Source organism: Chrysoperla carnea, chromosome 2 (genome assembly GCF_905475395.1).
Source record: "Chrysoperla carnea chromosome 2, inChrCarn1.1, whole genome shotgun sequence".
NCBI lineage: Eukaryota > Metazoa > Arthropoda > Insecta > Neuroptera > Chrysopidae > Chrysoperla > Chrysoperla carnea.
The window spans coordinates 95,905,636-96,049,814 of record NC_058338.1 but is presented as its reverse complement, the minus strand read 5'-3'; the positions used below and the strand labels follow the sequence as shown (position 1 = coordinate 96,049,814).

At 28.9% G+C, this 144,179-nt stretch overlaps 1 protein-coding gene across 1 annotated transcript; it reads right to left on the bottom strand.

Moving 5' to 3' along the window:
• Window positions 1-56,768: 56,768 nt before the first annotated feature.
• Window positions 56,769-123,012, bottom strand: LOC123293090 (SKI family transcriptional corepressor 1 homolog-B). The gene is made up of 5 exons (XM_044873804.1): window positions 122,926-123,012; window positions 119,543-119,835; window positions 117,356-118,244; window positions 58,254-58,575; window positions 56,769-56,902 (listed from the first exon to the last, which is right to left on the bottom strand). The coding sequence occupies exons 1-5, from the start codon at window positions 123,010-123,012 to the stop codon at window positions 56,769-56,771; spliced, it is 1,725 nt and encodes a 574-aa protein (XP_044729739.1).
• Window positions 123,013-144,179: the final 21,167 nt, after the last annotated feature.

Below are 144,179 nucleotides of genomic sequence, written 5' to 3'. Positions count from 1 at the left end.
TAAAGTTGCCTATCTCTTCTAGCTGTTAAATGTATTTTGGTTCTATCTTCTATTCCATTCTAACTTGTGTTTAACGTATACTGTTATGTATGTCTGTAGAATTATATAAGCCAAATAGATTTTATAATTGAAAAAAATTTGTAACGATGTAAATATATATATATATACAGATTTACTGGTTGTTTTTATATACAGGGTGTTTTATTTCTTGCTATTGGGTGCTACTTTGAGGGCTTTGGAAAGTACAACTTTAATAACTTCGTAATTCGGATGCGGCGAGCTTGAAAATGTATAACAGAAAATCACTTAAAGTGACGTCATTCTAAATTCAATATGGCGGATCATTCACGATTTATATATGTTATATATATATATGCATAAAAATAATTTAAAAAAAGCTGGAAAGTTACTGGTAAAAGCTATATTCGCTCAATTTAAAATATCAAAGTTATTTTTATGCACTTCCATGATATGGGTATCAAATGAAAGGGGTTGCTGAAGATAAAGGACAAGTACAGGTTCTTGCAAGTGAATTCTACTTGCAAGTGAAATTTATAAAATTTAAAAAATATCCCGACAAATTTTTCAGGTGTGGAACCATAAACTCGCACTTGAAACGTATCTATGAACACTCTCCTTTACATTACCTTTTTTTTTAGATCCTGGCGGATCATTCACGATTTACATATGTTATATATTTATGCATAAAAATAATTAAAAAAAGCTGGAAAATTACTGGTAAAAGCTATATTCGCTCAATTACTCGCCTGAAAGGTAATTATGTTTATGCGGTTTTCATTGATTTTCAAAAAGCGTTCGACTCTTTAAATCATGAACTACTTTGGTCCAAATTGCACAGTATTGGAATATATGGAAAAAGCATCCGAGTTTTGCAACAAAGATACAATACGGCTAACATCAAGTTGAAAATAGATGGTGATGTATCCGACCCGATTAGAATTTTTTTCGTATACTGCAAGGTGAAACAATGTCTCCACTATTATTCAATCTTTTCATATCGGACTTGGATGACTGGTTTCGAAGCGCAGGTTTCAGTGGTTTTAATATTAATCAAAATTCAGATGTTCTAACTGTGTGCTATGCGGACGATATTATTCTATTTGGATACTCCCCGGGTGACATTCAGAAAAAACTTCACCATCTAAAAACATACTGTTTAGCAAATAAACTTACAGTAAACACAGCTAAAACTAAAGTCTTAATCTTTCGAAATTCACCCAAGTGTAAACGAATGCCTGTTTTTAAATACGGAGATGTTTCAATTGAGGTGTGCCAACAATACACATATCTAGGAGTGACTTTCTCTTCCACCTGCAAATTCCTCCAGGCCACCCAATATGCAATTAAAAAAACTCATGCTGCAAATGGACGCGTTAAAAGAATTCTTTGTGCAACAAAGTCCGACTCATGACCTTCTAAAATGAAATTATTTGATAGCATTATAAGTGCAACACTGCTATATGCTTCCGAAGTTTGGTCGTATAATTACCTCAATATGCTGGAAACTGTGCAGTTAAAATATATAAAAGGCATATTATGTTTACCAAAGAATACACCTAATTTCATGGTTCGTTTGGAATCGAACAGAGACAAGTTACCGGTTTCGTTTCCGTTTGCTTGTAAATGGTCTCAAATACGAACAGTGATCAAAATTGCCCAATTTGTAATATACAAGAACCGGATGACTTAAACCACTTCTTTGTTCGTTGTCCTTTATATACAAGTTATAGATTACAATATTTGGACAAATACCTAAGTGAAATTTCCAATATTAATGATCTGTATCACCTGTTTAATATTGAGTGTTTAAAATTAATGACATTTTTAATGTAAGGTTGCCGGGTTATCAGTGTTTTTAGGAAAAACTGAAACATAAACTGCAAAATATGACTCTTCCTGACATCTATTGGTGTTTATTGTAGTTAACGAAATAAAGTTCATTAGCGGGACATTCAAATTGGTATTTGTGTAGAGACATTTAAAGGGTTATTATATTAGTGATAAAATTTCTGTCTTTTTAACTCAAAAAATATCGGGCAATGCTCGGTCATCCAGATATTTAAAGTTAAAACCTTAATAAATTATTGAAAACAAAGAAAACCCGTTGTGTGGATTAATTAAGGATGTGTGAGCACGGTAGTGGGGACACAAATTTAAACAAATATATTTTTTCAGTTTTAATGGTGAATTATGTTATAACTTGACAATATAAGACGAACAGTAAGAATAAAACTTTTCGATATCTAGAGTAATTTTTAAAATATCGAAAATTGAAAATTTTGATTAAATATTTAGCTTTCGATATTTTGAAAACCAAGGCGGAAATTAAAAAATTTTATTGTTATTTTTCGTTTATATTCATCATTAAAGTTGAAAATAGGTACAAATAATTTCAACCTTAAATCTAAAATTGCCTTGATCCTTGTACTATCTTAAAAAGTATTTTTTTTATTAAAATTTGTATTTCTCCAATCTTAAATGATTTCCTTCTATACATTCTGATCCTGTAGGTATAATAAATTCTATAACAATACATACTTAAAACTTAGAATGAACAATAATGACTCCGACTTGACTGACAATTCAATGTTTTCATTTCTACTCTAAATAAAATATATTTATTTATTATTTTTATTATTTGCAACAAAACACACATAAAAAACTCGTACAGTTTTACAGTTCTTGTGTTGTATAAGTTCTGTTAGAGTCATCATTTTATGCCCTTATAAATATAGTCTAAAACCATATAGGTACCATACCGTTTTATATTGTTGTTGTTGTTGTAATGTAAAGATTATTGATGCTGGATTTCACTTTACAATTTATTCGAAGTAAATAAATAAGTGAAAACCATTGGTTTTTATATCTATATTAAGGACGTTCCCGAAAAAACACGTTTGCTTAGGATCATCTTTAAATCATGTATACAACGTGTTCTGTTATTAACTGCAGAAACCTAACTTCCCAAAATAAGCTCATCAAGAGCAACAAAAAAATTCTTTTCCAAATTTGGATCTGAGTCTTAATTTGGGAGCTACAGGTATGACAAAAATTGATAAATTTGATTATTCACAGACTATCATTCGATAACCAGTAGCCAATGAAAATCAGAAAATATTAGTAAATTTTTTTTTAATAATATTCAACTGAGGTAGGGATTTTTAAAAATGACATAAACATGACTTGATTGGATTATATTATTTTGCAAAAACATTAAATTATTGGGTGTGGTTTATTTGCTTAGGTCCAATGATAAGTTATTTACTTATAATTATTATTATTTTCTCAGAATAATAGAATAAAAATATTAAAAGTGGGACAATTTAATAATTTTATACATTTTTTATTCTATTATTCTGAAAAAATAATAATAATTATAAGTAAACAACTTATCATTGGACCTAAGCAAACAAACCACATCCATTGTCACATAGTTTGTTTGTTTTCGTACAATAATTTAATGTTTTTGCAAAATAATATAATCCAATCAAGTCATGTTATAATTTTTAAAAATCCCTACCTTAGTTGAATATTATTTAAAAAAAATTTACTAATATCTTCTGATTATCATTGGCTACTGGTTATCGAATGATAGTCTGTGAATAATCAAATTTATCAATTTTTGTCTTACCTGTAGCTCCCAAATTAATGCTCGGATCCAAATTTGGAAAAGAGTTTTTTTGTTGCTCTTGATGAGCTTATTTTGAGAAGTCAGGTTTCTGCAGTCAATAACAGAACACGTTGTATAAGTAATACAGTCAAACCTGGGCAAGTGAGAACTGGATTAGTGAGAAAACTCTATAAGTGAGAGTAATAGAAAGGGCCCGTCATTTTAAGCTCCCAAAACCTCTATTAGCGAAAAACAGAATCCTCTGTAAGAGAGAGTCGTTTTTCCCTCATGGACCTCCGTAAGTGAGACTTTAGTGCGACAGTCGAGCTTTATTTATTTATATTATTTAGGAGGAACTATAGCTACAATAGCTACAATCATATTACACATTTACTACATTCGTACTTGCTGTGATTTGTTATTGCTGCGTACCTCTATAAGAGAGAAACGCTACCCATGTACCTGCATTAGCGAGAAACTCGGGTTAGTGAGAAACCTCTATAAGAGAAAATGAGATTGCGCTCCCTTGAACTCTCGCTTATTCAGGTTTGACTGTACATGATTTAAAGTAATAAATCATGAAAAATAAGTTTAATCGAGGAAAATGTTTCAAATGAAGAATTGTAATTTCATCACATCTTATATGAATAAATTAAAGCCTCGCTGATTCATAACTGACAAAAATTAGACGAACACTTTAAATTAGAAAATTGTTCTTTATAAAAACGCAAATATTTTCGTTTGAGATATTTTTTTGTAAACCGAATAGTTTAGATCGAAATTGATAGAAAAAGCTACCTTTTAATGCATTTGTTCATTCGATTTGAATAAAAATGGTCTTTATAGAAAAACAAACCACTTTTATTGGATTTATTAAAAATTTTTTTTCGAATGGTGCCTAGATTATGCAGAAACAATTATACGAAATAATAATTTTTATATGAAAAACTATTTTGAGAAAAACTTTTCAATCCTTTTTTATTTGTGGGGTTTTTGGAAAAATGTTTCAAACAAAAAATGTTAAATTTTTAATCAATAACAACTTTCTAATTTAAAGTATTCATCTATCGATTATCAATTATGGAGTAGAGTGAGCTTTTCATTGAGCCTGAAAGTCCGGGTCATATTTATTGTCTGCGGAAGATGTGCGTCTACACACTCAACATTTTTTGCTTGAAGTTTTTGTATCGATAAAAGTTAGTTTTCGAGTTTAAAGCATATGCCAACTTAAACTCCCTGTATACATTTTCATTAATGCCCTTTATAAGCAGGTACATTTCCCTTTCAGTGTTAAATTTATAGATTTGAGCTATTAAAGTTTGCGTTTATATCATATAAATCACTCATACCTTACTATGTGTAAAAGCTCGTTGCGCTTAATAATTAGGCATGTGGAGTAGATGAGAAGTTCCTTTTAGTTTTTGATATTTTAAATTGAGCGCCTCAAGCTTTTACAAATAGTCGGGATACGAGTGGCTCGTAGATAAAATTATTTTCTACTTTTTAGTTCAATAAAAGCTTGTCCCTTAAAAAATATTTTTTATTAAATTTTTTTTTTAAAAGATTAATATTCATTTGTTAAAAGCATGACAGATATTTTCCTATAAAGAAAATTATAACAAGCGGTACTCGTTTTTCCATAAAATACATTTCAAGTGATTAAATGAATAGAATTTGTGTGTTATTTTTTCTATAAGTTATTTTCGCTAAATATTTAGTAATCAATATTTTTCAAATACCGAAAAATTTTACTCTTAATTTTCGTCTAATTTTCCCAAGTTTTAACAGAATTCACCCTCAAAATTTTGAAACGTAAGTCTAAAATATTTACCATACAATCATATTTTTGGGAACGTCCTTAAATGTATATAAGTGGATGTATGTATCCTCCTTCGAACTCTCCTTCTTCTAGAATTCGACTATTGTTCAATTTAGTTATAAATATTGTGTTTTACTCATCAAAATTTTATAGATCCATAATCATTCTGTTGTGATTCTATTCTGTGAATAATTGTTATCATGGATAAGCTGTTTCTATAAAAAATTGACTTCAACGTTCGATGTGTTACCACCTTCAGCTAAGTAAAAACAAATTCCTCTTTTGAAATTGTTGACATTTTAATAATCCTCTAGTACTATAATAGTCCGGAAAACCAAATAGTGTTTTCGGGATGATAATCATCAAGTTAATAATTCGTAAGTAGTATCGTTTCGATGAGATTTCGAATTTTCGAAGAGAATATTTTATTAGGTGCGTTGGGTACTTTTGGAATGGGAAAAAAGCATTGAGCTCGCGTGATCACCACGCTAAAAACTCAAAACTAAAGGCTAAATAACCTGGTTGATGGATTAGTGATATCGCTGTTGGACTACCATAAAAAAAGCATGCGTTCGAAATCCAATCCTGAAATTTTTGTTTATTATTTTTGTCATTTTGAAGACCCACGTTAACAATTTCAATTTACAAATTATGAAATTTCAATTATTTATTCTATAATTAATCGAAAAATTTTATATTTTCACTTCTGTCGATAGTTTTTATAATTTGCTATTGGTCATTGCACGGAAAATCGTCTGAAAACGGAGCAACAATCCTGTAATCGCAAAAAAGGTAGTGTTTGTTCTTGTTACACAATATGCTATGATTGTCAGTTTTAACACTCTGACAATGAGATTCAAGAAGAAGTATCCCCACACCCCTTGTTTATCGGTCGATTTTTCTCATAAACGAACTTGATCTTTCAAATACCAAAACCCTTCTTGATACCTTTATTCAAATCGGACTTAAATTGCGACCGCTAGAGAGTTTACAAACACATAAACGTATACATACATATACATATTCTGTTATTGACTGCAAAAACCGGCTTACCAAAATAAGCTCATCAAGAGAGCAACAAAAAAACACTCTTCCAAATTTGAATGTCACTCAAATTTGAGTCCTAAATTGGGAGATACGGGTAAGGGAAAAATTGATAAATTTGTTCATTCACTGACTATTATTCGATAACCAGTAGCCAATGATAATCAGTAGATATTAGTAAATTTCACTTAATAATAGAAGGGATTTTTTACAAAGTATAAAATTATTTAATTGGATCTCGTCAAAATATCCCACTTTTTATGTTTTTATTATATTTTTGTGAGAAAACAAAAGCAATTCTGAGTTAACATTATGTCAGTGGACGTAAACAAACAAACCACGCCCATTGTGGAATAATTTGTTTGTTTACTAATAATCTAATGTTTTCTCCCAAAAATATAATAAAAAATAAACAGTGGGATTTGACCAAATCCAATAAAATAATTTTATACTTTTTTAAAAATCTCTTCCATTATTAAGTGAAATTTACTAAAATCTACTGATTATAATTGGCTACTGATGATTGAACAATATTATCAATTTTTACCATATCCGTATCTCCCAATTTAGGACTCAGATCCAAATTTGGAAGAGAGGTTTTTTATTGCTCTTGATGAGCTTATTTGGGTAAGCCGGGTTTCTGTAGTCAATAACAGAACACGGTGTATATATATATATGAAAATTGTAACGATGGTTATTTTAGACATCCATTATTTGGGATCGATGAACATTTCAAGAAATTTTCCCAAAATTCCATCATAAGTATCACTAAAGCAACAATCATCTTTTCACACAACTTGGCTAATTGGAAATTTTTTGTCATTTTGATACGATCAGTAATTTATTTTTAAATAATACAGTTTTTATGAGAAATATGCTTTAGTTTTTCAACAGGATGTATTTTATAAATAATAATATGATTATTGTAGCAGTAGGTATACGAGTATATCCTGTAAGCATTTAATGGTCGACTAGATGAACAAGATTTGTTTGTTGTAATATAATAATGTGATTATAACTTGGGTATTATAATTGATATTCAATTATTTTTAGGATATTAAATTGAAATTATTACATATTTATATCAAAATAAATACGGATTTATATGAATTCATAACATTTTACTCTTCAAGTAGTCAACTAGTTAACTAGGCAATTTGTATCACATAAATGTAATAAAATGCTATAAAAATATCATAAAAGATAAAATTACGTCAATTTGGGTAGTTTTTGAATGTTGTTTTTTTTTGTACATAAACAGAATCTGTGATTTGAAAATTATGAAAACTTCTTTGAAGCTTAATCACCGACTAATTTTTGTACAATTAACATTATTGTGAGTTTTTCCATAAGGTATTGTGTTAAAAATCACAATTATAAAATGTAATAATTCACAATTTTCTTCCGCCAAAGGTCCCAAAATTGAGTTTATTGTGATCAAAGGACTTTGAATTACCATTAACCGCAACAAAAAAAAATTTTTTTGTAACATTGATGTGATAGAACATTTCTGAGTTTTCAGAACACCTCATAGTTTTTGAGGTTGTGAATTCGAAATTAACTTCAGAATTTCTCTAATATATAAGATTTTCGAAATATTTTTACCTAAAAAAAGGAAAAATCCATTTTTCGATTATATTCAAAATTATGTAACGCCACTATGTAATTCTTTTCACATATGGAAATTGAAACACTTCCTTTTCTTTCCTTTTTTCTTTAAAATACTTTTTGAATCCTTCCGGTATCTCTTTTGCTCTTCCAGAAATTGTATAATTAGTTAAAATACACATGATATTACTACTAATATAAATATCACTACATATTATAAAACAAAGTCGCTTTTTCTGTCCCTATGTCCTTATAACTACGCAACGGATTTTGATGCGGTTTTTTTAATAGATAGAGTGATTCAAGAGGAAGGTTTTTATGTATAATACATCCATATTATAGTAGAGTAAGGGGTTGAAATAGGGGTTGAAAGGGATATCCTTTGTATGCTTAAATCTTTGAAACTACGCACCGGATTTTGATGCGGTTTTTTTTAATAGATAGAGTGATTCAAGAGGAAGGTTTTTATGTATAATACATCCATATTCTAGTAGAGTAAGGGGTTGAAATAGGGGTTGAAAGGGATATGCTTCAAAAACTAAAAAAGTTGTGCATCGATTAAGCTCAAATATTGACACGATATACAACCAGCTTCAAAGATCTATTGTTTTTATCTACTTTTAACCTTCGGAGGGTAGAAAGGTGTAGCGAGAAAGTAGGAAGGAATTATCGAATATTTACAAATATACCTAAGTGGGGTATCAAATAAAAGAGCATGACGTGTACATTACAAAACTGTTATCCCACGCAAGGAAATGTGGAGGGAGGGGTGCAAGTGGGAATGTTGCCCAGCAAAGTGGGTAGTTCACAGCTAGTTTAGGTATAATTCATTAATTCTACTTATGTATTACCTGTTTATTTTATTTCCTGGCAAAAATTTTTTGAAAAATTGAAAATCATTTTTAAAGGGGAGTGAATGATATTTAACAAGTTTTTTCCATACTAATAGACAAATTTCTCGAAAACGTGACGTGATGAAGCAATTTTGCGGTCAGAATTGTATCTAGCATGTCAAAAACCTTTCAAAAAGTAAACTCACGCTTCTGTTAAAAAATTTTTGTTGACCAGTGATATTTATGTGTATAATTTTTGGTGGAAGCGCTAAGAAATACAATTAACATATCCTATAGATACTTTATATTTTATTTATTTGCTCTTCCACCATAATAAATAAATAGGGCACCTTTGAAAGGGCTATTGTGATATACTGAATTTATTAAAGTATATTATTTTCCTGAAAATATGGCACATTTTTAAGAATACTATGAAAGTTTCATACAAAAATTATTTATAATGAAATAGAAACATTTTCACAAGCTTTTATTTAACTTGCAATGTTTGTGTGTTTGTTCGGATGAAATCTTACATTTCAATTTTGAAGCAGTTAACGTCAACCGATTGAGTGGTGTCTTCATTTTTCAATCGCTTCCACCACATTAAAATTAAAAATTTAAATAAAAAATGTTTCGTACAGCACATGCTTTTATTGTACTAAAAAGTAGAAAATAATTTTGTTGGAGTATCTCATATATGACGATTCGTAAAAGCTTGAGGCGCTCAATATAAAATATACAAGTTGATTTGGAGAAACTCAATGTGTATATGTCTGTTCGGATGGAATCTTGCAGTTCAATTTTTATATTGAGCGCTTCAAGCTTTAACGAATAGTCGTGTATGAGTGACTCCTATAAAATTATTTTCTTCTTTTTAATACAATAAAAGCTTATGCTTTAAAAAGTATTTTTATACCATGTATATGAAATATACATAGTATATTAAGTTTAGTCCCAAGTTTGTAACGCTTAAAAATATCGATACCATGAACAAAATTTAGGTGTAGGGGTTCATAAAATCACCTAATTAGTCTTCTGTCCATCTGTCATCACGATTACTTAAAAAAGAAAAGAGATATCAAGCTGAAATTTTTATAGCGTGCTGACGATGTAAAAAGTGAGGTCAGGTTCGTAACTGAGCAACATGGGTCAATTGGGTCTTGTAAACCTTTAGAGATAGAACAAATGTTTAAATGTACAAAATGTGCCTTATAAAAAAATAAACAACTTTGTTTGAAACATTTTTTCGTAAACATCACTGTTTACCCGTGTGGTCGCAAATTATGCGCAAATTGTATAGTATGTATGTTATGGCTATATCCGTTATATATGTGTGATAGGTATGTATGTGTAATGTGACAGAGTAATCAACACTGTCTATACATGGTATTTCAACAATTAACTCAGTCAATTGTTTGTTTTCACTTGTTTTATTTGTATTTGATGTCCCATATTATCTCTTACAGTTTGAAAAATCTTTTTGAGGATTTCTTAATTGAATATCATTCAATTGACCTACTTTATTCCAAAACCGAAAATTTTGCAACTATATTTTAGCTGTTTTATCAAGGCCAACATTTAAAAAAAAACACAAAGTATAAATTTATAGCACACAGTTTAATTTAAGTAGTTTGATCTATTAAAATAACTTATATTTAGCAAAATTATAAATTCGAATCAATTGCACTATTAGGCTCAAAACACACTTTAAAGTTGGTCTCGATAAAACAACTCAAGTATAGACTTGTCAAAACGAATATTAAAATCTAATTTGATGAAACTTTTAAACTATACCTTTATTTAGAAAGCATAAAAATCCAAAGTGAATTTATTCCCGATAGAGTATTCTGGTCTAATAATAGGTACAGATTTCCAATTACAAAACAAATGAATAAATATATGGTACAGTAAACTGAAAATTAATAACAGTCATATATAATCGATTTAATATCCAACAAATACATATATATTTATAAATATATTGTAGTGATTAAATATGAATTCATATATCTATTCTAAAAGAGATTTTACTAAAATAACAGTTGCAGAAATTATTTAACAAATTTATCTTTTGCGATTGTAAAACTTGTGTTAATTAGCGAGAACCTAAAGAAATGGTTATTTCAAAAAAACAAATACCATTTTTCCGAAGAAATTATTTTAAAACTTCTCGAAAACTCGAACTTTTTATTTGAAATTTTCTCGAAATTTCAAACAGGTGATTTCTCTGCGAAGAAATCTAAAGGAAATATATGATCCGATAGCTTGTTATACCATGTATATATGAAATATACATAGTATATTAAGTTTAGTCCCAAGTTTGTAACGCTTAAAAATAATGATGCTAGAAAAAAAATTTGGTCATAGGTGTTCATAGAATCACTTAATTAGTCAATTCCGGTTGTCCGTCCGTCCGTCTGTGGACACGATAACTCAAAAACGAAAAGAGATATCAAGCTGAAATTTTTTACAGCGTACTTAGGACGTAAAAAGTGAGGTCAAGTTCGTAAATGAGCATCATAGGGCAATTGGGTCTTGGGTCCGTAGGACCCATCTTGTAAACCGTTAGAGATAGAACAAAAGTTTAAATGTAAAAAAAAATCCTGATCAAAAATTAAACAACTTTTGTTTGAAACATTTTTTCGTAAACGTCAATGTTTACCCGTGAAGGCGCCAATTAGGCGGAAATTTTCTAATATGTACTATACTTGAATATCAGTTATGTATGTGTCACATGTTTGTATGTGTAATGTGATAAAGAAATCAACAATGTCTATGCATGGTATTTCAACAATTAACTCAGTCAATTGTTTGTTTTCACTTGTAATTTCTAATTTTTGTCAATATATCAAACATTTTTATCAGTACTTAATTAATATTTATGCACCGGATTGAAACGTTTTAATTTAAAATTTATTTATTAAATGTGCATAAGTTTTTACACAAGAAATTGCTTGTTTATTTCTCTATGAGCTCTAAGACTAAGAGTTATTCGCCGACAAAGAAAAATAAACACTTTTCACATTAAACTCCTGTATCTACTCAAATAATGACCTTATATTTCAATCATTTTAGGGTTTCACCTCGGAAAATAACGGAATAAACTGAATTTTTGTACAAACCTTTCTTTTGATAGTTCAAATGTCAAAAGTCACATATTGAAACGCGTGCGCGTCCTTAAATATTCAAGGTCAAAGATCTCGAAAATCAGTTTTTTGCACGTACCTTCGTGCAAGGTCAATATTTATAAATATAATTTATTAAGTAAATATTTAAATAATATTTAATCGATAATTAAGTGAAAAAACCGTAAAATATACTGGGTCAATCGTGAATCCCAGACTATTTTGCGATTTTTTTCCTTAATTATTCATAAAATACTTTAATAATTTTATTTAATACCTTATATTTATAAATAGTGACCCAGCACTGAAGTACGTAAAGCTCAACGTACAAAAAAAAGTTTCAAACAAAATTTGTAGAAAATTTTATCTTCTTCAATTTTTATAATTTTAATACGATTGAGGGCAAGAGAAACAAAATATTCACAAAAAACTGATTTTCGAGACCTTTGACCTTGAATATCTAAGGACGCGCATCAGTTTCAATATGTGACTTTTGAGACAACATTTGTACTATCAAAAGAAAGATTAGTACAAAAATTCAGCTTATTCCGGTCGATTCCGAGGTTGGCCACTTATTTTGACTAAGATGATCGGGTTATTGCAAAAATAAACCTGAACTTACTGAATTTTTTGTAATTAGAGGCATTTGATCGTTTTTTGTAAAGGATTTTTTGTTGATAAATTGATTTTTTAGATTATTTTTTGTAGTAAGTTTGATTTGACAGTGAATAACTTTGCCAAGAAAGCTGGTACAAGAGAGAATAGTACCTAGCGACTTCTAAAGAGAAATGAAAAAGTTTTAGAGTATTTTTATTGGATTTTTTATTAAAAAAAACTTTCAGGAATCTGTGCATCAATTCGAAGATCATGAACAGTTCAAAAAAATTTTGACAAAATTTAAACCCTCGTCAAAATATTTAGCTTTTGTTTAAAAACATAAATGTTTAATCTTTCGAATGAGTTTAAATTTCTGTAAAGTCATTAATTGAGGAGATACTAGACATTTTAATGTGCAGACTGACCAATTTGCTTTGTTGTCGAATAATTCGGTCTTAGAAGCTAAAATAAAGATCAATATAATCGCATTTGAAATAGAAATAAACAAGCTTTCGATTGGACAAACGCAATGTCTTGTATAAATACTAATGCACCCCGTGCACACTTTTAAAATTCAAATCAAATTAATTAAATAAATATTCTCAGCATTTCAGCGCTGCGCATAAAATATTTAGGGATGATAAAAATGTTTGAAATATTGATTCAAAAACTAAAAAGTACCATGCTATCGGAAATTGAAGTTACAGAAACAACTTTCGTAAAAAAAATGAAAACAATTGTAGACAAGTGCATGATTTGTTCCAAGCGAAAACGTCTACAATAAAAAAAACTTTTAACAAAAAGAAAACCAGCTTCAAAAGAAAAACTTTTCCGAAACAAATTAATATGCACTAAATAGTAAAAAAATAACGATAATATAATGTAGTTACAATTATTGTTATTTTTGGAGTCGGTGTCAGCCAAGCTAATGTAGCAAACTGTTCTGTCAGAGTTGTTTTCTTGGCTGACACAGACTCCAAAAATAACAATAATTTTAACCCCATTATATTATCGTTATTTTTTTACTTTTTAGTGCATATTAATTTGTTTCGGAAAAGTTTTTCTTTTGAAATCGGTTAGAATTAGTTTTTTTTATTTTCTAATTTTTAGTGAATCTGAAGTACACTAACTAATTTGTCACTAAAAAAAGAATCATCAAAATCGGTTGGCGTGATATTGAGTTATTCGTCCTCTTGTCGTGCATACTTTTTAAGACTTTTATGGTTTTCTCATTTTCTCATGGATGTCGTTGTCAGAATTGGACGAAAATGAAATGGTACCACACGGGAAGCACCAGCTTTCAAACAGATAAAAAATCATCAAAATCGGTTTACCCAGTCAAACAAGGTAACAAATATTAAAAAAAAAATTCAGTCGAATTGATAACCTCCTCCGTTTTTGTTTGAAGTCGGTTAAAAACTGAGATAAAAGTTATTTCGTCATGGGTTTTCATAAAATCGTCAATAAAAAGCAACATTCTGTTTTGACCAAAAAGAAAAAAGTAAAACATCTGGCGTACAAAATTCCATATTAGGTAAGTCACGGTTTTTCATCAAAACTCTGTTGTTAATCGTTTGATCGTTTCTTAAACCCCTTCAAAACACAATAAAATAATAAATATAATTTTTATTTGGTACATATAAGTAGGTACAATAATTTTAATGAAGTCACACTTTAAGTAAGTATAGCTGATATAAATAATATAATATAAATGTTTGGTATAAAAACCACAACAGCATTTCAACACAATTATTTTCAATTACATGCAATTATATAACACTTGTTTCATATTATTTGGGATTTATCATTCTGGTATTCGTACCTACCTACTGTAACTTCTCTCTTAGTATTTATTATAAAAAGGGGTAAATTTTGTACCTATACACTATAGAATTATATATTATATACCTACAGGATTCAAGTAACCCTATTCGTTGTGTGCGTAGTCATGGTAGGGATAATAAAATCGATGCCAGCGCTTTAAGTGAAAAATTTTGGAGATAAAGTGGGCTGTTATGACTAATTTGCAATTATTTACATGTTAATGATATAGAAACTGTCAAATTAAAATGATTGAAAAACACTAATTAATTAAACTTAATGCATTAAAAATTGTGAAAATAAGAAATCAAATTGTACAAATATTATTTTTCAAATGTTAATTATCGTAATTATTTATTTAAATTTGTGAAACAAGAATATTAAATTTTAAATGTAAGTTTTCAATGCAATCCACACAATTATATATGCATCCATTAATTCTATAATTAAAGTAGTGTATCGTTGTCATGGAAACGAAATTCACGCTCGGAGCGAATACAACTAACTGTTTATATAAATATTACATCACTAATACTTACTTGAATGTATTTGTTACGTTATAAATACAATTTACAACTTACATTGTAATTCATATGAGTTTTAAATCGAAAATTTATTTTACAAAAGCACTAACTCAAATATAACCAATATATATTAATGCAATTACTCTATTTTATTAAGCTTACTGTATGCGCTGTGTGCAAGGGGGAGGGTCTTAGGTTTGGCAATACACGTGGCGCGCTGACGGAAAAATGCCGAACTATTTACACGCCAGCCGCCGACAATGTACATTGAAAATACATTGACAACTACTTTTAATATAGAGTACAAAATGTAGTATATATTGTATTATACTAGTATTATACTTTGGTAAATATTTCGAATTCTACCTATTTAATCTCAGTTTAAATATTAAAATTATTAATATTATTTTCTCAATAAATTTTTATAATCAAAATAAGGACACAAAATATAACGATGTTAATATATGTGTCTTTGTTTAATAATTAACGTTATACTTTATAATATTCAATCGACTTCATATCAATCTTTAAGTGTAAAATAAAGATTTTTAGTGCATTTTGTGTATAGTGTTATCTTTATTTAGTTGTTATCTCTCTTTAATATATAGTGTTTATTATTTGTGTATTTGGTATCCTTGTTACACTTCTGTTTAAATATGATACCAATTCCACATGGTGGTCGTAAAATATTGTGTACTCTTTTTAACACACATCTAAATACTATAATGCTATTTCATTTTTCTACATTTAATACACATTTTTATTGAGAACGAGTTGAAATAGCTAACGAATGTTTAGTGTAATTTAATAATTACAATACCTTTTTTGGCGTTAGTATATAATAATTATAACAAGTATTGCAAAAAACTTTCTGCTCTTTTTACATGCAGTTCAATGTATACAAAGAAAAACAATGGCCGCATGACGGGTGAATAGTTCTACACTTACCACTAGTTGGCGCCACTTGGCTAATAACATTATCTGTTGAAAATACAGTAAAATAAATATATTTAAAAAAAAAGCACCAAGTTGGTAGAAAAGGATTAATCTAATAATGCGAGGAAAGGCAGATAAAAACATACAATTGTAAAGAAATTAAGGTAGTACGAGCGCCAATGCTTTAGACTTGTGATTGAAATTATTTGTTTGATGATAAATTTTGTTATAACTTCATGAATGTAGACGAAAAATAAGAATAAAATTTTTCCACCTTTATTTATTTAATTTAATAATGAGCCTAAATGGCCGAGCGGTCTAAGACGTTTGCCTTGGCCTGTTTGTCCATTTAGCCTTAGGTTGCGGTTCGAATCCAGGCAGTGGCAGTGTGAACAATTTATAATTAATGGTAGTGCAGAATTGATCACAGTGTCGTCGCTTGGATAAGAACGAAGTAACCGACTCCACTCACATCAAAATGTAATTGTAAATATGTTTGTAATTAAATAAATAAAGATTAACAAATAATGATGTGGGTGGTCTCTGTTATAGACGTATATGTCAGAGAAACGGAGGTTAAACCCCATTATTATTATTATATAATTTTTCCATATCTGTCTTGGTTTTCGAAATATCAAAAGCTACTTAATTAAACAAAATTTTCCATTTTCAAACAATTCTTCTTACAATTATTCTTAATTTTCGTCTCATATTGTCAAGTTATAACATAATTCACCACCAAAATTGAAATAAAAGATTTTTTTAAATTTTTGTCAATATACTATCGTGCTCATAATCCGTAATTAGTCGGGCACAACGGATTTTTTGTTCTTTTAAATAATTTATTAAGGTTTTAACTTTAATTTAAATGATTTTTTTTTTTTTTAATTTCCATCGAACAGTTTTGGAGAAATCTATGGAAAACATATCATCCATTTACCGGTTTTCTATAAGACCAATGTTAAATGTGCCTACTTTAGAAGTCATTTATTTATTTAAATAATCCGACAACCCCCTATACTATACAATTTTGCGAATAAATTCATATAAAAAAAAATCAAGTCTTATATCCAAAATTGCCCTGGCGCTCGTTAATTTACTCTTTATGGAAATTCTTTTACCTATACCCTAAAAATTCAAATCTTTTATTCATTCTTGCACATTGACATTCACCATATTCGTTTATGCTAATCTCCTAAATCACTTGATCGATTTCAATGAAAATTTGTAGATGCGTATTTTTTGGAATTTTTTAATATTTTTTTTATTTTAGCTTATTTAATAGTCGCATAAACAGCATGGTCATGAGCGACAAACTACATTATATTTTTTAGTGTCCTTAACGTATTTAGCACCTCCTGAACGTTCTTCTCGTTTCTCAGGCAACTGGCCAAGTCCATTGGAGCGGACAGTCAGCAAGTATGTGGTGTACTGTTAATTGCGCGTTGCATTTTGGGCACTTGTTGCAAGCCTCGCGTGACATTAGGTGGTTATGTGTAATATACGTGTGGCCAATTCTTAAGCGGGTCATTATTGTTTAGATTTTACGGTTTGGTGATTTCGTGGGTTCTTCCCATACATTTTCTCTCACTTGTTGTAATAGTGATTCGGAGCTCATCCAAACTCCATTCCATTTGGCCCATATGTAATCGTTGACTGCTTTTTTAAACTCATCGAGTGTGACTTGTTCACTTTTTATAAAAGTAACATCGGTTCGGGCTTTCTTTACCGCAGAGTCCTTGATGTGATGGTAGCTTATCATTTAGTTAGTGAAGCTTGCTTGGAATAGGTATAACTCTGGGGTCTTTGCTAGTGGTATTTGTGATGGCGTCGAGAGTTGATTTTGAATCCGATAAAATTATGGCCTTGTGTATGTTGTTCACTATTATGTAGTCGATTACTTTGTTGATAACTATTATTTCACATGAAACGATGTTAGTGTATTCTGGTAGACGGTACATGTATGTTTGGCCCTCGTGGATGAACGCACAAACTTTTTTCCCATATTTTACTTAACCATCATTGTATAATTTGCAGAATCCGTTGTATTTATCGTACATTTCTTCGGTGAGACTACTGCAGGTTTGTTTGGTTCTGAGATCTTTGCCAAATGAATTGTTGTATAAATGGAAATCGACTTGAGGCTTAGATAGCACCCATGGTGGAATAAGCATTGATGATGTTGTTAAGTCGGTCGCTTACTGGGAGGTAGTTTTTCTTCGTTAGCGTGCTTTCTGTCTGTGTTGTTGGTGGATTTGTGGCACGAAATGGATTATTTAAGTGACAGGGACTGCAGGCCATATATTTGAGAGTGAGTTCTGTTCTTCTTAGGTCTAATGGGAGTTCCTGGCTTTCAGAAAGGATGCTCAGTCTTGGACTGGTGCGAAAAGCACCAGTTGCTATTCTTAAGACCGTGGTTTGTATGGGGTCCAGTGGTTTGAGCGTGCTTCTAGCTGCTGAGCCGTAGATTGTTTGTTTTTTATTGAGAAAGGGTTGAACTCACTCGAGTTTCATTTTTATTTTGTGTAAGTTTTTAATAGATAGCGCTGCATTTTAATTTCAGAATTCACTTCTAAGTTCTATAAATTTTCAATAGATGGCGAGGATAGTTATAGAATTTTCTTCTAATAATCTGACTTTTATTTTGTGTAAGTTTTTAATAGATGACGCTATGTTTCAATTTTAGAATTTATTTCTAGGTTCTATAAATTTTCAATAGATGGCAGTGAGGACGAGTGGCTTGGTCATCTAGTTCATTATTTCTTTACAACACCTAGAAATACATAGTGATAATCGAACAACCCACGACCTCTGATATATTAAATCATTACTCAAGCCGTCAGATAGATGATGATTGTATATGCAATTCTTCCATATCGTGATATCTATTTTTCCATCTACTATTTGATCTTAAGAATTAAAATCAAATGAAAACATTATAGTATTTGCTACACCCAAATATTTATATAAGTAATAGATAGATAAACCTTCAGATTCAGCTCCTAAACAAACTGCTACAATAATATAAACACATTGTATAATAATTCAGTAACAATTTAATAAACACTTCTATAGCAAGCAGTCAGTACTAGTTATGGGACGAATGGTGTTATTTGTATATTCGCGAAAGCAAATGCTAATGTGAACTTTCAAATGAAGTGCTCTCAAATTTTTAGGCATTAACTTAATACATATATTATGGGCGTAAAATAGTCCATCATATATCGTATACGTTCATTAAAGAAAAGAAAAAACAAAAAATATATGATGAAAAATTATATAATTGAAATCAAAGACTAAATAACATTATGGCTATCTGAACTTCATTTTTTCATAAAAAAAAGTAAATATTGTTTTATTTTTTCGAAAATTAAGTAATCATTATTTTGTTTTTTAATTTATATTTAACTATCTTTATTTTAGGCCGTCCAAAATAACTGAAAATAAACGATTTCATAAATTTATTTAAAGGCAAAAAAATAAAAATAAAAATAAAAAAACAGGAAAGTTTCGGCATCTAGTTTAAGACCCTACTAACGCGTAGTCTCAAAAGTGCTAGGGTTGTTAATTATAACGCTATGTATACATAACGCTATAAACTATTTTTGTCCAATATCTCGAAAAACCATCAACTTTATGAAAAATAGTTTCAAACAAAAGTTGTCGGAATTTGTTTTTCCTAAATAAAATGTAGAATCAAAAAATTTGATATTACTCAGGATTTTTTTTTTGCCTTTTAATAAATTCACGCAAAAACAATATTTTGAGTGGACCATTTCTTAGAACAAAAATCATAGAATGGAAAATTTCATTTCTTTTGTCATGAACATGTCACGTAAAACATTCGCATCGGTTGTTACGAATGCGAATATTCGGCACATCACTATTCAGTACTAATAACAGTCATAACATTCGTAGTAATGCTACGTATGTACGTAGTAAGTACTAGCTAGGTACGTTTATATAAACCCTTTTATAAGTATTATAGTTGAAGGGTTCTTTAGAGAATTTAACAACAAGTAAAGTGCTTATAATAGATATTATATATATATAGCTATAATATATTAACAATATATACATACTAACTCGACTCGTGTGGAATTCCGCTCCTTAGTTACCCGTAACCCATGGGGCTATTCTGTTCCTGTGGCTAAAAACAAAAGCTCTTAATTTAATATTAGGAGTATATGTATTAAAAAATAGTAATTATATATCTAGAGTATTAGGAGAGAATCTGTATTATATGTCTAGCTCTAGAGTATTAATAAGAAGAGCATCTATTCGTTGTGTGCGTAGTCATGGTAGGGACAATAAAATCCATGCCAGCGCTTCCAGTGAAACATTTTGGCGTTAAAGGGGGCTGTTATTACTAATTTGCAGTTCTTTACATGTTAATGTTATAGAAATGTCAAATTAAAATTATTGTAAAACACGAATTAATTAAACTTAATGCATTAAAAATTGTGAAAATAAGAAATCAAATTGCACAAATATTATTTTTCAAATGTAAATTATCATAATTATTTATTTAAATGTAATTTTCAATGTAAGTCATAAATACAATCCATACAATTATGTATGCATCCATACAATTTTATAATTAAAGTAGTGTATCGTTACCATGGAAACGAAACTCACGCACGGAGCGAATAAAAAGTAACATGTTTGCCCAAATAAACTTAGGGCAAACTTATATATATTTAAGGTAGCATGGGTCGTCAACAGACAATCTTTTTTTAAATTTAAATAGCATACAAAATTTAATACACACATTACGATAATTTATAATAATAATTAAACTGATTTTATAACAATTAATAATACATAAAATTCTATTACAAAAAAATAAATAGTATTTTGACCATTCATTTGATTAGTTATTGTAGTTATAATTCCTATATTATCGATATAATATATTCTAGAAATCTTTTGTATCATAATGAAAATAATAGATTTGGCAACGTTACAACAGTTTAAAGCGCCGAGTTATGGTTCTTCGGAGTCGATTGTCTATTTTATAAAAACAATTTTTTGTGACGTATTAATTAAACTTGTCAACCGATGTCAATGACATCTGTTAATGGTTTTTAAAGTTATTATACTCATAATGAAACATACGGAAATTACAATGTGAACTATGATTAATCGTTAATATTTTTTGATAATGATCGATAACATGAATTTTTTTTATATATATAAATTCTTAAAACTTTAAGGTTTGTTTTCTTGCATTATTATGTGAACACAGTTTTTTTTGAAATATGAGAATTTTGGTCTTGAATAAAGAATAACGCACGGGATCCCATTAAGTTGATATAAAAACTGCGATTTTTAATTTTTCATTAAAAAAGTCGATAAGTCGATACTACCTTAAATTCATTTAAATTTATGACATTTTTTCGTTAAAATTACTGGTCTAGCGTGTTTTTTCCTAAGCGATACATTTTTAGACAGTAAGTAAATCTTTCGTCAAACCTAGACATAATAAGCATAAAAATGAGAGGTGAGTTATGGAATTTGATAAAGGACTAAGGAAGATAAGGATAGGACAGGAAAGAACTTGTTAGAGTAATAATATGTAAGATATAAACATATTTGTATAGATAAAGGTTTATAAAGTAAAGTATGAACTTATCTAAAGTCTATAAACTACATTTGTATGATCAGGATCATCATATGATGATCAGATGATCAGCTAATAAACCTCTTCTATACATAGTTACATACATTGGTACTGAATCAACATTTGAATGCATTAACAACTATTTAAGTATTTAGTTACCTGTAGTACCTACCCATCTATAATAATATTAGGTGTAGGAAGTATAAATGTACCATTTTGATTCCAGAAATTTATTGAATGCAACCGAATATTTAATTCACAATTACTTATGTAGTACTTAAGATAGTTCGGCTGTTTTAGCAAGTACGCTGAATGTTCATTTATTTTTTTGTAGTAAATAAACACAGTTTTGGGGCCTTTGTGGGGCAAAATTTTGAATAGAGTACTTACGGTAGTGAAAAATAAATTATGAAATTTGAAAAAAGTTAAAATTTATGTAAAAATATAGTTACTTAAATATTCTGATTTCGAGTCATAAAAGCACTTTTTTTTTTATAATATTAAAATTAAAAATCGTAGTTTTTAAACTGTATATCACGTGACTTAAAACGCGGACAAGCCCTCATGTGATGTCATATCAGTACGAACCATAGATCATCAGTTAGTTCAGTGTAGACAGCTGGGTATAATATATCCATACATAATAAATATTTATATTTATTATAATTAGTTGTCTATGAATATATCTGTCAAACTTATCTGTGTTATTTTGTATAAGTAAGTTTTTAGCAAGAAATCGTGTATTTTTCCGAAATAAATTTTTGGTGGTTTTTTATTAGCAAAATCAACATTTTGAAGTGCTTTTTCAAATATTGTAGAATACCATATTATTTCATTTTAAAATTGTGATTTTTACCTTGTGGAAGAACTCACAATAATGTCAATTATACAAAAATTAATCGAACGATTGAGCTTCAAAAAACTTTTCATCAATTTCAAATTTATCATAGATTCTGTTTATGCAAAAAAAAAAAAAAAAAACATTACCTTACCGCTCTTTCAAAAAAGAAAACATAAAGTATCTTTGGTTTTGACACTTTTACGATATTTTTAGAGCATTTTATTACATTTACGTCATACATACAAATTGCTTAGTTGACAACACAGTTGATAACACAGTTGACTACACAACAGCCGGACTACCTTAAGTAGTCTAGTCATCCTAAAAGATTAAGAGGAAAAAAAAAAAAATTGCAACATAAAAAATGACACCAAAAACCGACCATTTCCACCTAGGTCACGTAGGGAAACTAAAACTTTTTCAATCGAATTAGCTTTTCATGAATTTTGAGAATATGCAAAAATATTTGTATAACTTGTTAACTATTTTAGTCAAACTTTTATGTTTTTTTCATTAAAAAATAGAGTTGTGGAAATGAGTTATCAGAAATTAAAGATAATAGAGAACTAATATTATAGTAAAAGTAACTATAAAATTAAATGTCCGATTTAAATAAATAAATGACTTCAAAAGTAGGCAAATTTAACATTGGTCTTATGGTAAAATGGTAGATAGATGATATGTTTTCATAGATTTCTCCAAAACTGTTCGATGGAAAATAATTAAAAACTACTTTAATTTAAAGGTAAAACCTTAATAAATTATTAAGAACAAAAAAAGTCAGTTGTGCCTGACTAATTAAGGATGTATGAGCAAGGTAGTGGGGACACAAATTAAAAAATATATATATTTTCAATTTTGATGGTGAATTATGTAATACCTAACTTGACAATATAAGACGAAAAGTATATCGAAAATTGAAAACTTGGTTTAATTATTTAGCTTTCAATATTTCGAAAACGAAGGTAGATATCGAAAAATTGTATTCATATTTTCAGTGTACATTCATAAAGTCATAACAAAATTGATCATCAAAGTTAAAATAAAGTACAAATAATTTCAATCACAAGTCTAAACTTGCCTTGGAGCTCGTACTACCTTAAGGACTTAAGAAATAAAACAAGTATTTGCAGTGACGGACTTAGGCTTGCTGCCGCCCTAGGCCCCGTTCGATGCGCCGTCCTTATTGATAGAATTAATTTCATTAATTTTGATCCAGTTTTTTATTTTAAAGTAACTTAATTTATTGAAATATAATTTTTTAAATATTACTGATAAACAAGACAGATAAATATATAAATAAACTTTAGACAGATAAATAATTCATATTTCTTTTAATATTAATCAGTTTGAAAATTTCTTTTTCCTGGCTTTGGTCCGTACAAAAACGTCAATTATGTCGTCGTAATTAATTTCTTGGACTAGTTGGGCTTCAATAGACAGTAATGCAAGTGCATTAAGTCTATCTTGGCCCATGCTTGCGCGCAAATAGGTTTTTATCCTTTTAAGAGTAGAAAAAGATCTTTCTCTTGAACAATTTGTAGCCGGAATACTCAAAAAAATGCAGAGAGCAATGTCCACATTCGGATAAACATCTCGAAGATTCCGTGAATGCAATACATTGCATATTTTTTGTGCAGAGCGTACATCTTCCATATTTGCCAAGGAATCTTTGAGTTGACAATGTAAATGAATGCATTTATTGCCAAGATCTCTTCCAAATCATCAGGATACTTACTGATTAGTATTGGCAAGATTTTTTAATTAATTCGTGTCTATTTCAGATAAATTATCAAAAAAATTGAAATTTTCATAAAGTTTTTCATATGCACTTTTACGCTTGGCCAATTATACACTCAGAGTATCTAGAATAGGTTAATACACATTTGTACGAAAATACTAGAGGAAGAGTAAGAAAACGAACAAAAAGTAAAGTACATTACTCGATAAAGAATATTGATCGATTAAAAAATTAACATCTTGCCCTCACAGATTGAGAAGCAGATTAATGAATTGGATTATAATATTTTCTATCGAAAATTTTTTATAAAAACTATTCTGAACCAATTTTTATAATTGATTGTCTTTACTTTTTTGTAACTCTAAAATTTTAGCATTTCATAAATTTTGCCGCCCTTCAAATTCTGCCGCCCTAGGCCCGGGCCTCACAGGCCTAGGCCTAAATCCATCACTGATTATTTGACTTCTAAAATTAACATCTTTTTAAGAAAATGTTTGAAAATAAAAAAGTACGAAGGTACGAAAGGAACACGTTCCTACCAGGTCTTTTTCACCAGTTAACAACAGTGATTTAAAATGTAAGAACATACGGTATGTAAAATTGCATCAATGTTGATGATAATAAGTGAATATTTTGCAGCTTTACTTATATGTATATCTATTTACTGTTTGTAGCTTTGCAAGGGCTGCCTTGGTTAGTTATTATTTTCACTTGTTAGAGTTGTAAATGACTCTTTTATTATATTTATTGTACTTTTTATTGTATTATATTTATTGTATATATGTTATAGCGTGACAAATCTATTATCTATACGCTTAAATCTGTTAACATCTATGTATGCTATGTATAGTATGTTATATGTGTTATTTTATATATCACTATCTATACTATCTATAAATAATCACCAAGTGTTGTTAGTATTAGTATTACTTGTACCAAGGAATCATTATATGTACAACAAAAATATTTATAAACCAGTCAAATAACTGAGGGGACAAGTTAACTATGTAATACAAAAAAAAGAGAGCTGTCGTGGAACACCCGGTTTCAACTATGTTCGTATCGTATTTTCGTATCGACTTGTAGCCAATTTGCTATAAAAAACACAATTCCAAAAAATGAAAAATTTACAACAAGATAAAAATTATTTGAAAATACAAATAACTGTATGAGTAATTAATAATAAATATTAGTTTTGTGGTACGCTACCTTGTAGGTTTAGTGTAATTAAATCTTGTAAATGGTTTTTTTTTCTCTCGTGCATTGGCAGTGATGGATTTAGGCCTAGGCCCGTGGGGCCCGGGCCTAGGGCGGCAAAATTTATGAAATGCCAAAATTTTAGAGTCACAAAAAAGTAAAGACAATCAATTATAAAAATTGGTTCAGAATAGTTTTTATAAAAAATTTTCGATAGAAAATATTATAATCCAATTCATTAATCTACTTCTCAATCTGTGTGGGTAAGATGTTAAGTTTTTAATCGATCAATGATATTCTTTTCGAGTAATGTTCTTTACTTTCTGTTCCTTTAGTGAGATTAATCTCACGTGTATGATGAAGTATTTTAGTGAGAAGCCCTTTAGTGAGATGAAGCATTTTGAAATTATTTATTCCAAATAACTTCTCAATTTGTTTTAAGTGTGAAATAAAAATACCGAAGATTCGTATGTCCCATGATGCATGCTACGCATTAGAAAAAGAGTGGCCTGCAATAAGAGTGGTAGGCAATGAATGCATTCATTTACATTGTCAACTCAAAGAATCCTTGGCAAATATGGAAGATGTACGTGCTGCACAAAAAATATGCAATGTATTGCATTCACGGAATCTTCGAGATGTATATCCGAATGTGGACATTGTTCTCCGTATTTTTTTGAGTATTCCGGCTACAAATTGTTCAGGAGAAAGATCTTTTTTACTCTTAAAAAGGTAAAAACCTATTTACGCGCAAGCATGGGCCAAGATAGACTTAATGTACTTGCATTACTGTCTATTGAAGCCCAACTAGTCCCAAAAATTAATTACGACGACATATTATATAGGAAAAAGAAATTTTCAAATTGATTAATATTAAAAGAAATATGAATTATTTATCTGTCTAAAGTTTATTTATATATTTATCTGTCTTGTTGATCAGTAATATTTAAATAATTATATTTCAATAAATTAAGTTACTTTAAAATAAAAAAAAAATGAATCAAAATTAATGAAATTCATTCTATCAAAAAGGTCGGCGCATAGAATGGGGCCTAGGGCGGCAGCAAGCCTAAATCCGTCACCGTGCATTGGCAATTCTGAAAATTTAAAGTATTAATTTAAGAAGTCAAATATTCGTTTTATTGTTTAAAGAATTTAATATTAAAGCTACTTTAACTCTATACTTGATGAATTAATTGTAATATTAGTTTAAAAAAGACATACTTCGGATTTAGTAGTCAACACAGTATGTGCGTACATTACCTATATTTGGCTTGATCAGGATATTTATTATGACATAACATAAAATTTTCTTATTCTTACTTTAAATTATATCTATTTTGTTTAACTTCTTCTGATAACTCACAACTCATTTTTATTAATGAAAAACATAAATTTTGAACAAAAAATATAAGTGGACAGATTGTAAATTATTTTCAAAATGTTCTAAAAATTCATGGCTAGCTGAATCGATTAAAAAGTTTCAGTTTCCTAGGTAACACATCGTCGGATTTTAGGTTCGTTTTAAATTGTTGCACATTTTTTGGATTTAACCTCCCAACCAGCAAACAAATTATATCGTGTGATGGTTCCAAAATGAACGAATTTGACATCCATGAATGTCGCTATGGATGTCGATTACAGCGAAACACCGAAACAAAACTTTTTAAGTGCTCAAAAATTTATGCGGCCATATTATTACGAACATTTTTCAAAATTGAACGAGAAAGTCTTGAGAATTATGTTATTAAAAGAGAAGTTGCGTTTAAGTGATTAATTTTCTTTACCTATCAGTGTATAATATTCAATTATTAATTATGTAATACATGTTACATAGATATATCTAAGTATAGTTACTGTGATATCAGTAGTTATGTAACAACATATTATATTATATCGAATTCAATCTATAATAGCTGCATGTATGTATTCAATGCATTTTTATAAAATAATTATTTCTAACAGATGTTTAGATTTTTTTTTTTGTAATTTTAACTACCATTATTATTGTGGTAGCTAAAATAATATTATATTTATACAGGGTACACCAAAATTATGATTTTCATTTAGACTTTCTGGCTAGTTTCGGATAAGTTTGCTATAACTCAAGTTTTAATAGAGATATTTGAAAAAATAAAAAAGATTCTTAAACAAATTTGCAATTTTCTCACATATAACTATGTTGGGTTTTCTTTTGCTAAGGGATCGCTTTCGACTTATAAACTAATAGCGGAAAAATGATAAAACTGAATATTTACAATCGAGCCAGCTTCGTTGCTATTTTGTACCTTAAAGTACAAAAATATTATTTATTGCCAATTTACAGACGTTTCAAATCAAGCGCTGCGCGTCAACCTTATGCAATATCATTTTGTTTACAATTTTAACCATATATCGGTTCTATTGGTCGTATCATGACGAATAAAAAAAAAAGAAATATTTGTTTTTTCATGTCTAAATTGTTTAGTAAAATTTTCAATGGCCGTATAAACAATTAATTTGTTTTAATAAATTCTCCCCTCCCCCCCCCCACTCTTAGTGATGAGCAAGTTGAGCAAAATTCGGGTTCAGCGGGCCAAAATACGTCAAAATACACTTCTTGTTCGGTAGGATTTGTAAATGCATACGAAACCCACGCAGCGCTGATTTTCTCTAAATCTTTAGACACCAATATTTCAAAAACTATGGTATATATCGGAAAATTTTACTCTTAATCCTCGTATAATTTTATCTAGCTCTAACAGAATCCACCGTCAAAATTTGAAACGTTAATCTCAAATATTTGCATACAGTAATTTTTTTAAAGATTTCTTATTTACATATTTTTATTCTCATTATTTACATACATAAACTAAAAACACTCAACAAATACATAATATTGTATATCTGTATCATTACATAGATACAATAAAATAATCAACATAACATGCCTGAATCAGTTGACTGAGTCACCAGTTTAGTTTATTGTATGTATACTGATAAAATACAGTAGTGGGAATGATTGTATTTATGTACAATGTATAACATCCTACTTATTCTTGTTCTCTTATTATTATTATTATTATTATTATTATTATTATTATTACTTCTTAGTTTAGGTAATAACACAATACCAGCCTTCAATATCTTATTGAACTTTGATTCGATAAACTTATTTACTTTTTATTAATATTATATTTATTTATTTTATTAATTATCTTGCAAAGTAGTCATCAGATTCAAAATTGGTAAATAGGTTTTTCCTTGGTTTATGAGCTTATTCTGTAGGCCCACGTTCTGCAGTCAATAATAGAACACCCTGTATAAGATAATCATTATTTTAATTTATTTTTTTTCGAAACTCTATCAACGTATATTTTGAAATTGAAATCTCTTTGGACACAGATTTAAAATGATTAACTATTTTGACTATTTTTGTACACTCTGTAACATGTACCTACTATTAATGGCCATTTTATTTAAATATGATTTTTTTTTTTTTGCAACTAAATTATTATAATAATTTATAATATATATCATTATAGATGTTATAGGTATCATTTATTTAATGTATGCAAGGCAAGTTAAGGGATGTTTTTATTTTATTTGAGGGTAGGTTATTTTTGATTTAAAAAAATACAAGAGAGGGGTTTGTTAGTCATTTTTTTAACAAATCATCTTCTATATATATTGCCTACAGGTGAAATAGGATTAAACAAAAAATAATATTCAATATATTTAGCTTTGAACGGTTAAGGAAATCAAGGCTATTGAAATAGATTTAAGCAAATTTCCTTATCAAAGAAAAATTAGCTCTATTGCTTTTGAACCGATGATGGAATTTCGCAAAAATTTCCTCAGATGTTTAATAATTTTCATTTTTATTTTGTTTGAACATGTGTATATATGAAATATATCATGGTATACTAAGTTTTGTTCCAAGTTTTTAACGCTTAAAAATATTGATGCTACGAACAAAATTTTGGTAAAGGTGTTCAGAAAATCACCTAAATAGTCCATTTTTGGTTGTCTATCCGCCCGTTGTGTTATCAACAATAACTCAAAAACGAAAAAAGATATCAGGATGAAATTTTTATGGCATGCTCAGGACGTAAAAAATGAGGTTGGGTTTGTAAATGAGCAACGTAGGTCTTTGGTCACAATTGGGTCTTTGATCCGTAGGACCCATCTTGTAAACCAATCAAAGTTTAAATGTAAATGTTAGACCAAAAAAGGTTGGTCCATCCACGGCCTCTACTCCATGAACCATTTGGAGCTGTTTAAGAACAGCAGTAGAGCTTTGATGTCGACGGACTTTAGGTCGGAGAGGTCGTGTAAGAGAGGCTGGCTCAAGTAAGTTCATCTCCTCATGGTAAGAACTGGGCAGTGACAGAGAAGACGAGACATTGTCTCCTCCATCTCACCACTGTGACAGCTCCTGCAGTAGTCGTGATACACTGTCAGGCCCAGACGTACAGCATGCCTGCCATCCAACTAGTGTCCTCTAATAGCCGCAACATATTTGCGAGTAGAGACTCTTGGAAGTGATATAAGATCTTCGGAACGCCTACGATTGTACTCAGACCATATCTGTCTTGTAGTATCACAAGTACGTTCCTTCCTTCAGCTAAGATTAGCCTTTTTAAGATATCTTCTTCGAGGAGCAACTTGCAGTTCGCAAATGGAACTCCCGAATTTTTATTGATGCTTATCTCTGGCAGAATTGTACCATTTCTGGCAAGCTTGTCTGGCCAGCTAGTTTTGAAGCTCGTCGGCTTCACAATTTCCTGGAATGTCTCTGTGTCCCGGTACTCATACCAGGTTTACATGCATTTGTTCCGTAAGCACATTTAAGGACGTACGGCAGTTCTGTGCTACCTTTGACGTTAGATAGACTCAGTTGAAGGATTTAAGAGCTGCTTGGCTGTCGGTGAAGATTGCAATGTCCCTACACCTTAGGGTGTTCAGTCTTATACATTCACATCCCTCATGAATAGCACTTCCGCTTAATACACGCTACTAAATATTCCTAACAACAACAAAAAAATTTTTTTTTTTGGAAACATGATTTCGTAAACATTCTCGTGATTGTGGAAATCAGGTTAGAACTTTTTATAGTATGTATTATAATGGTTATATAAGTCATGTGTGTGTGACACCACAGTCGTGTTATATATACACGACTGTTTTCATCTATCAGACACAGACACACACACACACGTGTCGGTCAAACTTATGACATCCCTCTATCTGCGCCGTGGGTTAAAAATACCAAATTTGTCATACTTAAATTTTGGTATAACATGACTTTTTATAAAAATAATTAAGGTAATTTTAATTATTTTATTTTTGTGCAAGTACTAATAAGCGCGGAGCCCATGACAGTAAAACTGTACTTACACCAATTTCGAAATTTTGTATATGAATCAATGCTATTTAACGATAGGTACAATATGGACTAGGTGTGCCAGGGTTTATTCTGGCAACAATATTTTTTGTATTTTTAATAATTACAAGTAGTTTGCACTTTCATGGAAATTAATTTGTAAGAGACCAATTTTTTGAAAATTTTGTCTGTTTTCAGGAAAATTTGATGTGAAAGCTTGTCTCGTGGCAGAAATGTCTGCCACACCGATTTGTAATATATAAGAAAGTCAAGAAAATTTCCCCTTATCGCGCAATTACTTTTTTTTTTATAATTTGATAGCTCAAAACTTGACCAAACAATCTGTCATACCGATAAAAAATAAAAAAATCCTGCCAAAAAAATTTCTGCCTGGATAATCCTGGCACACCTAGTCCATATTGTACCTATCGTTAAATAGCATTGATTCATATGCAAAATTTTGAAATCCGTGTAAGTGCAGTTTTTTACTGTCACGGGCTCCAGGGCTAAAATATTGTATTTTAATTAAGCCACAGCAACGCGTTGCCGGTGCAGCTAGTTGTTATATAAAATATAAATAATAATTGAATTTATGTAAATGAATATTTTGTGTGATATAACTTTTGATTTAAAATTGAAATTTGTATTTAATATCCCAAAAGACTCCCTTCTCCACCCCCCCCACACTCTCCAGCTTCATCCACTCTATAGTACTATACAGCTACACACAATGTTCCTGTTTATTCTGTTTATTTATTGTAATAAACAAATATTAAAACAGAATTAGGTATCCACCATGATGTGATAAAATTGAATTAAATTAGTGGTGATGTAGTGTTATTAACTTTATGATAATGTAGATAATTTTATTATCAACCTACCTATTGGTAAAATTTAATAATAAATATCATCATAAAATGTTTATAATTTAATATACATATTTAAATAAATAAAAAAACAAAACAAAACAAAACATACACCCTCCTTTAAATCATTGAATAAAGGTAAAAGTGATTTTTGGGGTATTTGTATAAATTTTATTAGAAAAACAAATGTTCAAAAAATCTTTACCCAATAGACATTTTTCACATTTTTTTCCTTTTTTTTAATGAAAGCAAATGTCTTGATAAATGGGCTAATTTTTTTCTCCGATTTTTTTGGAGTCATATGACCGAGAAAACAGACAAAATCATTAAAATTCAAATTGGCGAAAACGATTCGAAAACACACGAAGCTATACGAAGGGCGTTGTTACGTCAGTTCGTCAGTTGACTTTTATTAATTATCATAAATAAACAAATTGCGAATGAAATAAACCGGCAATGGCAGATAAATCGGCCAATATTGACGATGAAAAATCGTGCATAAAAATATATCGGGCGTTTTTTGTGCTCCTATGCCCAAATACTACTTCAAAACAAGCAGAAAAACTTTATTTTTCTGTTTTTAATGGTTATGGCTATTAGAAAAAAGTAGTTTGATCGTGCTCATTGCAAGGGTCCGATTGGAAAATCTGATTATTATTGCAACGAAGATCATTTTGTAGTAAGTCCTGAACGAGTATTATCATTGTCATGATGAAATTTAATAATATTCAACATGTTACAAAAGTCCCCATAGCTCTCCCTCGAAGACCTAACAATTTTTTTATGAAATTTTATTAATCACATTTTTTTTTCTAGAATGTCACGCATTTTCTTATTAAAATCATTACTTACAAAATAGTTTTTACTTCACGAACTTCGGGTGCATCGAACATGTGATCTTGCACTAAAAACTCCCATACCATAAAAATAGTTTTCGGTGGATTTCCTTGATCCTTCTTGCCTGCCCTTGAAAATCTTGGGTTGATTTTTGGTGGCATTTTATTCATTACTTTCAAAAATGACATATATTAATACGACTGTTGACACTGTTTTATTGTCATCGTTTGTCGAATTGACGTCACAGATCACGTGTGCGGTGGAGCAAAAAAAAATCGTTTTAAATTTTTTCAAATATTATGACTTTTTTACAATTTTTTTCATAGTGTTTTTATTGTTAAAAATGCGTAATTATCGAGTTACAGGCTCTACTCGACCTATATTTTCATAAAAAATTAACAAAAAGCATTTCTGTTTTTCATGAAAAGGACTATTTGGTTTCAAGTGCCAACCATAAAGACTCAGAGGCGTTGTCTGTAAAGAAGGTGTATAGACACTGTATTTGCAATTGCAATGTACCTATTTCATTTGGATCTAAAAAGTAAATAATAAGTTTTTGTATAATAAATGTTTTTTATGGCATGGCCCTAAAAAGTAAAAAATTAATTATAAATTCGGATCCTAGGTCAGGAAATTGTATTTAGCCTGGCATGTGTGAAAAACCTGACCGAAGAGAATCCGAGATTCTTGCTGTGGGTTGTATACTATTTTTCTTCATCCCCTAGCTGAAAGTGCGATCTAACAATCGTTAAAATAATGATTGAAAGTTTTGATTCAAAAATTATTTTAAGCTCCACACAATTTTTTTTAAACAAACAAAAAATATCACGTTTTCTGTAATAACAATTATTATTTGTTCTAATTAAAATCAGAAAAAGGCCGAATTCAGTAGTTACAATTTCGGCTACCAGATGGCAATACTTGTACGTAACATTTTTTAAGGCCATTAAAAATATTCAAATTCAAATCAGATAAATCCCGCCAGCAGGCGATAAAAATTTGTACTACTAAACAGGAAGTAGACCGATTTTTCAGTAGTTCCAATTTAGACCACCTGATTTTATTTACCATTTATCAACATTAATTTTTTAACAATTTCCAAATTCAAAATCGCGCTTACGATATGTTGTGACTACTGTTTTAAAAGCCAATATTAAATGATGTGATAAAATCATAAAATCTCTAAATTTTGACCTGTAACACCGATCAAAATTTAGAATTAAGCTTTGTTCACCTTCTGGATCAAAAGTTAAATGATGACTAGTGGTGTTTTTGCCCCAGGGGGTGATGAGCGATGAAATCTAGGGAAAAAGTTTCATTTAAGTATATTTCGAAAAGTCAATACTTTCCGAGTTTATAGCGATTGAAATTCGGAGAATTTAACGTTAAGTAACTCAAAAATTTTATTTTTCGAAAAAAAGAATGTCCTATACTTTTTAAAGAACTATAAAAAACCTTGAAAAAATTCAAGTCATTTTTGAGAAAATTAACGGAGTTATAATGAAAGGAATATTTCTCGACCCTTTTCTTTATGTTTTATTCAGCATAAAAAGTGATGGATTACTTTATTTAATTAATTTAAAGTGATGCAATTTACTTTATTTAGGTACTGATAACATGCTCAAAAACTTCTAACAGTTTCGGAAATATATTTTTTGAAAAATATTCAAAATAATAATAATAATCAAAATATTATCTTTTCAAAAATTAATTATGAATTGTTTTTCTCAATAAAAATTAATAAATTTGTAAATTATATATATATTTTTTTCTTTTACTTAAATTATCTTTTATAGTTGACCTTAATAAGTAAAAACCCTTAAAAAATTTCATTGAATAAAAATAATAATTATTTTCTACATAATTTTTATTAAATTATGATGAATTCTAGGAAAACATAAAACATGAAAAATAAATATAATTAATTAAAAATGTATTAATTAATAAAATAAAAATAATAATAATAAAGGAATTTAATTGACATTATTATAACTTGTAAGCAGTAAATGTGGTATTTATTTATTTTTTATTATTTATATTAAATATTTCTTAACAAGCACAAAATAATATATTATTGAAGACTACACAACCTCATACCATCGATGGAAGTCAACATCCACCGATCGTTCCTTCACCAGGATAATAAATACACATCGACCGACTGTATTTTTATAGTCTGCATTTATGTAATACTAGCTTGATACTCGGCCGCTTCGCTGGGATTAAAAGTAAAATCCATCGCTTTATAGCCTCCACCTCTCTTGATCTCACTTATCCTCCTTCCATTCCAGGAGTGGTTAGAAAAATTTGCACACAAAGCCATTTTCCAAGTCATATAGGTACTATAAATATAATATATGCGTAGCGTTGATCGCTCGTAAATCAAAAACTACTCGTTAAAATTTTTTTTGCCATGTGAACTTTTGATCAGAACGATCCAAAGAACATATCTGTAGAATTAAATTTGCATATATGCAGAAAAAATAAGGACGATTTCAGAAAAATCGAAGATTTTCCACGTTTTATTTTCAATTTCTCTATAATTTACTCGAAAAGTATGCCTTGAAAAATTAAATTAAACTAACTAACTAAAACTAAATTAAACTGCAGTCGGCCACTACAATTTACTCGAAAAGTATGCCTTGAAAAATTAAATTAAACTAACTAACTAAAACTAAATTAAACTGCAGTCGGCCACTACAATTTACTCGAAAAGTATGCCTTGAAAAATTAAATTAAACTAACTAACTAAAACTAAATTAAACTGCAGTCGGCCACCAAATTGGCACCGAGTAACATACACAATAAGAAGAATTACGATTAACTAATTCATACTGATGATGACTACTTGGTAGTCGAAATACGTATTTCTATAATACAAAAAATTGATCTCGGAAAATGGGGACAAAAATGGAAATATATTTCGAAATATCCTAGAGTTCTCATTTATTATCTTTATATGCAAATTTTATATGCGATTTTTATTCAAAATATTTTTCTTTTTTTCCTAAAAATGCAAAAAAGTTAGGGAAAATTCAAAAAACCACAAAAAACATGGAAAATTGTATATTGATGTAGATTTTTCAGCAAATAGGAAAGGTAAAAAAAAGTTTACATATACAAATCGGAAGGAAATTTTACGCCCAATATTTTTGGACTGATCTATTTTTTCTCTAAAATGCATAATTTAATAGAGGGTGAAAGTTTATATGAAACTTTGTCTTTTTTTTAAGTATTTATATGGATTTAAAATTAAAGAAACTCATCGAAGCATAGGCGTCTTTACGGAGGGGGGCGAGGGGTCAAGTCCCACCAATAATTTTCGAATTTTTGAAAACATAATATAAATGGAGATAATTTATTTACTTCTTTAATATTCTGGACTTCTTTAAACACGTAATAAAAAAATGCAAATAATTTATTTACTACATATGATGTAGTAAAACGTCTTAAAATATCTAACACCACAAAAACAAATAGAATACATATTCTAAAGAATCATGTTCTTTCTACAAATTAAATGGGTACAAAATATAATAGAGCCTTTGTAAATACTAACTTTAGGAACTCTCAATATACCATCGAAAAACCGTCACTTTGCAAGAGCATGCTGGTCTTTTTTTAATAAATATGATTTAAGTAAAACTCTTCCATGCATACTACATTTTTTTAAGATTAGTCTTTCCTGGCTAATTACCACAGCAACGGATGAAAGCTCATTTTCGTCACTCAGACGTCTGAAAACCTATCCAAGGAGTAAAATGGGAGAGGATAGGCTTTGATGGCCATTGAAAGACAAAAGACATCTGTACTGATGTCAGATGTAGGGCTTGATATGTTGCTCGAAAAATTTGCTAAGTATGTTAGAAAAATTGATTAACATTAAGATGGGCAGATTTTTTATTATTGTTATAATTTAAAAAAAGCTGTATTTTTATTATTCTTTGTAATATTATAATTTTAATGAAAGACTGATTTTTTAAAGCAAAGCTGTTTTTTATAATTTTTGTTACATTTCTAAGAAGAGGTTGAAGTTTTTTCTTTTTGTATTTTTATTAATTATTATGATTTTTAAGCAGGACAGATTTTTTTTTTGAAATTTTTATTATTGTTATTTTCATTATAATTTTAAAAAATGGCTTTTTTTATTGTTGTCGTTAACTTTTTATGTTTGATATCCATAAATACTTAAAATTTATAACGTGTTTAATTAACTACAACTTTTTATTAACTATCCATTTTTACTACTATTGGTGCCCCCTCTCCCCCGATTAATTTGATCCTAGGGATGCCTATGTATCGAAGTAAGTGCGTAACTTATAGTTGAAAATAAGTATGAAGGAGAAGTACATATGCAGTTGTAAAGAATACAGACCGTACACTTATAAAATATTTCTTTTATAATATTTATAATATTTTTTTAAAAGAACTGCTCTTGGTCTATGTTTCTGTATTCTGTATTTAGTAAGTAGGTTCTGTATAGTGAATGATAATGTATTATAATAATATAAAAAAGCAGCTTAATTTTAAATAAAAATATAAAATTTTAATGAGCTGTTTATTCATCATCATATCATATCATCATCAGTAGCTCTCTCATCATAGCTAAATAATATTTGTTTATTTATTTTTATTTATTTATTTTCATATTTTCTTATTATTTCGTATGTATGTAACATGTATAAGGGTGATTCTATACAACGTGTTCTGTTATTGACTGCAGAAACCTAGCCTCTCAAAATAATCTCATCAAGAGCAACAAAAAAACTCTTTTACTAATTTGGATCTGAGGCCTAATTTGGGAGATACGGTTATGGCAAAAATTGATACATTTGTTCGTTCACTGACTATCATTCGATAACCAATAGCCACTAATAATTATATCTGGGGCCCAAATTACGTAAAACAAATTATTAGAAAATGATAAAATAAAGAACTTAGGAAAAGACAAGATAGGAACTTAAAAAACCATTTTAAAGATATGAAAATGTACTTAAATACTATTTTTAACCCCCGAACTAACAAAAAAGGGGATTTATTAGTTTGACCGCTATGTGTGTGTTTGGTATTTGTCCTGTGGCATCGTAGCGCCTAAACAGATGAATCGATTTTAATTTTTTTGGTTTCGTTTGAAAGAGAATTTAATGGAGAGTGTTTTAAGTCCGAGCTTAGGGTTACATATCCAAAAAAACTAAAAAATTGGCAATGATCTTCAAAATCAATTCAGTTTGGAAAAGGCATGACTTATAATTTTAAGATATAAATAATTACTATGGAAATGAATAGTTAAATAAACCTGGCTCAATTCATTTCGAAAAGTTAATTGGTAAAATATTAGGTAATTCAAAACAATAATTCAAAAGTACAAAAACAACTCAAATATTTCAATTTCAATTAAAATATTTCAGAAAATTGGTCCAAAAAAATGATAGCTCTCTAAGTATCCTTTTCATCTCATCTGATGTCCTTGACCATCACTTTGATATTGTGCTTATCTGTGCGTCTGTATGTATATCTGTGCGTCTATATGTTTCTCAGTGACATCGTAGCCCCTAAACGTTCGAACCGCGTTAATTGAGAACATTTTATAGCTAGGTTTCCAAAAATCGATTTACAATAATGAACTCGCATTTTTCAGGAGTTTTTTAAATTCCACTTGTTAAGTGCAATAAGAATAAATAAAATTAAAAAGTAATTAATTAAATTTAAAATAATTGGAATTTTAACCTTTTTATAAACATTATTAATGAAATTTTAATGAAAACTTAATCATTTACTATGAATAATATTATAATTTAAGCATGGAACAATAATTAATTTAAAGGCTCAAAATTTGTTTATAGTCTTTTACTCAAAGAATATGTGGTTAAAATTTCAGCTTAGGTATCCATGCAAATTTAAAAAAAATATATCATTGAATATCGATATAAAATACATTGGCTCTTAGAGAAAAATTTCCAAAAACGAATAAATGATTTTGAAATTTCTTGATAATTTTCACTTGGAACGACGAAAAAAAAATTAAAAAAACAGAATTTAATAGAAAGTAAACGTATTAGTAATGACACAGAAAAGAAAAAACCAAGTGTCTCCATTCATATAAGGGATGTACGAGCAGGATAGATTTAGTGTTGAAATTATTTTTCTTTTATTTTCAATTTTATGAATGTAGACGAAAAATAATAATAACATTTTTTGGTACCTGCCTTGGTTTACGAAATATCAAAAGCTATAAATAATTTAGTAAAATTTTCAATTTTAGATATTTTGCAAAATACGCCAGATATCGAAAAATTGCATTCTTACTTTTCGTCTTATATTGTCAAGTTATACATAGTTCAAAAACAAAATTTAAAAAATTAATTTTTTTAATTTGTGTTTCCACTACGATACTCATACATCCTTAATATACTGAAAGCTAAAAGTACTACAATGTTGGCACTAAAGTAATTTTTCTAATCATAAACATAAATATATTTTTTGCATTTATGAATCACTTTTTCATGGTATCACCCATAATTTATAATATTATAGTAAATATTTAGTAAGTATTTATGTATTTACTTATAAGTAGTATATTCTTACTCGTACATTCTTACTTTTGTTGATAAAATCACTACTTACTCACTTACAACTTACTTTTTTATTTATCGTGAATATTATGAATAATAATAATAAATAAAATACTTAGGTATTATATTCAACGTCAACATACACTGTGTCGCATCAATTTAAGATCAAGTCACCCTTATTATATCATGTATGTATGAAATATATCAAGGTATATTAAGTTTAGTCCCAAGTTTATAACGCTTAAAAATATTGATACTACGAAAAAGAATTCCGTATTATAGGTGATTCATAGAATCATCTAATTAGCCCATTTTCGGTTGTCTGTCCGTCCGTCCGATCTTCTGTCAACACGATAACTCAAAAACGAAAAAAATATCAAGTTGAAATATTTATAGCGTGCTAAGGACATAAAAAATAAAGTCGAGTTCGTAAATGAGCAACATAGGCCAATTGGGCCTTGGATCCGTAGGACCCATTTTGTAAACCGTTAGAGATAGAACAAGAGTTTAAATATAAAAAATGTTCCATAAAAAAATAAATAATTTTTGTTTGAAACTTTTTTTTGTAAACATCACTGTTTACTCACGAGGGCACACATTAGATGTAAATTTTATAGTATGTATTAATATGGGATTATCAGTTATGTATGTGTGACGTGTATATTTATATGGGTAATGTGATAGAGTAATCAACAATATTTATGCATGGTATTTCAACAATTAACTCAGTCAATTGTTTAAGATGCTTAATCAAAATCTAAACTTTAAATTAAGCCTACTACAAATTGACTAATATGATCGATTCTTAATATTTTGCTTAATGTAGAGATGGTTAGAGATATCGAAAAAAATTATAAGAAAAAAATATTTAGAATATTGAAGTGAAAACTTCTTTAGCGGCGTTGTACACTTTTTTTTGTAATAGGTAAAAAATGTTAAACTCGCGACAGGACACGTGTCCAGATCGAAAATTCGTAAGATCTTGTCACAGTCAGTACACAGGTTCGCATCCGATCATCGAAGTTAAGCAACATTGAGCACAGTCAGTACTTGGATGGGTGACCGCTTGAGAACACTGTGTGCGGTTGCTTTATTAAAAATATATTTTTTTATTCATTTATTCTCATGACGCATATGCATTGCTTAAAAAAAAATTGGAAAAAGCTTTTATGAATTGCCAATGATTTTGAGTGGAGATTTCAACATAAACTTTGCAGACGATAAAAATCAACTATTAATTGAATTTTTAAATAATGAATTTGGTTTAACTATGTCAAATGATCGCAATGTTAGCACAACGAAATACAAAACTGCTATTGATGCGGTCTTTATTAGACATTTAAATAGGTTCGAATCCAAACTGTTCGTTTCTTACTTCAGCTATCATAAACCGATCGTATCAGTTTTAGAGATTGGCGATGATGGTTCTGGTAGTAATGATGGGGAAAAAGTCGTCGAAATTATGGATGTAAGTTGATTTTTCTAAGAGATAAACTTTTTAATGTAATATAAAATGTCATGTTTGTGTACGATAGCCCAATAAATAAATATTGTATTCTACCACATAAATGAGAGTACTTTTATACTGATAATTAAAGCAATTCGTGCAAAATTATTCCCCAACCATTCCAAAATATCAAAAATGCACAACGTTAATATTCAAGTTTTCACTTCTGCCGGCACTCCCAGAGTGCAACCCGTCGTTTTTTTTTTATTATACCCATATACCGATTTTCATGACAAAATTCGCATTTTCAAGTTTTTGATCTTTACTCAAATTTATTACAAGTTTAATGAAATACTTGAATACATAACACTTGAATAAACTTACTTTGATGTTGATCATCCTATTGAGCGAGTTTTCTATCGAAATTTTCTTTAAAATTCAAACTACTCATCAGCTAAATTAACATTATCTTTGTCACTAAACTTAGTAATTTTTGTGCTAGAGGAAGCGATAAGCTTGTGGCAGTAAAATTAACTTTACAGGGATTTCGAATTTCGCAAATAAATCCATACCATTTAACGATAGTTATAATATGGACTAGATGCGCCAGGGTTTATTCTGGCAGAAATATTTTTTATATTTTTACAGGTATTTTGCACTTTCATGGAAATTAATTTGTAAGAGACCATTTTTTACAAATTATGTGACAGCTCTTATCTTGGCAGAAAGGTATGTCACACCAATTTTTAATACATAAAGCCAATAAAATTTTACCCTTATCGCGGAATTACTTTTTTTTTTTTAATTTGTATTTAATATCTCGGTGTGACAACTTGACCAAAATATATAAATACCAGGCAAAAAATATTTCTGCCAGGATAAACCCTGGCACACCTAGTCCATATTGTATCTATTGTAAAATAGCATTGATTCATATGCGAAATTTCAAAATCCGTGTAAGTGCAGTTTTACTATCACGGACTCCAGGGGTTATATTGACCATGTCCACAACCTGAAGTGAGCAACTTATATTGTATCAGTAGGAAAACTTACCGTACATAAAGACGCAGCTAGGAAAATAAAATTAAACGCTATCGATCCAAAGCATTTGCTTAACTGTTTTAATGAATGTCTGAATATATTTGGGCCGCTAATTGAATAGCACCGCTTAGTAAAAAGACTAGGCTGTTAATTGAACGGCTAATTAATAAGCTGTGACATATATAGTATAGGAGCTCGCAACGTTTTCGAGAGAAAATTTTATTATGGCTGATTTTATGATATGTTGTTCTTCTTGCTCTTTCAGTTACCTTGGGCTCTCTAAAATTAATTTGCCAGATGTTAATTCGGTTACTAAACTTTGAATTAAAGCGAAAAAGTTATGAAAAATATTGCAGTGCTAATGAAATTAGCATTATATATATCTTGGTTGTTAAAGTGCCAGAATTTTTTATATTATTTTAGTGAATACTAATTCCGAGTTCGAATCCAGCAGCAGTCAACATTTTTTTTTTTTTAATTATCTTATTTATCTTATATACTTAAATAACATAATATTAAAATTACAAACATACTAAAATACTTTTAAAATCTAGGATTATTACCTGTACATTTAGGCTGCGCCGTACTAAGCGCAACCATTACCGCCAACCAGATGGCCCAACCTCTAACTGAAAGAGCAAGAAGAGCAACATATCATAAAATCATCCATAATAAAATTCTTGTTATGCCTACGTTGTGAGCTCCTGTACCATACATGCTATAAAAATATTTAAATTAACATTTAACTATCAAAATTATTTACAATCGATTTAATACATCATATACAAAAAAAAACCTTTTCTCTGTTTAAATCAAAGTATCTAAAAAGATACAAAAGATACAAAAATAGTTATATACATTTGAATATAATGAAAGATTTAGATAATTGTTGGTTTTGATTTAATTGCTTGTTGCTGGTTTAACATACGAGTGAGCGTACGGTACATATTAAACAATATTGTTACAACAATGTTAATAATTGTTGAATATATACATATAATGATAAGGATCTCTTTAAAATTAAACCAAACCATTTCAAACCCTCTTGTTTTTGTTGTTGTTGTTCGAATTGTGTGTCGAACGTCGTTTGATGCTTATATTTTATTATGTGGTGAAAACTATATACGAACATTAGGTACAAACACACACGTTACCATGTTTAGAATAGGAACATGAGCAGGGTTGTATTTATTTTCTAATAGTATAGGAGCTCGCAACGTTGCCGAGAGATATTTCATTATTGCTGATTTTATGATATGTGGTTCCCCTCACTCTTTCTGTTAGAGCTTGGGCGGTCTGGCTGCCGGAAGTGGTTGCGTTTAGTACTGCGCAGCCTAAATGTACAGGTCATAATACTAAATTTTAAAAGAATTTTATTATGTCTGTAATTTTAATATTATGTTATTTAAGTATACAAAAACCTTAAATAAATTGAAAAAAAAAAAGAAAAAAAATGGTGGCTGCTGCTGAATTCGAACTCGGAACTAGTTATCACTAAAATAATTACAAAATGCTAGCGCCTAAACGACCACAGCCATTTACCACACTTGAAAAAAACATTAAATAAGATATATATTTAACAAATGTCATTTATTTTTCATAACTTTTTCGCTATTTTTCAAGGTTTAGCAACCGAATTACCGTCTGGCAAATTAATTTAAGGTTTTTGTATACTTAACGCAACCACTTCCGGCAGCCAGACCACCCAAGCTCTAACAGAAAGAGCAAGGGGAACAACATGTCATAAAATCAGCAATAATAAAATTCTTTTTTTGCCGACGTTCCTGTACCATAATCTATATATATTGTGTCCCCGGATAGAGGTAACTACACTTGTAAATTTCCGTATTTTGCATTTTAAGAAAAAAAGTCATTCTTTATAAGAAGTTTTGCTTATTATGAAAAGTATGTAGGAATATTTAAAACTTTTTAATAATGTACAAGGTAGCCAAAAATTTGGAATCACTATTTTTATTTTTGGTAAACTACCCTTCTTTTTTATAAGTTGGCGAAATGTTACGAAGAAAAGTCACTCGCAATTAAAAATTATGACTCTATAATAAATATCAAGAAGATCCATGTACTTTAATTATAGCATCATTTTTTATTTGAACAAAAGCTCTAGTTATAAAAAAACGTAACCAAGAAAATAATAATAAATCAATTAACATATACTATCCGAGAGTGTAATTTTTTGCGGACTAGTTTAGAAAATTAAAAAGAGGATTTATTTTCTTGGATAAACATTCAAAAAGAATGAAATTGTCAAAGTTGGAAAGAACTTCTTGATATTTTGTATAGAGGCATAATTGTTAATTTTGAGTAACTTTTTTTAGTAACATTTTGCCAACTATTAAAAACAAAGGGTAGTTTACCAAAAAAAAAAAAATAGTGATACCAAATTTTTGGCTGCCCTGTACATTATTTAGAAGTTACTTCTTATAAAGATTGACTTTTTTTCTTAAAATGCAAAATAAGAAAATTTACAAGTATAGTTACCTCTATCCCGGGACACACTGTATATACAAGCGATTTATCACTGACTGACTCATCACGAAATCTCCGAAACTATCTGTCCGATTGACTTTAAATTTCCCATACTTACCCCTTTCGTGACATAGACGTCCTCAAAGAACGAATTTTACGGAATTCTTATCCCAACGGATTATTTGTAGTCACAACGAATTTTCTGTATTTTATAAGTCTGTAGATACAGTCATCGAGGTAGAAGATACTGTTCACTATCCTTGATTATCAGTCAGTTAGGTGTTGACTGACCAGCTATTTTTGGGCTGACTGACCAGCCCTGTTCTAACGTTGAAACTGACTGTCTGTCACAACTGTTATGTATATGCAATATACAAGCTACATAATAATTTTCACCTTAATAAAAATTCATTTAAATACCACGGAAATTATAAATGAATCTGGTGTACTTTTTGTTCATATGACAGCATACATCTTATCCCTGTTCTGTCGTTCGCTTGACTGACCGCAGTATGTGTGGGTACACAACTACTATAACCAATCCTCAAATGATCAGCTTTAGTAAATTCAAGGAATTTCTTTTGACCTGACTCTTCCATTACAATCAAAGAAGTAACAGTTAGAACAGAATCACTCATATATTTATTTAATAATCGATTTTTCCGAAAATACGAACAATTGGGGACAATCAAAATATACAACCCTGTAGAATATTTATTAGAACAACTTTTTATTATAATATTCTTAAAAAAATAACGATAAAAAACAAACAAACCAGCCGTTTTAAGCTTTTTATTATTTTTATATTGTGCTTAAAGCATCATTTAAGTGATTAAAATATAATGATGTTTCAATAATATTATAAGTAAAATATATTTTAGATAAATTACTTTTTTTTAACAACTATAATAGGTAATATTTCCTGAATATACTTATGTTGGGTACCTACACTAATTGGGTATAAATACACGTGACCACACGTGTCTAGACACGTGTATGACATATGATTTCAATCATAAATTGTGGTATAAAAATAATTTTTTTTTAAAATGTCTTTATTTAGGAAACAGTTTTGTATAACATTAAAAAAAATTGATTATATTCAAATTAGAGTATTAAAGACTTAAAGATTAGCCTTTAGTAAACTGTTTTGGTATTCCCTGAAAATTTATAATAAAAAAAGATATATTAAATTTAATCTGAAATATGCATCGGTAAATATATTATAAATCACTCAATTAATTCATACAACTCAAAAACCTGAAAGAGATGAAATTTTAACAGATTTTTTTACAATTTAAAAGTGATTTAAGGACGTTCATGCGTGTACCTGTTTTGCTATGTGCGTTCATAGGGAAACAGTATGTAAATTTTAAAGAATTTTAAATTAGTAGAAAATAGAAATTTTTTTTGAAATTCTATTAAAAGTTTAAATAATAGTTAACTGGTAAAAGTTTCAAGTATGGTTATAGATATAATTTTTGAAAAACATCGATTTATATTTTCCATTTAGTCTCATGTTAAACCTTACTTTTAGTCACTTTTTAAACTTAAAATTTAATGAAATTAATTCGATAACAGGATATTTTTCCTGTTTTAAATCATAGAAAATCATTTAAACTATCGCTTTATCCAATTGTTTTTAATTTCTCTACTAATATCGTTGACGCATGAACGTCCTTACATTTATAAAGTTTGAGAATCAATAAAGATTGTTGCTTTTTATAAACAAACCACTACTATTTATTAATATTAATCTCACTTTATGTAGTATCACTATTTACTCACGTGCCTAAAGAATTGTCAATCGATGCCATCGATAAATACTGGAACCAAATGGAACAATATGTCAATGTCCCTAAGCAACTGTTGGAAGAAATAATAGTGTATTGATTAAAACGAGTTACTTCACCTTTAAAAACAAACTTTCCCAGCAAGTAAAAGAAACAAGTATGGGAAACCCAGCAAGCCCGGCAATTGCTAATTTAGTAATGTGTCACATTTTGGATGAATTTTTCAAGTTCCGTTTGACATTACAATGTTTTTTTTCTATACGTGGATGACACCATTATACTTGCTCATAAATCCGAAATAGAAAACACATTGGACTATTTCAATAGCATCCACAGTGAGATAAAGTTAACCATGGAAATGAAAATTGATGGCACGATTCCCTTTCTAGACATTCAAATCACGAAAACCGAGGACAATAAACTACTTACAAACTGGTACATGAACCCCACTAGCTCTGGGTGGATGTTCAATTACAAATTGAACCACTCATCACATAAGAAAATTGGGACAATAAAAGGCCTTTTATATAGAGCAATCTCAGCCATGAGCAATATTATGTTTTATATGTGTTCCTGTGTATTTATTTATTTAATGTTTTGACCAAAGTGTAAACAATCTTTTTAAATAAGATTCTAAACACAAGTTTTCACATATAAAAAAATTGTTTCCACGAAATTTTAATTCTAATAATTAGTGTAATTATCAAACAATAATTTATTGACTGTTGTTGTTGTAGAGCCTTGAAAAAGACCAAATTGAGGTCGAAACATTGGCAAATAAAAATTTTATAATAAAATACACTTTATTTGTGCTCTTCCTTCCCAAGAAAACAAACACTCAGGATTTATTAATTTTGGTAAATAATAGCCAATATACAGGCATTTTTTTTCTGCTTTAATCTTTTTTTTGCTCCCGCGATGTGTGGATTGTCTACCGTCAAAGTCGTGTTAATATTCTCAAAAAAAAAAGATATATATCTCTTGCAGAAAAATATTTATAATCACTTCTAGAAAATAAAAAGTATGTTTCTTCTTATCTCGAATACAAATGTGTGGCACATTGTGAATACGAAAAAAACGTATCATTTAAAAAAGATTTTACAAACAAAACACACTCATACAAACATAACATACAGAAATATGAATTGGTCTCATGAGACTGAATACAAAAAAAAAAAAGAAATCACAGTAACTAAAAAAAAACAAAAAGACCATCATTCTCTCTAAATAAGAAAAGAAATAGATGTAACGCAGCTTTTAATAAAAGCTTTACGGAATAAATAAGATAAATAAAGATGGATTGCATTGTTAATAAATAAGTGTGTGCTCTTTTTTTTTATATTATATTTTGGTTCGTAATAAATTTTAAGTGAGTTATAAAATTGAGGTAAACATAATAAGGGTGAATAAAAATATGAGGGGGGTTAGAGAGGGGGAAGAAATTGAGGCTATGCGTGTGTAAAGTGTAAAAAATATAGAAATATTATTATTTACTAGCTGTGAACTATCCGCTTCGTTGGGCAACTTCTATTTTAAATACAAAGGAACCCTTATTTTTTTGAAAACCGCTCATGCAACTCGCTGATAACGAAGCTTTCTATACGTGAATTAATTTTTCAAAGTACCTTGTTTTTGAGTGAATCGATGAATTATATCAATCAATATAAGAAGCATGTCTGATATCCTTTGTAGAACAGATGTCCATAAGTTTTATCTCCTTTATCTTGCCTTATGAAATGTCAAAACAATAAATATAATTTTTTTTTAAATATATCCTTATCAATTATAGCCAATGTGTTATTCTGGTGTATGAGCTATATTATTGTTAATTTTCATTCAAATCCATTCGTTAGTTTTTACGTGAAAGCGTAACAAACACACAAACAAACAAACAGACAAACATCCTTACTTTCACATTTATAATATATAGGAATAGAGATTTTAATTATTTCTCACTTTTTCAAAATATACTCGTTATATTTTTGTCCCTGATTTTCTCATTTCTTGAAACTTGAAAGAGTCCCCCTTAATGTCATAAGCAGTACAAAATGTTGAACATCTTTTTGTATGCTTGTTAGAGAATCCATTAAAAGATCGTATCGTTACGCAAGCAGAAAGGCGGTGGTATACTTCTCAGCGTAGCGAAATGTGTCAAAGTATACGAGATCGTCTAAAGAAACGTGACGTTCGCAATTGATTAAAAATTATTTACCTCAATCTGTTTTTTCTAATTTTAGATTTTTGGAATAATGTTTCCTATCGGACATTATCGTTCTAATTTGTATTACAAAAAAAAAAAAAACCGAACCTTTTTCACATAGTTCACTTAGGAAACTAGAACATAGAAAATATGCAAAATTATTTTTGTAATTTATCAATTTGTATTTTTTTTCAACATTTTATGTTTTTCATTAAAAAAAACTAGTTGTGAAAGTGAGTTATCAGAAGTTAAAAAGTAACAAAGATAATTTAAAGTAAGTAAAAGGAAATTTTATGTTATGTCATAATAAATATCCTGATCAAACCAAATGTACGCACATATTGGGTTGACCACTAAATCAAAAGTATGTCTTTTTTCAACTAATATTACAATTAATTCATTCATACAGTAAAATGTAAAAGTAGCTATAAAATTAAATTCTTTAAAAAATAAAACAAGTATTGAACTACTAAAATTAATACCTTAAATTTTCAGAAAAATATCTTATAAATAAAAAAGTAAGCGCTACATTTATAATGTACAAAGGTACGAAAGGAACATAGTTCCTACTGAGTGTCCCACGATACCTCCCATTCTTTTATTTATTTATGAGGAGGACATGTTCAGTAAATTAACAATTGTGACTTGCTTGAAAAAGACTTTTTGATGACGTATTTTATGGCCGTCAAGGAAGATTTGGTAATAAAGGAAATTGATGTTTTAACCACAGGCAATAGACTTTTCAGGTCCATATAGCAACAAGCATTCAAGCATGGGCAATTGGTTTTTATTCGCTCTGTGCATGAGTTTTAGGGAGTTACCATAGTAACGTCACACTACTTTCAGTCAATGGTTCGTATATATGTTTTACATTGAAAATTTAACACTATTTTCTAAAAAATTTAAATAAGGAATTATGTTAATTTTCATTTAACTTTTATTTGCTACGCTTTTATTTTCACAATTGGTAATGCAACAAGTTTAATTTATTGTTATTTTTCAATAATTTTAATTTGACTTTATATAAATCGTATAATTTATTGCAAAATTGTATAAAATAACAGTGCTCTGCGGTCGTTAGGCTGTCCCACAGTGGAGTATTTATACCAAATTTAATGAAGGGATTTTTATGCTCAAAATTGATTCAAATGACTATTTAGATGCAAAAGTAGGTACGTTTTATTTGGCAAAAAAAAAATTTTTTTTAGTCATCATTTAGTCTTCATCATATTTGTCTTCAAAACCAATTATTTCTTTTTCTTCTTCAATTTTTTTAATTTTTTTTGCTTCTGAGCCACTTTTTTTCTTAATTATGCTTGCTTTTGTTTCAACGTAAGGTGATTTTGGATTTATAAGTTACAAATTTTCACTGGCTTGCTCCTTTTTGTCTTTTGACTTCCTTATCCTTAGAAAGCTCGCACAAGCTTTTTTTCATAAACATGTTATAGAATATTTAAGCTTTGCTCTGTTACAAAAATTTTACCAGACAAAAAGGGGCACATAAACAAAAAGCTTTAAGTTTGATAAATTTAATGAAAACAAGTGAAAAAAAAAACAATTGACTGAGTTAATTGTTGAGATACCATGCATAATCAGTGTTGATTTCTTTATCACATTACACATACAAACATGTGACACATACATAACTGATAATCAAGTATAGTACATATTATAAAATTTCCGCCTGATTGGCGCCCTCACGGGTAAACAGTAATGTTTACGAAAAAATGTTTCAAACAAAAGTTGTTTTTTTACATTTTTTACATTTAAAATTTTGTTCTATCTCTAACGGTTTACAAGATGGGTCCTACGGACCCAAGACCCAATTGACCTATGATGCTCATTTACGAACTTGACCTCACTTTTTACGTCCTGAGTACGCTGTAAATTTCAGCTCGATATCTTTTTTCGTTTTTGAGTTATCGTGTCCACAGACGGACGGACGGACGGTCGGACGGACGGACGGACAACCGGAAATGGACTAATTAGGTGATTTTATGAACACCTATGACAAAATTTTTTTCCTAGCATCATTATTTTTAAGCGTTACAAACTTTGGACTAAACTTAATATACTATGTATATTTCATATATACATGGTATAAAAAGTTATGCTGTTATTTTTAACAGCAAATATGAATCAAAAATATTTAATTATAATAATCGAAATATTAAAAATAACTACTTATAAATAAAGCACAAACCTTCGTCTTCAATCTAAAAAAAATCCTTACTTAATTGCACTAAGAAACACGATGGGGTGGTTATCTAGCTACCCCAAAGAACAACTTTCAATGCAATACAAAAGAGTTGAATTTTCTGACTTTTGTCCTGAAATTTGGTATAAATACTCCACTGTGTTTCCCTTCCACGTTCTATGCCCCTTGCCAATAGAAAGTTTAGACTAATAATATATAAGTGCTTTGATAAAATAGGTAAATTTAGTTACTGCCTGAATAACAATGCAAAGATAGGTATAAATCGCCTTTATTTTTTTGATTGATGATTAATCGAAGTTAGTGGTGTGGTCGAGAATGTCAATCAAAAATTCAATATTTACACAATTTTTTTTGTTGCAAAACAATATTTTATTAAAAAATACAATAAAAAAAACAAGATCGAATATATTTTCTATGTCGTTCGTTCAAAATGTGTATTCGAACCTTTTCAATTAGGATACTTATTTACATGTGGTATTGGATGATTCAATCGTCATTATACACCCCGCTTAGAAATGGATAAAAATTCAATTGTAAATTGAGAGAAAATCTTAGCATTAAGCATTCAGCCGTTGTTTAGGCGGGCAAGTCTTGGCACAAAATTTCATGTAAATATTATCAAAGATAATAAATGAGAACTCTAGGATATTTCGAAATAAATTTCGATTTTTGTCCTAATTACCTAAGTCAATTTTTTGTATAATATAAATACGTATTTCGATTACCAAGTAGTCATCATCAGTATGAATTAGCTAATCATAATTAGCCTTATTATGTATGTTACTCGTTGCTAATTTAGTGGCGGACTGCACATTGATAGTTTCATGTACCTACAATTTATACTGTTCTAAGTATCTGTCAAATTGTGAGTGAATCAGCTTCGTCAGCTTATGGGCTAACGACATTCGAGTATTTTTATCACCTAATTTTTTTTGTAATCTATTTTAAATGTCAAAATCAGGTGATAAAAATACTTCAATATCATTGGCCCATAAGTTTTAAGTTTTCCGTCGACAGTCTCCAGGATTCATTATGCTTTTGTGGCTTGGAATGTGCCTCTTCAATGTTTCTGCAACCTCCACTTTATTATATTTCTTTCAATCGTTACCACCACAATTTCTAGTATTTTCGAATTATGTCATTAAATCCGATAGACGATTTAAGTATTAGACCTGATCGCAAGTTAATTTTTTCATCGAAAATAACTTTAACGTAAAAGAAGTTCAATAAAAATTTATATAAAATAAAATGACTGCTTTATATAAAAATGAATTATCTAGTACTTTTCATATATAGCTGACTGCACTATACATATGTGAATATTACGTCGAATGTGTAGTCCCAATGGGAAGTATTATTTCGAGAATCGAAGCGTAACATTTCGAATATACATGCATGTATGTATGTATGTTGAGACAGACAACTAATCAAATAAAATAACCGTATTGTGTGTTTATGTGTATACAAAACAACAAAAAATAATATGGTTATTGTCCGATTTATGGTGTTATTTAACCCTTAACTGACCTTTTAGGGACTATACTTACATGGAAAAAATAATTTTCTTTTGGTTTTATTCAATTTCTTGTTAGAATATAAAAATATAATTGAGTGGTAAATAAATTTTTTTTTGTCAAAAATGGTAAGATGGCATATTATTTTTTCTTAATAATTTATATTAAAGTTACATACAGATAAAAAACTTTTCGATACCAAAACCAAAGAAAAAATGTTCGTAACACATCGTGTGACGTAATAATTTTAATCAAGAATTGTATACAGAAGTTAACAGAAGTTTTTTTTTTTTTAAATTTAAGGTATACGATTTTTATTTTTATTTAAGGTTTGTGCATTCAGTTGAAATTAATTATTCAGCAGATGGAGTTACAGTAAAAGAGTGAGTTTTATACCAGAAACATTTATATTTTTGAATGAAAACTTTTAATTTAAAAAAAAAAAATTTATTTCAATGTATTATTTTAATATTAGAAATCTGTTGAATAATTCAAATTTCTTTTTTTTAATGGTTTGCCAATTTCTGCCGGTTCAAACTTTACGTATAAAATATATTTTCAGATTTTCGATTAATAAAGAGACGTTCCTAACATACTGCTTGCGAGAATAATAATAATAAGAGTTGTCTTTTGTAAATATTATAAATCACATGAAATTAAAAAAAAAAAACCTAATAACACGACATTTAGGCAATCGTTGATCTGTATTTGTCCATAAAATTATTTACATGGGTTTTGCATATACAAAATTTCACCCTCACTTCCACACCCCCACTCTTCCGCCCCCTGGGAGTTAAATATAGATAAAAATCTTTCTTAAAAATTTGAGCTCAATCGATGCAGAACTTTTGAGTCCATAAGCAATACACAGACGAACATAACATTTATATATTTTTTACTTACCGAAATTCGAAAACATTGATATCTTTGCTACCAAATTAAAACCAAAATTATTCCTAAAATTGCCTCCAACAAGAGAAATTTACAAAATTTAAAAAACCACCGACAAATGCGATTTATTCCTTTTAAACTGATTTTTGGAAGCTATAAAATAATCTCAATCGAGTCGGTTCGACCGTTTAGAAGCTACGATGCCACTGAGAAACACAAAGAAGCATAGATAAACAATTTAAACTTTTAACATTCCTTCTTAAATCAATATCAAAGTGATGTTCAAGGACATTTAGTTATCATTTAGCTATCATTTTTTGGGACCAATTTTTGGAAATGTTTTAATTAAAATTGAAATATTTGAATTGACTTTGTTCTTTTGAATTATTGTTTTGAATTACCTAATTATTTTACCATTTCACTTTTCGAAATGAATTGAATCAGGTTTATTTGATCATTCATTTCCATAGTAATTATTTATATCTCATGTTTTTTCCAAACTGAATCGATTTTGAATATCATCGCCAATTTTTAGTTTCTGCGGATACGGAAATCCAAGCTTGCACTTGAAATATAGCTAAGAACACGTTAAATTACCTTTCAAATGAGACCAAAAAAATTAAAATCGGTTCATCCGTTCAGGCGCTACGATTCCACATACAGATAAACACACAGACATACACATATAATGATCAAACTTATAACACCCTTTTTTTAGTTTGGGGGTTAAAAAAGAAAACAAACAATTGTTTAAAATTTTACTTGAATTTTTAAATTTTTTATTGCTAAATTTTCGTTCTATACAACATTTTCCTTGCCTTTATTATTCAACAAAATTTTCAATAAGCTAATTTTTTTTTAAATAATAATAATTAATTAATCACTTTACAATATTTATTTTAAATTATTTACAAATTCAATTTTAATTACAATTTTTAATTAATTTTATTTTTATATATAGAAAACACTAAATATATAATACAAAGTTTATTTTATTGCCCAAAATACACTGAATGGTACAAAAAGTAAGACAACAATCCATATAGACCTGAAATATATTTTAGTGTTTCCTAAAATGACGGGAATTTGCGATAGAAGTCTCACTTTTTATACCCATCAGTGTATATTTTTTTACATAATTTTTTTGTAATTAATATTTTAATATCATTCTTTTTAAATAGTGCAAAAAATGGAAGAAAAAATTTTTTATAAATCAAAATCAGTGCAAAAAACGATAGTATTTTTTTTTTTTTTCTAAAAATTTTTCTAATTTCGCTTTGTATATAAATTGGATTTATTTCACCTGGTTAAAATTTCTATTGAATTCGGATTTGAATTAAAATGAAACTGTTTGATGTCAATTTCAGATGCATGATCATATTTTATAAGAAATTTCAAATCGAAAAGAGAAGGTGAATTCCCCTATCTTTCTCTTTAGGATTCTCAAATACGAGAAAAATACCAATTATAGCAAATCACTAAGAATATAACGAAACAATCTTATTTATTATTCCCTCAGCCTGTTTTTTTCCGGTCCACGTGAGATCTTCTTCATTTCTTGATCAAATTTCATGATTTACTCCTCATTTTATCAATTTTATCATGCTGGCTACTGACGAAAAATAGACTCGCGATCTAAAAATGGACCGCTTAGGAAGAAACAGACAAGAGAAATAATATTAATATTTTATTTTATTCATTATGTAATTTGTATATCATATCTGTAATAAAATTGCCTATGAATAAAAAAAAGTAAATTTTTGCATTACTTATACAAGATGGACCATTTAATCAATTATGGCTAATAGCTCATTTTGTAGTTAACCAATCAAAAAAAAAACTTAAACAAAAATTGTACAGTTCTGATGTCTGAACATAATGTTCTGATTGAACCAATTTCTTCGGGTTGTGACCTAGTTCTTCGGGATGGGTAATGTTCTGATTGGACCAAATTTACATTCTAACTGGTAAGAGATACAAAAACACTTTAAATTAGAAAAAAACCTTACAAAAAAACTTACAATTTCTGTTTAAAACATTTTTCGAAAAACGTTAACTTTCGCAGGAAATGTGATTTAAAAATATGTTATTATTGAATTTAATCGAAAGAAAATACGTTAAAAGTTTATCGATAATTATAGGACAAAGTCGTGGACGCTGGTGAACGCCCTCTATTGCCCTTGACAACTTTTGACAAACTTTTTTAAGTAGTTTTAGTTTTCTTTCGATTAAATGCAATAATGATATATTTTTAAGTTTTTAAGTTGCATTTCCTTCGAAAGTTGACGATTTTCGAAAAATTTATTTTAGATGAAAAATGTTAGTATCTTTATGAGGATTAACTTTCTAATTTAAAGTGTTATTCTATCTCTTACCATTTAGGATCTAAATTGACTATTAAAACAACCCGAAAAACTAGGTCCAATCTAATGTCAGAACATGATGTCTCCCATCAAACTCTGCAACTTTTGTTTAAGTTATTCGTTGATTGGTTCACTACAAAACGAGCTATTAGCTCTTATACAGGGCGTTAACCTGCACAATAAGCTCATAAAGACGAAGGAAAAAGTTATTTTTCACTTTTGGATATGAGGCCTACTTTGCGAGATAATTAACAAAATAAATTAATATATCTTTAGCGAATCACAGTTCAATAACATTTTGAATGAATTCAATAAAACACTACTTAAAGAGAGGATGTATTTTATCATAGTGGAAGGCGTCTCTAAATGCAAAACTATTACAAAAAACTTTATTTGGCTACTGTTGTTATTATAAAAACTAACCCATTAAAACCTACATTACGTTTCTAGGTAAATTAAGTGTTGTACGCAACTAATTGTGCGAATATCACATACGTTAGGCATATATTTGGCAAGACGGAAAATCGTCCGTTTTGATAAATATATGCTGAGATTCACATACACCGAGACAAACCAAAGTATGTATGTTGTGTGTTGAAGTTGTAAAGTGATTAATGTTTAAGATTTTGTGTTCTGTATTACACAATTTATTGCCCCCTGTCCCGTACCTATATTAATATATAATTTGATACCTCCCACATCTAACTGGCTATTGGTGATTTATATTTTTGTTTTCTTTATAAATAATAACAAAAAAATATTTTTTTTAGTATTCACTACCCAATTAAATGAATTTTTGTTTTATGATAGTCTCCTCTAAGTGACACCTACTAATTTAATGAATTTGATAGGTTTGTGAATTCATAAATCTTTCTATTTTCCCATAGGCACATCTACCGAATCTGGTCTCGGATCGAAATTTGGTAAAGAGCTTTTTTATTCGTCTTTATGAGCTTATTCTATAGGCCAAAGATCTGCAGTTAATAACAGAACGCCCTGTATATTAAAATGGTTCACCTTGTATATATGGCAATGTTTATTTTTATTGTTTAATATTGTAAGTCGATTGAATTCAATTCGAAATTTTCGATACAAATTCTATTGAAATGAATTTTTAACCAGGGTCTGTTTTTTATACACACATACAATAATGAAATTCTAAATGTTTCTATAGTTTTGAGTATTTGTTTTTAATGAGAGACTACAAGAATGAGAATTTTTTCTAACTTGAAGTATAATAGCCCTGGGGCCTGTGACATAAAACTGCACTCACACTAATTTCGAAATTTCACATATGAATCAATACTATTTAACGATACGTACAATATGGACTAGGTTTGTCAAGATTTATCCTGGCAAAATATTTTTTGCCAGGATATTTTTATTTTTTACGGTGTGGCAGATATTTTGGTGAAGTTTTGAGCTGTCACACCGAGATATTTCGAAAGTAGAACTCAAAACGAACAAATTAAAAAAAAGAAAGTAATTCTGCGATAAGGGTAAAATTTAATTGGCTTTATATGTTAAAAATCGGTGTGACAGACTTTTCTACCACGATAAGAGCTGTCACACCAAATTTTCCTGAAAATAGATAAAATTTGCAATAAAATGGTCTCTTACAAATTAATTTCCAAGTCCAAATAATTGTAATTATATTAAAAAAATAAAATTTTATAATAAATATTTCTGCCGAGATAAACTCTGGCACACCTAGTCCATTTGTACCTATCGTTAAATAACATTGATTCATATGCGAAATTTCGAAATCTGTGTAAGTGCAGTTTTACTGTCACAGGCTCCTCGCTTATAAATTGATTTATGGAAAAATTGAATTTATGTGGGTAATTTAGTACTATTTTCAATGGTTTGATGGTTATTACAGACTACATTTTGACATGCAGTACAATCTAATGCTTTCACGGAAATCGGTGAATTACTACGGCTACTATAATTATGCGTTGAGTGATCTGAAATACAAAAATTATTTCATTTAGATATAAGGATTTGATTTTGAAGGAATTTGGGTAACTTCGGGAAAAGGATTTCAGTATCGATCAAAAAACAATTCAGTTCAAGTTGCTCCGAGATATCGCGCCTCTTTGAAAATTAATCGAACCAAGATTTTTCTAAAATTGCTCTAAAATCCAAGTTTTTTCAATTTTTCAAGGAGGTATTTAGAATTTCTGGCTATATCGCCGCAGCAACTCCTTTAATCGTCAAATTATTTGAAAAGTAACAAAAACCCAAAAATTTGAAAAAAAAATTGTTTTCGATTTCGATAAAAGTCATTATATATGGCAATTTTCACACAATAAATACCAAAATTTAATTAATTTATCGGTAGGAGAGTTATTTTCTAAAATATCAAGGGAAATCAATTCCAAGAATCGCGCTTATTATAATTTCTGCCTATATCTCCGAAATAATGGTTTCAATCTAAAAATAATCGATAATCGAAGCGATTTTTGAAATTTCTGTATTAAAATGACCCTATTTACTGAGTTTTATCAAGTCCTGAAGCAAATACTTTTTTCAATTTTTTCCGAGAGATGTCCAAAATGCCATGCTAAAAGTGATTTTTGGATCGATTTCAGGCAATTTTTTGAATTGTTAGAACAACGGTAAAATGAACTGGATTTTCGTGAGTTTTGGGCTCTTACTACAGTAGAAAATTTTATACGTCAGCACTCGCGTTATGAGCATTTTGCTCATGCTCGGCTTAAAACATAAATAAATATTATTTTCATATGTGGTTAAAACTTTTTCTATCTTCATATAATTTTAACTATTTTCGAATTTTAAATTTTTCAGATTTTATCAACCAACCTACAATTTATAAAAATATGTTTCGATTATCACGAGAGTAATTTTCGGGCCTGTTCGAGTACTTTCTTGCATTTAATATAAGTCGTACTCAGCAAATTAAAAACAAATTGCAATAGAACTATGTATGAAATTAGTTAAAAGGAATTTAATTATTTAGATTTTTCTCTGCTCTATCATTTTCACTCTCAAACATCATTCAATAATCACGTGATCAAACTATTTTTAATTAGTTAGTGCATGTTAAAATAAATTTATTTAAAATTATGTAGAGTTAATATGTAATTTTTTAACGCGTGAGCAACCCTCGCATCACACGACGACCTAAGATTACCGAATGGTTGACACGAGCGCTGAAGGTTTAAAAAATCTTCGTTTTTTTTAGTTTGATGGTTCAATCGCAGAAATTTATGTCTAATTTTTCAATTTTTTCAAACAAATTATTTTTAAAAAATCCAAAAAATCGCTCTTAAAATTGCTTCTATCCTTACCTACCTCGATTTCGATTCAAACTCGGTTCCTGTTGATGATACAAAAATTGTTGATGCGGTGAAATTGTCCGTTCTATTGTTGGTGACATTTGTTGGGTAATCCGTGAAATACTCCATAAACGATCGGCCATCATTAACGAGGCAGGTGTTTGATGATGTGCTGTGATTATTGTACCCCCACTTCCACCCCCGCTACTGGCCACACCACCAGCTATGGATACGTCACTTTTTGGACTTAAATTTAATGGTGAATGTGCTAAACTTGATGAGGAACCACGTAAATCAGTTAAAATTGCTGGTGATGATTGAATATCGCTTGGATTTAACTGCAAAAAAAGAAAGATATAAATTAATCTTTACCAGAAAAAGCAGCGATTTTAGGAGTCAAGCATATAACTTCTTAATTTAAAACAATCCCAAAATCCGACGATGTGTTACCAAGGAAACTAAAACTTTTTTAATCGATTCACCTTGCCATGAATTTTTAGACTATTTTGAAAAATTTTTACAATCTGTCAATTTATATTTTGTCCAAAGTTTTCCATTCAAAAAAATGATTTGTGAGTTATCAGAAGAAGTTAATCATAATAGAGAATTTAAAGTAAGAACAAGGAAATTTTATGATGTCATAATAAATATCTTGATCAAGCCAAATGAAAGTAATGTACGCACATATTGGGTTGACTACTAAATCAGAAGTATGTCTTTTTTAAACTAATATAACAATGAATTCATAAAGTATAGAGTTACAGTACCTTGAATCTTTAATTCTTTAAACAATAAAACAAGTATTTAACTTCAATTAATTCTTTAAATTTTCAGAATTAACAGTGAACCGAAACGCAAACAGAATCGTGAGAGAAAAAATAAAGAAAAACCATTTACAAGAAACTAATTACACCAAACCTGCAAGGTAGCGTACCACAAAACTAATATTTATTATTAATTATGAATAAAGTTATTTGTACTTTCAAATAATTTTTATCTTGTTGTATATTTTTCATTTTTTTGGAATTGTGTTTTTCAAATCGACTATAAGTCACACTGAATATTTAAAAAAAAAAAAAAAAACACAAAATAATCTTACAAAATTGAACATGTGCATAATCAATCTTTCAAACCAGCAAAAAAATCAATGCAAATTTAATATACGTTGGGAACATAGTTCCAGTCAGGTGTCCGACTACACCTCTCGTTTTTTTTTGGTGATGGTGAATGTGGTTGAGACTTTTTCTATCTTCATATAATTTTATCTATTTTTGAATTAAAAAATGTTCAGATTTTTTTTATCTATTCAAAGTTTGTTTAAATATTTTTCTTCTTCTGAAATTGTGAGAATTTTTCTCATCAAGACTAAAAATGTAAGTAAAAAAAATATTATTTTCGGAAATTTTCAAATTAACTGTGCAATCATTTAAGTGGTAATAATTGTCGTAATTAATTAATTTTAATAATAAGTTTAATAAATACAAATGATGTTGTAAGTTACTTTTTTTTTTATGATTTATTTATATTTTAATTTTTATTGAAAGACTTCTTAGTGGTTCATCAATCTATAAGTATATTTATTTTCTATATAAAATCGTTATTTTTAATAAAAAAAAAATGTTATTCTTACTCTTCATCTTATATTGTCAAGTTATATCATAATTCATCATCAAGATTGAAAAAAAAATATGTTTTTATTTTTGCCCCCTTTACCCCCCCCCCACTACCGTGGGCCCCCACTACCGTGCTCATATATCCTTTATCAGTCAGGCACAACGGCGGTTATTTTTTTGTTTTCAATAATTTATTAAGGTTTTAACTTTAATTTAAATAGTTTTTTTCTTTTTTTTGGAGAAATCTATGAAAACATATCATCCATCTACCGCTTTCCAATAATATCAATGTTAAATATGCCTTCTTTATTATTTAAGGATGTATGAGCATGGTAGTGGGGGCACAAATTTAAAAATAGATATTTTCAATTTTGATGATAAATTTATATTATTACTTGACGATATAAGACGAAAAGTAAGAATAAAATTTTTCGATATCTGGCTTAATTTTCAAAATATCGAAAATTGAAAATTGTGTTTAATTATTTAGCTTTCGATATTTCGAAAACCAAGACACATATCGAAAAATTTTATTCTTATTTTTCGTCTACATTCATGAAGTTATAACAAAATTCATCATCAAAGTTGAAAATAAGATAAAAATAATTTCAACCCTTAATCCACCCTGCTCTTACATCCCTTATATGGACGGTGACACTTAGTTTTTTTCTTTTCTAATTCATTGCTAATATGTTTACTTTCTATTAAAAAGTTTTTTTTTAATTTGTTTTCATTCATTCCAAATGAAAATTATCAAAAACTTCCAAAATATGTCGTTTTTTGAGATTCCTCCATAAGAGCCAATGTATTTTATATCGATTTTTAATGACTTTTTTCTTAAAAATTTGCACGGTTACCTAAGCTGAAATTTTAACCACATATTCTTTGAGTAAAAGACTACTTACAAACAAATTTTGAGCCTTTAAATCAAACATTGTTGTCATGCTCATACATCCTTAAATCATTTATTTATTTAAATAATCAGGCAACCCCCCTAAAATTTTCAGACTTGATTTAGACTTAGTCCAACTTCATATAAAAAAATTTACGCTCGTACAACCATAGCATTCCAAAAATTAAAATTTTTATTTATGCATTGCCTTAATGTCTGATAAATCTTAAGTAATGGAATTACATTATAAAAAAAGATACCTAAATTTAATCGTTGAAAATACATTTAAATTAATTTTATCATGAAAATTAAACAAAAATTAAAGTTTATTGTTTTTTTTTTAATAAATAAATAAGTAAATAGATATCCCTTGACAATTTTATTCTAATTTTTAAATACATTGTATTAAAAGTTATTTATATATGTCGGTAAAAATTATATCTACATTATAACTATCTAATATTATATACCTAGGTAGGTAGATACTTTTAAATAAATTATTTATTAAAAAGATTTTACTAAACTGATAAAAAATAAATAAAAAAAACACAATAATTTTATATTATTTAATACTTTCATGACTATTATCATTTTTCTACGCTTTTGTGTGCTATATTATTGAATCTGATATTATTTATAAAATAATACATAATTATTATCAAACTTTAATTCGTTTTTTCATTATTATTTTGTAAAAAAAATAAATAAATAAAAATAAATACAGTATTCTTCATTATCAACATTATAAATATATTTTTGAATATTTAATTTTATTAAAAAACTAATTACGAAAAAATAGAGGGAAGTTATACAGAAAGGTAATTATTTTTTATTTTATAAGTTAAATAATAATGTTTAATATGATTAACATATTTAAACATAATGCAGACATTGATGCAGTAAGAATGTCTTTAGACAAAACACTTTCACCCAAATTGGCTATGCGTTTTGTTTAAAAATGTTATTATACCATGTATGTTATATATGAAATATACATAGTATATTAAGTTTAGTCCTAAGTTTGTAACGCTTAAAAATAATGATGCTAGGAAAAAATTTTGTCATAGGCGTAAAATCATCTAATTAGTCCATTTCCTGTTGTCCGTCCGTCCGTCCGTCTGTGGACACGATAACTCAAAAACGAAAAAAGATATCGAGCTGAAGTTTTTACAGCGTACTCAGGGCGTAAAAAGTGAGGTCAAGTTCGTAAATGAGCATCATAGGTCAATTGGGTCTTGGGTCCGTAGGATCCATCTTGTAAACCGTTAGAGATAGAACAAAAGTTTAAATGTAAAAAATGTTCCTTATCAAAACTTAAACAACTTTTGTTTGAAACATTTTTTCGTAAACATCACTGTTTACCCGTGAAGGCGCCAATTAGGCGTAAATTTTATAATATGTACTATACTTGATTGTCAGTTATGTATGTGTCACATGTTTGTATGTGTAATGTGATAAAGAAATCAACACTGACTATGCATGGTATTTCAGCAATTAACTCAGTCAATTGTTTGTTTTCACTTGTATATATCTAAATTTAGTTTGATAAATACGAGTTATTTACAAACAACTTATATTATTTAAAACTTATTTAAAAAATAATTTTGTTTTATCAATGTGCGTTGACTAATATTAAATGCATATATATATTTTTATTTATGTCCTATGATCCCGAGGGGATGTAGGGCCTCAACAAATGCTCGCCAACGAACTTTATTATGTGCCATGGACTTGACTTCTCCCCAGGATTTGCCTTCCTCAGTAATTTCTTGCTCCAGGGTTCTTCGCCCGGTATGACGAGGTCGACTCACCCTCTTTTTCCTTGGGGGTTCCACTCAAATGCCTCTTTGGCAATTCGCCTGAGTGTGTGACCAATTCAACCATTTTTGCGTTGCTTGATGGTGTGTCCTACTGGATTTTCGTGGCAGGTGTCCAGCAGGTTTTCATTGGAAATCGTGTTGGGCCAATAAATGCTGAGGATGTGTCTGAGACAACTGTTGATAAAGACTTGCAGTTGTCTGGTGATGCTTTGCGAGACTTTCCAGGTTTGACATCCATACAAAAGAACACTTTTAACATTAGTCTCGAATATTTTCAATTTAGTGTGTCTTCTGAGTTGGTGTGATCTCCAGGTGGGTCGAAGTTGCGCAAACGCTGCCTTGGCTTTTCTGATTCTTAGTTCTACATCTTCATCAGTGTCGCCATTTTCAGAAACAATACTTCCGAGATATTGGAACTGTCGTACACGCTCTATGGGTTGGTTGTTAATATTGTTAAATGCGTATGCATGATATATTATCAACCCACCAACACTCGCGTTAGCTATGAGCATTTTGCTCATATTCAATTTAATGTATAAATAATTTTTATTTTTCAAATAGTTCAGTAAATAAAGAAATACTTAATGGCTGAAATTTTAAGGAGGTATTTGGGGGAATGTCCTGAGTCTAAAACCGAGTTTTCGTATTCGTGGTGGTGGGAGAAAATACAACTCTCTGTCAATACAGGGGTGAGTTGGTTTTTATTAGTTATCTTTGTTGCTATTGCACGTACAGCCAAGTTCTATATATCAATTTTTGGAAATAATCTATCGAATGGTAACAAAATATTGTTGGTCAATCAAGATTGTAGGTCAATAAAGTCCGTCAAAAGTCAAATGTAAGGGATAGTTTTCGTTTATTGATAAATATTCGTATTGATAAATGTGTGACTCGATAATCAATTTTAACGTACAGTTTTTATGCTTGCAACTTTCCATTGCTTTAGAATATTTCACTATGGTTCTTTTCTATCCAACCACTTTCATCGTCTTCAGGATTTACTAACAGACTTTCGTCGCTATGAAAAAAATCATATTTTGTAGCCTTAAAAAGGCTATCTTTTTTTAGTTTTTCTAAGCATTAAACATTGTATAGCTTTAAACTAAACGAAAAAACAGTGAGATACCTTTTTTGAAAGTAAATAATATGATGAGAGTTTTTAAAAGAAAATATTTTTTCCCGGCAAACTCTTAGAAATGTCGTTAAAATCATTTCAATCACTGATAATAATAAAATTATTATTTTATTTAAATCGTGATAAATACAAATTATTGAATAAAAAACATAAATCACGCGAAATCATATAAAAATATTATTTCGTAGTTGGTTGTAATATTTAATAAATAAATAATAATTTAATAATTTATTGGACAAACAAACAGGTGATTTTACAGACATGACATTATTAATTATTTATAAATAAAAAAGCAACGCATTATTTAATATAGATTTACAAAACATGATAATAACGAAAATGAAATTATACCTAGCTAATACTTAGCTTAATACAAATCGGTAGGAAATTTTACGCCCAATATTTTTGGACTGATCTATTTATACCATGTATATATGAAATATACATAGTATGTTAAGTTTTGTCCCGAGTTTGTAACGCTTAAAAATAATGATGCTAGGAAAAAAATTTTGTCATAGGTGTTATAAAATCACCTAATTAGTCCATTTCCGGTTGTCCGTCCGTCCGTCCGTCTGTGGACACGATAACTCAAAAACGAAAAAAGATATCGAGCTGAAATTTTTACAGCGTACTCATGACGTAAAAAGTGAGGTCAAGTTCGTAAATGAGCATCATAGGTCAATTGGGTCTTGGGTACGTAGGACCCATCTTGTAAACCGTTAGAGATAGAACAAAAGTTTAAATGTTCCTTATCAAAAATTAAACAACTTTTGTTTGAAACATTTTTTCGTAAACATCACTGTTTACCCGTGAGGGCGCCAATTAGGCGGAAATTTTATAATATGTACTATACTTGATTATCAGTTATGTATGTGTCACATGTTTGTATTTGTAATGTGATAAAGAAATCAACACATGCTATGCATGATATTTCAACAATTAACTCAGTCAATTGTTTGTTTTCACTTGTTTTTATATTACAAACAACTTATATGTTAAATACTCTAGCAAGTTTTTTCCTGTCTTACCCCTATCTTCCTTTTTTCCTTTATCCTTATTCCTTATTCCTTTACCATGATTCACCCCTCATTTCCAAGCTTATTATGTCTAGGTTTGACAAAAATTATCGATCAGTTAATATTACCAATTTAAAAATTTTAAAATTAAAACTTTTCGCATGTATAAACAAGAAAAACATTTTTAGATGCAAAAATTATGCAAAGTTACATGCACTCTTATGTGTACCTCTATTCAATAACGTATAGTTTTAATTCAATTTAATTATTATTATTATACTATGTACATGAAATATACCAAGGTATACGAAGTTTAGTCCGTCTGTCTGTCGTGTGTCTATCCGTTTGTCATCACGATTACTCAAAAACGAAAAGAGATACCAAGCTGAAATTTTTATAGCGTGCTGCGGACGTAAAAAGTGAGATCGAGTTCGTAAATGAGCAACATAGGTCAATTGGGTCTTAGGAACTTAGGACCCATCTTGTACCGTTAAAGAGAGAATAAAAGTTTGATTGTAAAATATGTTCCTTATAAAAATATAAACAACTTTTGTTTGAAATATGTTTTCGTAAACATCACTGTTTACCCGTGAGAGCGAAAATTGTATACTATGTATTATATGGGAATATCAGTTATGTATGTGTGACATGTATGTATGTGTAATGTGATAAAGTAATCAACACTATATATACATGGTATTTCAACAATTAACTCATTCAATTGTTTGTTTTCACTTGTCATAATTTAGATTCTGTCCTTGATATTCATCGGAAATATTAAAACGAATTATGCTCACAAATTTGAATTGTAAAAAATTCCTTAGGAGAAAAGGATAGATGGATGGTATGTTTTCATAGATTTCTCCAAAATGGAAATAAAATAAAACTATTTAAATTTAAGTTAAAATCTTAAAAAAGTATTAAATAAAAAAAAAATTCGTTGTGCCTGACTAATTAAAGATGTATGACCACGGTAGTGTGGCTGCAAATTTATAAAAATATATATTTTCAATTTTAATGATGAATTTTGTTATAATTTGACAATATTAGACGGAAATTGAGAACAAAATTTTTCGATATCTAATGTAATTTTTAAAATATCGATAATTGAAAATTTTATTTAATTATTTAGTTTTCGTTATTTCGAAAACATATTTTTCGTCTACATTCATGGAGTTATAGCAAAATTCATCAACAAAGTTAAAAATAAGGTGCAAATAATTTCAACCACAAATCCAAACTTGACTTGGCGCTGGTACTACCTTAAATAGTATAAAAATCACCTTCAATTATAATTTGTGCAACAATAGCTATTAAATAAAGCGATAAAACTTTAAATAGAAAAAAAAAAAACGTATCAAGTTTCAAAACATTTTAATAAATATTTTGCATATTAAAAAAATATAGAATTTTTGCACCCTTATCTATGATTTCTAAGGGGACTATATAGATTATATGTAGGTGAATTCAATGATCACTACAAGCGAGGAGGGATTTAATTTTTTTTACCATGTTAGAAAGAACAACACCACTATAGACTAGCTAGGCTTGGCTATGGTGGATAGTACGCGATATCAAATGTCCATCCCATGGGAATATGTTCGTATAGAGTGAGTGCTCCAGAATAGAACGGACCATTCATTCTTTATTATATAATATCGTATTATTTTATTAAAGGTTAAATTAGGGTAAAGTAAGTATAATATTTGTTTTGATTTTAAATACTAGCGATATGGCGTTTATGGCAACCGTTTAAATGTACACAAATAGAAAATTATTTTTTTTTAAGACAGAAACACTTGCCATTGTAAATGCTAAATAACCTGGAATGAAATAATCAAGTTACTTCCATAATTATGGGTGAACTTTTTAATATAGATAAAGTACTGTTTTTTTAAGTAATAACTACTCTTCGTCTTTTTATTTAAAATTAATTAATTACTACTTAACGATAATACAATAATTTAATAAGTCTGTCCGATTATCCGGATCAAGATCTTCAGGATTAACGATTAACTTAAAAAAATTTGATGGTGGAAGCGCAGATAACATTCCACAATATTCATAAATGTAAGTTTAAATAGTTAAAAAATACGCTAACTGAACTAAAAATAGAAGATAAATTATTGTTTAAAAAGTAGAAAAAAAATTCTATAAGATAAAACAAAAATAGAGTGAATAAGAAATTTTATCTTAAAAAAGTGTGGGGTGCTTTTTAAGATATTTTCAGGGTTCGAAAATATCCGATATTTATTATAAATATCAAAATATCGCATATTTTTGATATATATCCGATATATATCAAAATTTTGATATTTAAAAAAAACTAAAATGTTTTAAAGGTTTTATTTACTTAGGCACTGCAAATCAGACAAATGAAACCAAAACATAAAATATTCTTCTAGATCAGTCAAAATCAATTAAAAATAATAAAATTTTTATAAAAAAAAATCAACTTTAAAACAAAAAACAATTTTATAAATTGTTATCAGTCAATGGTCATACCTACACTTAGACAACAAAACAATAAACATTACAAATAATAACTCTAGAGTATAATCAATCTTTTAATTATCAAATCAGTCATCAGTCATTCGTAATAAACTGTTAATTATAAAAAAAAAAAATGTCGTTTCATAATTGTGCTTGGTTTGACTGCAAGGAAGATAAAGCTGGATCATCTTCCGATTCTGACTCTTACTTGAACTTACTCTTTAGTAACGAATTTTTTCTGACACGACACGATTTGAGCTTAGTATTAGTAGGTTTTAACTCTACTCCAATGCCATCAAAATTTGGGAAGTAGAAATACGGTAACAAACGTCAATTATTACTAAATAATATTAAATTTTTTTAAATCATTTTTGTATTGTAACTACACTTTTATACGACAAAATGATTTTGTTTTAATCACTCTATTTTCTTTTTGTACTTCTACTTTTTCTTTCAGCTAGTTTACTAAAGCGTGTCTTAGACTCCTAGATTCCCTGTTTTTATCACATTTTTCGCCTAAATAGAGACAGGCAGTCTTAATATTGCCCTTTATAATTGATGACAGTACTTTTTATACGTTTCAATGGCCTCAAATTTGATATTCATCTATTTCAGAGCACATTATGATTTGCCATGTAGGCAATCTACGGTGATTTTAAAAGTACTGATCGATGAAATACCTCTTTACTGACCTACTCCACTCGTAGCTCCGAAATTTCAATGCCAAATGAACTTCTTACTTTGAATATATTATTTAGTCAAAAACAGACACTCTTTATTGAAAGACGATTTTTTATGAGTTTTAAAAGTTTTATAATAGATTTTCTCTTGCAGGAGAGTGTAGCCTGTATTAATCTCCATACATACATTAATCGTTTACTTTACGTTTTCCTGTAAATTAAACGATTTAATTCTCTACATTCTTTCTGGCACATTGATAGGAGTAAATGTAGATGGCTGGCTGTTACAAAAACAAAATTCAATAATAATGTTTGGTTCTTGTATTGTAGCTTCAAACAAACAACACCATATTGTTATTTTTTAAGTATAATAATAATAATACAATCATAAAATAACATAACAATGGTTCATTTAACTTCCTATTTCTAAAAAAAAAAAAAAAAACTACCCTGTAGTTAAACAACTATATATATATATATATATAGATAACTTCATTTACCTACATAGATAGATATAGCTTCCTTCTGTTCCTACTTCGAAGCCGTACGTATACAGGGTGAGTCATTTTAATCTCATAAATAACTTTTTCATAAACAAAACTGTTTTTAGTGTTTATTTTTTCATGATAATTTTAAAGTTACAGGCAATTTTAAAAGAACTTTTCAAAAGAGAAACGAAAACACCCGGCGAAAAATAATGTTCGTAAAACATCGTTCTGACGTAATAATGTTAATTGTTAATGTAAAGTTAAAACTGTCTGTAACTTTATCTTGAAAAAACAGTTTGCTATAAAACTTATATATGATTAAATAAATGAGTTCTTGGATTCATGCCAAGCGTCCTACCAATTAGGCTATTCGAGTTATAGACACAGAGTGCAATTTTTTCAACTCATTGAATTTTGTAAAACCATGATGTAAATAATTATCGTATTCGCTCCGTGCGTGAGTTTCGTTTCCATGGTAACGATACACTACTTTAATTATAGAATTGTATGGATGCATATATAATTGTATGGATTGCATTTAAAACTTACATTTAAAATTTAATATTATTGTCTTACAAATTTAAATAAATAATTATGATAATTTACATTTGAAAAATAATATTTGTTCAATTTGATTTCTTATTTTCACAATTTTTAATGCATTAAGTTTAATTAATTCGTGTTTTTCAATAGTTTTAATTTGACATTTCTATATCATTAACATGTAAAGAATTGCAAATTAGTCATAACAGCCCCCTTTAACTCCAAAATTTTTCACTTAAAGCGCTGGCATCGATTTTATTGTCCCTTCCATGACTACGCACACAACGAATACATGATTAAAAGTAAAACAAAAAACAAAAAGTAACTTATATATGATCTTTCAATTTTTTAACCGACTTCAAACAAAAACGGAGGAGGTTATCAATTCGACTGTATTTTTTATTTTTTTTTTTAAATGTTTGTTACCTCAGAACTTTTGACTGGGTGAACCGATTTTGATGATTCTTTATCTGTTTGAAAGCTGGTGTTTCTCATTTGGTCCCAATTCATTTTGGTCCAGTTCTGACAACGGTATACATGAGAAAATCATAAAAGTCTTAAATTTGCATTAAGTATTCACTACAAGAGGACGAATAACTCAATATCACTTCGATGATTCTTTTTTTAGTGACAAATTAGTTAATGTATTTCAGATTCACTAAAAATCACAAAATAAAAATAAAAACTTTTAACAAAAAGAAAACCGACTTCAAAAGAAAAACTTTTCCAAAAAAAATTAATATGAACTAAAAAGTAAAAAAATAACGATAATATAATGTCGTTAAAATTATTGTTATTTTTGGAGTCGGTGTCATCCATGGCCTTGCAAGGAAACAACTCTTACAGAACAATTTTCTACATTAGCTTGGCTGACACCGACGCCAAAAATAACAATAATTTTAACTACATAATATTATCGTTATTTTTTTACTTTTTGGTGCATTTTAATTTATTTTGGAAAAGTTTTTCTTTTGAAGTCGGTTTTCTTTTTGTTAAAAGTTTTTTTTTTATTTATTCAAACAAAATAATCACAATTATAGCTAAAAGCTTGTTTTGTAGTTAACCAATCAAAACTTAAACAAAAGTTGCAGAGTTTGATTGGGGGGGACATAATGTTCTGACATCAGATTGGATCTTGTTCTCCGGGTTATTTTAATAGTCAATTTAGATCCAAAAAAGGTAGGGATAGAATAACATTTTAAATTTGAAAGTTAGCTTTTGGAGGAGTAGGAGTTAGGTTATAGTGGCTGTCCACGAAGTACACACTTAGGCTATAGAGCCCATTGTGATACCATATATGTGTTTTACCACCTTTCCGTTGATAATTTCATTTATCATCTCAATTTCAGAGGCTGAGTGCACCTCCTTCATGCATATACCATGCACTACACCAGCCCATCACAACTCTTAATTAAATTAATTTTGTTGTGACGGCGGGAATCGATCCCGCTACCCTATGCATACGGCGGGCGGAATTGGTTAGACCTTAAGCAACAGAGCTAATAGGGCGACACAAAACGAACTATTAGTCATAAAATATTAAAATGGTCCACTTTGTATATACATATAATAGTAGTTGATAGTATAAACACACTTATTCTGCCTGTAGTTTTTTTTTTAATAACGTCTCTTCACATAATTACTAATCAAACAAATTAAATAAATGGAATTTTAAATTTATTATTTTGTATTCATTATTATATACAGAAAACTTGTTTGAATACCACTGAACTATAAAACGGCACACAAATATTTTCCTTTAATGAAAATTATAACAAACGGCAATCGTTTTTTCATAAAATACATTTAAAGTGACAATGATGGATTTAGGCCTAGGCCTGTGAGACCCGGGCCTAGGGCGGCAAAATGTATGATATGCCAAAATTTTAGAGTCACAAAAAAGTAAAGACAATCAATTATAAAAATTGGTTCAGATTGGTTTTTATAAAAAATTTTCGATAGAAAATATTATAATCAAATTCATTAATCTACTTCTCAATCTGTGTAGGTAAGATATTAATTTTTTAATCGATCAATGATATTCTTTATCGAGTAATGTTCCTTACTCTTTCTGTTCCTTTAGTGAGATTAATCTCACGTGTATGAAGCATTTTGAAATTATTTAATCCAAATGACTTCTCAATTTGTTTTTGGTGTGAAATAAAAATACCGAAGATTTGTATGTCCCTGATTAAAAAAACAAAGTTTGGAGACAAAGAAAAAAGTATTGAATGAATATTCACGGAATATTCGAGATGTTTACCCGAATGTGGACATTGGTATCCGTATTTTTTTGAGTAATCCGGCTTCAAATTGTTCAGGAGAAAGATCTTTTTCTACTCTTAAAAGGGTAAGAACCTATTTACGCGCAAGCATGGGCCAAGATAGACTTAATGCACTTGCATTACTGTCTATTGAAGCCCAATTAGTCCAAGAAATTAATTACGACGAATTACGAAAAAAGGAATTTTCAAATTGATTAATATTAAAAGAAATATGAATTATTTATCTGTCTAAAGTCTATATATATATATATATATATATCTGTCTTGTTTATCAGTAATATTTAATAAATTATATTTCAATAAATTAAGTTACTTTAAAATGAAAAACTGGATCAAAATTAATGAATTTCATTTTATAAAAGCGGCGCATCGAACGGGGCCTAGAGCGGCAGCAGGCCTAAATCCGTCACTGTAAAGTGATGAAATTGCATCCATTTGTGTGTCATTTTTCTATAAGTGAGTTTCTCTAAATCTTTGAGTATCAATATTTCAAAAACTATGGTATATATTGAAAAATTTTACTCTTAATTTAAAGTTTTAACAGAATCCACCACCAATATTTGAAACGTAAATTTCAAATAGTTTCTCATTTTTTTGGGAACGTCCTTAAGATACTGAAAGCTACAGTTTAACGTGTAATGTGCTAAAAACCCAGCGATATCGGAGTCATTTCCGAATTGTTAGTAGTGTTTCACGAAGTACGAGGCGAGGCGAGATTTTGGTATCACCTTACCTCGCTTCGCTTTTTTAAATATGACTCGCTTCCCTTCGCATCGGACTCGTCCGAGATACTAATTTCACTACCCTCGTCTTGCCTCGACCTCGACCGAGGTTAAATGTTGACTAGCCTTGCCTCAGGTAAAATTATTACTAATTTTGACTTATTTTGACTGAATGTACATAATATGGTTTAAAAAAATTTTTTAGAATATAAATTTCTTCAAAACTCGAAGTTACTTATTCTCAAAACTCCTTGAATGAAAAATTGAAAATAATAAATTAAAAAATAATTTAGCACAACAAAATATTATGAAAAATTAAAATACTGTCATGTTTTAAGAACTAAATAAGAGGAGTCTATTTCTGTTTATTATTTCTCTATCTCTTTTTTTAATAAAATCTCAATACTAAAATGATATTATCTTTTGTTTGAAAATAAACAACAATTCTAATTTCTATTAATATTTCTATAAATATTATTAATTATAATATAATATGATAATATTGTAATAATTAAATTATATTATATCTATATATATAAAACAAAGTCGTGTTAGTTACACTACTTATAACTAAAGAACGGCTGAACCGATTTAGCTGAAAATTGGCAGGGAGGTAGTTTAGAGCCAGGAGAAGGACATAGGATATTTTATCCCGTTCGACAGCATTCCCGTGGGACTTGATAACTGGGTTGGGTTTCGGTGGTGGGGCCATCTATGGTAAACTTATCGACTTAACATTTATTTCGGCGGTGGTGCCATCTATGATGAACTTATTGGCCAATCCTTATCCTTAAACAATGGCTAATCCTTAAAAGTTTGTGGTTTAAATCTAGAACATTCATGTTTTTCCCATGGTCCATCTGCGTTGTTTGTTTTTGCGCCTGATAATAAAACAAAAAATGTCGTGTATCACAAGGTACTTAAATGAAGAGCAACCTATGTACTAAAATACAGAAATAATTATGAATGATTAATGTTTTTTTTATTTTTTTTTTTTTGTATTTTTTGCAATTAAAAAAAAAAAAACTGCTTATTTATTGCCATTAAGGCGGAACAAAGTTCGCCGGGTCAGCTAGTTTTATTATAAAATCATAAGAACAAAAAATATTTATATGATCATTTACAATTTATTTAGTATTTTCTATATAATTTTTAATTAATAAATAATTTTCCTAACATATTGAATGAAATTTGGGGGGGGGGGCACCTCGCTTTTTTTTTTGGAAAAATAAAAAATATACTTCGCTTCGCCTCCAGTAGTAACGAGGATTAAAATTTTGAACCTCGTGTATCTCGTAGCCTCGGTGAAACACTAATTTTTAAAATTAATCAGAACAATTTTTTTATCAAATTTATTTTCGCCACTTGTGTATATAATATAGAATTACATACAATTAAAATAATAAACATTATTTATAGTTCAATGATTTTATAATTTAACATTATACATTGTATTATATATATGTATATAGTTTGACATTTAAGTTTAAACATTTATAACATTTTATATATGTATAATATAAAATGAATTGTATTATATATAATATGTAAAGAACTGAATATTGTTTATTTTAAAAGACAATAACGATTATTTAATTTATTTAAGTTGATACAAATACAAATGTATGTAAGTATTATATATGTATGTATGAATGTATAATGTTATGTTTAATATCTATTATATTTTATATATGTTATTATATGTACCTATATTATATTCATATTATTATTATATACAGATTGTCTTCAAAAGATTTGAACAAGGTATTCCCAATTGCTTCGTTGCAGCGTTAGACGATTCTAGTGTTTCAAGAGGAACACTTGGTTTTGATATCAACTCGCCTCACCTTGTTTTTATACCATGTATATACGAAATATACATGGTATATTAAGTTTAGTCCCAAGTTTGTAACGCTTAAAAATATTGATGCTACGAAAAAAATTTTGATATAGGTGTTCATAAAATCACCTAATTAGTCCATTTCCGGTTGTCCGTCCGTCCGTCCGTCTGTGGACACGATAACTCAAAAACGAAAAAAGATATCGAGCTGAAATTTTTACAGCGTACTCAGGACGTAAAAAGTGAAGTGAAGTTCGTAAATGAGTATTATAGGTCAATTGGGTTTTGGGTCCGTAGGACCCATCTTGTAAACCGTCAGAGATAGAACAAAAGTTTATATGTAAAAAATGTTCCTTATCAAAAATTAAACAACTTTTGTTTGAAATATTTTTTCGTAAACATCACTGTTTACCCGTGAGAGCGCCAATTAGGCGAAAATTTTATAATATGTACTATACTTGATTATTAAGTTATGTATGTGTCACATGTTTGTATGTGTAATGTGATAAAGATATCAACACTGACTATGCATGGTATTTCAACAATTAACTCAGTCAATTGTTTGTTTTCACTTGTTTGTTTTAAATATGAGCCTTGCCTCCCCACGGTCTCGGTCGAGTTAGAATGTTAATTAACCTCGCCTCGACCGAGGTAAAATTTTTACTTACTTTAAGTTATTTTGCATGAATGTACAAATTATGGCATAATATAGTAAAAACAAATGAAAAAATTGTTGTAATTGACTGAGTTAATTGTTGAAATACCATGTAAAGACAGTGTTCATCACGCAATCGTTTGTTTTTTAACGTCATATATGTGAAGAAAGATAGCCACACATACATACCATACACACTTAACTGATATTGCCATACAATACAAACTATATAATTTGCGCTCTTGCGGGTAAAGAGTGATGTTTACGAAAAACTATTCCAAAAAAAAATTTGTTTATTTTTTTATAAGGAACATTTTTTACATTTAAACTTTTCAAGATCCAATTGATCTATGTTGCTCATTTACGAACTCGACCTCACTTTTTAAGCACGTCTTAAGCACACTATAAAAATTCCAACTTGATATCTCTTTTTGTTTTTGAGGTATCGTGATGACAAACGGACAGACAGACAGACGGACAACCGGAAATGGGCTAAATAAGTGATTTTATAAACACCTATACCAAAATTTTGTTTGTAGCATCAATATTTTCAAGCGTTACAAACTTAGGACTTAGGACTAAACTTAGTACACCTTGATATATATTACATAAATACATGGTATAAAAACTTGTTAGAAAATAAATGTCTTTAAAACACGGAATGTAAATTGCTTAGCCTCTAAATTTTTATGACTGTCTCTAAATTAAGCCTAAACAAATTTTATGTAAAGTTGAAATCCCGTGAAGTTTTAAGAACTGTATTAAGAGGTTCTCCAAAATGCTTCAACGATTTCCAATGCGAAGTCCAAATACAATTTACTGTAAATGTAGAATATGAAAAAAAAAAATAGTTTAAAAAGACTAAAAAACACGCTTTTTTAATTAGCTGAACTAAAAGGTAGAAAACAATTTCTTCAAAATTAAAAAACTTATTTTATCGTAAAAGAGCAAGGAGTACTAAATTTCAATTATTTTAAATATTTTATAACCAAATATTGGTAAAAGTAAATTCATAATAAAATATCTTAAAAGTACTAAACGCTATTTTAGGATAAAATGATTTTTTTGAATTTAAAGAAATTATTTTCTACCTTTATTTCAGCTAGTTACAAAAGCGTGTTTTTTAGTTTTTTAGACTACAATTTATTTATTAAAAATGCAGTATAAATATGATGAGATCGCAAATAAATGTATATATTTTAAGAAACGGAAATTGATAATCCTGAAAATCCCGATCAGGACAATCAAATAAACTTATTAAATTATTGTATTGTCACTGGTCCTTTGTAAGTATCAAAATTTCGAGTAAATCCGACGTTTTAAAGGGGGTCAAAATCATGTTCAAAGATTACGTTACTAACATATTAACATACTAACATACGTATGAAGCTAATACAAGCGTGTTCAAAATCTTTTTTCTCTGTGGAGGGCATGTTTTAATTATCAACCCGGTATATTTTGACTAGGTAGTTATATAATATTCAAGAATACCTAGAATATTGCTTAAAGGTAGTTTTATTCAACATCAAAGTTTATGTCTATCTACATTCTAGATTCTACATATTAAACAAATGATGTTTATAATGATTACTATACTGATACTGACTGACTACATCGAATCAACTCCGAACTCCTAACTCCAAACAAAACACCATCAACACATTCACATATATAGACATCGAATACTGCAGTGGTGGATTTACCAGCAGGCTGAGTAGGCTGGAGCCTAGGGCGGCAAATTTTAAGGGGCGGCAAATTTAGTTCATAAATTTTTTATTTCGATTGACAAAATTTAGAAAAATTTATAATACACACACAAAATACGAATTTTAATTATAGAGGAATTAAAATATTCAACAAAAACCGAAATATAGTCCTATATACAGTGCTAAATAATAAATATCTCAAAATCTCTGCATAAACAATTGCTAAACGCTTTTGATTATAATGTAATGATCATGAATTTTTAGAATATCGCAATAGCGATTCCATATTATAGTCGAAATTTAGTTATTTTTACATATTTTCTTCACTGATAATTACTATAATTTTTTCTCCGTGTACCTAATAATTATGAGATCTCCTTACACAATTCAATCTTGATACAATATCGATGGTCTAATCATGATTGCTGCAGCAAGTTTGCAAATTGTCAAATTCTATTCCAGAAAGTTATTTCTTTATGCGTAAAAAATACTGACTAATTTTTATTAAATAAAAAACTAGTTCGATATCTTATAGAGATTCAGAATAAGTATAGTCTTTTTGTTTAAATCAATCGAATAACTGATATTTGAACGATTGCAACATGACAATAAAAAAATTCCCTCTACTAAATATGAAGTTAGACAATTTGCGGATTAGAAAATGGATACATTTTATCAGTTAATTATTTTACTTGTAGTAAGAAAAAGTTTGGAAAATCCAAATGATCATGCCTTAAGCGCTTATGTCGTACACGAATTATTTAAATTGAATGTTTACAGTATTGTATAGTTTTAACACATACCTTAACTTACTTTAAAATTGGTACATGTTTGAGATATTTTTTGCATAAAATATTGTTTTTTGATAATTCTTTGCTGTAAAAATAATCAAGGATCTAACACGGTACCATAGTTCTCGATGATACTAACCATACGGGAAAAGTTGATGTAATGAGGATAATGGAGCACAAATCATAAAGTTGCAATTTTATTGATAGATAATTGATATGATTGTGAACTAAGATATCAAAATTTAGAGGCGGCAAAAATTGAATAGCCTACGGGCGGCAAATCTCTAAATCCGCCACTGTACGAATAGAAACGATTATATATAGAAACAGACAAAAGAAAGAATACATACAGTTATATATATATATATAGTTGAGTCGGTAATAAACGAAATAAAATCATACAAACAGATAGACTGAACTGATACAACTGGAACGGCGGAAGGCGGATACAATGTAGATACAATGTATAGATGTACATATTTAATACTTGGGAAAAATATAACATTGAAGGCGCAACATTTACAAACTGTTATCATTTATTTTATGCAAAATGGTTCATAAAAAAGTCCGACGAAAATATTTTTTGGAACTATATTCATTTCATCGCACGTTATAGTACTGATTTGATTGTTGGTTGGAAGCATAGATTATAATTTTTAATTTAAAACAGATGTTGATTTTTCTTTGAGAAATTTTAAATATTTTTAGTGCCTTACGCCAATAAGGTGCCATACTCCAGGTAGCTCTACACGATTAAATGATTGTGCCATCTATTAGTTTGAAGAATAATTCACCTATTTCAGTGAGTTGTTGGGAAAACCATATTTTATATATATTAAAATAAATAATCAATACGTCTTTCAAATTTTGCATGTCGTTAAAATTCGTTCAGTTTCTTTGTGCGTATTCTCAATTGATTGCGTTTATTAACTTTTTGTTGGATCATTTGTGTAGTGACTTTCTTTAAGTGTTTAGGCCGTCTTCATTGTGTTCATTAACTAATTAGTGTAGTTTAGTTTAGGTCGTTTTAGGTGTGTTTATATTATTTTATGATTTTTTTATGTTATGTATTGAGTTTATTTTAGTGTTTAGGTCTTGTAAATCGTATTGATTATCTTTAGGTCGTGTTTATTTGTGATTATTATTGACTATTAACGAACTAAAATAGTTAGACATTGCATTTAACTTACACTAAATCAGTAAAAAATAATTTTAAATATGTTAATAATAAAATGAATTCTATTTTGTTTCAAATATTGAAATAAATTATTATTTTATTTTAATTTATTTGTTATTTTACATTAAAAAACCTCACTTTATTTTATTAGACAAACAAAATAAATACAAACAAAATAAAGAAATGATAAACTGAGTAGAAATAATTCAAATAATACCTAATTCCCACCAATTTTTTTCAAAAATATACTCTAACCTACCATTTTTTTTTTCAATAGTTTACTGCTTTACTCCCACGGGGTTTTTCGAACGATATTTATAGGTATGAGGTACAACCAAAAAAAAAGCGTAACAAAAAAACGACACCGAAAACCGATATCGTATATATTTTCACCTACTGTTACCTAGGAAATTTAAACTTTTTCAATCGATTCAGATTGCCATTGATTTTAAAAATATACAAACATAATTTTTAAAATAATATTTTAAAAATTTTTCAAATTGCATTTTTTGTTAAAAATTTATGGTTTTTCATTTAAAAAAATTAGTTAAAAAAGTTAGATATTTAGTTATCTGAAGTTAAAGATAAGTCATAATTATGTCTTAATAAATATCCTGATCAAACCAAATGTAGGTAATGTACGCAAATACTGGGTTGAAAATTGTCAGAAATATGTCTTTTTTAAGCTAATATTACCATTAATTCATGCAGTTAAAGTTAAAGTAGCTATAAAATTAAATTCTTTAAAAAATAAAACAAGTATTTGACTTCTAAAACTAATACTTAATAATAAAATAATAAAACTAATTAATACTTATAATAAAACTAATTTTCAGAAAAATATTTTGTTAATAAAAAAGTAACCGCTACATTTATAATGTACGCATGTACGAAAAGAACAAAGCTCCTATCGAGTATCACACGACATCTCTCGGTTTTTTTTTCTAGAATTAATAAAAATTAGTTAGAAACATATGCTCTCCGCGTTAATTACCCGAACTTTAATATCCGGACTTTAAATTTTTATGGTAATTGTATTACAATATTCTTAATATGTATTTAAAAAAAACCGACTTGAAAAAAAATCTATTTCAAATAAAATTAATACGCACTAAAAAGTAAAAAAATAACGCTAATGTAATGTAGTTAAAATTATTGTTATTTTTGGAGTCGGTGATAGCCAAGGAAACAACTGTGACAGAACAGTTTGCTATATTACATAGGAGATATCAAGCTGAATTTTTTACAGTGTACTCAGGACGTAAAAAGTTAGGTCGAGTTCATAAATGAGCAACATAGGTCAATTTGGGTCCGTAGGAACTATCTTGTAAACCATTAGCGATAGAACAAAAGTTTAAATATAAAAAATATTCCTTATAAAAAAATAGCCAACTTTTGTTTGAAACATTTTTTTCGTAAACATCCCTGTTTGTTTATCCGTGAGAGCGCAAATTATGTTATTATAGTATGTATTATATGAGGATATCATATTATGTATGTATTATGTATGTGTGACATGTATTTATGTGTAATGTGAAGTAATCAACACTCTCTATACAGAGTATTTCAAAAATTAATTATGTAATTTGTTTTCTAAAAAAAATTTTCAAACCACTTTGTACATTACATTTTCATGTTAGGAAAATCGTACGAACAATAGCGAAACAGTTTTCATTATTTGATATTTTAAATTAAATAATTTTGTATGTTAAAATATATATATATATATATATACATTCAAGAGTAATCTGTTTTACTTCAATGAGAGAAATAAAGAACAAAACAATTCTATATGAATAAAACAAACAGAGAAAGATAGTCTGTAGATAAATGGGGAAAATACGGCTAAAAAGGAAAATGGAAAATCTGTATTTTATATAGAAATGAGACTTAGTTAAATTTTAATAATTTGTAAATACATTTAAATTCAATTTAAACTCCCTAGTGTTTTTCATGGAAATTTTATTCATCGTTCTATACAAAATTGTTTTCAATTAAATAATGATGACTTTATTTTTTGTTTTACTTATTTTTTTAGAAAATAATTACGGAAAATTTCCCTTTTTTATACCACGCATATATGTAATATGCATGGTATACTAAGTTTAGTTCTAAGTTTATAACGCTTAAAAATATTGATACTATGAACAAAATTTTAGTATAGTTGTTCATAAAGTCACCTTATTAGGCCGGTTGTCTATCCGTCTGTCCGTCTGTCATCACGATTACTCAAAAACGAAAAGATATATCAAGTGAACCGTTAGAAATAGAAAAAAAGTTTTAATGTAAAAAATGTTCCTTATAAAAAACAAAACAACTTTTGTTTGATACATTTTTTCGTAAACATCACTGTTTACTCGTGAGGGCGTAAATAAGGCGTAAATTTTATAGTATGTATTATATGGGCATACCAGTTATGTATGTGTGACATGTATGTATGTGTAATGTGATACAGTAATCAATATTGTCTATGCATGGTATTTCAACAGTTAACTCAGTCAATTGTTTATTTTCCCTTGTTTTTTTTTATTATTTAATATTAAATATATAAAATTTTTACATCACAATTAATCTATATATACCTGGATGACCGAGCTCTACTCGATATTTCGATTTTTTTTTAAGTTAAAAAGGCACAAATTTTATCACTAATATAATAACCATGTAAAATGTCTCCACACCAATATCAATTTGAATGTCCCGGTCATATACTCTATTTCATCACCCATAGATGTCAGGAAGAGTCATATATTGCAGTCAATGTTTCAGCTTTTCCTGAAAAAGACATTTTCTAAAAATGAAACGAAGCCAGATTCCGTTTCCGAGATTGCTGATATATAAATACAAAAATTGCTTGTTTAAATTATAATTACAAAAAAAAAGGTTATAATTATAATATTTATGGTATAATATTTTGCCGTCGCATCGGAACAATTTTTCACGAAAAAAATCAATTTTTGGAAATTTTTTCGTACTAAAAGTTTCTTGATCAGAACGAAAATAATTTTCAAAATATCAATTTTAATCAAAAACTGTTACTAACGCTAAATTTATTCATTTCACCGACAGAGAGAAAACTTCAAAGGTATCAGATATTCTTTTAAAGGTTTGCAAAATATTCTGGGTAACATCGAAAACACTTTTTTTAAACACACTTTTATTAGCTTGGTATATATCTATGTCTTTTCATCCACTTTAAAGCATCGAATTAAATTGAAACTTCGAACACTTATCAAGGACGGGAGCTAATACAATAATTTAATAAATTTATCCGCTTATCTTGGTCAAGATCTTCAGAATAAACGATTTACTAAAAAATCTTTGATGGTGGAGCCGCAGATAACATTCCATAATATTAATAAATAATAGTTTAAAAAAAAAAATACGATTTGTAGCTAACTGAACTAAATAGTAGAAAAGTTAAAAAAAGAAAATAAAGTGATTTAGAAAGAAATCATTTTATCGTAAACACGCGTGGGGTGATTGTGAAGATATTTTGGAATGACTTTTCTTTTACCAATATCTGTCAATAATATATTTACAATAATTGAAATCTAGCAAACCACGCTTTTTTATGAAACAGCCTTTGATGATGTAATTCTCAAATAGCCTTGAATATGCATTTCTCTTCATGAAGTTCGGAAAATTTTTAATTTTTCCTCAAGGCTAAAATAAATAAAAATTTGTTTTCAAAAGATTTTCAAAAAAATAGAGCGGAATAACAAGTTTCCATTTTTAGACATAAAAGACGGACTCGTCATTTTTTCGAGGGTCAGAAAATGTGATTTTTGCATTTTTAAGCTTATACGAACGTTCCGTCTTCAGCGGAATTTCATCCATTTGTAAAGTATAGTAAAGTAAATTGTCGAAATGCACAAATGCCCTAACCTTAAAATTTATTAAAAACATTTTTTTAATAAAATAATTTTGAACAGAAAAGCTTTAGTTTTGAGTAAAGTTACAAAGAGTTGTAAAAAATAAATCAAATATTTAATTAAAATATAAATTGAACAACTAATATTTGTGTAATAAAGAATAAAATAAAATGGAACTAATAAATAAACGAAAAGAAAGTATTTACGTTTATTAGAACTTTCTAAGTCTGTAGATTTCTTTGAAATACCTTCTTTAGATAAAAAGATTTTCTTTCACTTTCATGTACACTAAATACTGTGTAGATAAAAATAAATATTTTTCTCCAAACTCTAATAAAACCATGGTTTAGTAAAACAGCATCTGATGTCTAAGTGAAGAAAATCCGTCTTGAAAAATATGAATCGAACAAAAACCAATAAATAAAAGAAAGAGAGGTGTCGTGGGACACCCGTTGGAAATTATGTTCCTTTCGACCCTTCGTACATTATAAATTTAGCCCTTATTTTTTTGTAAGAAGATATTTTTCTGAAAATTTAAGGTATTAATTTTAGAAATCAAATAGTTGTTTTATTTTTTAAAGAATTTTATTTGATAGCTTCTTTTACTTTTTACTGTATGAATTAATTAATTGTAATATTAGTTTAAAAAAGACATACTTCTGGTTTAGTAGTCAATTCAATAAGTGCGTACATTATCTACATTTGGTTTAATCAGGATATTTATTATGACACAATATAAAATTTCCTTGTACTTTAAATTATCTTTGTTATCTTTAACTTCTGATAACTTTCACGTCTGATTTTTTTAAATGATAAAACATAAAATTTTGACCAAAAAACAAATTGACTAATTATGAAAATATTTTTGCATATTCCTAAAATTCATGGCAAGCTGAATCAATTGAAAAAGTTTTAGTTTCCTAGGTGACTTAGATGAAAATGATCGGCTTTGGTGTCGTTTTATTTATGTTACCACATTTTTAAGTTTTATTACCCAATCCGCAAACAAGAAGGTTATATAAAAAACATAGGTTCAAAAAATTATGACCACTGGTTGATTTCGTAATAAAACACTGAAAGATGGAATAAGAAACCGACGGTAGTTCCAGGATGAAAAATTTTGAGCTAGTTTTTTTCCATTTTAGTAAATATGAAGCTTTTTATTTTTGTATCGATTTTTACCTTCTATGACAAAATAATGTATTGAAAACATCCGGTTAGTTTTGAGTGAAAAAAGGGTTGAAAGTGATTTTTATCTTGTCAACGACTTCTTATTATATATGCCACAAACAAATATACAACGTTACTTGCAAAGAAAATTCAATTTCCATTGCAGTAGCAATCAAGGCCACAATTTTCTTTGTAACCATAATTTACCTTTTTTAAAATTGGATCTTTGAACCAAATTTTTGTTTACTTATGAAAAAATCATGTTTAAGTTTTATAACTGTTTTTATTTTTTCATGATAATTTTAAAGCTACTGACAGTTTTAAAAGAACTTTTCAAAAAAGAAACGAAAAGGCCCGACAAAAAATGTTCGTAAAACATCGTTGTGACGTAATAATGTTAATTGAATAGTGTATAATATAAGTTAATTGAATACATTGTATACAATTATTAATTAACATTACTACACCACAACGACGTTTTACAAACTTTCTCTTTCGAAAAGTTCTTTCAAAACTGTCTGTAACTTTAAAATTATCATGAAAAAATAGAAAATAAAAAGAGTTTTATTATAAAACTTATAAATCATCTTTCCAAGTTTGTAAAAAAAAAAAAAAATTCAAAACTCCAATTCTCCAACAGACGCGTGCACAATAAAATTATCAAAAAACAGAACAAAAATTTTGAACGCTTGTATTACATGAGCTAATCATTTATCAGGAGGTGATGTGTGAGGTATTTTGTGAAATCACATTCGTATGTGTGGAACATGAGTAGATATTTTTTTATATTTATTTTTAAGAAGTGTAGAATTGATAAAAATAACAAAATGTATCGAATTGAAATCGACATGAAGTGGTTTAATAATAACATACATAAAACACATTGGATTACAAGCTAAATGTGTCCCATTGGACCGATCTTACCCTATCTACCGAACAACATACTATAACACCCAAAACAAAACGACATCTGATTTGAACCATCACTTCTTCTTCACTTTCTGTTTAGAAAGTTTATTGTTTTCATTCTGAAAATCTATATTTCCAATATCGAGCGGGACAAAAAGGGTGTTTCAAAAAAAATAAATTTCAAGTATATATTAAGGTAGTACGAGCACCAAGGCAATTCTAGACTTGGGGTTGATATTATTTGTACTTTATTTTTAACTTTGATGATGCATTTTGTTATAACTTCATGAATGTAGACGAAATATGAATAGACTGGTCAATCTAAATTTTTCGAGCCATAGTCAAGATACAGCAAACCAATACATGTAAAAAGTCGTAATTTTTCCGTAGAATTCAATGCACCATTTTTTTACACTTTTAAATTACGGGATGACATTCAAAATGGCTACCAAAGTTGCTCAAAAACAGTTTATTTAGGTTTTTTTAAAAAATACGCTTTGTATAAAAAAAAGTTTCAAACAAAAAATGCGTAACTTTTAATTTCGAATCGATCTAGCCCAGTTAGATGTCAAAAAATTATAAAATAAAAAATTTATTGAAAAAAATTAATATGCCCAAGAGGATCGTTTTTGCAAATTTGAAAAATATTGAAAAGTTTGGGCAAAAATCGCTTTTACAGACCAAAAGCCATGTTTCTTTAAATTCCAATAGCTCATATACGCGTGGTTTTTTATAAACGTTTTTGCTTAAAATTTTCTTTAATAGTTGCCTGAATATGTGCGGGTATTGCCCGCTTGATTAATTGATCGATAACATGCGAAATATCGGTCGAAAAATCAGTTGTGAAACATCTTGAAACACTATATTAATTATTTTTTTCAATATTTTTATGTAATATAATTGCTTCTAGTTGATATTTTATACTATTAGTGAATTAGTGAGGTCTTAGTTATGGGTGGAGGTTTTTTTCTTCACAAATTTGTTTGGGCATCTCGTAAAACTGTGCTAGAAGTTTTAAAATTGTTTCCAAACTGCGAGCAAAATCGTTTTTTTACGGTCATCCGGATGACTCTAGAGTACTAAGTCAGTAGAACGTATGCTTTGACAATTGAAAAAAAACCCGCTCTTAAAACAGAATTTGACTGAATAATAATACGCCCAAAAGAAAATTTTTTTGTAAATTCGGGTTATTCTGTTGTATTCCCAGATGATTGGAACTCTAAGATGATTAGAGTAATAGGGAATAAAAGGGGTGTGCTTCAAATACTTAAAAAGGTGTGCCTCGATTAAGCTGAAATTTTGACACGATACACAACCAGCTTCAAGAAATGTTTTTATATTTTTTAATATACTTAAGTCTGATATCAAATAAAAGGGCATGACATGTGAATTAGAAAAACTTTGAAGTACATGAAAATTAGTTCAGCCGTTTAAAACTTGTCCAAACTCTTTTATCGGGGGTTTATCAAATTTTAATAAAATTTACTAGATACTTCTCATTTATTTCCAGACAACTGTAATGTCCAACAGCGAAGCGTGTCAGGTTACAGTTAGGGCTTTTGTTCAAAGAATTAGAGTTTCGTAAAAAAATAAAAGAATCAATGAAATTGTGAACAAAAGGAGGATAAGTGACGGCATACGAAATGAAGCTTAAAAATTTTTGTATTTAAAATTAAAGTTTTTCAGCAAAGCGGATTGCTCGCAGCTCTTTTACCATAATTCATCAATAAACACAACATAAAGCATAGCCAGAAAGTTATAAACTCATCTTTTAAGAGTCATACCCATAACAATGTACAAATAATACAGTTTCCAAGCACGTAAAATAAAGGCTATTTATTTGTGTATGTTTTTGTAAAGAAAAGTGACTCTTTAATATCATTAGAAACTATCTATTTTCTCTTCTCTACAGTAAAAAAAAAGGAGATACTTTTTTTGGTTCAATTGCCATATATTTATTTATATGTGAATATCTGTGTGTTACTCTTGTATCTGCTTGTATTTGGCAGCTGCAATGGTTTGGAACAGATTATTACGGTGAAACTAAGTACCCAATTTCTTTAGTTTAGATAAACTGTATATTTGTACGTTTGTATTCGCATATATATATAGGTATTATTTTTATATTGTATGTAATAAATCCTGTAGGTAGAAAACAGGAATTCTTATTTATTTTTATGTATACAGGGACATATGTTTCTTATATTACAGTCAAATTAGTGATACGATTAATTTTTTTCAAAAATGATGCATGATACCAAGAAAATTTGCTTTAATATTACTTAAAAACAGTGTAAATAGTAGGGGAGAGTGGAAAATTGTACAAATTCTGATTAATAATGGGTGATTCCACGAAAAAGTACACCTACTATAAATGGAAAAAAAATTAGCTACTGTTTTAGACAGTAAATATACTTTAGTATGGTCCCAACACTATAGTACTCCTTAACTTTCAATATCTTAAGTATTTAAATAACATTTTTCATTAAAATTTCATTATTTATGTTTATAAATTATTATACATTAAAATTTCAATTATTTTTAATTATATTTATGACTCTTTGATTCATATTAATAGGGTATTCTACTATATTTGAAAAAGTACTTCAAAATGTTGATTTTGCTAATAAAAAGCCACCAAAAATTTATTTCGGAAAAATACACACGCTTTCTTGCCAAAAACTTTAATTAAATTTTAAACCTTTTTTAAACTGTCAAAAACGCGGGCATCTAATTTGAAGACGTAATATGGGTATCACTATACGAAATAACACAGATAAGTTTGACAGATATATTCATAGACAACTAAATATAATAAATATACATATTTATTATCTATGGATATATTATACCCAGCTGTCTACACTGAAATAACTGATGGTCTATGGTTCATACCGATATGACATGGCATCAGGGCTTGCCCGCAAGTATATTTTTACATAAATTATACTTTTTCCAAATTCCATAATTTATTTTTCACTACCGCAAGTACCCTATTGTAATTAAAAATAGCATTTTAGAACATTTTTATATCTTTAAAATGGTTTTTTAAGTTCCTATCTTGGGTCTTGTAATAATAATTTCTAAGGTTTCTTTTAACATACAACTATTTTACAATCCAAAGTGACGGTAGTGTCAGCCACGTTTTATTCTGTAGTGTCACTCACGATTTATATTTGGAAAAAATTTGATTCTAAATTATAAAGCTTCTTTATTTTAGCACTTTTTAATAATTTGATTTATGTAATTGGGCCCCAGATACAATTTAAAATAATGAATTCTGCATAAAGATATTCAAAATTTAAAAACACTCTCAAACGTGACTTCCTTTTACATGAAGTGTCAGTCTCATTTACATTTTGTTAAATAGAGAGATAAATGTAGAATCAACCATAAAACTATACAAAACTAAAACCGTTAACATAAGAGTATTCACGATATGATGCAAAATAAGACGCATTTTGGGTCAAATGTAGTGTCAGTCACATATGGAACTACATTAAATTTTCTTTCAACTACGCTATCTATAAGAGTAATTACGATTAGCCAAATTCATACTATCATCAGTAATGATAGTAATGCTCCATGGTAATTCGAAATTCGTATTTATATAATATAAAAATTGTCCTAGGAAATTTGGGTAAAAATTGAAATGTAACTCAAAATATTATGGAAAACTTTTCCAATTTTTTACGCCTTTATTTGTTATATACAAATTACAATTTTTAACACGTTTTCATTAGCTTCATAAGTATGTTGGTATGTTAGTATGTAACGGAATCCTTAAACATGATTTTGATCCACTTCAAAACGTCAGATTAACTCGAAATTTGGCACACTTCCAAAGAACCAATGGCAATATAATAATTTAATTATTTGATTACTCTGATCGGAATTTTCACGGTTAACAATTTCCGTATAATATACACATTTATTTGCGCTCCCACCATATTTATACTAAATTTTTAATAAATAACTTGTAGTCTAAAAAACTAAAAAACACAAAAAAATAATAGTTTTAAAAAACTAAAAAGCCCGCTTTTGTAACTAGCTGAACTAAAACGTAGAAAATAATTTTTTTTAATTCAAAAAAAAAAATTTTATCGTAAAAATGCGCGTGGAGTGCTTTTAAAGATATTTATAATGACTTTACTTTTACCAATATCTGTCTATTAAATATTTACAATTATTGAAATTATGCACCCGAAGCTCTTTTTGATAAAATGATTTTTTTGAATTTAAAGAAATTATTTTTTACTTTTTAGTTCAGATAGTTACAAAAGAGTGTTTTTTGGTTAAACTTTTTTACACTATTATTTATTTTTGTCTAGAAATTATCGATTTATTATTCTTAGGTGTCAAATATCATTAGTAACTTACATTTTGCTAAAACTTCATGAGTTAGTGGCGCAAATGTTTCTATTTGTTAATAAAAAATAAATTGTTAATTAAATGAAACGATCAAAGGTTAAGTTGACTTGACAAAATTAATAAATAGTCAATTTGATTTACGTATACGTTATACATGTATAATAGTTTTCGATTATTTTTACAAACACTTAACATTTTAGTCATACAAGTTGCGTAATTACTAATTTTTAAGTGAACTTTAACATTGATCGTTTCATTGAATTAAAAATTTATTTTTTATTAACAAATAGAAACATTTGCGCCACTAACTCATGAAGTTTTAGCAAAATGCGAGCGGTTTCTTTCATTTTCCTTTATTAGCCGACTTCTGTACTATCTTTTACTTGTACCATTAGTTTATTTCACATAAAAAACAACTAGTTACGAGAAACATCTGACCGGTACACATAAGGCTACTCTCCCCTATGAAACTCAATATCTCCTTTTATTTTAAGTCGGTCGTATAAATCTATATATATAAAATGCTTTGTCCTGAATGACTGACTGACGGATCATTGCACAGCTTTAACGGCTGATCATACAGACCTGAAACTTGGAGGATGTATTCTTTGTATGACCTAGGCATCCGATAAGCTAGCATTTCCCGAAATCTAAATCTAAGCATCTTCGCCTAAGGGGTTAAAGAGAGGATGTGAATTTTTTATATGGAAGACCCATGTTAATAATTTTATAGACAAATATAGATCAACGTTTGCATGTTTGTCATGTTCCTACAGTTTTTTTTAATTCAATGTGGTTTATAATATTTACAGAGAATTTTAGTTATTGTTCTCACAAGCAGTATGTCTGAAACTATATTTTATCGTTGTACGAAATATTTGAAACAATGATTATACAGCTGTATACTAAGAAAAAGTCGACAACAAAACCATTGAAGATGGAAATTTAAATTATTTTAAAGGAAAAACAGTATAATCGGTTTTCTTACAAAATCAAATATCTTAGAAACAATAATTAATACAGAACTACTAATCGAGTTACGTTTCTATAAAATATCTACTGAAATTTTTCGTTCCTCTCATGAACATTATGTTCCTTTTCATATTTTAAGTATTAAAATTGGCATCCAATTTTCTGTTCGTATAAATAAATATTATATAAAACTTATCAAAAAATAAGGAAAAATAAGGAACTGTCTGATTTGACTGATCGAAGCATGAAATTTTACACAAACGTTTCTTAAAAGATGTAAATGTGCACTTATAAAAGCTGTCGAAGAGGTGGTATAAGGTCGATCTTCACCCATCTGATAACCAGATGAGACATATTTTTTACGAAATTTTATTGATTTTTGAATACTTCTATTATATTTTTTCTATCGAAAAGTGTCAAAGTGATCATTATTATTAGTAAATTAGTTGATATTTATGAAGAGGACTACGCGAACACAAACGGGTTGAATGGTAGCATTTGAGTCCTCAAAGTTGACATTGTGTATTTAGAGGGGATAAGTGAGGTAAAGGTAGGATCTCTTAATGAATCGATGATTCACTAAATGAATCATTATCACAAGCGAATGAGAGAAAAGTATTCTGTGTCACTTTTTTATTTCGATCTTTAAAGGAGCACAACGAACTCCAAGGCCAAACTCTGCTTTATTTTCCAAAAGGATGTAAGTGAAGTTGATGTTTTTAGAAGTCGGGCTAAGCGAAGAAAAGCGGGTCGAAAGATAGAATGTGGGTCTTTAAAATTACTTTTCTAAATGAATCATGTAAGGAATACATTGAAGTGAATCATTATCACGAGCGAAACTGTGGACAAAAGCTAGTATACTTTATATTATATTGATTTATTTAACAGTTTTTTATTGTTAGTAAAATAATTAAAATTGAATAGAGAAAAACCACTTGAATTATACGTAAAAAAAAGAAACATGAACCCCTTCTAGTCTCTTACCACTCCTCTAACTATAGAGGTACTCAACCCCTTCCTAAAAATAGATTAGTGTATAAAAAAAAAAATATGTTCAAATAAAGAAAAAAAAAATCATAAATAATTATATTTCATAATCGTAATTGAAAACATACGATCCTGAACGATTTGAGTGCACTAGTCAGTCAGTCAGTCAGTCAGTCAGTTAGTACTACAGCAGTATAAAGTAAAGCCACCCATCACCCATCAAAGCTCACATTGATCCGCCCTTGGGTAACTAACTCTATTCTATATAATGTTGATTAATAGCGTTTCCAATATGTCACCAATACAAATACAAACAGTGCAAACCTATTCAAACCTGAACTAATGTTATATATGCATATTAATTATATTATATATTTGTACAGTACGTTTACTTTACGATTGTCCATACGAGCAATTTTTTTTTTTTTAAATAGTGGAAGCGACGACGGGAAACTATACAAGGTGAATCACTTTAATCTATGATGGCAAATAGCTTGATTTGTAGTTAACTAATCAAAAAATAATTTAAACAATTTAGTCTTATAAAATTAAATAGAATATCATGGTAATAAAGAAAAAATTAATGCATCTTTGAAATCTCCACAGTTGTTTATAAAATTGTAAACACTTCGTAAAAAAAATCTACTTCTCAGGGGTGTGCCTAAACTTAACCCACTTTTTTGGGTTGTAGTTGGGGATTTTAAACAGTTTTTTACAAATTACAAATAAACTATGCATTAAATAAAAAAAATTTAATTAAAATATATAAGAGATATGAAAATTTTAAAATGAAATTTTTTTTATTTATCCAATCAAATGAAACAAGATTCATCTTGTAAACCGTTAGAGATAGAACAACAGTTTAAATATAAAAGTTAATTCTTATAACAACATAAACAACTTTTGTTTGAAATATTTTTTTCTACACATCTCTTTTTACCCGTGAGGGTGTCTCCAAAATACTTTCAAAAAATTCGAAATTTTCGCAAGTATCTAATTTTTTTTCCTTTCCATCATGTTTCACAAAATCACTAGTTGAAGTTAACCTGAAAAAAATCAACATACTTTTTTTTATAGTTTTGGAGGAAATGGACTCCAAAGTTTTTTCCTATGTTGCACCCTCACGGGTAAACAGTCATGTTTACGAAAGATTGATTCAAATAAAAGATTTTTAATTATTTTATAAGGAATATTTTTTTTAATTTAAGCTTTTGTTTTATTTCTAATGGTTTACAAGATGGATACTTTTTCATTTGATTGAATGACCAAAAAAAAATTCTATTTTATAATTGCCATATCTCGGTCAACTTTGAAAACAGAAAGTCGAAAAGAAAACGAAAATGTGCACAAATACTTCAGTAAGAACTTTTAATTGAATTTTTTTTTTTTTTGTTTGATGCATAGTTTTTTTGTAATTTGTGAAAACTGACTAGAAGCCCAATTACCCCCCAAAAAAGGAAGTTAGATACGCCCCTGAGAGTTTGGCCTTTTTTATTTACGAAGTGTGTATACCCTTATGCTCAACTGTGATAAATTTCAAAGATGCATTAAGTTTTTCCTTTTAGATATTTAGTTTAATTGTACATTAGGCTTAAAAAAATCGGATAGATAAGAGTTTCTAATGATTAATCATAATAATATGTAGATAACAAAACACAATATTAATTTTTATAAAATATAAGGATTATTATTATTTTTCTAAATAAATTATTTAGAAATATACATCCGGTTACGTGACAGCAAACACCAATCAGGTGTACTTTGAAGGTACTACGTCACGCCATATGAAAGGTTATGCTAGCTTACACATACAGAAACATGTAAACTTGCAAATACTTGTAACTTACATATACAAAAATGATTGTATGTCAAAGAATGATATCATTCAAGACGCCATGATAGTCAACACTATTTTAGAAGTAAATCTGAATTGATTTCTTTAAATGCAAAATCCATACTGTAAATAGATTTTTTTTTCTAAAGCACTTTTCTGTAAGTAACGTGTTTTCTTTCGATTAAATGCATTAATGATATATTTTGAAGTCGCATTTCCTCCGAAAGCTAACAACGATTTTCGAAAAAATGTTAGTTTTTTATGAGGATCAATTTATTTATTTAAAGTGTTTTTCTATCTCTTACATTTTAGGATCTAAATTGACTATTAAAGCAACCCGGAGAACCAGACCCAATCTGATGTCACAACATAATGTCCCACAATCAAACTTTGCAACTTTTGTTTATTTTTGGATTGGTTAACTACAAAACAAGCTAAGAGTGATAAAAGATTAAAATGGCCCACCCTATATATATAAAACACAAACGTATATGTCCATCCATACACTTATATTAATAAAGTAATTTCTGGTTACCAATGAAAACATACGGAAATCGGAAAACTCATGCACGGTGCCAATATGTCAATGTTCGTCGATAATAATTTTCAAACTTTTAAAGAACGAAGTCAAAAAAGTTTTAAGACTAACTACCCAAGTAGGAATGTTAAAAACATATTTTTAGAGAGAAATTATTCTTCATATTTTAACCCTCATATTTTAATAAAAAAATTATAACCAATTCATGAAAAAATCGTGCGCATCTGAACTACTTTTAAAAATATTCAACATTATTGAAACTGTTTTTCATTTGATGTTTTTATTAAAAATGAAAACTCAAACCATTTCAAAATAAATATAATTAAAAAATATTAAACTAATGAATTAAAAAAAAAAAAAAAAAAAAAAAAAAACTATATATAAACCATCATATTCAGAAAAAAAAACAAATTTTTTTTAATCAATTTTATGTAATTTAATGGCATTTTATATTTAGGTAGCTATTCATAAGAACACTAAAGAATAATCATTTAAAAAATAGAAACACATATACAGGATGTTTAAACAATCAACTAAGAGGACATGCAGCATATAGTTCTGGAGCCCATCGTAACCATAGGTACAATATGGACTAGATGTGCCAGGGCTTATCCTGGCAGAAATATTTTTTGCCAGAACTTTTTTATTTTTTACTGGTGGGACAGATATTTTGGTCAAGTTTTGAGTTGTCACAGCGAGATATATCGAAAGTAAAACTCAAAACGAACAAATTTCAAAAAAAAAAGTAATATCGCGATAAAAGTAAAATTTTATTGGTTTTATATATTAAAAATCGGTGTGACAGACCACCTTTCTGTCATGATAAGAGCTATCACACCAAATTTACCTGAAAGTAGAATTTTGCAATAAAATGATCTCTTATTAATTAATTTCCATGAAAGTGCAAAAAACTTGTAATTTTAAAAAATATAAACAATATTTCTGCCTGGATAAACCTTGACACACCTAGTCCATATTGTACCTATCTTTAAATAGCATTGATTCATATGCGAAATTGAGAAATCAAATCCAATACAGTTAGTGTAGTTTTACTGTCACGGGCTGCCCGCTAAATAATCCGAACGTTTTTCAAGGTTCCAACGGATTTTTTTTCATATTTAATTGTTTATGCAATTTTTTATATGCTGAAAAACGCTTCTAGCACATTTTTCTAGACATCATTCCGAATTCAACGTATGTTTACGACCAGTATTTCTATATTTCATCAATTTGAACTTGTTGACTAGACTTTTAGTAATTACAAGCTTTTATTTAGTTTCACCTGTCCCGTTGTCTGTCTGTAATCAAATCTTGCAAGTCAAATTTGATCTACCTCCCGGTTTCCGATTGTGCTGAAATTTTGCACGCACATTAAGTTTGGATGACAATGCATGGTAAGGTTGTGGCGTCCTGATTTTCCCATCGCTTCTACCATATTTGATATATACTTTTTTTTTGTCCAAATTAAAAATTTAAACAAAAAATACTTTTTAAGGGACAAGCTTTTATTGTACTAAAAAGTAGAAAATAATTTTATCTATGAGTCACTCGTACCCGATTATTTGTAAAAGCTTGAAGCGCTTAATATCAAGAATGAATCGAAATATAATTAGGCATGTGGAGTAGATGAGGCGTTCCGATTCCGTGGAGTATATGAGGCGTTCAAATAATCGGGTATGAGTGACTCATAGATAAAATTATTTTCTACTTTTTAGTACAATAAAAGCTTGCGCCTTAAAAAGTATTTTTATTAAATTTTTTTTTAGTTTACTTAAAAAATTAAATTAAAAACCATACAACTTCTCTAAACTTGATAATAATATTTTTGCTAAATATTCCGGAACCTGGGGACGCATAAAAACTTTAGCCTTCAGTATTCCTAAACTGACCATTGTGCAAGTATTTGTAGACATCCTATATCATACTAGCCAGGTATTTAATAAACATAATTATATAATATAATAAATATGACAACCCTATAACGATTGATGATAGATTTAAACATTAAAAAACATCTCACCCCTCCCTCCCTAACTCTATACATATTCATCATCCCTTTCTGGTATCAAAATTATAGTGTTGTGACATTCATTTTACAACCCTCTCTTTAATAAATTGTTGACAACTCTAGTCTAGTTGTAGGTAATCCCTTCCAGATTCACCCTTTAATAATTGTTTTTGATCATTTGATTCTTTGATATCAAAAACTGTTGGACAAGTGACTTTATATAATATATACATGGTTATTTATTATAACCATGTATATGAAATATATCAAGGTATACTAGGTTTAGTCCCAAGTTTGTAACGGTTAAAAATTTTGATGCTACGCACAAAATTTTAGTACAGGTGTTCATAAAATCACCTAATTTGCCATTCCCGGTTATCCGTCCATCCGTCTGTCCGTCTGTAGGTACAATAACTCAAAAACGAAAAAAGATATCAAGATGAAATTTTTATAGCGTACTTAGGACGTAAAAAGTGAGGCCGAGTTCGTAAATGAGCAACATAGGTCAATTGGGTCTTGGGTCCGTAGGACCCATCTTGTAAACCGTTAGAGATAGAACAAAAGTTTAAATATAAAAAATAAACAACTTTTGTTTGAAACATTTTTTCGTAAACATCACTTTTTAGCCGTGAGGGCGCAAATTATGCGTAAATTTTATAGTATGTATTAGATGGAAATATTAGTTATGCATGTGTGACATGCATATATGTGTAATTTGATAGAGTAATCAAAACTGTCTATGCATGGTATTTCAACAATTAACTCAGTCAATTGTTTGTTTTCACTTGTTTTTTTTATAATGTTAGGACGGTAATCTGAAATCAATTTATTTTGATTATAATTTTGTTTTGGTTTATAATAATTTAATCATTATTCTCTATCTATTCATTTCTTTTTCCCAGCCTTTTTAACAGTTTTATTCATTTTTAAATTCAGTTAGCAAATAATTTTTTTTCTTCGTTAGTTTAAAATTAAAACTTCGATACCAAAACGAAAGTGTTACCAAAAAAGAAATTTTGTGTGTCAATTAATAAGTATCTAATATGCCTTCTGTATAAATTTCAAGTCGATTATCTGTACGATTTACGAGAAATTAATTATTAATAAATAAAAGCTTTTAACAAAAAGAAAACCGACTTCAATAGAAAAACTTTTCCAAAACAAATAAATATGCACTAAAAAGTAAAAAAATTACGATAATATAATGTAGTTAAAATAATTGTTATTTTTGAAATCTGTGTCAGCCAAGGAAACAACTCTGACAGAATACTTTGCTACATTAGCTTGGTTGACACCGACTCCAAAAATAATAGTAATTTTAACTACATTATATTATTGTTATTTTTGTACTTTTTAGTGCATATTAATTTCTTTTGGAACAGTTTTTCTTTTGAAGTCAGTTTTCTTTTTGTTAAAAGCTTTTTTTATTTTGTGATTTTTAGTGAATCTGAAGCACACTAAATAATCTGTCACTAAAAAAATAATCATGGAAATCGGTTGGCGTGATATTGATTTATTCGTCCTCTTGTCGTGCATACTTAATGCAAATTTAAGACTTTTATGATTTTCTCATGGATGCCATTGTCGCAAATGGACCAAAATGAAATAAGATCACACGGGAAGCACCAGCTTTCAAATAGATAAAGAATCATCAAAATCGATTCACTAAGTCGAAAGTTCTGAGGAAACACACATAAAACAAAAAATACAGTCGAATTGATAATCTCCTCTTTTTTGTTAGAAGTCGGTTAAAAACATCCCTTTTTACACGATGGTATATTATATATAATATATGAAGAAGTCGTAATGAGTGTTGGTTTTTTAGTCAATAAGTGCTTTTAAAAATGTTTTACCATTTACATAAAAAACTTTTATCAATATTCCTCAAGTTTTAAGGTTTTAAAGTTCCTTAAGTAACGTAGTAAGTAAGCACTAAGAAGTGATTTTTAAAAATTCATCCCCTAAGGGGTTAAAACGAGGAGGTAGATTTTGTATATGGGAACTCCATGTTAATAATTTTATAGACAAATGTAGATCAATGTATGTTATAATGTTACCAAGGTTCTTTTGATATACAATATTTACAATATTCAAAAAATAATTATTATTCTCACAAGCGGTATGATATGAATGCTTCTTTATAAATCGAAAATCTGAAACTATATTTAATCGTTGTACAAAATATTTGTAACAATGGTTATGAAGCAATATATTTAAAGTTCAAATCGGCAGAAAGAGTCGAGGGCAAAAATCACTGAAATTAAGAAATAATTATTTTTAAAGATTTTTAAAGAAAACTAGTATAATAGATTTTCTTACAAAATCAATTATCTTGGAAAGAATATTTGATAAAGAACTATTAATAGGTTTTATAAAATATATAATTATTTGGCTAGTCAGCAAAATTAGTATGAATTATTTTAATTTTAGGTCATATTTGACATAGTAATTTTTGTATTTAAAGACTCTCTTAATGATTTGAATTTATACAGTAATTATAGAAATTTTGAATCAACATACAGAAATAATAACGCTTGAGACACGCATCTAATCTACGTCAACGTTTAAATTAATAAAATACATAATATCATTTTTAACAAGTGAAAACAAATAATTGACTGAGTTAATTTTTGAAATTCCATGTAGGACAATGTTGATTACTCTATCACATTACACATATACCTATACATGTCACACATACATAACTGATAATCCCATATTAATTTAATCCCAAACTATAAAATGTGCATCTTATTTGTGCCCTCGTGAGTAAACAGTGATGTTTACAAAAAAATGTTTCAAACAAAAATTTTTTATTTTTTAATAAGAAAATTTTTTTATATTTAAACTTTTGTTCTATCTCTAACGGTTTACAAGATGGGTCGTATGGACCCTAGACCCAATTGACCTATGTTGCTCATTTACGAACTTTACCTCAAAAAATTTGTACTTGACATCTTTTTTCATTTTTGAGTTATCGGGTTGATTCTATGAACACCTATACTAAAATTTTTTTCGTCGTATCAATATTTTTAAGCGTTACAAACTTGGGGCTAAGCTTAATATACTATGTACATTTCATTTATACATGGTATAAAAATATACGAATAGTTGTTAACAATAAATTACGAAATATTAATAGTGATATATTTGTGTTTTATTTGTTTTTCTTCAAATTAATCCTCAAGGATCTCTAAATTTGCCTTATAAAATATTAGACTTTCGGTGGTGGCAGCCTACAGACCCTACAACCCGAGGGAACACAGCAATATATGTAAATGTTTTTGGGTAAAGGCTTATGCCGTCTCTTACAATTAGATTAGTATGTTGTACAAAACTTACGCTCTAAAATATGAAATCTACGCCTCTTAAATGTGAAAATTAACGTAATTATAATCTAAAATGTCATGAATTGTTAGAAAACTAAAACATTAAAACAGTTACTATAGTTATTGTTATTACTTCAGATTTTTACAGAAATTAAGCTTATTTTTTTTAATAAAATATTTACTCACGCAAAATGAGTGGAATAAATAGTTCTTATCTCACGGTCCTAGATAAAGTGATTTAAAAAAATTCTCAATAATTTTAAAATCAATTTTCACCGATAAATAGCGTATTCGTATTTATAAATGGAGTAAACGCAACGGTAAATGGAGCAAGCGTACTCCCCTGTGTCCGCCTAATTTAATTAATCCCTACCTTATTTAATTAATTTAAAAAAGGAGTGGAAAATATTTCATAAATACATCATGAATTTTTATTTAGAAATTAAATGGTGGAAGAGTTGATAAAAAAAGTTACTTTATAAGAAGTATATATTAACTATACTTCCTTGCACTTCCTCCAAAATTATATTACAAACTTGAGAACCTCTTAAGGCAGTACTCTGGTCTAAAAATTTGAAGAAATCGACTCTTTTTTTTGCAAACTTTTAGAGATAAAGCTCTTAAAAATATGCCCTTAAAAGGACTTTTCAAAATTCTAATTATTTTTGGAGATACAGCGAATTTTCTGGTAACAAAGTTCGAATTCATCGCTCTGTACTCCAGCTATTTCAAAATAAGGCAAAACAGCTTGGTTAGCAAAAATAACTTTGCAAGACATTGCATATGAAGTAGAAAAAGACTCAATGTATGGATTTGGGATCCACAATTAATCCAAAATGAGTATTAAATATTGTTATCCGAGTTACTATGCCGGAATTGTCTCTCTAATTTAAAACGCGTTTTTCTTGAAACTACATTTTTCAAGGTGGTTGATATGATATCTCAAGTTGTACTCGACCGACTCTTTTAAGTATTTTTTAAAAATTTGAAAAGGTAAAAAAAGAGTCAATACAAATTTTTTTTTTGTTCATTTTGATCATTATTTAAAGTTTTTTGTTTCGGATCACTCCAAGGGTTGGAATTGTGTTAGCCAGAGTGCCGTATTTTTTGTAGTCCCCACTTCATCGGCGATAATTCAATGAATTTTTAATTTTTGAATATGTAAGTTTAAAATAATTTTAAATGAATGGAAAATTGAAAAACTTTCTGAAATTCTGAAAATTTAAATAATAATTATTAACTAGTAAAAGTTTCAAATATAATTATCGATATTATTTTTGAGAAATATCGATTTATAATAGTGTTCATTTAATCCCTTGTTCATGTAAAACCTTGGTTTTTGTCACTTTTTAAACATAAAATTCTACGAAATTAATTCGATAACAGACTTTTGATTCATTTGATTCGAAGACTTAAAATATGGGAATAAAACGATAAAACAAACTATAATCTTTACCCCTCAAAATTTAAATGTTTTAAGCAGTTATTTCCAGTTACGAGAGCAAAACACACGTTTTTTACGATTTTTTTTTTTTTTTGGGATGATCATTTATTTTACATAAATATAAAACACTAATACATATAGGACATTCTTTAATTTTAAGATGCCGTTGTCTTATTTCAAAAACTTTGTATGGCACTGCTCCTGTAGGCGATATATTGGAGGTCCTCCAAAAAAAAAAGGTGCCCGGCGGTGAACACTCTATTTCTGATTTGGATTATCAAAAATAAAAACGTTCAGAAATTTTCGCTAGTCAATAAATTAATACAGGTATTAATCGAATAAATAGTCAAATAGTTATAATTTTTGACAATATAGCGAATTCCAAAAAAAAAAACCAAATTGTTCAAAAGATTACCAACTTCAAAGCGGTCTAAATATCGAAATAATTTTCAGGAATCTTATTCCTTCGATTAAAACTTGTGAAAAATATATAAAAAGATTGTGTAAAAATTCGAAATCGGTTGAACCGTTTCGTAGAAATCATGCTCATCCACTTTGAAAACGCTGTTTCGAGAAAATCGCATTTTTTAAGGTTAAAAAAACGTTTACACTCAGCTAAAAAAAAAATTTCGCTTCGCTGGGTTTAAAAGTAAAGATTGATAAAGATTGCTCTCGCTTATCCCCTTTCTATAACACTGGAAATAATGGTAAGGATTGTTTTACACAGGTAAAATATATGTATGGTTTTCTATTAAATGTATAATAGTAATTATTCATTGAGTATATCAGAGAAGATGGCTGTGAAATATTTTATATTGATTATTTTTACAGAAATCTGTAATTTATGGTAATGTCAAATGTCAAATAAAGTTAAATATTTTAATTTTTTTTTTAAATATATCTTTATAAATTATAGTTCATGTGTTATTCTGATATATCAGCTATATTGCTGTACAGTTTCATTAAAAACCATTAGCTATTTTAAGCGTGAGGGCGAATCAAACAAACAAACAAACAAACAAACATGTTTACTTTGGCATTTAAAATATATATCCGAATATGTAAAAAATTGATTCTTTGAAAATTCTAACTGGATATAACCCGTTAAAAACAACCGTAGTCCACTGAATCCTGAATTATACTCTTATATTTTGTTACAAACAAATTTAAACATTAAATGGAATGAACTTTTATAATTATTTACAAATGAAGTTTTAATCAAATAATTTACATTAAAAAAACATTAAATATATTGAAGATAAAACCTTTGGGATATTTTGTAATTATACAAAAAAACCAGAATATAGTTTAATTACGATTGACTAACATACGTATCTATAGTTAGTTATTCGACATCGTATCAGGTGGGTATCGTTAAGATTTGCATAATATGTAGATTAACACAAAATAAAACTCTTAAACTTTTCTCATTTTTTATTACCCTGCACAATCTCTGTGCTTTTTTTTTTGTAAGTCGATAAAGTAGGTATTTACTATTCATGTAATGAATCATTACCTACATTTTACAATTAGTTTAAGAATAAAAAAAATACACTCTTTAATTTTAAATGATATTAAATGAATTCAAGTGGCCACTGGCAAGTCATCAGATAAATTTAACTTTTTGTTTACAAAGTAAAGGAATAATTGTAGTTTGGAAAAGATTCGGTGTTAAAGTAGTACGAATTTTATTATAACTTCATGAATGTAGACGAAAAATAAGAATACAATTTTTCGATATCTGCCTTGGTTTTCGAAATATCCAAAGCTAAATAAATTTTAAATTTTCGATATTTTGAAAATTACTCCAGATATCGAAAAATTTTATTTTTACTTTTCGCCTTTTATTGTCAAGTTATAACAGAATTCATCATCAAAATTGAAAATATAAACTTTTTTAAATTTGTGTCCCCACTATTTTGCTCATACATCCTTAATTAGTCGGGCACCGATTTTTTTTTGTTTTCAATAATTTATTAAGGTTTTAACTTTAATTTAGATAGTTTTTTTTAATTTCCACTTACTAGTTTTGGAAAAATCTATGAAAACATATCATCCATTTATCGTTTTTCTATAAAACCAATGTTAAATATGCTTACTTTTGAAGTCATTTATTTTTTTAAATAATACCACAACCCCTCCCCCCTTAACTTGTCAGAATTAATTTTGTAAATTTTGTAAATTATTAAATAAAAAAAAAAGCCGATATGATCGAAACAAAATTATTTTTTCCGAATACCTGGGGAAATTTGTAATAAAACAAGCCGTGGATAGAGTCTGATACGACCCTTAAGGTCCACGCGAATAACTTCCCAGCATAAACGACTCTACTGTTACGAAATTCTTTTCGGATCATATTACCGTTAATACGCTTCCATATGCACCTCAACGAAGGCGATATCATTTTTTGTTCGCGCGATATCGACGACGAAAAAATGTCTAAGGACATACGTACGTACGTTCGTCTTCTTCTCCAAATTAGTGTTAATGTCTTATTCTAACCATGAATCATAAAGAAATGTAGAAAATTTCGATTTCGAAAATCGGAACCATTACAATAACTTCCTATAGTGGGAAGTATAAATTTTTCCTATATTTTTCTACTCCTAAAATCCCTCACTAAATTTGAACTATATGAGCCTGGAACACAACAATTTCTAGAATATATATTTATTAACTATATTTATACGCTGACGTACTAAAAAGAAATACCATGATATTTTCCATATATATTTTTTTTTTTTGCCCCAAATTTAATAAAATTAAAAATGATATAGATGAAAATCAAACAATAATAATAAAATTAATTAATTGTCATATCATCAATAAATTATGACGAATTTATATTTATTGCAGTTAATAATTAATTATTTCATATTAATTAATATTAAAATAGTTCGGTACTTTATAATTTAGTTTAGATACATATTGATTACAAAATTATATATTTATATAATAACCTGTTGAAAAAGTAATAGTACTATGCGTTAGAAGATGTAATTGAAAATCATTATCGCTGCACATATTATCTCTTTCGATCAGCTTATCATCAAAATACTAAAATATAACTTCGATACATGGTTTTTAATTTTCAAAGTATAGTAGCTATCTATGACTTTTATAGCACAATGAAACTAAATATCTCAAAGGAAAAAATTAATGCATCTTTGAAATTTTCAACTGTTGTTTATTACGTTGTAAAAACTTCGTTAAAAAGTCTACCTCTCATGGGCGCGACTAACCCCCCCTTTTTCGGGCGGATCAGGTTAGAGTAATAATATTAAGATTTAATTCTGTCCATTTTGTAATTTGTATACCATACCTGTAGTAAAATTGCCTATAAATAAAAAGAAAGTAAATTATTAGTGCAATTTCGTATCGTATTATTGAAATTTCGTTTTTAGACACCGGTACCGCATTACAGAAGTCCGCACGGGTATAAGAGCCAAAAAACTTAAACATGTTGATTTTCACGATACTATAATAGCACAACAAAATTAAATTAAATATTCTGGTAAATGAGAAAAAATTCATACATCTTTAAAATTTTCCACAGTTCATGGGCGCGATTAAAACCATTTTGCGAGAGGTAGTTGGGGGTTTTAATCAGTTTTTTACAAATTACGAAAAAACTACGCTTCAAATAAAAAAACTAACTTTCATTAAAATTTCTAATTGATTTAATTGTGTACATTTTTGTTTTTTGTTCGACATTTCAGCTTTAAAATGGACCGAAATATGCCAATTTTAAGATGGAATTTTTTTGAACCATTTTTGAACCATTAGAGATAGAACAAGAGTTTAAATGTAAAAGTTATTCCTTATTAAAAAATTAACATCTTTTATTTCAATCATTTTGTAAACATCACTGTTTACCCGTAGAGGCACCACTCAGGAAAAAACTATGGTGTCTATTTTCTCCAAAACTTAAAAAAAAAGTTTGTTGAACTGCGAGAGAATTCCAATTTAAAATGCCAAATGGATTATTAAAAATGTTCTATTAAATTATGCCAAGGAATAATTTTCAATTTTAAACCCCGAACTAAAAAAAGGGGTATTATAAGTTTGACCTCTATTTGTGTGTGTCTGTGTGTGTGTCTGTCTGTGGCATCGTAGAGCCTGAACGGATGAACCGATTTTAATTTTTTTTATTTCATTTGAAAAGTATTTTAACGGAGAGTGTTCTTAGCTATAGTCCAAGTGCGAGCTAAGGTTTCCCGTAAACCTGGTTCAATAGGGCTTTTCATTTACAAAATAATTCTTTTTTGTTTTGGACTGTTTTCAATCAAGTAAAGACATATCTTATATCTTGTATCCTTGTCAAAAAGCGCTGTTTGATAAAGAAAAAATATATTTAACTTTCTTAGATTGAATAGTTTTTTGACAACTGTCCGAAACAAAAGCAAATCGATGAAAAGCGAAAAAGTCTATTCATTTCGAAAAGTGTAATGGTAAAATAATTAGGTAATTTAAAACAATAATTCAAAAGAAGAAAGTCAACTCAAATATTTCAATTTCAATTAAAATATTTCCAAAAATTTGTCCCAAAAAATGATAGCTCTCTAAGTATCCTTTTCACCTTATCTGATATCCTTGACCATCACTTTGATATTGATTTAAGAAGGAGTGTTATAAGTTTAAAATGTTTATCTGCGCGTCCGTGTGTTTCTCAGTGGTATCGTAGCCCTTAAACGGTCAAATCGACTCGATTAAGAACATATTATAACATTTGTAGGGGGTTTTTTAAATTTTATAAATTTCACTTGTTCACTCTACGATGGGCATTACACACTCAATATTATTATTAATATGATATAATGCTTTCATTATATTTGGATTGTATAAACATACATACAATATATATATACACTAAATATATAATTATATACCTATATAGGTACATTATATTATATAATATATATATATCAGATGTATATAGGTTTGTATACTGTAATAATGAATAGATATGACACCCAATACCATTGGTAAAGACCACCTATTCATGTGATGGGTGGCTTGCTTGCACCCATCAATGTTGACAAGCTTCTGTGTTACGTGTATTTAATCAATAATATGTATTGAATATTTAATTGTAAATGTATGTATGTATTGATATACTAAAAATATTATTATACCTACATGCAGCTGAGCAAGTGACAATTTAATAAATACAGTAGAGTTTAGATAATATTGGCAGTCAAAAAAAATCAGAGAAATTTCGATACCGAAAATTGAAAATAATACCAAACATTTGAAATTTTATTTATCAATTAATCATCCTTTTATACGTCTTTTGTGAAAAATTCATATCATATTCGATTCTGGTTTAGGAGAAATTAACTATCAAAGTCAGGGTTTTTACTAAAAAAAAGTTTTTCATTTTTATGAATAGTTCTTATTTTTGATAAGATTTTAAAGCTTAAAACTTGAGGAATATTGATAAAAGTTTTTTATGTAAATGGTAAAATATTTTTAAAAGCAGTTATTGACTAAAAAACCAAGATTTATTACGACTTCTTCATAAACCACCATGTTTTCTAATAACACTTTTTTGTTTTGGTATTGAAACATCTTAATGGACTGACTTACATGGTGTGCTTTTAATGGGCATGTATGGTTTGTTTGTAATAGATTTATACGACCGACTCTTTTATGCTAATGAATAATTATATTTATTTAGATAATAAATAACTTAAAATAACTTACGAGCGCTTCATTTTAAAGTTAACATTTTTCGCATTCGCAAATATTGGAAATAAATGTAAAAATTTACTACATTTACGGTTTCTGTTTAAGTCCAAGTTAGAGTGCTTTAAAGTTTTAAAGTGGTTCGGCTGGTTAAACAAGTAGCAAAGGTGAATGCTTTTACGTTTTTCAAAATCTCTTGATTGCAATATACATAGTTTTGGGGTCTCTTGCGGGGCAAAATTTTGATTTTTAACATAGTACCTTATGGAAGAACTCACAATAATGTTAATTATACAAAAATTAATCGATGAATAAACTTTTATCCTGAAGAAAATTTATCACAGATTCTGTTTATTCAAAAAAACATTACCTTTTAACGCATTCCAAAAAGAAAACATAAAAAAACTTTGGTTTTTGACGCTTTTTCAATATTTTTATAACATTTTTTTTACATTTACGTCATACAAATCTACGCCTTGTTGACTAGTAATTACACCTAATTGACTAGTTGACTAGTCATGTGACAGCCAAATCACTTTAAGGCAACGATATTGTATGTTATCATTTCATTACTCATTAAGCTTGAATGTATAATAATATTTTTTGTATATCGATAGTACCATTATGTTATATCTAAATAAATTAAATGGTTGGGTTTATGTATTTAAAATTTGTTTTATATAAATCAGTCCATTCAACTTGCGTTGTAAATAAATAACATTCAATTAATATGTACCTATATACAAAAATAATGAAACCTAAAGCTCCACTGAAATATATGCAAGAAAATTCAAAGAAAAGTTATGAAATAAATAGACCGATATTGAAATGGATTTTACTTAAAAAAATAACGATATTTTATATTTCAAACTTAATTCACATTTATGGAAATCTTTGAATTTTGCCGAGTTTGGTCTTGAAAGTCGTTTCTAGAATAATACAATAGGGTACTTTCGGTAATGAAAAATAAATTATGAAATTAGATAAAAATTAAAATTTATGTTGAAATATACTTAAATATTCTGATTTTGAGTCATAAAAGCACATTATTGTTTTATTATACTAAAATTATGCATCTTTTTACTGTACCTATATCATGTGACCTAATACACGAGCGAGCCCTGATGTGATGTCATTTAGGCAAAAACTGTTAGTTCAGTGTAAACAGCTGGGTACATATCTGTCAAATTTAACTGTGTTCTTTCGTCAGTGCATTTTATTTGTACCTATTTATTTATTAAAATGCAAATAACAACCATTGAGGACATGATAAAAAACAAGGTAAAAACTGATGAAGGCAAAAGTATTGACACAGTGACAAGTGTGATAGGAGATTTTTTAACAGAATAAAAAAAATAAAAAATACTAATATGAATACTTAAAACATGAAAATGATTTTGTTTGCAAAAAAATTAATATGCTTTTATTAAATTACCTAATGTGTAGTAAAAAAAGCAATGATTGTGATGAATTTTCGAAATAATGGATTATGGTACGAGTTGGTACGCTATGAGGAGAATGAATTACTGCTGGGAAATATTTTGAGGTAATGACTGTTGATAATAAAAATAATACGTCACCGAAATGGATGACAGCGCGTTTGACAGAATAGAAAAGGTTTAAAATTTTATTAAATTTTTTGGCAAGAAAGCGTGTTCATTTTGCCAGAATATAATTTTTTATGGCTTTTTATTAGAAAAATCAATATTTTGAAGTACTTTTTCAAATATAGTAGAATTACCCTATTAAGTATGGAATCTACAATAGCTGAGCGGAAAACAAACATACATCCTGATTTCCATAGAAACGAATAAGATAATGTGTAGTTATGGATGCTGTAGAAATTAAAAGTGGATTTCCCTACGGACAGTCAATATGGCCGGTGTAAACTACAGTTGCAAATGTTTTTTGAATATACCTTTTTCATATTTTTTTATTGTTATAAATGAAGGTAAATGTCTCGATAAATGAGCTAATTTCCCCCAGTTTATTTTGAGCCAAATGAACGAGGAACACAATAATGAAAATCATTAAAATTCAAATTGCCGAAAACGATGAGGAAACTCACGAAGTTATACGAATGGCGATGTGATGCCAATTAGTAAGTATTATATACATTCAAACACTGTTTTTACATAGTTTACATTTTTGTTTATTGAATAATTCGTATATTTTCAATTTTACACGAAAAATTGTTACTACCAAAGTTATTTGAAATTAAATTTCCTAAAATTTTGGTCCTCATCAATTTTTGCCTAGGATAGATTATTCTGTTATGTTCTTTATTAGAGGGATTTTTTTATGCAAACGCAGGGCCGGATTTAAACTTCTGCCGCCCTTGGGCACTGAAAAAATGCCGCCCCATCATTGAAATATCACTAAAAGTTATGTAGTTTTGATATTTTATTTTTTTTTAAATTATAATATCTAATGTATTGCAAATAATTTATTATATATTATATACTTTGATATGACATAAAAAAATATAATGATAATTTTTTTCACAGGCAAACACGCCTGACTTTTTTAATTGCGAATTGGTCGATTAAATCTTCACAATCTAAAAGTTGAAGTACCTACATCCGAGTCGATGCATAGAATATCTAAGCTATTGGTCTATTTGCAAAAATAATTCAAAAACGTTCTTAATTTTTCCAAAAAAAAAAAAACAAATTTAAATTTTATGATTCCAGCAAATTAAAAAATCAAAAATTACCATTTCAAATCTTCTTAGAAATGAATTAATTTAATTATTTCGATTTGACATTTATTGTATTGTAGTCGAATTTCTTGAATTATCTATTAAATGATGTATGATTAATTAAAAGAATAAAAATTTCTATTGAGAAATTTTATGACAATAAACAAATTTTCTTCCACATTTCAAATTTTGTCGCCCTAGAAAATTTGCCGCCCTGGGCACTAGCCCCGACTGCCCCTAGTGTAAATTCACCGCTGTGCAAACGATGATCAACTAATCTTTTGAATTAATTAATTTTTTTTCACTAGTACATTTTTGAAGTCAAATAAAATTCAAATCATGTCAAAAGTCATATAAAATTCAAATCATGTTCGTTTGAAAAACGTTTAGTTAATGATCCGACCAAGATTGGCCCGTATTGACACTCGGCGCGAAAAAAAAATATCGATCCTAGAAAAATATTTATGAGGACCAAAATTGTAGGAAATGTAATTCCTAAAAACTTCGGTGATAACCATTTTTCGCGTAAAATGAAAAATAAACGAGTAATAATACATTTGATGCATACTACCCCATACTAACCTTGTCGTTTATATGGGGTAGTATGCATCAAATCCGGCAGTTCTGATTTTTTGCAGACTTGTTTATGATGTTATTCCAATGAATAATCCAAGTTTGTGATCTCGAGCGCCAAACGCAACCTTGTCAAAAATTGTAAAATCCATGAAAATTTCATAATTTGACGACTATAACTTTAAAGGACTATTTTTTGATAAAACCTTTTCGGAACTTTTTTAAAGTAGACTAAATTTGCTACAATATGCTCTGAAAATGGACTCTATAGACCCAATACTTTCCGAGATAAAGCCTTTAAAAATTTATCGACGTAAGTTTATACATCAGAGTTAACGTCAAATCCGGTAGTTCTGATTTTTAGCAGACTTGTTTAAGATGTTGTCCCAATGAATAATTAAATTTTGTGACCTCGAGCGACGAGCGCAACTTTGTCAAAAATCGAAAAAACCCGTGAAAATTACTGTTTTTTATTTTTTATTTTGGCAATTACAACCCTAACTACTCGTTTTTGAAGTATTTTTTCAACATGTTTTTAAATTTTTTTTTTTTTTAAATTAATTAACATTTTTCTTATTTCGCAATTTTTTGCAGCTTTTTCTCGGAAACTATTGGATCTTTAATGACGATTCTAGTCTCATATTGTAGCAAATTTAGTCTACTTTAAAAACATCTTCAAAAGGTACTTCAAAAACTACCCCTTTAGTGTTATAATTGCCTAAATCTAGAAAAAAGTCTCAAACTTGGACTATTTATCGAAATAACATCATAAACAAGTCTGCAAAAAATCAGAGCTACCGGGATTTGATGCCTACTGTAATATATAAAGTTACTGTAATATAATGCAACAAACAAAAATTCACATACACCTCTTTTCAGGTTTAAATCGCAAAATATCGGCCTTAAGGAAAAATTGATAAGGGCCAAAATTGTAGAAAATTTAATTACAAATAACTGTGATGATAACCATTTTTCGTGTAAAGTTGAAAATAAACGAGTTATTCAATAAACAAAAATGCAAACCATGTCAAAACAGTGTTTGAAAATATGAAATAATTGACATCACAGGCTACTACTAGCCAATAAATAACGTTTTAAATTATTTCAAATACCGTGACTTTTGAACAATTTTTTTCGTAGTTTTTTTAATGTTAAAAATGTGTAATTTTCGAGTTGCAGGATCTACTCGACCTATATTTTTAAAAAAAATTAACAAAAAGCATTTCATGAAAAAGGTCTATTATTATTAAATATATTAATAATGAATATATTTGCAAATTAAAATCAAGATTATAAATTGATATAACGTTAGTATAGGTAGGTATATAACAGTAAAAAGAGACCTTTTATTTTTACCTGTAGTTTTAAAAAAGTATAGATATAGATATAGATTATAGCTTTTAATTATATTAAAATAAAATTGTACCTCTGTGAAATGTTATTGAATTGTCAATATATAATATATAAATATAAATATAATGGATTATATTTATATATTATAGGTACCTACATATGATTCATATAATATAATAGATTTGATGTTTATACATTGATGATGGACGATATTCATATTACATATACAAGGTGCTTAAAAAGAATACACCCTTTAGTTATGTCAATCGAGTCACGGGTAAATAAAAGACCTGTATATAAACAGTACCGGATTTATTTCTGACGGGGCCCCAAGCAACCTCAGGTTTTTGTGGCCCTCATTGTAAAATACCCCCCCCCCCCCCGATATTTCAAAATAATGAATAACTAGTTAATTTTGCATAATGACATGACATCATCAAAGTCAAGTTTTTCAAGCTTTTTTTTCAAATTTTCGAATGTGTTTTCAAATTTTTCCATTTTTTGGGGCCCTTGTCCAAGCGGGGCCCCAAGCAATTGCTTCCTTTGCTTCCCGATAAATCTGCCACTGTATATAAAAGAAGAAACTGGCAGACTGCTGATTCGCTGACTGATCGATCAATGCATAACTGAAACCACTATGTCTAGAAACATGAAATTTATGGGAATTCATTCCCTAAAGAAAATTTATTCTTTAACGGGGTAAAATAGAGAATGAAAGTTTTTTTGAAACTCCATCATTTTTTAAGTATACTTGTATGTATTTAAAACTAGCTTGATATCCGCCCGTTTCGCTGGGCTTAAAAGTAAAAAATACTGCTTTATAGACTCCACCTATCCTGATGTGTACCGTTTTCAATTTTGTTAAATGTAAAATAGTCATAATTCATTGAGTATATCAGAAAAGTAGAAAAGTTGGCCATGAATTGTTTGACATTTACTATTTTAAATTTTTACAGAAAACTTGGTTCATAATGATGATTATAGATCTCCTCCATCTATAATCGTCATTTTGAACCATTAACTAAAGATTTCTGTACAAATTTAAAATAGTAAATCTCAGATTAAATTTTATTTTTTTATTATTATTTTTTTAATATATCTTTATAAATTATAGTTCATGTGTTATTCTGATATATCATCAGCTATATTGCTGTACAGTTTCATTAAAAACCATTCGCTAGTTTTAGCGTGAAAGCGTAACAAACAAACAAACAAACATCCTTTTTTTCGTATTTATAATATATAGAGATAGAGTTTGAAGTTTCCCAGCGAAGTGCGTGAACTTATTTTTGTTTTGATACCATGTATAACTATATGAAATATATCAAGGTATATTAAGTTTAGTCCCAAGTTTGTAACGCTTAAAAATATTGATGCTGCCACAAAATGCCGGTTGTCTGTCTATCCGCCTGTCTCTTTTAAACGTGCTTAGGACGTCCAGGTCGTAAATGAGCAACATAGATCAATTGGGTTCTGCAAACCGTTAGAGATAGAACAAAAGTTCTAACGTAAAAAATGTTCCTTATAAAAAAATTAACAAATTTTGTTTGAAATATTTTTTGATAAACGTCACTGTTTATCCGTGAGGTCGAAAATTAGGTTAGAAACATTATATAGTATGTATAACAGGTATTGTATATATTTTAAATTTATATGTTACATATATTATGTAAATGTTTGTTTTTTTATAATATATCCACTAAGGAAGTGTGAACAAAGAGACTCTTATCTTACTTTGTCTGTAAGAGTTACTATCTTTCTTTACTTACATGACGTAAAAAAACAAAAAATTGCGTCATCAACACTGTCTATACATGGTATTTCAACAGTTAATTCAGTCAATTGTTTGTTTCCACTTTCGAGCTAAACAAAACTTAAACACTGTATACAAACCTTTTCAATAATAACGATTAACATTTGATTATATTAAACAATCAATACAATACCTTCATGAACCTTACAACCTTACAACCTTACAACAACAACCAGTCAGTAGTGTTTACATTGATATGGTCCTAGTTCTGTGTACATATGTGACACGTGTTGTCACAAAAGTGTAGACATAACTATTATTATTATATAATTCTAAGTGTAGACACATTATATTCTAAGTGATCTATCTATAAATACAATACAATACTATATATTAAGTGTTTGATATTAGGAGTGTGTCTTGTTTGTATTAGCGTACAAACGTACGTGTGTTCGTACGCACGCTTGATTCATGATCGTTATGCTTAATGATTGATAACAATTATTTTTGTGACAATATTAAGAAGGGTAATGTTTTTGTATGTACCTTGGCGAATGACCCATCAATTCAGTTTTAATCATATGAAGAGAAAATGAACTAGTGTTAAGGATGTATGAGCATGACAACAATGTTTGATTTAAAAGCTCAAAATTTGTTTGTAGGTAGTCTTTTACTCAAAGAATATGTGGTTAAAATTGGCAGCTTAGGTATCCGTGCAAATTTTTAAGAAAAAAGTCATTAAAAATCGATATAAAATACATTGGCTCTTATGGAGGAATCTCAAAAAACGACATATTTTGGAAGTTTTTGATAATTTTCATTTGGAATGAATGAAAACAAATTAAAAAAAAACTTTTTAATAGAAAGTAAACATATTAGCAATGAATTAGAAAAGAAAAAAACTAAGTGTCACCGTCCATATAAGGGATGTAAGAGCAGGGTAGATTAAGGGTTGAAATTATTTTTATCTTATTTTCAACTTTGATGATGAATTTTGTTATAACTTCATGAATGTAGACGAAAAATAAGAATAAAATTTTTCGAAATATTTTGGTTTTCGAAATATCGAAAGCTAAATAATTAAACAAAATTTTCGATATTTTGAAAATTAAGCCAGATATCGAAAAATTTTATTCTTACTTTTCGTCTTATATTGTCAAGTAATAATATAAATTTATCATCAAAATTGAAACTATCTATTTTTAAATTTGTGCCCCCACTACCATGCTCATACATCCTTAAAAGGCAAGAAATCAAGAAAATGATTGTCCATATGCATTTATTTTCAAAGTACAAACGAAATTTTTTATTGAACAATATAACAATTTGTACTTATTTTATCTATGACTAATTTTCAAATGTTTACTTGTAAATGATATAGTAAATGTCAAATTAAAATTATTGAAAAAAACCAATTATTTAATTTTTTTGCATTAATCCAAATTGTGAAAATAAGAGACGAAATCGCATAAATAATATTTATTAAATGTAAAATAACATACTTATTTAAATTTGTTAGAAAATAATATGAAATTTTCAACAAAAAGTATATATACAAACCATAGACTTATATATCCATCTATACAATTATATAAATAAAGTAGTTGATCGTTTCTATGGTAACTCCATGAAATAAAACTCTTGCACGGAGCGAATACTGTTAATTTATTTACTACAACCTGATTATTGGGTTTTGAGTTTTAAATCACATTCTACCTAAATCATGCTGTTTAATGTATTTACCACATAATTTCAATGAAAAATTAAAAATAATCACACATTTAGGCTATAATTTTTAGTGTAGAAGATACAGAAAGAATTGTGTAAACAAGACAACTGTAGTAGAGTATTGTGGTTGTAGCAGAAATAACTATAGTATTGTAAACAACTACAATATTATACGTGTGAAATCTCCGCCGATACATTATTAGACTAAAATTATACTTCATTTCACTACAAACTTATATACTCTTACCGTGACAATATTGGAGTGAAGCAACGTTCTTAATATGATAAATATAATCTCCTTTGGTATCGATGAAATAATTAATTAATTGTATCAGTTACGGGACGTTTAGAAAAGAGAAAGCTTATTCCGGCTTATTCTTTTAGTCGCCCTATTAGCTCAGTTAGTTAAGATTTAACCAATTCCGCCCGCGATATGCTTAGGGTAGCGGGTTCGATTTCCGCCGTCGCAACAAAATTAATTTAATTAATAGTTTGATTGGCTGGTGTGGTGCATGGTATGTGCTGGAAAGAGGTGCACTCAGCCTCTGAAATTGAGGAGCTGATAAATAAAATTATCAGCGGAAAGGTGGTAAAACACATATATGGTATCACAATGGGCTCTATAGCCTAAATGTGTCCTTCGTCGACAGCCAATATAACCTAACCTAACCTAAGGTTCTTGTACCATAAATCAAATTTTACTAAAATAAGAATGCAATTTTCATCAATAGTTGTTTAGTATTACCATTTTCCAAAAAATACTTTGTGTGTAGGAATAAGAGGACGATATAAATAATGGGCTTTAAAAACAACCTAAAATTACATTGTGATTCAAGGTACAATAGTCTACCATATTGATGGTAAGCGTAAGTTTATTCTGTTTAAATATTTAATATTGTTTTAAGTTACATAATATATATATGAAGATCTTATTTCATATATTATGATTATGATAAAAGGTAGGGTCAATTTAAATATAATGGGGTCAAAAAATACCGTTCATTATATTAAAATATATTTTCTTCTTTATACTTTTTTCTATACGCTACTTTTTATACGAATTCAAAGTGACATGATCCTAAAAAAATTATTTCGTTTTTTAACCCCCGAATTAAAAAATGGGGTGTAAGTTTGACCGCTATGTGTGTGTGTCTGTGTGTTTGTCTGTCTGTGGCATCGTAGCGCCTAAACGGATGAACCGATTTTAATTTTTTTTGGTTTCATTTGAAAGGTAATTTAACGGAGAGTGTTCTTAGCTTTGTGCGAGTTTAGAAATTCGTTCTCGAAAAAACTAAAAAATTGGCGATGATCTTCAAAATCGACTCAGTTTGGAAAAGGCATTATGTATAATTTTAACATATACATAATTACTATGGAAATGAATGGTCAAATAAACCTGACTCAATTATATTTGAAAAGTGAAATGGTAAAATAATTAGGTAATTCAAAATAATAATTCAAAAGAAGAAACTGTCTCTAATATTTCAATTTCAAATAAATATTTCCAAAAATTTCTCCCAAAATGATAGCTCTCTAAGTATCCTTTTCATCTCATCTGATGTTCTTGACCATCACTTTGATATTGATTTAAGAAGGAGTGTTATAAGTTTAAAGTGTTTTTCTGTGTGTCTGTGTGTTTCTCAGAGGCATCGTAGCATCTAAACCGACTTGATTGATAACATTTTATAGCTAAGTTTCCAAAAATCGGTTTACAAGGAATAAATGCTTTTACAACTAATTAAAAAACGATATAATAAAATCTTAGAAGTCAATTTTAATCTACTTCCAATTGCCCGATTATCTTGAAATACTAAATAATCTCTCAATGAGATGATGTATTGTAGATAGGCGTTAATTTAGATCTTAAAAGGTAAGAGATAGAATAATTTTAAAACATTTTTTTCGAAAACAATTTGTTTTCGTAGGAAATGTAACAGATATGCCATTATTGCATTTAATCGAAATAAAACACGCAAGCTACAGAGAAATGCTTTAGCCAAAAGAGGATATTCACCTGTGTCCATAAATTTTATCGGAAATTCTAAATTTAAAGACATATTTAACCTTGGTCTTCAAATGAGCATGAAAAAATGCCTGGACTTAAAAGTTGATTATTTTATCTCTTACATTTTAGCCCCCCCCCCATCAAAATCTGCAACTTTGTTTAAGTTATTTTTTAATTGATTAAATATACAAAACGACCCCTGAATTTCGCATTTGCTACCACCATTACAATTATATTAAAAGTATAGTTTGAAGAAAAAAAAATCTATAAATATCTAATAAAATCGAACTTCGATAGAATAAGTAAAATAAAAATATGTTAAACAATAATTATGTTAAAATAATACTTTATATAAATAATAATTTTTCTTTATTTTCATTATTTACTATAAAATTATATAAATGACCATTATTTAAATAAAAAAAATTTTCTATCATTAGTTTGTTTTTGTTTTTTTGTATTTATTAAATGAATTAATGTCCTAACTTGACACGACACTCGATAATTTAATATTTTAATATTTAGAAAGAAATTACATTCATAGAATTTATGTTTCTAAAACATTTTCATTTGGCTCAAAACATTTTAAACGAAACGCCAGGTAAATGGTAAGTAACCTGCTGGTCTAAATTGGAACTACTGAAAAAGCGGTCCACTTTCAGTTTTAATTAGTACGAATTTTTATCGCCAGTTGACGGGATTTATCTCATTTGAATTTGAAAATTTTGTTTTAACTTCTTGTTTTAATAAGTACCAATATTGAAACTATGTTCCTTATCGCATTTTATAATTTTTTTGATGGTGGAGAGGTAAAACCAAAAAATCTGCATCAATTTAAAAAGACCCCACAATCCGAGCTTGCCATGAATTTTAAGAATATTTTGAAAATAATTTACAATCTACCAATTTATATTTTTTGTGAAAAAATAAATGTTTTCCTCAAAAAAATGAGTTGTGAGTTATCAGAAGAAGTTAAACATAATAGAGATAGTAAAGTAAGAACAAGGAAATTTGATGTTATGTCATGATGAATACCATGAAGTATGTAGAACAGGAGAAAGATCGCTATGTACTAAAGCATTAGCGTACCTGTCCCTAAAAATTTGTAGAATTTATAGTTCATTTTTCAGCCACCAGTCGCGCTGTCAACAAGAAGTAGTATCTGTGAAGTTAGCTGTTGTTGTTAGCATAATGTACAAATTGATATATCATTTGAAATTAGCGCACAACAGCCCGCTTTTATTGATACTACATATTGATCGCAGCGCCTCACTTATTTTATACATATTTTGGGGACAATATTTTCTATAGCGATCGTTCTCCTGTTCTACATACTTCATGATGAATACCTTGATCAAGCGAAATTAAGGTTATGTACGCACATATTGAGTTGACTATTAAACCTGAAGTATGTCTTTTTTAAACTAATATTACAAATAATTCATGAAGTATAAAGTTAAAGTAGCTTTAATATTAAATTCTTTAAATAATAAAACAATTATTTGACTTCTTAAATTAATACCTTCAATTTTCGGAATTACTAATGCACAGATATGCAAACAGTATCGAGAGAGAAAAAAAAAACCATTTACAAGAAACTAATTATACTAAATCTGAAAGGTAGCGTACCACAAAACTAATATTTATAATTAATTACCCATACAGTTATTTGTATTTTCAAATAATTTTTATCTTGTTGTATATTTTTCATTTCTTTGAAATTGTGTTTTTTTTATAACAAATCGACTACAAGTTACACTGGATATTTTAAAAAATAGACAGAAGAATAAAGCACAAAATGATCTAACAAAATTGAACATGTATACATAATCAATCATTCAAACCAGTAAAAAAATCAAAGCAAGTCTGATTAAAAAAGTAAGCACTATATTTATAATATACGAAGATACGATAGGAACATAGTTCTAATCGGGTGTCCCACGACAGCTCTCTCTTTATCTCAATGATATAAAGCAAAATTTTATGATATTGAAACATATTTGAAATTATTATTAAAGACTTACCGTTTCTTGTTTTGGACTCCATCTAGACGATGATGGACTCTCTGAACCCGATTGCACTGTTCCAATTATAATAGATTTATCATCAGTCGTTTCAATATCAACTTCATCATCATCTTCATCACTTAATTCACTTTTATTCGTAGCCGTAGTTTCTGCTTCCTCAATCCGTTGCGAACGTTGATGCAACAACATCGATTGCACCGGTCGAAACGCGGATTGATGGTGATACGCCGCAGACATAGGGGATTTCTCTAAACCCGAATGAAAACCCAACAAAGTTGATTCCGGTGGAAATAATAAAGGTGCACCAGTGGAATTACCTCGTTTTAACCAAGGTAACGCGGCTGTGTATGGAGGGAACGAGAATTGCTTACTCTGATGATTATGCCACATATAATCCATCACTAAACTTCGAGATATTGGTAATGGTAATTCAGGGAATGGTGGAACACGAGCTGGAGCCGGAATTACAGGACTTGACGGGACTGTAAATGTTGTTGCATTTGTTGGAGATGTTTTTGCTTGTTTCGATGGTGTTCGTGACGATGGTGTTGACGATGACGTGGATAACAATCGTTTTCGTGTACCGCCGTTAAACATTGCCTTAACATCTTCCCATGCATGAATTATCTCATCCGGTGGAGTACCACTTAATTTCATATGACGTCGCCATGAATTAAAATTTGCTGCATCTGGTTGTACGTATTTATCGGTGGGACCACCCATACGATGTGAATGGAAGATAAATTTATTCGGGGAGAAAAATAGCCCACAGTATGTACATTTAATGCATTTTGCACGAGATGAATTATACCGTGATGGTAAGAATGCACCACGACACCCCCAAGCACATTCATGGTGTACGGAGAATGCAAAATCGTCGGGTAATCTGTGAAAGAGTAAAAATATTTTATGAATAACACATAAGCGGGGAGCCCGTCATAATAAAACTGCACTTAAACGGATTTCGAAATTTCGCATATGAATCAATGCTATTTAAAGATAGATACAATATGAGGTGTGCTAGGGTTTATTTTGGCACAAATATTTATTATTATATTATAAATATAATAAAGTATTGTGATCGAAAAAAAAATAGATATCGGGGTTTCAACGGAAATACACGTTTTGAGGGTCCCCGATTTAAGAAAAGTGGTTTTTAAAAAATGTTGCGTCCGTCGGTATGTCGGTATGTCTGTTACCAAGCTGGAGCCTTCAATTTTCAACCGATTTTTCTCAAACTCGGTACATAGGTTAAATTTGGTCATAATTCCAGACAATTTTTTCATTTTTTCCCTAGGCTTTGGCGTTTTCTCAAAAACGGCTCTAACGATTTCGATTAAACTGGGCACAAGGCTAGACCTTAAGGTGTTCCTAGGATTGGTATAAGCCACATATACGGGAAAATTCGAGAATGCCCACATCCTTGGGAAAAAATTTTTTTGGGGTTTTCTCAAAAACGGCTCAAACGATTTCGATTAAACTAGGCACAAGGCTAGATCTTAAGGTGTTCCTAGGATTAGTATAGGCTACATATCCAAGAAAATTCGAAGAGGCCACACCCTAGGGAAAACATTATTAAAAAATCGCATGATAATATCGTGTAATCATTCAAATTTTTCACATAATCAAATAAATCAACTAAAGAAATAAATAAAACTTAAGTAAGCCAAATTAGTGAAGTTAAGAAACTAAAGCTTTTCCTTGTTTTTAAATAATTCTTACAATTGGCTGCTTTCAATCAAAGTATTACAAGAATAATATATCAATTTTTTAATATAATAAAGTCTTGTCCGATGTTTCGGATCGTTTATTTATACTGACAAAGCTTATTTTGTTTATTAATTTTCAGGAAAATTTTGTGTGACAGCTCTTATCGTGGCAGAAAGGTCTGTCACACCGATTTTTAATAAAGCCAATAAAATTATACACTTATCGCAGAATGCATTTTTTTTAATTTGTTCGTTTTGAGTTCTACATTCGAAATAGCTCGGTGTGACAGCTCAAAACTTTTGTCCAACCAGTCTAGATTTTAATCGATCCCGGCTCTGCCGCTCTGTAAACTACTGGATTTTTTTTTGCTTTTTATTTAAAATAGTCGTGTATTTTGATTTTAAACCCTTAAACCCTTTAGTTTTCGAACTATCGACTCTTGTTTAATTTTTTAAATATGAAAAAACAACATACCTTGGTGGCGCATTATCTCCCAGGAAACTCTTACATAAACGTTCAGCCTCACGTCGTGTAATCATTCCACAACGTCGTGATGAAACAGGCATTGCACCCGCTCGCCGTAGTATCTCCAATTGTACTGGTGTACATTGTACACACGTAATACCCAATGCAACTCTACGATTATGTATCTCGTTGTAACTGAATTGTTTCAATAAAGTGTTCGATATTTGTGCCAAACATAAACGTTCTTGGTTTTCGATGACTAAAGACACAATTGGTATTCCATATAATATTACGCTGCCAACCTATAAAATTTCAAAGCAATAAAATTAGAAAAATTATACTAAAAAAGTGTCTCAAACAGAGAAGTGTCTCATTTGCAGAGGCAGATTATCCATAAAGCAAAGAAGCAGGATCCGATCCAGCTATTTAGCCGCTCTGGGCACATCTTATACCCGGTATCGAATTCGAAGTTTTCAGGTTCAATTAAAACCTCACTCTGATTCATAACTGGCAAACATTACACAAACACTTTAAATTAGAAAGTTGTTCTCTAGAAATCTCAAAGATTTTTTGCTTAACAAAGATTTTTTGTAAACCGAATAGTTTAGACAGTAATTGATTGCAAAAATCTACTTTTTGTGCGTTTGTTCATTCAATTTGAATAAAAATTGTCTTTATAGAAAAACAAACCACTTTTGGATTGGATTTATTGGAAATTTTTGAAGTGAAAACTTCTTTAGCGGCGTTGTACACTTTTTTTTGTAATGGGTAAAAAATGTTAAACTCGCGACAGGACACGTGTCCTGATCGAAAATTCGTAAGATCTTGTCACAGTCAGTACACAGGTTCGCATCCGATCACCGAAGTTAAGCAACATTGAGCACAGTCAGTACTTGGATGGGTGACTGCTTGGGAACACTGTGTGCGGTTGCCTTTTTATTAAAAATATATTTTTTTATTCATTTATTCTCATGACGCATCTGCATTGCTTCAAAAAAAAATTGGAAAAAGCTTTTATGAATTGCCAATGATTTTGAGTGGAGATTTCAACATAAACTTTGCAGACGATAAAAATCAACTATTAATTGAATTTTTAAATAATGAATTTGGTTTAACTATGTCAAATGATCGCAATGTTAGCACAACGAAATACAAAACTGCTATTGATGCGGTCTTTATTATTATTAGACATTTAAATAGGTTCGAATCAAAACTGTTCGTTTCTTACTTCAGCTATCATAAACCGACCGTATCAGTTTTAGAGATTGGCGATGATGGTTCTGGTAGTAATGATGGGGAAAAAGTCGTCGAAATTATGGATGAAAGTCGATTTTTCTAAGAGATAGACTTTTTAATGTAATATAAAATGTCATGTTTGTGTACGATAGCCCAATAAATAAATATTGTATTCTACCACATAAATGAGAGTACTTTTATACTGATAATTAAAGCAATTCGTGCAAAATTATTCCCTAACCATTCCAAAATATCAAAAATGCACAACGTTAATATTCAAGTTTTCACTTCTGCCGGCACTCCCAGAGTGCAACCCGTCGTTTTTTTTTCAAAGAATTCCTAGATTAGGTATAATCGATTATTCGAAATAACAATTTTAATACGAAAAAACAATAGGGTATTATCGTTAGTCAAAAATAAATCATGAAATTTGAAAAAAGTTAAAATTTATGTAATAATATGTATAATTAAATATTCTGATTTCGAGCCATAAAAGCACATTATTGTTTTAAAATATTAAAATTAAAAATCGTAATTTTTAAACTGTATATCACGTGACCTAAAACGCGAGTAAGCCCTGCTGTGATGTCATAGTAGTATGAGTCATAGACCATAAGTTAGTTCAGTGTAGACAGTTGGGTATAATATATACATAGATAATAAGTATTTATATTTATTATAATTAGATGTCTATGAATATATCTGTCAAACTTAATTGTGTTTTTTCGTATAGTGATACCCAAATTACGTCATCAAATTGGATGCCCGCGTTTTTGGCAGTTTAAAAAAAGTTTAAAATTTAATTTAATTTTTTGGCAAGGAAGCGTGTGTTTTTTTCCGAAATAAATTTTTGGTGGCTTCTCTCTTTGCTCTGGTTGATAAAACTTATTTTTCGAGTTTCAAGCATATGTCAACTTAAAAAAGACATATTGTATATTGTAGTTTATTGGGTAAAAATATTAACTTCAGAGGCAGATTATCCATAAGGCAAAGTAGACACAGGCGTGAGGCTACAAAGAAGCCCGCGCTTGGAAGTTTTTAAGCAAACACAAAATTAATTGAATATGCATAAAATTACAATCCGTTGGTATTGAAATTTTTACAGTTATTCAAATGTATGACGGTCTAATAATAAAAATCGGATAATAAAAATTAACAGCAAGCCTTAGAACTCTCAATTATCAAAGAATATGAAAAGGACACGGAACGCAAAAGCTCACAGATGAATCTGTCGAAGATATTACTTCTTCATTATCTGATCGGGAAACATTCAGAGTGACAGTATATCTATTAAATATAGGCAAGTTAGGTTAGGTTATACTGGCTGTCCACGAAGGACACACTTAGGCTATAGAGCTCATTGTGATACCATGTATGTGTTTTACCACCTTTCCGCTGATAATTTCATTTATCAGCTCTCCAATTTCAGGGGCTGATTGCACCTCTTTACACCAGCACATCACAACTATCGAACCCGCTACCCTAAGCATACCGCGGACGGAATTGGTTACGCCTTAACCAACTGAGCTACTAAGGCGACAAATATAGACACCCTTGTGGTTAAACATTAAAAGAGGTTTTAAAGAAAATTTCCGTTTTTAACCAATTTGATCACTTTAAACACTGGAGAAACTCTAAATAGAGCAAGAATGTTAATGTAATTATGTATTTTGGTGATTTTTAAAAGTGCTTTTTTATGAATGTATCCATCTGCAACTCGAACAGTTTATTGTACTTCGAGAAAGTAGAAAATAGTTTTTCTTATGAGTCACTGATACATTTCGCTCAATTTAAAATATCAAGGATGATTCGGAGTGCCTCAAAAATTTACAAATACTCATATATGAGTGTCTGATAACAAAAATTATTATCAACTTTTTAGTACAATACAATTTATATTTTTAATCGAAAACTAATTAACATATGTATATCAAATATGGTGGAAGCGATGGGAAAATCAGGTTTACAGATCGCATTGACATCCGATTTACAGACGCATGTAACAAAATCAATTACAAACCGAGAGAAGTGTTTTTATCTTGCAAGATTTGATTACAATTAACGGCCAGGTTAAACTAGATAAAAGTTTTTTTTAAATAATTGAAAATATCTGCTCTTAAAATTATAGATATGAAATTAAATTGAAATGAACTCACCTGATTTGGTTTTCCATTTGAAATCGGCGAATTTAATTTTGAGTCTTGTTCTCGACTATTTTTATTGGATATATGTGAACTGTCCATACTGAAATAAATAATATTTATCTGAATTTGATTTTCTTTCAAATAATTTTAAAAAAAAGAGATTGATATTTAAGTAAAAAAGATGATTTTTTATTAAAGAAAATTGTTTGAAGAATGTCTAGAAAAATTATAAGAATTATTTTTCTTTTCTAACGAAAATTTTTGCTTTCCTTTTAAAATTCGAAATCGTATTTTTATACCATGCATATATGTAATATGCAAGGTATACTAAGTTTAGTCCCAAGTTTGTAGCGCATACAAATATTGATACTACGCACAAAATTTTGGTATAAGTGTTCATAAAATCACCTAATTAGTCTGTCCGTCCGTCCGCCTGTGGACACGATAATTCAAAAACGAAATAAAATATCAAGCTGAAATTTACAGCGTACTCAGGACGTAAAAAGTGAGGTCGAGTTTGTAAATGGGCAACATAGGCCAATTGGGTCTTCTGTAGAACCCGTAGAACCCATTTTGTAAACTGTTAGAGATAGAACAAAAGTTTAAATATAATAAAATGTTCCATATAAAAAAATAAACAACTTTTGTTTGAAACATTTTTTCGTAAACATCAGTGTTTACCCGAGAGAGCGCAAATTCGAATCGAATCGAATCGATCGAATAACATAGGCTGGCTTTCGTTGATTATTTTCCGAGAAAATTTCATCGAAAGGTCTTTTTTTGTTTCACTGTGAATGATTAAACTTTTATTATAATTATTTGTTATTGACACAAAATGCTACCTCTGCCGAGTAGAAAACGAGCATTTAAAAAAAATGAAAATTGCGCCTTTTATTAGCAAATTTTCGGAAATAAGGTTTTTATAATGTGCATTAAGAAAAAATAATTTTTTTATAATATCTTAAACCTTGATATTTATACTTCCCCTACAAAATTCACCACCCTCCTTGATAAAACTTCTAAATCGATTTTTATAATGTAATTAATATTTCGAATTTTCTTTGCTATTAATTATTTATATTAATAATTCTATTTCGAATAACAAAAAAAAAGTGTTACACACACACACACACACACACACACACACACATATACATGGGCGTACCCAGGTTTTCACCCAGGCGGAGGGGGGCTAGGAATTTTTGGTCTAGAGAGGATAAATCAAAAATATTTGACCTAAAAACTGCATGAATTCAACAATATTTTGATATGAACCCATACTTAGTCAATAGAATCCCTGGTAAGTAGACGTCCAGGAACCAGGAGGGCAGCTGTCCTGACGTGCCCTAACCTTGGTAAGTCTATGTATATACACATACATATTTTAATACCATATTTGAAACCCAAAAATAAAACAGTGAACAAAAAACTGTTCCTTTTAAAAAAATAAACAACTTTTGTGTGAAACATTTTTTCATAAACATTACTGTTTACCCGTGAGGACGCAAATTAGGATAAAACGTTGGTATTCATTTTCTCCTAAACTATAAAAACCAGGAGTTGAAAATTTGTATGTAGCTTCAACTAGTAGTCTTGTGAAAGATTCTCGTAAAATGAAAAAATATTCTAGAAAATTCTTTCAAGAATTTTCCAAATTTAGGAAATTTAGAAAAGTATTTTTTGGAATTTTTTGAATTTCTTACCACTAGTTGAAGCTACCTCAAAATTTTCAATTCTATATTTTTTTATAGTTTTAGAGAAAATTACCAATGTTTTATCCTAATTTGCTCCCCCACCAGTAAATAGTGATGTTTACGAAAAAATTCTTTCTAACAAAAGTCGTTAATTTTTTTAAAAGGAATTTTCATATTTCAACTTCTATCTCTAACGGTTTACAATACAAGACCTTGGTCTGTATTGCTCATTTACGAACTTAAACTTACTTTTTACGTTCTGTGTACGCTATAAAAATTTCAGCTTGATATCTCTTTTCGTTTTTGAGTTAACGAATTTACAGATGGACAAGACGAACACCTATACCAAAATTTTGTTCGTATCATCAATATTTTTAAGCGTTACAAACTTGGAACTTTAATAATAGTTGTGTTTAAACTCCGTCTCTCAGACCACGTCTATAACCGAGGCCACCCACATCATAATTTTAATCTTTATTTATTTCTTAAGGAAGGTCCCTCGGCAGTAATAGAAAAAAATAAATTAGTAGATAATGATCCGAATTTTTAGTATGTTGTAGTTAACGATACATATTATTAAATCAAAAAAAAATTTGGGTATCTTATCGATCAATTAAGAGAGTTTTTATTAATTAAAAATACACTTAATAACATGCCATCCTCATATCATGCTATGTTATTTAGTGTATTTTTAATTAAATTACTCTCTTAATTGATCTATAAGATACCCAAATTTTTTTTTTTATTTAATAATATGTATCGTTAACTACAACATACTAAAAATTTGGATCATTTTCTACTAATTAATTTTTTTCTATTACTGGTGAGGGACCCTCCTTAAGCTACATCCGAATATACAACTAATTTTATGATGTGGGTGAAGTCGGTCACTTCGTTCTTAACCAAGCTACGACAGTGTGATCAATATACCGCCCCCATTTTGGATTCAAACCCACATCCTCCCAGCCAGTAGTCATAGCAAATTAAGACAAGTTCATGGCTACTAGCCGGTTCGCATGGGGCTAAACTTAGTATACCTTCATATGTAGGTACTCTCGTCTTGATACGCCCATGTGTACATATACATATATTTTAATACCATATTCTAAACCCAAAAAATAAAATAAAAAAGAATTTATAAACTATCACAGTGTGAAATTGAATTACTTGAATAAAATTCCTTTGGGAATAGCCTTACAAATGAATTCATACGCTAACACCAACACTAGAATGATGATTATTACCAACTAGAATCAGTTTACCATGTATGTATTACAAATGTTTTGGTAACAACACACTAAAACTAACAATAATAACAAGAGGGTAGAGGGTAGTTAAATGCAACTAAAATAACCCTCAAACTCAATTGATATTATTTTAACAAGTGTACACTACATACATATCACATAATACATACGTCATGCTACCCTTATTCATCATCAGTATATTAGTCCTAAATTTTGTGTAGATTTTTGGAAATAGTCAAAAATTTGTATAGGTTAGGTTAGGTTATATTGGCTGCAAACGAAGTACGCACTTAGGCTATAGAGCCCATTGTGATACCATTATGTGTTTTACCACCTTTCCGCCAATAATTTCCTTTACCAGCTCGATGAAGACGAATATCGAGATAGAATTGGTCTCAGAGGTACTCGGTGCCCAGGATGAACGGTATCCATGTCACCTCCGGGAGTTTTCGAGAATTCGTTATATAATCAGTCCAAACTCGTTACTCGGCCGTTTTTGGTGTCGTTAAGCACGAATATCGCGGCAGAATCGATCTTCGAGGTATCTGGCGACCAAAATGAATGTTATTCTCGCTGTCCCCGTTAATTAATGTTATTATTACGTGATTTTTATCATAACTTTGTACATACTTCTTAATTATGAATTTCCATATTATAAGAAAGGTACACATTCACACAATACATCGATTAGTATGTTTCGAAAACTAAAAATTTATTAATTTTGATGTTTGTACAGTTTATTTTTACCAGATACTTCTGAGATCAATCCTGTCACAATATTCATATTCAGCGACCCCAAAAACCCCCAATAAGAAACATTTTTTACATTTAATCTTTTATTTTATCTCTAACGGTTTACAAGATGGGTTCTACGGACCCAAGACTCAGTTTACCTATGTTGCTCATTGACGCATTGACGAACTCGACCTTACTTTTTACGTCCTGAGCGCGCTATAAAAATTTCAACTTGATATCTATTTTCGTTTTTGAATTATCGTGTTGCCAGATAGACGGACAGACAGACATACATACAGAGGGACAGACAACCGAAAATGGATTAATATTATGAATACCTATACCAAAATTTTGTTCGTAGCATCAATATTTTTAAGCGTTACAAACTTGGGACTAAACTTAGTATACCTTGGTATATTTCATATACATGGTATAAAAATAAAGGCTTGTACATCCTGTAAAACATCCCTGTAAAATGGTTGTTTAAATCTTAATTATTCATTAATAAGAGATTAGTCGTAGTTAATTGAAAAGCATATACATAATATATTATGTATAGAAGTGGCAGCTTATGTACAGGGTGTCACACCAAACTTAACTATTCAATATGTATGTATGTAACATATAATTTCAATTAAGGACGTTCATGCGTCAACGATATTAGTAGAGAAATTAAAAACAATATGATAAAGCGATAGTTTAAATGATTTTCTATGATTTAAAAGAGGAAAAATATCCTGTTATCGAATTAATTTCATTAAATTTTAAGTTTAAAAAATGACTAAAAGTAAGGTTTAACATGAGACTAAATGGAAAATATAAATCGATATTTTTCAAAAATTATATCGATAACCAAACTTGAAACTTTTACCAGTTAACTATTATTTAAACTTTTAATAGAATTTCAAAAAAAATTTCTATTTTCTACTAATTTAAAATTCTTTAAAATTTACATACTGTTTCCCTATAAACGCACATAGCAAAACAGGTACACGCATGAACGTCCTTAAATTAATACTTTAAATTTTCAGAAATACCAATGCTTAGATATACAAACAATATCGTGAGAGAAAAAATGAAAAAAAAAAATTAAACCTAAAATTACCATCGCACAGAAACGCAAACAGTTTCATGAGAGAAAACAAAATTTACAAGAAACTGATTACTCAAAACCTGCAGGGTAGCGTACCCTGGTGTAACTCCATAATATACGAAGATACGATAGGAACATAGCTCCAACCGGGCGTCCTCTCGTGGTTTTTTTTGTAAGGAAAATAGACTGGAATATCGCAGCTTCAACTATTAAGTGGATTTTTTTTTTTGCAAGAAAGGCCATCCTATAGGATATTTGTTTCTAATTACACAAGAGAACATTATAGAACAGTTTATTATAATTGGGAAACAACCCCTCCTTATTTAACATATAATACATCATATATAATATGTACATAGTATGCATATGATCTGATTATTCTATGTTTATGAAGTTTTACAAAAACATTTACTAACACTAAATACTTGTTACTGTATCCTTTTTACCATTACTATCACTCCCACTCACACCTTCTATCTTCTATCTTCTATCTATTTATACACTTAAACCACCCCTTTTGAACCCTAGCTTCTTCAAAAACATTTTACACAACACTTTATTACACAATACCTGAATCCAGACAATTTAATATTATCATATTTGGAGAACGGCTTCGTTAATTGAATAAAAGTGCAAAGTAGTTATCGAAAACGATCAGGGATAACGGACGCTAGATAAATATTTTGATTCCATTGATTGGACTACCCGTGACAGTAAAACTGTATTTATACGGATTTCGAATTTCGCACATAAATCAATGCTATTTAAAGATAGATACAATATGGACTAGATGTGCCAGAATTTATCCTGACAGAAATATTTTTGATAAATTTTTTTTTTCATGGAAATTAATTTGTAAGAGACCAATTTATTGCAAATTTTATATATTTTCTTATCGTGGCAGGAAGCCAATAAAATTTTACCCTTATCGCGGAATTACTTTTTTTTTTTAGTTTGTTCTTTTTGAGTTCTACTTTCGAAATATATCAGTGTGACAGCTCTAAACTTCACCAAAATATCTGTCACACCAGTAAAAAATAAAAAAAACCCTGGCACACCTAGTACATATTGTACCTATCATTAAATAGTATTGTTTCATATGCGAAATTTCGAAATCCGTGTAAGTGCAATTTTACTGCCACGGGCTCCAGGACTACAAAGTTAAACTGTGGTGGATAAATGTAAAGCGAGTTTTATTGGTTTAATAGGGAATATTCATCTTCTTTTTTTTTCTTTTACCCTTAAATCCAATTAGAATATTTATAGAATCGATTTTGCATTTCCGGAATGTATCTAAATGTATTTAAGTATATTCTCTGAAAATTAAGTTGATACGAGAAATATTCACAAAGATAAACGCACCAAGACGAAATTTTAACTGAGTGTAAACATCTTTTGTAACTTTAAACGCTTTTTGTCGAAACAGCGTGTTCAAAGTCGGTGAGCAAGATTTCTCCGAAACGTCTCGACCGATCGGTTTGCAATTTTTACACAATCTTCTTAGATATTTTCTCCTGGTTTTAATCGAAGGAATAGGTTAGGTTAGGTTATATTGGTATAACCATTGTGATACCATATACGTGTTTTACCACCTTTCCGCTGATAATTTCATTTATCACCTCCTCAATTTCAGAGACTGAGTGCACCTCCTTCTTGCATATACCATGCACTACATCAGCCCATAATTATATTAATTTTGTCGCGACGGCGGTAAGCGAACCCGCTGCCCTAAACATGCCGAGGACGGAATTGGTTACGCCTTAACCAACAATCGAAGGAATAAGATTTCTGAAAATTATTTCGATATTTTAGAACACTTAAACGAATCATTTTAGATCAAAAAAGGCTAAAATGAAGCATTTTTTTGTACCTCAACCTATCGGGCCAGTTTTTTTTAAAATTCAGGAAGATCCATATATCAAAATCTACATCTGACTTTGTGCCGCTAGAAAGTTTGGCCATTGCCATGGGCCAAAAAAGCTCATTATTATTATAATCCATATTTGAGGTAATTTTTGAAAATTTCAAAACAATGAAAATATGCAACAAAATGGACTAGAAACGCAAATTTGGGAGTTTTCGGGATCGCTGATCACTATTCTGTAGTCAGAATTTCGGTATACTCCCCCCTTCTGGGGTAATTCACCCCGCTGGTCCAAATTGAATATTTACAGAAAATTGCAGTGTTAGGTCAACGAAGGTCGAAAAACCTCAAGAAGGAGGGAGTGTATACTTCGGAATCGTGATCAGTGACCCCAAAAACCCCCGAGCATACTTTTTTGACCCATTTTGTTGAATATTTAAAGAATATTGAAATTTTGGACCAGCGAGGTAAATTACCCCAAGAGGGGGAAATTATATCGAAATTCTGATTTCGGAATAGTGATCAGAGACCCCGAAAACTTCCAAGTATACGTTTCCTATTGGGCCCATAGCAAAAACCAAAACTTTCTAGCGGCAAAATGTTAGATGTAGATTCCGGTATATACACCTTCCTGATCATTTAAAAAAAAAAAAAACTGGCTCGATAGGTTGAGGTACAAAAAAATTCTCTATGAAATGCTAAAATGACACGACTAATTTTAAAGTTGGTAATTTTTTGAAGAAAATAAATTTTTTGTATAATTAGAAGAAAATATAATTTTTTGTAATAAAGTTGTCATTTTGTCAAAAATCATACTTTTGACAATTCCTTCGATCAATACCTGTATTCATCTATCGACGAAAAAAAATTTCTTGATTTTTTAATTTTAGATAATCCAAACCAGATATATGGTTCTCACCGCCGGACATCTTTCTTTGGAGGACCTACAGGAGATCGCCTACAGGATCAGTACCATATTAAATTCTTGAAATCAGACAACGGTATCTTAAAATTTAAGAATGTCCTATATGTATAGGTACTTTTTTATATTTAAGTAAAATAAATGATCTTCCGAAAAAAAAAACTGGATATAACCCCTTAATAAAAGCTCATTCATGTAACAAACAGTAGAAAAAAATATTTTTCAAATAACTATGAAAACGAGCAAAATAAAAACCATCAAAGATTTGTTTGTATCTCTTTCTAGTAAAACAGAAGTTAATATGGAGTCCTCATGACAAACAATAGTAAATGGCGTCATATATTATGTCCGATCTCTCTATCAAATATCTGTCTAATTAGTAATTTAAAATGCTTATATTTACCGTTTTTCTTGGCCGATTTAACTTTTAATTTCAATTTTTGTCATCTCTTTGACAGTATTTTCATACTTTGTTTAAAAAGCGTCAACAAAAATTCATAAATCTTATTTCGATATCTTCCTTATTCCTTTGAATTATCCCTGATTTTCAAGCTTATCATGCTGGCTTTTTACATAAAATAGCCTCCTCGGAGTCTTAAAAGGGTTAGGAAAAAACAAGATAGAGAAATATTTTTAACATTTAATTTTTTTCATTATATAATTTGTATTTCATATCTGTAATAAAATTGCCTACACATAAAGAGAAAGTAAATTACTATTGATATTATATTATTTCTCTAGCCTCTTTTAGCCACGGGTTTTAGCCACGGATAGCCAAAATTTCGCACGGGTCGAGACAGTATTCCCTAATAGTTCAGTTGATAATAACTATAGAAATAACAGTGAAAAAAAATTTACACAGCCGCTGGTAAACAAATCCCAAACGTTTCGTTTCGCAAGTGTGTCTTGTTTTTCCTTAGGGGAACGTGGTGCTTGTTTTAACAGGAGTAAGTATTAACAGTCCTCTAGCTATTTAACTATACACGACAGAGTGTTAACTTCAAGGTTTTAACTTTAGACGATGCTAACGAACAAGTCGTATTACTCCAGTTGCCCATCAGCTGCCGTGTTGTGTAGTTGTGCCACATAGGTGCCAAAATAGAGGTAGTCGAATATTTTTACCTCGTGTTTTTGTTTTATTTGAACTTTAATTGATTACTTATGTGATTGAGGATTCATGTATATCTAATGTTTATCAAGTGGAGAATTGCATCTACATGTTGTTTTGTTAAATTAATGCAAAGTTATTTATTGATAACGTTTTATGTTTGAAAAGTACCTCTGGGGCTAGTATTTACCAAATGCGTGTAGTAAGTATTAACATGTTAATATTTGCCCCCGGCAAAGGTGTGAGGTTCAAAATTGAAACTGGTGTTTACCTATTTGTTGTAGAATGCGAATGTACAAACGCAAAACAACTAGGAGCATCATTACTAAAAGAGGTGTATTAGTTAGCGGTACAAGAGGCACTAAATTCTAATAAAACACTTTACATAGCACGTAACACTTTTTAATTTCATCAAAAAGACAACAGCTGACTTGAAATACAAGGTAGGGTTTAATAAACCGAAACTGATTTTCATAGAACAACATGAACGTTCTATTGCCGAAATTTTAAAAAATAGTGCCTCTATTTACTTAGTATTGCTTCCCTAACAATTTATATCTCCAGTTTACAAAGAAGCCGTTGATTTAAATATTCCCATTTCGGAGTCCTGGCCATCAAACAAAAAAACTGAGCCCAAGTGTCAGTTTGAGACGATGCACCTCTTTCAATTCTACCAAAGTTCATTCATTTTTTGAAAAGGATATATGGATCATACCGATATCAACACAAGCCGAAAAAGATCGTATTACAGAAAAGACTTAAGCCAGTTGGGTCTGCGATATCTGGTGAAAGAGGCACTTTGATCACTCTACGGCTGCGGTAAATGCAGTTGGCCACACTATTAACAATTCTGCTCTTATAAATATAGAGAACCGAGCAGCACAAAATGGTCCGCCTATTAAGCCTGATATCTGTTTAACAAGTAAAATAAAGGCAATTTTACTGCCTGAATTCATCCGTATTACCACTGAAAAAGAATTACCCGAAATTTATATTTTATCTCATATAAATTTATGATCATAAAGATTTATATAGTTTTATGTTTTAGATAAATCGTTAATTCAAACAGCAAACTAAATGTTAATTTTTACCCCTTCATTGTTAATATTTGCCCCCAACTAGGGATAAGTATTAACCGCTGACTTTTTTTAAAAAAAAACTGCTTCGTTCTGCTTAACCGAGCAATTTAAACGGCATTTTGGATTCAAATATGAAAGATGAATAAATTGCCGTCATGAATTTACTTCAGTAATAACACTTGAGAGAACTCTAGAAGATATTTACAGAAATTTGAATTTTGTTAATACATGCCCCACGTTCCCCTACTCTAATATAATATAGGTTTTCTTCAAAAATGTCAAAAAGCGCAAATATACATTTTGCGAACAGCTAAAGGAAAAACTGCAAACATCATAACATTTTCAGTTTAATTAGTTTTCATCAATTTAAAAATTTTGAGCTAGAATTAGTTTGGAAGCGAAAATTTTATATCGGCAACAGTGACGTAGCGAAGGGTGGGCAAGGGGGTGCATCATGCCCCGGGCGCAACTCGCAAGGGGCGCCAAATGGTCCGCAAAACAAAAAATTGTTGGATAGTTTTTGTTCTTATTATACTTGATTTCTAGAAAATACTATTTAAATTTAGTGCCAGTGCAATATTATAATAAATGTAAATTCGTAAATAACAAGTGAAAACAAACAATTGACTGAATTAATTGTTGAAATACCATGTATATACAGTGTTGATTACTCTGTCACATTACACATACATACATGTCACACACATATAACTGATACACATATATAATACATAATATACAATTTGCGCATAATTTGCGCTCTCAGGGCAAATTAGGTCCTGAGCAATTAGGTCAATGAGCAACATAGGTCTCAATTGACCTATGTTGCTCATTTACGAACTAGACCTCACTTTTTACGTCCTCAGCACGGTATAAAAATTTTAGCTTGATATCTCTTTTCGTTTTTGAGTAAGCGTGATGACAGACGGACAGACGACAAGCAGACAGACAACCGAAAATGGACTAATTAGGTGATTTTATGAAAACCTATACCAAAATTTTATTCATGGCATCAATATTTTTAAGCGTTACAAACTTGGGACTAAACTTAATATACTATGTATATTTCATATACATGGTATAAAAATATATTCATAATGAAAATGACACGTCTTTACTACTGGCAGGGGTGACTCGATCTGTGTCTGTCAGCACTTCCTTATGGCATCTATGCTGTTTGGTTACATAAATTATCTCCTTTCTCGATTTATCTGATAAAATAATTTGTTAGATATGATCTTGAACCATTAGTGACTGAACGACCCGAAATTCGTGCCAGCTCTGTGAGAGGCAATAGAAAAACACCGCAAAATGCCAGGAGAATTGGCTAGAGATAAATAATAGTTATTTTTTGAACTAATTCTAGATGATCAAATATACATTTCAAAATCTAGTCGTGTTTTCTCACCTAAATTTTTGTCTCAAATTTAAAGCCTAGCTTGAGACTAATTTCCGAGTATATTTTACATATAATATTATGGTTTACGAATGGAGGGGCAAAAAGATATTGTGCCCCGGGCGCGAATTAAGCTTGCTACGCCACTGATCGACAAAAGATGAAGAACATTGAACGAATTTTTTTTATTCTTATTACTACAGGTAATATAGAAAGTTATTACTCTTGTCTATAATGCACTAAATTACAGGAGTTATTTTATTATTTAAATAGGTTCAGTATTACGTACTGAAAGTAAATGCATAAAATCCTTACAAAAATAGGCGGGGGAGAGCTCCATTTTAAGAAAAACTGTTTTAGGCTATATTTACATTACCATGCACTTAAGACCAAAAATGGTTGTACCTTTATTGTAGATAATTAAACTACCTACCTTTTTTGTGAAATAATTTTTTTTTTTGTATCACTAACCGTTTATGACGTTTACGACTATGACGATTTACTATTTGACTAATCTCTTCTAATATTTGTTTAAATAAGAAAATGATTTATTTATTATTAAACATTTTTTTCTAAAATTCGTATTTTAAGTTATAACGCGTTTAATGCAACCACCGGGTGCAAGATTAATACAAAAGAAGTATAGATAAAAATTCAATAAATATATGAAAAATGTTAACTTTAGTAACATAATTAGCAATAAATAATTTGCCTTCTTACCTGCAAAAGCAGCGACCACCCCTTGAATTTTTTTTTATTAAAAAAATAATTCTCTTAAAAGATAGCAAATTTAATTATCTACAAAAAAGATTTTTAGCTACCATTTTTGGCTTAAAGTGCACGGTTGCGGAGTTATAGGCCGTAACCGTTTTTGTCAAAATGGCGGCACTTCCCTCCTCCAAATTTGTAAGGATTTTTGTGTATTTTATTCAATATATTTATAATAAACCTTTTTTTAGAAAAAAAATAACTCCTGTAAATTACTGCAAGTAAAAATTTCCAATTATCTGTAGCTGTAATGCAACATTAAACGCGTTATAACGTCATAAATAATAAATTCAGAAAAAAAAAAGTTCAAAGTAAAAGTTAAAGAGTAAATAATCATAGTCGAATGAGTCTTAAACGGATACTGATACAAAAAAATTAGTTTAAAAAAAAGGTAGGTAATTAAATTATCTACAATGAAGCTTATTGCCATTATTGGTCTAAAGCGCGCGGTTATGAAGATATAGCCTAAAACGGTTTTCCTTTAAATTGAGGCATTTTCCCCGCCTATTTTTGTAAGGATTTTGTGCATTTACATTCAGTTCGTGGAACTGAACCTATTTAAATAAAAAACAACTCCTGTAATTTAATTTAAATTCTCTGTAGTCAGAGGTATATACTGAAATCGACTATTTTTTCTGCAAAAAAATTGAAAATACTATTAAAAAGAAGTAATATTTCTGCTATAATAAGTACAAATGCCATTCCATGAATCACCACTTTTTCAAAAATTTTAGGAGTAAAAAGTCAATTTCTTATTGCATAACAACATTCTTACAGGCTACAACGATAATATAAACAGATAAATTTTTTCGAGTTTTCTTCATTTTTAATTTAAGGCATATTTTGACAAATTTTAAAATTTACATATTTCGAGGTCCAAACATTCCATTTAGCAAAGATTTCGCCATGGACTTGGATATTGTGGTGAGAAGCAACCTCCGCAACAAATTAGGACCTAATTGGCATAGTTTGATGCAATATTTATATACTAGAGTGATTTAAAAAGTAAAGATTGATAAAGATTGCTCTCGCTTATGCCCTTTCTATAACACTCGAAATAATGGTAAGGATTGTTTTACACAGATAAAATATATGTATGATTTTCTATTTTTTAAATGTATAATAGTAATTATTCATTGAATATATCAGAAAAGATGGCCGTGATATATTTTATATTGACTATTTTTACAGAAATCTGTAATTTATGGTAATATCAAATTAAATTAATAAAAAAAAAAATTTTTTTTAATAATTTATCTTTATAAATTATAGCTCATGTGTTATTCTGAAGTATCAGCTATATTGCTGTACAGTTTAATTAAAAAACCATTCGCTAGTTTTACCGTAAAAGCGTTACAACAAACAAACATGCTTACTTTCGCATTTACAATATATAGAGATAGAAATATGTATTTTGCAAATTTATTTTTAGGGACTTCATTTTCAAGGTCCTTAGAAAATTTTGATTGCATAACAACCTTAAACTTGATGAATATTCATTAAGGACGATCACAGGCGGATTGTCCATAAGACAAAGTAGACAACATTTGAGCATGAAAGTTTTTAAAGAAACATATAAATTAATTATGTAAGTAAGTGTGCCAAAAACTACAGTCCTTTTGATATTGACATTTGTAAAGTTATTCAAATGTATGACAATCTAATTCATTTAATTTATGTAGAAAGGAAAAATTTTAATAATAAAAATGAACGGCAAGCCTTAGAATTACCAATAATTAAAGAATATGAAAAGGACACGGAAGAGAATACGGAACGCAAAAGCTCACAGCAAATGAATCTGGCCGAGAAACTTTCAAAGTGACAGTATATCTAGTAATTATAGACAGATTTTTGGTAGATCTAAAAAGAGACAAGAATTGTAAATCAATTTTTACAGTAAAGTTTTTTGTAAACAATTTAATCAATTTGAACACTGAAGCTCAAAATATGGCAAGTTTGTTGGTAACGATGTATTCTGGTGATTTAGAAAAGTACTTTTTTGATGAATGTATCCATCTATTCGTTCTTATGTAACAACGATAACTCGAGTCAGAGAACTGCTCACAGCAGCCAACGCACTTTTACAGGTTCTAAGAAAAAAAGAACTTGAAACTAAAGAACTAAAAAAAAAAGCTCTTTATTGATTGATATTTATTACGGGTAACAACCCTAATTTTTAAACTACCTCCGGATGCAAAACTTTTTGATGTAGTTCGGCTGTTTGAGCAAGTACGGTGAATGTTCTTTTTTTTTTTTGCGTTAAATGATAATTCAAAGTCCCTTGATTACGATAAACACAGTTATGGGGCCTTTTGCGGGGAAAAATCTTGAATTATTTCATTTTTAAATTGTGATTTTTAACACAGCAGTGGCGGATTTACCAGCAGGCTGAGTAGGCTGGAGCCTAGGGCGGCAAATTTTAAGGGGCGGCAAATTTAGTTCATAAATTTTTTATTTCGATTGACAAAATTTAGAAAAAATTATAATACACACACAAAATACGAATTTCAAAAATTATAGAGGAATTAAAATATTCAACAAAAACCGAAATATAGTCCTATATACAGTGCTAAATAATAAATATCTCAAAATCTCTGCATAAACAATTGCTAAACGCTTTTGATTATAATGTAATGATCATGAATTTTTAGAATATCGCAATAGCGATTCCATATTATAGTCGAAATTTAGTTATTTTTACATATTTTCTTCACTGATAATTACTATATTTTTTTCTCCGTGTACCTAATAATTATGAGATCTCCTTACACAATTCAATCTTGATACAAAATCGATGGTCTAATCATGATTGCTGCAGCGAGTTTGCAAATTGTCAAATTCTATTCCAGAAAGTTATTTCTTTATGCGTAAAAAATACTGACTAATTTTTATTAAATAAAAAACTAGTTCGATATCTTATAGAGATTCAGAATAAGTATAGTCTTTTTGTTTAAATCAATCGAATAACTGATATTTGAACGATTGCAACATGACAATAAACAAATCCCTTTAAAATTGGTACATGTTTGAGATATTTTTTGCATAAAATATTGTTTTTGATAATTCTTTGCTGTAAAAATAATCAAGGATCTAACACGGTACCATAGTTCTCGATGATACTAACCATACGGGAAAAGTTGATGTAATGAGGATAATGGAGCACAAATCATAAAGTTGCAATTTTATTGATAGATAATTGATATGATTGTGAACTAAGATATCAAAATTTAGAGGCGGCAAAAATTGAATAGCCTACGGGCGGCAAATCTCTAAATCCGCCACTGTAACACAGTACTTTATGGAAAAACTAACAATAATGTTAATTGTACAAAAATTAATCGGCGATAATGCTTAAAAAAAGGTTTCATCATGAAGAAAAATTGTCATTAAAGATTATGTTTATGTAAGAAAAAACATGTTCCTACGCCACTTCCCAAAAAGAAAACATAAAAAAATTTTGGTTTTTGATGCTTTTACGATATTTTTATGGCAATTTCTTACATTTACGTCATAAAAATTGCCTAGTTGACTAGTTGATTTGTCATGTGACAGCCGAACCACTTTTATTCGCATCTGAGGACTATACTCAAATAAACGAAGATATATTAGAATTGTTTTTTCATTTTTTAAACTATTGTTTTTTTTCCACGTTGTTTAGTAAATTTTCAAGCCCGCTGAAAGATAAATTCCCGAATATTAAAATTTTATTATGCTGTATTCTCCGTATCAGGCTCTTACAAAACCAGTCATTGAAAATATTATTATATTATTATTTAAAAATTCAAGTAAAAAAATGTAGAAATTGGTAATATTTTACTTCTTTTAACTCTGTAAAGAAAAGTTTGTAATGTGTTATATGAATCAATTTAGCTACTGACGATGACTGCATTGCAATCGAAATATCGATATTCAGTGAAATGTACCCACGTCTATTGTAAGTTTTTTAATTGTATTTTTTAAATAAAATTTCTTAATATACAATTTTATTTCGAGTATCGTGGTATTTATTTTATATAACTATGTCTCAATTCGAAGTCAACAAAAATTCATCTTTATATTTCCTAGACCAGTTTTTTAATCGTTATTAAAGTAGTTTTATTTCGAGTATCGTGATATTTATTTTATATAACTATGTCTCAATTCGAAGTCAACAAAAATTCATCTTTATATTTCCTAGACCAGTTTTTTAATCGTTATTAAAGTAGTTTTATTTCGAGTATCGTGGTATTTATTTTATATAACTATGTCTCAATTCGAAGTCAACAAAAATTCATCTTTATATTTCCTAGACCAGTTTTTTAATCGTTATTAAAGTAGTTTTATTTCGAGTATCGTGGTATTTATTTTATATAACTATGTCTCAATTCGAAGTCAACAAAAATTCATCTTTATATTTCCTAGACCAGTTTTTTAATCGTTATTAAAGTAGTTTTATTTCGAGTATCGTGATATTTATTTTATATAACTATGTCTCAATTCGAAGTCAACAAAAATTCATCTTTATATTTCCTAGACCAGTTTTTTAATCGTTATTAAAGTAGTTTTATTTCGAGTATCGTGATATTTATTTTATATAACTATGTCTCAATTCGAAGTCAACAAAAATTCATCTTTATATTTCCTAGACCAGTTTTTTAATCGTTATTAAAGTAGTTTTATTTCGAGTATCGTGGTATTTATTTTATATAACTATGTCTCAATTCGAAGTCAACAAAAATTCATCTTTATATTTCCTAGACCAGTTTTTTAATCGTTATTAAAGTAGTTTTATTTCGAGTATCGTGGTATTTATTTTATATAACTATGTCTCAATTCGAAGTCAACAAAAATTCATCTTTATATTTCCTAGATCAGTTTTTTAAACGTTATTAAGGTAGTACAAGCGCCAAGGAAAGTTCAGACTTGTGGTTGAAATTATTTGCATTTTATTTTCAACTTTGATGATGAATTTTGTTATAACTTCATGAATGTAGACGTAAAATAAGAATACAATTTTTCGATATCGGTCTTGGTTTACGAAATATCGAAAGCTAAATAATTAAACAAAATTTTCAATATTTTAAAAATTACTCCAAATATCGAAAAATTTTATTCTTACTTTTCGTCTTATAATTCACCATCAAAATTGAAAATACTTTTTTTTTTAATTTGTGTCCCCACTACTGTGCTAATACATCCTTAATTAGTCAGGCACAACGGGCCTTTTTAATAATAATTTATTAAGGTTTTAACTTTAGTTTAAATATTTTTTTTTAATCTCCACGGACTAGTTTTAGAGAAATCTATGAAAACATATCATCCATCTATCGTTTTCCAATATAAAACCAATGTGAAATATGCCTTCTTTTAAAGACATTTATTTATTTAAATAATGGGGCAACCCCCCCTAAAATTTTCAAAATTGATCCAACTTCAAACATAATCCAACTTCAAACATAAAAAAATACAAATTAAGCCTTTTATCCAAAATTGCCCTGGCGCTTGTACATCCTTAATTACTGATTAATCACTTAAAAAATATCCAATTTTACGATTTTGAGTACACTTTTTTTTAGCAAAAAACGTACCTTGAATAAATGATTCAAAAAAATTCACTTAACGTTAAACACAAATTTCCAGAGAAATTATATTCACAAAATTTTTACAAAAAAAAGATTAAGAAATTAATAAGCACTTGTCCGAATCACATTTTCACACATTCTCGACTAAAAAATTCGATATCCTCGATTAACAAAAAGAAAAAACTCCAAGAAAATACTCAAAATGGAATTTGATGTTTGAGACCTAGTTTAATCTTGACTAAGAACTTTTTTGAATGTGTAGTTATGAGAAAACTAAACTGTAAGTACTGTTCCCCAAAATTTTCCGATATGTACACAAAACATACAATTGTGTATCCCGCAAAAATAGTGTCCGCCCATCCACAAATTATTATACAATTTCACACAAATAAGGAATCTTGTATGGTAATTGTGGGATGTGTCCATTTTCTATACAATTGGTCCAATGATTGTAATGTGTAAACATAGTGAGGGTTGGTATGACGGTATATGTATGTCGTCACGACGCCAATAGCGTCGTTTTATCATACCTAGTATAGACCGCCTCTTCTCTAAATTAATTCTGTGTGTATGTTTAACATCCATATACTATGTATATGAAATATACATAGTATATTAAGTTTAGTCCCAAGTTTGTAACGCTTAAAAATAATGATGCTAGGAAAAAAAATTTGTCATAGATGTTCATAAAATCACCTAATTAGTCCATTTCCGGTTGTCCGTCCGTCCATCCGTCTGTGGACACGATAACTCAAAAACGAAAAAAGATATCGAGCTGAAATTTTTACAGCGTACTCAGGTCGTAAATGAGCATCATAGGTCAATTGGGTCTTGGGTCCGTAGGACCCATCTTGTAAGCCGTCAGAGATAGAACAAAAGTTTAAATGTAAAAAATTAAACAAGTTCCTTATCAAAAATTAAACAACTTTTGTTTGAAACATTTTTTCGTAAACATCACTGTTTACCCATGAGGGCGCCAATTAGGCGGAAATTTTATAATATGTACTATACTTGATTATCAGTTATGTATGTGTAACATGTTTGTATGTGTAATGTGATAAAGAAATCAACACTGACTATGCATGGTATTTCAACAATTAACTCAGTCAACTGTTTGTTTTCACTTGTCTGGAATATTTTTAGTCTTTCTAGAATGTTTCACAAAACCACTATTTGAAGTTAACCTGACAAAAAATCAACACACTTTTTTTTATAGTTTTGAAGAAAATAGACACCATAATTTTTTCCATAAGTTGCGCCCTCACGGGTAAATAGTGGTGTTTACGAAATAATGATTCAAATAGAAGTTGTTAATTTTTTTATAAGGAATAACTTTTACATTTAAGCTTTTATTCTATCTCTAACGGTTTACAAGATGGATCCTATTTCATTTGATTTGAATGAGAATAAAAAAAATCCATTTTAAAATTAGCATATCTCGGTCAATTTTAAAGGTAGAAAGTCGAAAAAAAACGAAAATGTGCACAAATACTTTAGCTAGAACTTTTTTATTTGATGCATAGTTCTTTTGCAACTTGTAAAGAACTGATTAAAACCACCAATTACCCCCAAAAAAGGGGGTTACGTACGCCTTTGAGAGGTCGACTTTTTTTTTACGAAGTATTTTCAACCTAATAAACAACTGTGGAAAATTTCAAAGATGCATTAATTTTTTTCCTTTTAGATATTTAGTTTAATTGTACTTTATTGATTTTATTAATGGACTATATTTGATAGACAGTACATAGGTATATTGTACATAGAGGTCGTTCTATCACAGTTTATCAGTTATTATTGTAGACCGCCTCTTCTGTAAATTAATTCTGTGTTAGATATATTTTATTATGATTATTATTATTTGTTTAAAACTTATTTTCTTGTGTTCGCAACACATTAGGTACATATGTTTGTGTTTGTGTTTCGTTTGCGTCCATAATTACATGATGAGAACACTGACTTTTATTGTAATTAATTTCATCCCCCAAAATCTATATTTCTACATCCTGGTTCACGATACAGGGAATACACTATATAGTATATACCACCATCTATTTCATTCAACGGGTGAGATTCTCAAATAAACGTTTTAATCATGTCCCAGTTTATTCACTTCCATCCAGTATATAGCCCTGGAGCTGGAGCTCGTGGAAGTAAAACTGCACTCACACGAAATTTTAAAATTTCGTATATGAATCAATACTATTTAACGATAGGTACAATATGGACTAGATGTACCTGAGTTTTTTACTGGAATGACAGATATTTTGGTCAAGTTTTTAGCTGTCAATCCGAGATATTTCGAAAGTAGAACTCAAAACCAACAAATTATTTAAAAAAAACGTAATTCCGCGATAAGGGTAAAATTTAATTGGCTTTTTATATTATAAACCGATGTGACACACCTTTCTACCACGATAAGAGCTATCGCACCAAATTCTCTTTAAAATAGATAAAATTTGCAATAAAATGGGCTCTTACAAATTAATTTCCATGAAAGTGCAAAATACTTGTAATTATTAAAAATATAAAAATTTATCAAAAATATTTCTGCCAGGATAAACCCTGGAACACCTAGTACATAATGTACCTATCATTAAATAGTATTGATTCATGTGCGAAATTTCGAAATTCGTGTAAGTGCAGTTTTACTGTCACGAACTCCCCGCTTAGATAGGGAAGTAGTTGTAATCGATCCGAATATAGAAATCGAAATTTTCACTTTATATTTACGTTTCATAGTCAGGGCAATGTGAATTAGCGACACTTTCAAGTCAGTGTTAGCAAGTCTGTGTGTACGCATTTCGGGGACATTTTTTAGTTCACGAGTTCTCGTGAATGAAAAGTGATTCAAGATGTGTTGAAAGGACTTCCAAAAGCGGAGCGTAGAAATTAAACTTAAAAAGGTACCTACGATATTTAAGGCCCACTAAATTTTTTTGATAAAAATGGAAAGATCATAAATAAGTTTTATAACAAAACTGTTTTTAATTTTTCATGGTAATTTTAAAGTTACAGACAGTTTTAAAAGACCTTTTCAAAAGAGAAACGAAAATGTCGGGAAAAAAATTTTTCATAAAGCATTGTTGTGACGTAATAATGTATTAATTGAATTGTATACACTGTATACAATTATTAATTAACATTATGACGTTACACGATCTTTTACGAACATTTTTTTTGTGAAGCGTTTTCGTTTCTCTTTTGAAAAGTTCTTTTAAAACTGTCAGTAATCTTAAAATTATCATGAAGAAATAAAAACAGTTTTGTTATAAAACTTATAAATGATCTTTCAATTTATGTCAAACATACTTTGTACATTTTTTTGTAGTTCAAAAAAAATAAAAGGCTATAAAAGTTAAAACTAGAAATGGTTGATTTTTTAAAAACCTTTTCCTTTAACCTTAAGAAGATAATTATGATACAAATTGAAGAAACTAAAATCGAACATTTTTTTATGGTCGCAAAGGGTCCAAAAAAATGGTAAAGCTGCCTAAACCTGTTTTTCGCGTCGGTCACCGTCGGATTGAGTTAAAAATAAAAAAGCTTTTAAGAAGCCGTAAAAAGACGGAAAAATGAGTTGCAAATAAACCCGATTGGTCCATCGGTGACCTCACAAATTGCAAAACACCATCGATTTTGCTAATTAGGCAACTATATCACTTATACCAAAATTAAGTTCGTAGTAGCATCAATATTTTTAGGCGACACAAACTTACTATACCTTGATATATCTATAAATATATAGGAGACTTTCTATAGATCTATTTAGATAGATAGTCACTCATCACGATATCTCTGA

Excerpts from the sequence above, each read along its gene's own strand:
- LOC123293090 (XM_044873804.1), bottom strand. The coding sequence starts at position 123,012 with ATGGACAGTTCACATATATCCAATAAAAATAGTCGAGAACAAGACTCA. Across the intron at positions 119,836-122,925 it reads CAAATGGAAAACCAAATCAG|GTTGGCAGCGTAATATTATA; the intron begins GTGAGTTCATTT and ends GAAATTTTATAG. Across the intron at positions 118,245-119,542 it reads GGAGATAATGCGCCACCAAG|ATTACCCGACGATTTTGCAT; the intron begins GTATGTTGTTTT and ends ACTCTTTCACAG.